This window comes from Bufo gargarizans, chromosome 10, assembly GCF_014858855.1.
Source record: "Bufo gargarizans isolate SCDJY-AF-19 chromosome 10, ASM1485885v1, whole genome shotgun sequence".
NCBI classification, from domain to species: Eukaryota; Metazoa; Chordata; class Amphibia; order Anura; family Bufonidae; genus Bufo; species Bufo gargarizans.
In genome coordinates, this window is record NC_058089.1 from 1,369,327 (window position 1) to 1,513,505 (window position 144,179).

A 144,179-nucleotide genomic window follows, 5' to 3' on the forward strand; every position below is an offset into this window, starting at 1 on the left:
GAGTGGTGTAGTGGTAGCTGTATAGTGGTGTAGTGGTAGCTGTAGAGTGGTGTGGTGGCAGCTGTATAGTGGCAGCTGCAGAGTGGTGTGGTGGTAGCTGTAGAGTGGTGTAGTGGTAGCTGTATAGTGGCAGCTGTAGAGTGGTGTAGTGGTAGCTGTATAGTGGCAGCTGCAGAGTGGTGTGGTGGTAGCTGTAGAGTGGTGTAGTGGTAGCTGTAGAGTGGTGTAGTGGTAGCTGTATAGTGGTGTAGTGGCAGCTGTAGAGTGGTGTAGTGGCAGCTGTAGAGTGGTGTAGTGGTAGCTGTATAGTGGCAGCTGCAGAGTGGTGTGGTGGTAGCTGTAGAGTGGTGTAGTGGTAGCTGTATAGTGGTGTAGTGGTAGCTGTATAATGGTGTAGTGGCAGCTGTAGAGTGGTGTAGTGGCAGCTGTAGAGTGGTGTAGTGGCAGAAGGTGCGTCAGAATGTAACGGTATACTGCTGGAGCGATTGTACTGACTGTAGAAAACATTGCAATGTTCTGAGGGTCAGACTGCCCACCACGGTACCAGAGGACCCTCCGCCGGGCACAGGCTCTGAAGCCATAGTGGCCCCAAAGGTCCAGGAGAAATGAGAACCGATTTGCAGCCGCCGCTGGAGCCAATCACGTGCCGCTAGGGTCTATTTCTTTGATCTAAAACCTATTAGACTTTATTGATGCTATGGGGGTCGGGCCCCAGAAACCCCAGTGCGACACTGAATGGACTGATCAATACGACTGATAGTTTTGAAATGAATTGCCCCATTTTCCAGGCCTGATTGATACATCAGCTTCGAGGATGGGAAGCATAGACGGCGGCATGTAAAACGCACACCAAGAATGCAGAAATCGATAACATCTAGATAAAGGCCACCGGAGGACACTGACTGATTACAGCGGCCGATTATTACTTAGAGGCCAAACGCCATAATAAACTGAGGGATCAGCAGCAGCGACCCTGAGGCTGAGACAATCAATGAAGGGGCGTCACGGTCCTCCTCAGGGCCCCCCCCCATTCATTAAACGGAGATGACAACCTCATTGTAGATGGATTCCACGGAATCATTTATCTCCTGAAATGTAGATCTGGGATTAGGTTATGGAGATATGTGGAGATTGATAGGACGTGATTGTAGCGCAGTGATGAGAATGCTACCGTCAGGATACAATGTTGCCGTAATGAAGATTCTGCTACCAGCGTGCAACTGTAATTACGGTAAATCTGTTGGTCCATGGGAGGCCACACATCCTCCTGCACCCTAAAAGAAAAGTGCAAAATGCAAAAAAAGTTGCACATTTTATAGGCCAAATAAAAAATCTGTGACTTTTGTATGCCGGGAACTGGTGGAATTGGGTTATTTCTCCCCAGTGTTCCTGAAACCCTCATTTTCCACTGTGGCTTATGAAAGGGCTTGTCCAAGTCTTGCCCCTTGCATGGGCCTGTGTTGCAGTCATCAGTACGACACTTAGTTGGGAACGGGGAGTGTCCAGAAGAAAAGCTAGAGGGGCTGTGGCCCCTGGGCTCGCTCTAAGGGCCAGAGTGGAGGGTCCCTAAAGTGTGTCTCCCATTGTGGTGGTACGAGCCATCCATGTGTCACATTGTCAGCATTGTCTTGATGGCAGGACGATCCTTCCACTAATGACGCCAAATGCTCACTGGGGTTTCAGAAGCCAGACCGGCCGCCACTATTACCGGGGCGGATGTTTTTAGGAAAGGATGCTACAACTCCTTTACTTATGTTTCAGAAAAAGTCGACTTGTAATACCCTGCCTGACCACCTGGTGCGCTGTTAACAGGGAACATATCTATAAGCAGCACTGAAAACATAGAATTAAAAAGCGCCATCTGCTGGTCGAAATATTTATTACTCTGCAAGACACAAAAACAGTCTGAAGTGCGTCAGCAGCAGAATAAAGCGTCTGAACCGAGCCACATGATTTAGAAAAGCTTTAATGGAAATTTCCTGACTGCTTTCCTCTTATGCTCAGCAGCTGCAATTAACTCCGAAGCCGCTGAACCCTAGGAGAGGTTCACAGAATAAAAACCAAACCACTAAGTGATTCTCTGAAGCCGTTCTCATTGTTCAGGTCGTTTTGCAATTTACAATCCTATAAAATGAGTTGAACATCTTTTGGCAGCAGAAATCCACCTCATCGAGTCTGTTCATTGCCATTGGCTGGTGAAATGTGTCGGCTCCGGAATTCTGCAATCCATGAACATTCTGTGCGGATTTCGGGAATCTCTTCTGAGCTGCCCTGTGCTGGGTGACGGCTACATGTTCAGAATGGCGATTATATACGCTCAGGCGTAGGCTGCGGTGATATCACACCAATGGACCCTAACAAGGGGGGGTCATTTATTAATCTGAAATATGCCTAAATTAGGAAAATTAAGGCGCACACGGCGGCACAAATAATCGCTGTGACTTCTCCACGCTTACGCCAGGGCTACAATTGCGATTAGGGAAAGGGGAGGGGCCGGAAAACCCGATTAATTTACCAATTTTACTCCTGTTTTAGGCATAGAAATAGTCTAAATATAAGATCGCTCGGAAGCTTCGTACAAGGACAAAGCTGCAAGGCCCGGAAACTGCACCGGTCACTGCTGCAAAGTGTGAACCAAAAATGCAGCAGAATTTGGCATGCAGCTCTGGGTGCGACTATAAACATGATGCAAGCTGCTTTACTCAATGTGTTGCATGTTGCCTTATACTCCAGTCACATCCAGAGCTGCCTTTACCATTCAGCTGTATGCTACCTGCATGGCGACACTACAGACGACTCCACAGTAGAAAGGCTACGTCTTATAGAATGCAATGCAGCGGAGAAAATACAGAACTGACCCAGCAAAGAAAGAAGACTGAAAGACTAGTGTAATGTGAAAGCAGCTCTGGTTGTGACTGGAGTATAGCATACATGATGTGCTATAATATAGCTCGGAAATTGCTTGCTCCATTAGGTGAAGGTCCTGCAGCGCTCATTGCTTTAGTTTGGAACCTAAATGGTTAACCAAACATCGAAGACGGAATTTGATTCTTAAAGACACGGCAGCAACTTTTAAAAGACTCTTCTCTAGTCGCGGATCAGCCAAGTGCCGGCGATCATATGGAAATACAATCTGTAAAAGAAGCTTCTCAATCATCATGTGAAACAAGCTGAATAATATAATGTATTCCGGAGCGCGAAACGCGTGAGCGGCGGCGAGCCTCTGTCATTGTTCCGAGATGTTGCTTTATAGGTTGAAGAGAAAAAGATGAGTTTTCGGCTGAGATCTCGGAGCTGTCAGTGAATTAATCATCGCTTTACAGAGAGACGGGTAACTCGCAGCACGTAAAAAAAATGTTGCCTTCGAGAACCAAGAAGCAGCGGGGGAAGGGGCGCGCAATTAATTGTCGGCCTATCCCGTGGCGTCAATGTGAAAGTATCAGGAGTGGAATAAAGCAGGAGGGAAATGTCATTCGCAGTCCGCCCTTTGTCTTCCTTTGAAGATGTCTTGCAAGTGCCTTCTTCTGGGAAAACATCTTTAATGAATTCCAGGCGCCCGGGATTATGATGTTGGTTTGTTGGTTTGACTCGGCTGAGACTTCAGAGGTTGTCGGCTGTCATTAAACTGCAGGGGGAATATAGCGAATATCAGAAGACAGCAAATGAGGGCGACCAATCTGATCCACGAAAATGGGGCAACGGCGCCAAAGTTTCATATAATGCTGCACATGGCAGGATACATTTGGCGCAATTCTCTAGACATGTTTCCTGATCACACATTTAGTGCATTTTACTTGTTTAGCAGCTGCTCTTTCTCTAGAAGGCATTGGGCGGAGTTATAAGGCATTGGGTGGAGTTATAAAGCATTGGGCGGAGTTATAAGGCATTAGGTGGAGTTATAAGACATTGGGTGGAGTTATACGGCATTGGGTGGAGTTATAAAGCATTGGGTGGAGTTATACGGCATTGGGTGGAGTTATAAGACATTGGGTAGAGTTATAAGGCATTGGGTGGAGTTATAACACATTGGGCGGGGTTATAAGGCATTGAGCGGAGTTATAACGCATTGGGTGGAGTTATAAACATTGGGTGGAGTTATAAGACATTAGATGGAGTTATAAGGCATTGGGTGGAGTTATAGGGCATTGGGTGGAGTTATAATGCATTGGGTGGAGTTATAAGGCATTGGGTGGAGTTATAAGGCATTGGGTGGAGTTATAAGGCATTGGGTGGAGTTATAAGGCATTGGGTGGAGTTATAAGACCTTTGGATGGCGTTATAAGGCATTGGGTGGAGTCATAAAGCATTGGGTGGAGTCATAAAGCATTGGGTGGAGTCATAAAGCATTGGGTGGAGTTATAAGACATTAGGTGGAGTTATAGGGCATTGTGTGGAGTTATAATGCATTGGGAGGAGTTATAAGACATTATGTGGAGTTATAATGCATTGGGTGGAGTTATAAGGCATTGGGCGGAGTTATAAAGCATTGTGTGGAGTTATAAGGCATTGGGTGGAGTTATAAGACATTAGGTGGAGTTATAAAGCATTGGGTGGAGTTATAAGGCATTGGGCGGAGTTATAAAGCATTGTGTGGAGTTATAAGGCATTGGGTGGAGTTATAAGGCATTAAGCGGAGTTATAAAGCATTGTGTGGAGTTATAAGGCATTGGGTGGAGTTATAAGGCATTGGGTGGAGTTATAAAGCATTGGGTGGAGTTATAAAGCATTGGGTGGAGTTATAAGGCATTGGGTGGAGTTATAAAGCATTGGGTGGAGTTATAAGGCATTGGGCGGAGTTATAAAGCATTGTGTGGAGTTATAAGGCATTGGGTGGAGTTATAAGGCATTGGGTGGAGTTATAAAGCATTGGGTGGAGTTATAAGGCATTAGGTGGAGTTGTATGGTATCGGCTAGAGCTGTAGGACATTGGGAACAACTGGAACAAATTGGCTAAAGTTGTAGGACATTGGCAGGAGTTGTAAGACATTGGGTGGAATTCTAAGACTTTGGATACAGATGGAGGACACTGGATGAAGTTGTAAGATATTTGGTGGATATGTTAGGTAATCGCACAACTTTGGACTTAAAGGGAACCTGCCACCGGGATTTTGGGTATAGAGCTGAGGACATGGGTTGCTAGATGGCTGCTAGCACATCCGCAATACCCAGTCCCCATAGCTCTGTGTGCTTTTATTGTGTATAAAACCCAATTTGATACATATGCTAATTAACCCGAGAAGAGTCCTGTCCCTGACTCATCTCACGTACAGGACTCATCTCAGGTTAATTAGCATATGTATCAAATCGGGATTTATACACAATGAAAGCACACAGAGCTATGGGGACTGGGTATTGCGGATGTGCTAGCGGCCATCTAGCAACCCATGTCCTCAGCTCTATATACAAAATCCCGGTGACAGGTTCCCAATTAACTAATGAAGCAAGAAGCAGCTAAACAACGTCTTCTATCCGCTCTTCTCATTGTATTGCTTCTAGAAGCAGAGTCCTTCTAGCTGATGGTCTCCATGACCTGGATGAGGGTCTTGTATGGTCAGAGTTGGTGGAATATATGAAGAAGTATTGTAGTGAAGAGTCTGGTCTCATAACTGAAGCGGTCCATTTATAGTCCTTCATATTACCAAGCTATATAAATAAGGAGTAGGCAGCATGGTGGCTCAGAGGTGTCTTGCAGCGCTGAGGTTCTAGGTTTTAAACCAACTACGCACGGTATTTGTATGTTCTTCCTGTGTTGTTGGGGGGTTTCCTCCCACACTCCAAAGATACACTAATAGGGGGCCTAAGAATGTGAGCCCGACTGACTGCACTGATGGGTCCTCCAGACCCGAGGTGCACCTGACTGCACTGATGGGTACTCCAGACCCGGGATGCACCTGGCTGCACTGAAGGGTCCTCCAGACACCGTGTGCACCTGACTGCATTGAAGTGTCCTCCAGACTCGGGGTGCACCTGACTGCATTGAGGGGTCCTCCAGACCCGAGGTGCACCTGACTGCACTGATGGGTCCTCCAGACCCGGGATGCACCTGACTGCACTGAAGGGTCCTCCAGACACCGTGTGCACCTGACTGGAGGCGTCCTCCAGACACAGGGTATACCTGACTGCATTGAGGGGTCCTCCAGACCCGGGGTGCACCTGACTGCACTGAGGGGTCCTCCAGACCCGGGGTGCACCTGACTGCATTGAGGTGTCCTCCAGACACAGGGTATACCTGACTGCATTGAGGGGTCCTCCAGACCCGAGGTGCACCTGACTGCACTGATGGGTCCTCCAGACCTGGGATGCACCTGACTGCACTGAAGGGTCCTCCAGACACCGTGTGCACCTGACTGCATTGAGGTGTCCTCCAGACTCGGGGTGCACCTGACTGCATTGAGGGGTCCTCCAGACCCGAGGTGCACCTGACTGCACTGTGGGGTCCTCCAGACCCGGGGTGCACCTGACTGCACTGAGGGGTCCTCCAGACTCGGGGCGCACCTGACTGCACTGATGGGTCCTCCAGACTCGGGGTGCACCTGACTGCACCGAGGGGTCCTCCAGACCCAGGGTGCACCTGACTGCACTGAAGGGTCCTCCAGACTCGGGGTGCACCTGACTGCACTGAAGGGTCATCCAGACTCGGGGCGCACCTGACTGCACTGAGGGGTCCTCCAGACCCGTGGTGCACCTGACTGCACTGATGGGTCCTACAGACTCGGGGTGCACCTGACTGCACTGAGGGGTCCTCCAGACCCGGGGTGCACCTGACTGCACTGAGGGGTCCTCCAGACCCGGGGTGCACCCGACTGCACTGAGGGGTCCTCCAGACCCGGGGTGCACCTGACTGCACTGAGGGGTCCTCCAGACCCGGGGTGCACCTGACTGCACTGAGGGGTCCTCCAGACTCGGGGTGCACCTGACTGCACTGAGGGGTCCTCCAGACCGGGGTGCACCTGACTACACTGAGGGGTCCTCCAGACCGGGGTGCACCTGACTGCACTGCGGGTCAGACCTTGCAGCTTAGCTGATGGGATCAGAGATATTGCTCCCCCTGGGTGGACACTGATCTCTCTTGGAGGCTTCCTTTACATGGGTGACACGTTGCTCCCCAGAGTAATTGCTTTCTTAGAAATCTAATTTAACAAGAAGAATAGACGAGAGCCGGAGATTTAACCTGAAAACGGGGAAGAGGAGAAGTCTGGAGACTGTCACATGAAATGTCAATGAGAAACACGACTGCAAGGACAATCTGCGCACATGGGGGATACAGAGGCACAGCTGGGAGGAGGCTGCCGACAGATATAGCAAATGTTAACGTGTTAAATACATTGCTGCAGCAAACTTTAAATTGACACAGAATGCAACAAAATAACAGTCAAGATAAAGTTCGCTGTAACATGTTAAGTGGCAAGATAATGATTGCTACATCTGTATAATGCAGGATTTTGGCCCAGGGTAGTAACAGCTTGGCTCTACTTATATAAAGGGCACCCTACAGTCCGAGAACCAGTCACACATGGGTGTAGCTACAAACTAGTTACCAGGGAACGTGGCCCAGGTGCTGGATGCCAAAAAGTCACCCCCTTGCTGGGCACTGGACGGGACTCAGCTGACTGATTGCTCCTTCTGTCCTTGCTCTAGTTCTATGTACATTCTCATGGTGCTGACCTTGGGTATCCATCTAGCTACTGGTAATATGGCGACAATGGCAACTTTTCTGGGGGTCCAGAAAACCCCCCATTGAACACCAATACTACTAAAACCTATCTGCCAACCCTCCATCTCTGGCTCCTTTCCAGCTTGTCCTGGTTTTCCGTCCTGGAGCTTCTGGACTTCTTCCCTGAGATGGAGGAACCCCAAACCAGCCTGTGTAGCACAGAGAAGCAGTCTCCCGCAGACTGTCTGTGAAGGGGCTCATTCGTCCAGGTCACACTATATCAGTAGTACAACAACTGGATATGTCGTAATTTCTGTAATATGCTTCGCTAGTCCTACGACTGGCTTTCTCAATTAGGAATGGCTTATACTAGAATTCTCCGGCATCAAATATTGTTGACTTGTGCTTCTGTCATGATGGTGAATGCATTTGCATGACTGACGCTATCAGGTGTGATTAAACCGCCTCGGGAGAGGTGTTAGAACAGCATTGTAAGAGGAGTGAAAGAAGCTACTCAAGTTGAATTGGATAAGTAGAACATCTATTGATGGCCACTTACAATGCTGTTCCAGGCAGTTTAATCACATCTAACAGCGTCATTCATGCAAATGCAATCGATACCTTACCTCCATGACTGAAGCACGAGTGGCCAGTGTATAATGCCAGAGAAATCTCGTACACGCCATTGTAATTGATAAAGCCCGTAGGGTGACTAGCGAAATGTCTTCAAGAGGAAAGAAAGACGTCCAACTGCTCTGACTTATTACTACTGATATCTCTTGCAGACAAGTGACCTTCATTTGACTTCTTCTGTACATAAAGCTACATGTACTCAAAGGTGGTCACCTAGAATGGAAGCGAGTGGTCTCAAGGTAACCAGAACACAGGCACCGTGCCCAACACAAGAGCAGGCAGACCCCCGGGTCCCAGTGTGCACCTGCAAGGTGCTTTCCTTTTTACAGCTCCTGGACATTTCTCAGGAGATCATTGCAGCTGTAAAATCGAGGTCTGCAATAATGTATACTGCGTTTTATGAAAGTCCCATTAAGTTTTAGCTCATCATAATTAGGGGGCATAAAAGTTAATTGTGTAACGCCTCTGTACATATTCCTGCGCTCACTAAATCAGAAAAGTACTGTTTTCAGGAAACACCGCTGCTGGAACAGTAAAGAACATATAATGTGCAGACACTGCACATAACACGTACTAGAGACATAAACCTGCTCCCTATAACACCTCTCATATATAGCGGAGAACAGAGTCATAGAGAAGCGTCATCGATCACCAGTCACCGCAGTAATGGGGGCTCCTCTACAAGGGAATGAACACATTAAGGTCCACGGAGAAATTCAGGAGAAAACTGCAAGATTCATTACTACTCCGTGACTGGTACAGCATAGGGGTGATAACTTCACATTAGCTGCAGCAGTCCCTGCAATTCCCCGAATCAAAGTATCCAGTGCAGTTATCTGACACATAAAACATTCCAGTAGATTGATCGAAGTAGAAACTGATGAAATGGGAGAAATATTTTATATGTCAGAAACAGCCGAGAGGATAATATATATCTCTATGTTCAGTGATATTATTATATAGACCAGAATATAACTACTGTAATACTGCCTCCTATGTACCAGAATATAACTACTGTAATACTGCCTCCTATGTACAAGAATAAAACTACTATAATACTGCCTCCTATATACAAGACTATAACTGCTATAATACTGCTCCTATGTACAAGAATATAACTACTATAATACTGCTCCTATGTACAAGAATATAACTACTATAATACTGCTCCTATGTACAAGAATATAACTGCTATAATACTGCCTCCTATGTACAAGAATATAACTGCTATAATACTGCCTCCTATGTACAGGAATATAACTACTATAATACTGCTCCTATGTACAAGAATATAACTACTATAATACTGCTCCTATGTACAGGAATATAACTACTATAATACTACCTCCTATGTACAGGAATATAACTACTATAATACTGCCTCCTATGTACAAGAATATAACTACTATAATACTGCTCCTATGTACAGGAATATAACTACTATAATACTGCTCCTATGTACAAGAATATAACTACTATAATACTGCCTCCTATGTACAAGAATATAACTACTATAATACTGCCTCCTATGTACAAGAATATAACTACTATAATACTGCTCCTATGTACAAGAATATAACTACTATAATACTGCCTCCTATGTACAAGAATAAAACTACTATAATACTGCTCCTATGTACAAGAATATAACTACTATAATACTGCATCCTATGTACAAGAATATAACTACTATAATACTGCTCCTATGTACAAGAATATAACTACTATAATACTGCTCCTATGTACAAGAATATAACTACTATAATACTGCTCCTATGTACAGGAATATAACTACTATAATACTGCTCCTATGTACAAGAATATAACTGCTATAATACTGCTCCTATGTACAAGAATATAACTGCTATAATACTGCTCCTATGTACAAGAATATAACTACTATAATACTGCCTCCTATGTACAAGAATATAACTGCTATAATACTGCTCCTATGTACAAGAATATAACTGCTATAATACTGCTCCTATGTACAAGAATATAACTGCTATAATACTGCTCCTATGTACAAGAATATAACTACTATAATACTGCTCCTATGTACAAGAATATAACTGCTATAATACTGCTCCTATGTACAAGAATATAACTACTATAATACTGCTCCTATGTACAAGAATATAACTACTATAATACTGCTCCTATGTACAGGAATATAACTACTATAATACTGCTCCTATGTACAAGAATATAACTACTATAATACTGCTCCTATGTACAAGAATATAACTGCTATAATACTGCTCCTATGTACAAGAATATAACTACTATAATACTGCCTCCTATGTACAAGAATATAACTGCTATAATACTGCTCCTATGTACAAGAATATAACTGCTATAATACTGCTCCTATGTACAAGAATATAACTGCTATAATACTGCTCCTATGTACAAGAATATAACTACTATAATACTGCTCCTATGTACAAGAATATAACTACTATAATACTGCTCCTATGTACAAGAATATAACTACTATAATACTGCTCCTATGTACCAGAATATAACTACTATAATACTGCCCCCTATGTACAAGAATATAACTACTATAATACTGCTCCTATGTACAGGAATATAACTACTATAATACTGCTCCTATGTACAGGAATATAACTACTATAATACTGCTCCTATGTACAAGAATATAACTACTATAATACTGCCCCCTATGTACAAGAATATAACTACTATAATACTGCTCCTATGTACAAGAATATAACTACTATAATACTGCTCCTATGTACCAGAATATAACTACTATAATACTGCCCCCTATGTACAAGAATATAACTACTATAATACTGCTCCTATGTACAGGAATATAACTACTATAATACTGCTCCTATGTACAGGAATATAACTACTATAATACTGCTCCTATGTACAGGAATATAACTACTATAATACCGCTCCTATGTACAGGAATATAACTACTATAATACTGCTCCTATGTACAAGAATATAACTACTATAATACTGCTCCTATGTACAAGAATATAACTACTATAATACTACCTCCTATGTACAAGAATATAACTACTATAATACTGCTCCTATGTACAAGAATATAACTACTATAATACTGCTCCTATGTACAAGAATATAACTACTATAATACTGCCTCCTATGTACAAGAATATAACTACTATAATACTGCTCCTATGTACCAGAATATAACTACTATAATACTGCCCCCTATGTACAAGAATATAACTACTATAATACTGCTCCTATGTACAGGAATATAACTACTATAATACTGCTCCTATGTACAGGAATATAACTACTATAATACCGCTCCTATGTACAAGAATATAACTACTATAATACTGCTTCTATGTACAAGAATATAACTACTATAATACTACCTCCTATGTACAAGAATATAACTACTATAATACTGCTCCTATGTACAAGAATATAACTACTATAATACTGCTCCTATGTACAAGAATATAACTACTATAATACTGCCTCCTATGTACAAGAATATAACTACTATAATACTGCTCCTATGTAGAAGAATATAACTACTATAATACTGCTCCTATGTACAAGAATATAACTACTATAACACTGCCTCCTATGTACAAGAATATAACTACTATAATACTGCCTCCTATGTACAAGAATATAACTACTATAATACTGCCTCCTATGTACAAGAATATAACTACTATAATAACGCTCCTATGTACAAGAATATAACTAACATAATACTGCTCCTATGTAGAAGAATATAACTGCTATAATACTGCTCCTATGTACAAGAATATAACTACTATAATACTGCTCCTATGTAGAAGAATATAACTGCTATATATAATGGCAGCCCGGTTCGTGCTGTGAATATAACATGTTCTTCTCTGCTTTACAGATGACAGTATTAATATTTTATATTCTGCTATTGATTTTTTCCACCCGCCCTGCAGTTTTGCCGGGGGCTGTTACGTGTCATGTGGTGACCTTACAAAGGTTTTGGGGGAGTCTTTTCTTTCCTGTGATATTTGGGGGGGGGGGGGGGGGGGTAAGAACACAGGATTGTGCAGCACAAAAAGTAAGGAAACTGAAGAATGAGCCTCAATGAAGGGGGGGGGGGGCAGGAAAAGAATAAAACTCACCAATTAGAATTTAAATCTCTCCTTCAGATTAATTCACATTTTTTCACTAAATAATGACTTACGTCCGCTCGTCTGCAGCGCGGGTTTATTAACATGCCGCTGCAGGTAAAGTGCTGTCTGCCGCGTTCACATTGTAACTCGTGGAGACTGGAATGTGTTCAGTTTAAAAATGACCAGGACAATATGAGCGCCCTTAAAGGGCCAGTCCGGCTCTATGCAAACAAAGTTTTAGTATAAGGAAAAGTTCTAGAATTTTCTAATAGACATGAGCCTCAATTTCTCACAATCTTCAAGATCTTTGCTTGCTGTCAGTAAATGGGAACATTTAGTTCCTATTCACTGATAGCAAGAAGGGTTTATAAACTGTGATACATTGAAACACAAGTTCTGTTAGAAAGTTGCCAAACTTTATTTTACAATGATTAAACTTCATTTATATAAACATGACATAGATTAATTGCAGATCTTACAGTTCTTACTTCGAGAGACGAAAATTTGGAGAATTGCTTAACTAGGAATTCCTTGAGATAATCTTATGATGGGAATCAAGTTTTATGTTACACAGGAAGTGTCCTTATTGGCTGCTATGGTCATGTGACGTCCACTGCTTGGAGGACTGGCCCTGGGAGGTCTGTGGGCAGAATTACATTCTTTTTTTTTTAGCTATTTTCTTTTCAAAATTCACCTGGATCTCGGAAGAGCTCTGAAATATCTAGTTACAATGTATCATTGCAGTTACCATGTACAGTTGTGTTCAAAATAATAGCAGTGTTTAAAAAAAAAAGTGAATAAAGCTCAGAATCCTTCTAATGGCTTCTATCTCCATCCACACAGATGCATCGGGAACACTGCACCTTCTATTCCACATCACAACATGAAGAAAAATCTATCACATTTATGTTGTTCCTTTAAAAAAATTGAAGAAAAGTGAATATTAGTCTGTTCCAAAAAATAGCAGTGTTTGTCTTCTTTACAATCTCAAACACTCGCTCTATAAACTGAGAAATGTCTGAGGCTTTCCTCTCCTCTGAATCCCGTCACTGATACTCGGTTGTATACCCGCTGTCTGAGACCTGCTGGGCGTCTGTGCTGCTCGGAGTCACCACCTTCTGCCCCTGTGACCAGGTTCTCCAGCCCCGGAGGATCGGACGACATTCCTCAGTTCTTCTCTATTTCTTGGTTTTGCCTCAGAAACTGCATGTTTGATGTCACCCACAAGTTTTCTATAGGATTAGGATCTGGGGATCGGGCCGGCCGCTCCGTAGCGTCAGTCTTGTTGGTCTGGAGCCGAAATGTTGCCCGTTTACGGGTGTGTTTGGGGTCGTCGTCTTGTTGGACACCCATTTCCAGGGCATTTTCTCTTCAGCATCAGGCGGCATGACCTCTTCCAGTATTCTGATGGATTCAGACTGATCCATGATCCCTGGTCTGCGATAAATAGGCCCCACACCGTAGTCTGAGACACATCCCCATATCATGATGCTTGTCCACCATGCTTTACTGTCCTCACAGTGTACTGGGGCTGAATTCAGTGTTTGGGGGTCATCTGACAAACTGTCTCCGGACACGAGACCCAAACAGAACCATCTCACTTCCATCAGTCCACACAATGTCTCTTCAGGCCGTCAATGGGCTCTTTGGCAGATTGTAAGCTCTTCAGCCCACGTCTTGTTTCCAGCAGCCGGACTTTGCGGGGGCTTCTTGCAGATCGCTCGGCCTCACATCGGCCTCTTCTCATTGTAACAGGACTCACAGGGAACTTTACACCTTCTTTCATCTTCCTGGAGCTGATTGTCGGCCGAGTCCTCGCCCTTTTGGCTATTCTTCTATCAATACGAATGGTAGTTTTTCACTTTCTTCCACGTCTTTCAGGGTTTGGTTGCCGATTTAAAGCATTTTTTCGATCCTTTTAGCCGAGCAGCCGATCATTTTCTGCACTTCTTTATATGTTTTCCCCTCTCCAATCAACTTTTTAATCAAGGTGCGCTGTTCTTCTGAACAATGTCTGGAACTAACAATTTTTCTTCAGAATTTCTGAGAGAAATGCACTGTAACCGGCAGGTACAACATTTGCTGCCTTCCTTCCTTCAATAAGGGCAGTAATTGCCACCTGTTTTTCAAAGAATGAATGACCTCACTCATTGAAGAAGAAGAAAATCCCTTTATTGTCCCTCAGTGGGGAAAATCTTGGCATAACAGCAGCAATCACATTCACAACAGGAGCAAAAATAAGAGTAATTAGAAATTAAAGAGTAAAATGCAAGAAAAACATAACACTGAATTTACTTTAAAAAATTCACTACTAGGTTTTTGGGAACAGTGGTGGTTAAAAATCCTCACCGCTGCTGGGAGGAAGGACCTCCGATAACGTTCCTTCATGCACCTAGGATGCAGCAGCTCTCCAGCTCCACAACAGCTTCGTCCATGGGGCGGGAGACGTTGTCTAACAGTGATGTTCATTTTTCTAGAGTTCTGTCACCACCTCCTGCACTGGATCCAGGGGACAACCTAGGACAGAGCTGGCCTTCTTAATGAGCTCATCTAATCTCTGCTCCCCCAACACACCACACCATAGAATATGGCTGATGCCACCACTAAGGCAAAGAAGGTCTTTAGGAGCGTCCCCTGCACTCCACAGGACCTCAGTCTCAGATAGTTTGCTCTGTCCCATCAGTGTTCTGGCTCCAGTCCAGTTTGTTGTTCAGGTGAACACCCAGGTACATAAGAGTCCGTTCCCTGTATATTCGCCGGAAGCAGAGCAGAGGGCCTGTGTCTGCAGAAATCTACCGCCAGCTCCATGGTTTTGCCCACATTGATCTTGGTGCTGGTTCTGCTGACACCAGTCCATAGAATCCTGTGTCCCCCGTCCGTACTGAGTCGTCCTCACCTGCGATAAGGCCGACTATGGCAGAGTCATCAGAGAACTTCTGTAGGTGGAAGCCTGGGGAGTAGATGGAGAAGTCTGCAGTGTAGAGGGTGAAGAGGACGGTGCCAGCAGAGTGCCCTGTGGGGCCCCCGTACTGCCCCACAGGGCTTGTCAGAGACAGGCCCTGTGGGGCAGTAGATTTAAAAAACTGTGGACGTTCTATGAGGTGGTCCACTATCCAATGTGACATGTGGTGGTCCACTCCTGCCATCTCCAGCACTCCACACTGCTATTATTTTGAACATGCCCCTCTCAATTAGTGATTGAATTACACAGAATCAGCAGCAGCAGGTCCTGACTGTTGGGTTTCTATTACTCTACTACACCTGCTAGTAAATTATCTGCCATGTAGAAATATCATTTTACCATGTATCAGAGCAGTTACCATGTATCAGAGCAGTTACCATGTTTCTGTGCAGTCACCATGTATCAGAGCAGTTACCATGTATCAGAGCAGTTACCATGTTTCTGTGCAGTCACCATGTTTCTGTGCAGTCACCATGTATCTGTGCAGTCACCATGTTTCTGTGCAGTCACCATGTATCAGAGCAGTTACCATGTATCAGAGCAGTTACCATGTTTCTGTGCAGTCACCATGTTTCTGTGCAGTCACCATGTATCTGTGCAGTCACCATGTTTCTGTGCAGTCACCATGTATCTGTGCAGTCACCATGTATCTGTGCAGTCACCATGTATCTGTGCAGTCACCATGTATCTGTGCAGTCACCATGTTTCTGTGCAGTCACCATGTATCAGAGTAGTCACCATGTATCTGTGCAGTCACCATGTATCTGTGCAGTCACCATGTATCTGTGCAGTCACCATGTATCTGTGCAGTCACCATGTATCTGTGCAGTCACCATGTTTCTGTGCAGTCACCATGTATCAGAGTAGTCACCATGTATCTGTGCAGTCACCATGTATCTGTGCAGTCACCATGTATCTGTGCAGTCACCATGTTTCTGTGCAGTCACCATGTATCTGTGCAGTCACCATGTATCTGTGCAGTCACCATGTTTCTGTGCAGTCACCATGTATCTGTGCAGTCACCATGTATCTGTGCAGTCACCATGTATCTGTGCAGTCACCATGTATCTGTGCAGTCACCATGTTTCTGTGCAGTCACCATGTATCTGTGCAGTCACCATGTTTCTGTGCAGTCACCATGTATCTGTGCAGTCACCATGTATCTGTGCAGTCACCATGTATCTGTGCAGTCACCATGTTTCTGTGCAGTCACCATGTTTCTGTGCAGTCACCATGTATCTGTGCAGTCACCATGTATCTGTGCAGTCACCATGTATCTGTGCAGTCACCATGTTTCTGTGCAGTCACCATGTATCAGAGTAGTCACCATGTATCTGTGCAGTCACCATGTATCTGTGCAGTCACCATGTATCTGTGCAGTCACCATGTTTCTGTGCAGTCACCATGTTTCTGTGCAGTCACCATGTATCTGTGCAGTCACCATGTATCTGTGCAGTCACCATGTATCTGTGCAGTCACCATGTTTCTGTGCAGTCACCATGTTTCTGTGCAGTCACCATGTATCTGTGCAGTCACCATGTATCTGTGCAGTCACCATGTATCTGTGCAGTCACCATGTTTCTGTGCAGTCACCATGTATCTGTGCAGTCACCATGTTTCTGTGCAATTAAAATGTATAATTTCAGCTACAATGTATCAGTGCAGTTACAATGTATCAGTTTGGAGTCCAGGCTGTTTTATCTTACAGATGACTATGAGCCCATGGTAAACGGATGCCGTGTAGCTCTGCACAGTAGTACTTCTCCAATTTAGTGACGCAACTGTAGCAAACCCTCAGCTGTGAGATGCAGTGCAAACAAGAATGTTCCCATTTACTGACAGCAAGCAGATATTTGAAAATTATTTGAAACTAATGCAGAGAGTATAAGAGTCGATGGTAATTCCTCACTGCGGGCCGTGGCTGTGCGTCCTGTCTGCGACCGTGTCTCAGGACATGGCGAGGCCTATGAAGCACTCCCCGGGCGCTCCCTGACTGTAATACATTATTAATGCCTCGTTTATGCTGACCACTCAATCGACCGCGCCGCGCACCAGATCACACGGGGTATCCCCCCTCAGGAGCTTTAATGGCAGCAGTAATATAACTGTATTGACTACCGCCCTCAGATCTTCAATACCAAAGCGGCTTCATTCATCTTAATGGATTATTTCTCCGTCTTTCCGGGGAATAACGTATCGGCGTCACAGACATTTAATTACCAGCAGGAGATTTTATTTTCTCTAATAACAGTTTTACTTTGTGTAATTGAAATAAATCACATGGCGGGTCTGTATTCAGGGGGCACTGTCTATGACCAGTGGGGGCTTTTCGCCACCCTAACAGCAGGGGGCAGTTTTCTGCACTTACCAGGGGCATTATTGAGGCTCCAGCATGGCAACGATACTGGGAGTAATACATTGGCATTATGGGCACAACTATGAAGCTAACTATAAGCATTGCAATGAGACTGGCACTGCCCAGTAAAGCTGGCATGGGCATTCTTAGGGGTTTGGTACCATGAAAAAAGGCTGGGACTGTTAAGGCTTCTTGGGAATTAACAATAGGGGCGTGTGGTTGGCACTACCAGGACTATTGTTAATGGTGTACTGCAGATATACCCAGGACCCGGGGTGATGGTATGACCAAGGTAATCGGCATACAGTAAGTGCCACATGTGCCATGACTCTCATTATGGGCATGAGAGAACCCCCCTCCCTCAAAGAAACATGTATCCTTTTATACAATTATGTCTGGTGAGTGTTCCGTTGCTACGAGTTACCATTGTCCCTGATTAATATGTGACATGCCACCTCATGTATATGGGTATATGCACCACGCCATGCTATGTGTGCGCCTCTGTGGGTAAATGCCATCACCGGTGCCTGCGGAACGCGGATAATATAACCTCGGTCAGGACGGTGATGGACGCTGCAGATGAGTGTGTACAAATATGCAAACTGCGTTCCTGTTGGAGATGCCCAGGAGGACCTTGAAGTCCGTGCATGCACATGGGTGCGTCTACTGAAGAGGATCCACGCCTGGATAGAGTGCGTGACCGAGAGACGCCTATACCGAGCAGCACTGAGCCCCCTGACCGGAGGCATGAGCGCCAGACGGCCATAAAAGCTCAAGCCATAAGACTCCATCATTTGGCCAACACCTTTACATCAAGTCACAATGCAGCTTCATATTCTGTTCAGGGTCTGGGAAAGCTGGATGGAAGCTGAGTTCACACCGTGCGGAGCTCATTTTCGCCGTGCTGACCGCCATATTGAACCAGTAAGACTTTATACAAGCTACTAGAGTTTTTTCGAGTGAGTGGCATCTAAATAATTCCACATTTGTAAGAGCAGAATACAGCCGGGAGCAAAGCGCAGAATACTCAGAGTATACCCGGACTGCGTGACGCCGGGGCCATCCAGTGGTCACACGAAGAATAATCCTCCCATCTAATCAATGGGCACCATCAATAACCTGCACTAATCAATAGCCTTTCTGCTTCTGCATATGGCAATTCTCATTGATGCAGATGTCACCAAAGCGCTGTTTTCTAGTGATTTTCTAACCACAGCAATGGTCTGTGGGTGCAAAACTACAACTCCCAGCATGTCCTGACAGCCTGCGGCTAATGCTGAATGGAGCAGTAATGCACACGTCAGTCTACGTTAGCCCCATAGAAGTGAATGAAATGGTGGACTGACATAGGACCTCTCATTCTAGCAATTTCCGGGGGTCCCTACGATGAGACCCCAATGATAGCCCCCGGTGCTGTACACATCTGGACATATAAGAGGAGGGTGGATATAACACACGGGGTGGGGGGTGTATGAGACGCGCTACACGCAGCTGACAAGACCCCGGGGAGCTCTCCCTCGCCGCGCGCCGTTTAGTCTTTACAGCTGCAGCGTTGGCAGCGGTTTACCGAGGACAAGGACATGAATAATCGTCATCAGATAACTGCAACTTTCAGAAACACGGAAGATTAAACACTGCGCTGCTCCGAGACGAATAACAGGATTATCGTGGAAGTAATGTTCCTGAAGGAATCTATTAAAATTCTGTGGGATCACTGATCCCTAATACAAGAAGAATCTGATTGAGCTGCAGAAGAAGGGTCTGCTCCATGCTGGGTGTCAGCCCCTCGAGCTATGGGCAGCTGCCCCTCTTTCACCATACGGTCACACACGCGGGTTATGCTTCCAGGCCTTGCTATTTCTGGGTGATGGCTCTCACTGCTCCCATTCCACTCCGACACCCAGCTTTCTCAGGCTTCTGAAAGGCATATGGGGCTATGGGTGGGTGACCATCCTGGTCTAAAGCTATTAGGGGGGCTATTGTGTCATCTAACGTCTCAGACTCCAGAACGACATGTGAATAGGTAACTGCTCACTAGAAACGCACAGAGCAGCCATACTTACATTCACAGCCAAAATAGGACCCCGAATGCCTCAACCCCAGGAACACCCCCAAACTGCCCCCGCCTTGGGCAAGGTTTGGAGAACCCCCATCCCTTTGTGGTCCAGTTTAAAGGACTGTCCCAGAAATATCAGGTCTGTTGGCAAGTATAAAAGCGGCTAAATTACTGCCCTCATGCGCCAACATCGCACTGGAATTCTAAATACTGCAAATATGGATTGCGGATACTCAAAAAGGAATGCAGACCCCAGACCCCCTGAATAATAGAGACTCCAGACCAGACCCCCTGAATAATGCAGACTCCAGACCAGACCCCCTGAATAATACAGACCCCAGACCAGACCCTGTGAATAATACAGACCCCAGACCCCCTGAATAATACAGACCCCAGACCAGACCCCCTGAATAATACAGACCCCAGACCCCCTGAGGAATACAAATCCCAGACCAGACCCCCTGAATAATAGAGACTCCAGACCAGGCACCCTGAATAATGCAGACTCCAGACCAGACCCCCTGAATAATACAGACCCCAGACCAGACCCCGTGAATAATACAGACCCCAGACCCCCTGAGGAATACAGACCCCAGACCCCCTGAGGAATACAAACCCCAGACCCCCTGAATAATACAGACCCCAGACCAGACCCCCTGAATAATACAGACCCCAGACCCCCTGAGGAATACAAATCCCAGACCAGACCCCCTGAATAATAGAGACTCCAGACCAGGCACCCTGAATAATGCAGACTCCAGACCAGACCCCCTGAATAATAGACCCCAGGCCAGACCCCCTGAATAATAGACCCCAGGCCAGACCCCCTGAATAATACAGACCCCAGGCCAGACCCCCTGAAAAATATAGACTCCAGACCAGACCCCCTGAATAATACAGACTCCAGACCAGACCCCCTGGATAATATAGACTCCAGACCAGGCCCCCTGAAGAATACAGACCCCAGACCAGACCCTCTGAATAATACAAACTCCAGACCAGACCCCCTGGATAATATAGACTCCAGAGCAGACCCCCTGAATACAGACCCCAGACCAGACCCCCTGGATAATGCAGACCCCAGACCAGACCCCCTGAAGAATACAGACCCCAGACCCCCTGAGGAATACAAATCCCAGACCAGACCCCCTGAATAATAGAGACTCCAGACCAGGCACCCTGAATAATGCAGACTCCAGACCAGACCCCCTGAATAATACAGACCCCAGACCAGACCCCGTGAATAATACAGACCCCAGACCCCCTGAGGAATACAGACCCCAGACCCCCTGAGGAATACAAACCCCAGACCCCCTGAATAATACAGACCCCAGACCAGACCCCCTGAATAATACAGACCCCAGACCCCCTGAGGAATACAAATCCCAGACCAGACCCCCTGAATAATAGAGACTCCAGACCAGGCACCCTGAATAATGCAGACTCCAGACCAGACCCCCTGAATAATAGACCCCAGGCCAGACCCCCTGAATAATAGACCCCAGGCCAGACCCCCTGAATAATACAGACCCCAGGCCAGACCCCCTGAAAAATATAGACTCCAGACCAGACCCCCTGAATAATACAGACTCCAGACCAGACCCCCTGGATAATATAGACTCCAGACCAGGCCCCCTGAATAATGCAGACTCCAGACCAGACCCCCTGAATAATACAGACCCCAGACCAGACCCTGTGAATAATACAGACCCCAGACCCCCTGAATAATACAGACCCCCAGACCAGACCCCCTGAATAATACAGACCCCAGACCCCCTGAGGAATACAAATCCCAGACCAGACCCCCTGAATAATAGAGACTCCAGACCAGGCACCCTGAATAATGCAGACTCCAGACCAGACCCCCTGAATAATACAGACCCCAGACCAGGCCCCGTGAATAATACAGACCCCAGAACCCCTGAGGAATACAGACCCCAGACCCCCTGAGGAATACAAACCCCAGACCCCCTGAATAATACAGACCCCAGACCAGACCCCCTGAATAATACAGACCCCAGATCCCCTGAGGAATACAAATCCCAGACCAGACCCCCTGAATAATAGAGACTCCAGACCAGGCACCCTGAATAATGCAGACTCCAGACCAGACCCCCTGAATAATAGACCCCAGGCCAGACCCCCTGAATAATAGACCCCAGGCCAGACCCCCTGAATAATACAGACCCCAGGCCAGACCCCCTGAAAAATATAGACTCCAGACCAGACCCCCTGAATAATACAGACTCCAGACCAGACCCCCTGGATAATATAGACTCCAGACCAGGCCCCCTGAAGAATACAGACCCCAGACCAGACCCTCTGAATAATACAAACTCCAGACCAAACCCCCTGGATAATATAGACTCCAGAGCAGACCCCCTGAATACAGACCCCAGACCAGACCCCCTGGATAATGCAGACCCCAGACCAGACCCCCTGAAGAATACAGACCCCAGACCAGACCCCTTGAATAAGGCAGGCCCCAGACCAGACCCCCAAAATAATACAGACCCAAGACCAGACCCCCAAAATAATACTGACCCTAGACAAGACCGCTTGAATAATGCAGACCCCCCAAATAGTACAGACCCAAGACCAGACCCTTAAAATAATACAGATCCCAGACCAGACCCTTAAAATAATACAGATCCCAGACCAGACCCCCTAAATAATGCAGACACCAGACCAGATCCCCTTAATAATAAAGACCCCAAAATAATAGACCCCCCAAATAATACAGACCTCAGACCAGACCCCAAAATAATACAGACCCCAGACCAGACCCCCTGGATAATGCAGACCCCAGACCAGACCCCCTGAAGAATACAGACCCCAGACCAGACCCCTTGAATAAGGCAGGCCCCAGACCAGACCCCCAAAATAATACAGACCCAAGACCAGACCCCCAAAATAATACTGACCCTAGACAAGACCGCTTGAATAATGCAGACCCCCAAATAGTACAGACCCAAGACCAGACCCTTAAAATAATACAGATCCCAGACCAGACCCTTAAAATAATACAGATCCCAGACCAGACCCCCTAAATAATGCAGACACCAGACCAGATCCCCTTAATAATAAAGACCCCAAAATAATAGACCCCCCAAATAATACAGACCTCAGACCAGACTCCAAAATAATACAGACCCCAGACCAGACCCCCTGAATAGTACAGACTTCAGACCAAATCCCCTAAATAATGCAGACCCCAGACTAGACCCCCTGAATCTATCCAGCCCTCAGCAGGACAGCTCTGACCCGGGAAGTGGGCCTATTTGGCACAAACAATGAGAATCGGCAGGAAATTTCACAAAGTCAAAAGCTCCTTCTATATCCTTCCAGGCACCAGAAGAGCAACAGCCGATCCGCGATTATATGAAGAAGGGGTCGTCCTGGTCTATTGGTCCTTTCATAAATAATGACTAATATTACCTTGCATAACGACGCTGATAATTACACTGTATTAACCCTTAATGGGGTTCTGTACCTTTTTATTACTGATGATCTATCCTTTGGACGGGGTTCACTTCAATGGGGCTGAGCTGCTCCCATGCCAGTGATAGTAGTTGTGATGTCACTGGGCCTGCGGGAAAGAGCTCGAAGGCCGCAGCGCTACTGCAAGCGCCACTACCTTCTCAAACAGCTGAACCGCGAATCCTGGCTGTCGTACCCTCGCTGATCAGATGCTGATGATCTATGCAAAGGATAGATCAGTAATAAAAAGGTACAGAATCCCTTTAAGACCCTCTCAGACACTGAAGGTAGATCTCAAAGAACCGGGGTTGCCAACTGTCCGTAGATTCACAGACAGTCCGTATAGGGGTCTATCTAAGCTACTGGGGGCACTATAGTGGGATATGTAAACTACAGACAGCCGCAAGGACTTTCAGGAACTGCTGCAGCCAACTACCAAGCAGTGGTCTAATGCTGAGGACTGGCTGTAGTGGTCACCACCAATCAGTGGTCTAATGCTGAGGACTGGCTGCAGTGGTCACCACCAATCAGTGGTCTATGCTGAGGACTGGCTGCAGTGGTCACCACCAATCAGTGGTCTATGCTGAGGACTGGCTGCAGTGGTCACCACCAATCAGTGGTCTAATGCTGAGGACTGGCTGCAGTGGTCACCACCAATCAGTGGTCTATGCTGAGGACTGGCTGCAGTGGTCACCACCAATCAGTGGTCTATGCTGAGGACTGGCTGCAGTGGTCACCACCAATCAGTGGTCTATGCTGAGGACTGGCTGCAGTGGTCACCACCAATCAGTGGTCTAATGCTGAGGACTGGCTGCAGTGGTCACCACCAATCAGTGGTCTATGCTGAGGACTGGCTGCAGTGGTCACCACCAATCAGTGGTCTATGCTGAGGACTGGCTGCAGTGGTCACCACCAATCAGTGGTCTATGCTGAGGACTGGCTGCAGTGGTCACCACCAATCAGTGGTCTATGCTGAGGACTGGCTGCAGTGGTCACATGCCGTACACCTGCACATCACCAACACTGTCACAGGCATCATCACTGCAGCCATATAAACAGGGGAGTGACGGGGATGCGACAGCTGGAAATTGTTGATTCTTTTCCATATGCAGCTGCCATTTTTTATTTTAACTACTGGGAAATCCTTTTTACACCCTGGGGTGTTTTTGATTCAAGGGCATTTTGAGGGCATGGAAAGGGAGGAGTGTCCTCTAAAAAGGGGTGGGGTGTATGTCCGTAAACGTTTTGGGCTGTCTGTGAATTTTGGTTCAGTTCTCCAGAAAAAATTGAAAGGAGGGTTGGGCAACCCTGGATAGGAAGTGCCATCGTTGTCAGATGGGTCTGACCTCTGGGACCCTCTCCTATCTCCAGAACCCCCGAATTGAAGGTGAGAACAGAGCGCATGCGCAGTCACCCTCCTTTATCCACTATACGAGTTCTAAAAATAGGCAAGCGAGCATGCTCAGCTATGTCCAGCAGCGCTATGGAACCTGCGATGACATATCCTAGCGAGCTACCATCAGTGTCGAGGATGGGAACACCCCTTTAATTAAAGGGGTTATCCAAGACTATAAAATGCCCCCCCCCATAGGCCGGGCCCCTCACAATGAATATACTTACGTGGCTCCCCGCACCGCCGCTGCAGCTTCTCTCTGTGCGTGGATAAAAACATCTGGTGTCGGGGGAGAGCAACCAATGGCAGGCGGGGACGGAGACGAGCCACCCTAGCATCGCTGGTGACACTCATCCCTGTCACCGCCTGCCATTGGCTGCTCCCCCCGACACCGGGAGAAGCTGCTGCGGTGGTGCGGGGACCAGGAGCAGCTCGGGGAGCCCGGTAAGCATATTTAGTGTGAGGGGCCCTGCCTATGGGGGAGGGGCATTTTATAGTCTTGGGTGACCCCTTTAACTACTACATTACTGCACCCCTCTCCTTACTGCTTGTAGTGTAAAAGAATGTATGTGCCAAATGTAAATGCTGAAAATATTCATTGAAATCAACATTTCCCCTTTATGATTTTTGCACAAAGTGTTTCTATAAAATCCATCATGGCGCCTCTCCGTGAAGCGAGCGCGGTCACTTTCCCACACTTAGGACGGCAGCCTCTGAGGAGAAGTGGTTTATTCTCTATGTATACAAATACAAACAACGTCGTGTAAGGCGAGGTCTACATGGTGACATTTAGTCGCACCAATGTCGCGCAACCATTTTCATAATGGTAGTCTATGGTGCCGCACTGCGACATACTGCGACACGACAGTCGCACAAAACCTATTGAAGATGGATGTTTCTGCGACTGTCGCAGTGTGACACCATTGACTACCATTATGGAAATTGTGGCGCGACATTAATGGCCTGGCCTAAAGCTGCAAGCATTATGTGTCCATAAAAAACGACATCTCATCATAACTGGAATAAACAACAAACCGGATCCCGCTGTCACTGGAGGCTCCGCGGTGACATTTTTGGCAAATTTTTGCAACATGTTGAATGCCTTTGATGTAACATATAGTCACATAACAATAAAACATTCTCATTGTCAATTCCGTATGTTCTTTTTGGTGTGAACGCCCGATTTCCTTGACTTTTTCCTGGGTTTCTCCTCCATTTTAAGCAATGGAGTGATTGGGGTGGCCTCCCCAGCATCTCCTTTCCCTTTGAAGAAGTAGGAGGCATTCAGCACCGTCTGGACAAACTTGGTTTCCGCAATGTTTTGCAAGGGACTGAAGCAAAATTTTATATTCCTTCTTCTGGAACCAAGGGGAGGAGACTGGGACTTTACCAGGATGACCTCATTACTTGGGCTGACATCCATCTTGGCTCTAACTCGAGAGGGCAGAGAGAGATCAATGGCCTCTGCTGAGCAAGGTTCCAGCACTTTGACTTTCTTGATGAAGCTCATCAAGGCCAAGTAAGTAAAACCGTCGTCAGTCTGAGTTGCCTTCTCGCTTAAGACTACTTGCTGATTGCTTCCAACGCCGGAGCGGTCGGCACTGTGGCGTGTGATGAAGGAGAGCTGGGAAAACCGGTGAAGGGGGTTTTGGCTTCTCATCCACTCCTGGCCTTGCTCCTGCCCGAGGGGTGGGGAGTCTTCGCTGCTGCCACGGGATGACAGAAACTGCTTCTGAGTAATGAAGAGGTCTTGGCTGTGATCGGACATGCCATTCATATACTTGGTGTTGGGATTGGCACCTGGAGAAGTGCTGGTATACATGGCCATGTTGCCTTGATGCAAGGACAGTGGGTGTTTTTTTCTCTGTTGAGAGTTCCCATCATCGTTCTTTGATGTTGCCTCACACGTCGGGTCAATGGTCATCTCCTTGTTTCTTTTCTTTTTCCTTTTTCCACCAGTGATGTTCTCTGGAGCAGGTCTATGGCGCTCACTACTTGTTGGAGGATTGGCAGAGGCCTGGATTTCCGGGGGCACCGGCTGCTTTTTTCTCTTGATTTTGAGAGGTGCCTCAAACGGGTCAGAAGAATGAAGACAATCACTGGCTTTGTTCACCTCCTGAGGAAGACAATTCTCATCACACGCTATGGCCGCCCTGTTCTTCACTTTTTTCTTCCTCCTCGATCTGCGGGAGGAATCACTGAATATGTCTGCGTCTTCTCCTTCGCGTAGGCATTTGTCATCTGTCCTGCGATGTTTGGATTTCTTCTCCTTAAGTTTAACTCTCTTTTCTTTATGTTCAATACCATTTTCCAGCAGATTTAGAAATTGCACGTCCTCTTCAGTTAAGGTTTCATCCAGCTTTGAGAAGTAAAGAAAATAAAATTGACATCATGTCCTGTGTGATACTATAGCAGATAAGTGTGCTTAAAGGGGTATTCCCATCTGGGCCATTGGTGGAATATCGCATCCCTATAGGAACAGGTGCAGGTCCCAGGAGCAGCCCCGCTGTGCATGCACACTGCGCTCTCAATTCACAGCTATGGGACTTCCGGGAAAAAAAACTAAACACGTTATTTCCAGCGAGCATGCTGTGAATGGTGTGCTCACCTTCACTTCGGGGGTCCTATTCTGGTGTCAGCAGTACAGCTATCTGACATTGATTAAGAGGACCGCACCCTTAGGCTACATGCACACGACCAAGCCATTTTTTGCGGTCCGCAAAAAACGGAAGCGGCCCGTGTGTCTTCCGCAATTTGCGGAACGGAAAGGGTGGCCCATTGTAGACATGCAAATTCTTGTCCGCAAAATTAATTTTTTTTTTGTGGGGCCACGGAACCGTGCAAGGAATGCAGACAGCACACGGAGCACACGGAGAGCTGCCTACTCCATAATGTTCGGCTGAACCCATGTCGATCGGCCAGCGATGGCAGGCACAGCCGCTCTCTCCTCCAACGGCACTTCTCCTAGGATCCCACACAGACAATGGGTATGTAGGAAAAAGAGTGCAGATTGAGGGGCGCTATTCCCAAAGTTTATTAAAAGGCGCATAAATAAGACATTAACAGCACAAGTGCAACACGCTTTGAACCGAGCCACACTTGTCCTGTCTAACTTATGCACCTTCCCCAAAATTTTGGAAATAGCGCCCTTCGATCCTAGCGATATGCCGTGTCCCAGATGGGAATACCCCTGTAAGCTAGCTAGAAGACACTAGAGATGGATCCTGCAGCACTATAGCAAGGCTGGCCAACACGTTGCACCCTGGTATCTGCAAGCTGCGGGCACTAGCCTCCAATATGAGCGGACCATCGCTCGGCTGTCACAGGAGATTCGAATTCAAGACTGCGCAGCCGTGGTGTTGCAGTCTGGTGACTTATATGATGTTGTGTGGTGTCCTATCAGGGACCCAGAAGTACGGCATGCTGCTGCTCCTTGCATTGGCTCTCTAACGTCCTTAGTGGACAGTGGAATATGGATACCGTATCACACTGCAGGGATGGGACATAACAGCGAGAGGAAGATGATACAGCGCTCGTCCCAATCCCTTTAAACTGCCGATCAGAGTGGGTGCTGGAAGTCGCACCCCCAATAATGATTTGAAACTGATGACTTACTCTCCGGATGGGTCTTCAAAATTCCCAGAAACCCCTTTAAAAGGGTTATCCAACCCCTATAATGCCTCCCCCTCATGCTGGTTACACTCAGCTCGCTCCCCCGTAGCTCCTGATGCCCACACGGCCGCCGCTAGCAGGCCAGTAAACATGCACAGTCCATGGGGGCAATGGGAGCCGCTGTCATATGACAGACGAGGCAGACTGTAGAGGCTTCTGTCATGGACAGTAGCCTGCAATGTGAACAGAGCCCGTGTGAGGATCAGGCCGCAGACCCCGATGAGGTAAGTACCTGGTCCTTCTGTGAGGCCTGAGGCTCTTGGTTCATATCGTCCACAGTTGTCTTCTGTGAAGGCATTCGGTCTTCCTGAAAAATAAAGAGTCCAAGATGAATTCAGAAGAGACAACCCACATGACGGGGGTGGGGAGGGCACCTCTGTAGCCTGCGCTCGGAATAGTGTTTGCACCATGGACGGTGTCCTTGACCATCCAGTAATGAGCGGCGCCAAGAGCAGCGCTACAGCCACATAGCGATCAGCAGCGTCTACAGCCACAGAGCGATCAGCAGCCGTCTACAGCCACAGAGCCATCAGCAGCCGTCTACAGCCACAGAGCCATCAGCAGCCGTCTACAGCAACAGAGCCATCAGCAGCCGTCTACAGCCACAGAGCCATCAGCAGCCGTCTACAGCCACAAAGCCATCAGCAGCCGTCTACAGCCACAGAGCCATCAGCAGCCGTCTACAGCCACAAAGCCATCAGCAGCCGTCTACAGCCACAGAGCCATCAGCAGCCGTCTACAGCCACAGAGCCATCAGCAGCCGTCTACAGCCACAGAGCCATCAGCAGCCGTCTACAGCCACAGAGCCATCAGCAGCCGTCTACAGCCACAGAGCCATCAGCAGCGTCTACAGCCACATAGCAATCAGCAGCCGTCTACAGCCACAGAGCGATCAGCAGCCGTCTACAGCCACAGAGCCATCAGCAGCCGTCTACAGCCACAAAGCCATCAGCAGCCGTCTACAGCCACAGAGCCATCAGCAGCCGTCTACAGCCACAGAGCCATCAGCAGCCGTCTACAGCCACAGAGCCATCAGCAGCCGTCTACAGCCACAGAGCGATCAGCAGCCGTCTACAGCCACAGAGCCATCAGCAGCCGTCTACAGCCACAGAGCCATCAGCAGCCGTCTACAGCCACAGAGCCATCAGCAGCCGTCTACAGCCACAGAGCCATCAGCAGCCGTCTACAGCCACAGAGCGATCAGCAGCGTCTTCAGCCACATAGCGATCAGCAGCCGTCTACAGCCACAGAGCGATCAGCAGCGTCTACAGCCACATAGCGATCAGCAGCCGTCTACAGCCACAGAGCGATCAGCAGCGTCTACAGCCACAGAGCGATCAGCAGCGTATACAGCCACATAGCGATCAGCAGCCGTGTACAGCCACAGAGCGATCAGCAGCCGTCTACAGCCACAGAGCGGTCAGCAGCCGTCTACAGCCACATAGCAATCAGCAGCCGTCTACAGCCACAGAGCGGTCAGCAGCCGTCTACAGCCACAGAGCGATCAGCAGCGTCTACAGCCACGTAGCGATCAGCAGCCGTCTACAGCCACAGAGCCGTCAGCAGCCGTCTACAGCCACAGAGCCGTCAGCAGCCGTCTACAGCCACAGAGCCATCAGCAGCCGTCTACAGCCACAGAGCCATCAGCAGCCGTCTACAGCCACAGAGCCATCAGCAGCCGTCTACAGCCACAGAGCCATCAGCAGCCGTCTACAGCCACAGAGCCATCAGCAGCCGTCTACAGCCACAGAGCCATCAGCAGCCGTCTACAGCCACAGAGCCATCAGCAGCCGCCTACAGCCACAGAGCCATCAGCAGCCGTCTACAGCCACAGAGCCATCAGCAGCCGCCTACAGCCACATAGCAATCAGCAGCCATCTACAGCCACAGAGCGATCAGCAGCGTCTACAGCCACGTAGCGATCAGCAGCCGTCTACAGCCACAGAGCCGTCAGCAGCAGTCTACAGCCACACATTATACGGTATACACTGCATAATACTGTATGCACTGCACCCCACATAATACTGTATGCACTGCACCCCACATTATACTGTATTCACTGCACCACACAATATACTGCAGACCCCGATGAGGTAAGTACCTGGTCCTTCTGTGAGGCCTGAGGCTCTTGGTTCATATCGTCCACAGTTGTCTTCTGTGAAGGCATTTGGTCTTCCTGAAAAATAAAGAGTCCAAGATGAATTCAGAAGAGACAACCCACATGACGGGGGTGGGGAGGGCACCTCTGTAGCCTGCGCTCGGAATAGTGTTTGCACCATGGACGGTGTCCTTGACCATCCAGTAATGAGCGGCGCCAAGAGCAGCGCTACAGCCACAGAGCGATCAGCAGCGTCTACAGCCACAGAGCGATCAGCAGCCGTCTACAGCCACAGAGCGATCAGCAGCCGTCTACAGCCACAGAGCGATCAGCAGCCGTCTACAGCCACAGAGCGATCAGCAGCCGTCTACAGCCACAGAGCGATCAGCAGCCGTCTACAGCCACAGAGCGATCAGCAGCCGTCTACAGCCACAGAGCGATCAGCAGCCGTCTACAGCCACAGAGCGATCAGCAGCCGTCTACAGCCACAGAGCGATCAGCAGCGTCTACAGCCACAGAGCGATCAGCAGCCGCCTACAGCCACAGAGCGATCAGCAGCTGCCTACAGCCACAGAGCGATCAGCAGCCGCCTACAGCCACAGAGCGATCAGCAGCCGTCTACAGCCACAGAGCGATCAGCAGCCGTCTACAGCCACAGAGCGATCAGCAGCCGTCTACAGCCACAGAGCGATCAGCAGCCGTCTACAGCCACAGAGCGATCAGCAGCTGCCTACAGCCACATAGCGATCAGCAGCGTCTACAGCCACATAGCGATCAGCAGCCGTCTACAGCCACAGAGCGATCAGCAGCCGTCTACAGCCACAGAGCGATCAGCAGCTGCCTACAGCCACAGAGCGATCAGCAGCGTCTACAGCCACATAGCGATCAGCAGCCGTCTACAGCCACAGAGCGATCAGCAGCCGCCTACAGCCACAGAGCGATCAGCAGCTGCCTACAGCCACAGAGCGATCAGCAGCCGCCTACAGCCACAGAGCGATCAGCAGCCGTCTACAGCCACAGAGCGATCAGCAGCCGTCTACAGCCACAGAGCAATCAGCAGCCGTCTACAGCCACAGAGCGATCAGCAGCCGCCTACAGCCACAGAGCGATCAGCAGCCGTCTACAGCCACAGAGCCATCAGCAGCCGTCTACAGCCACAGAGCGATCAGCAGCGTCTTCAGCCACATAGCGATCAGCAGCCGTCTACAGCCACAGAGCGATCAGCAGCGTCTACAGCCACATAGCGATCAGCAGCCGTCTACAGCCACAGAGCGATCAGCAGCGTCTACAGCCACAGAGCGATCAGCAGCGTATACAGCCACATAGCGATCAGCAGCCGTGTACAGCCACAGAGCGATCAGCAGCCGTCTACAGCCACAGAGCGGTCAGCAGCCGTCTACAGCCACATAGCAATCAGCAGCCGTCTACAGCCACAGAGCGGTCAGCAGCCGTCTACAGCCACAGAGCGATCAGCAGCGTCTACAGCCACGTAGCGATCAGCAGCCGTCTACAGCCACAGAGCCGTCAGCAGCCGTCTACAGCCACAGAGCCGTCAGCAGCCGTCTACAGCCACAGAGCCGTCAGCAGCCGTCTACAGCCACAGAGCCATCAGCAGCCGTCTACAGCCACAGAGCCATCAGCAGCCGTCTACAGCCACAGAGCCATCAGCAGCCGTCTACAGCCACAGAGCCATCAGCAGCCGTCTACAGCCACAGAGCCATCAGCAGCCGTCTACAGCCACAGAGCCATCAGCAGCCGTCTACAGCCACAGAGCCATCAGCAGCCGCCTACAGCCACAGAGCCATCAGCAGCCGTCTACAGCACAGAGCCATCAGCAGCCGCCTACAGCCACATAGCAATCAGCAGCCATACAGCCACAGAGCGATCAGCAGCGTCTACAGCCACGTAGCGATCAGCAGCCGTCTACAGCCACAGAGCCGTCAGCAGCAGTCTACAGCCACACATTATACGGTATACACTGCATAATACTGTATGCACTGCACCCCACATAATACTGTATGCACTGCACCCCACATTATACTGTATTCACTGCACCACACAATATACTGCAGACCCCGATGAGGTAAGTACCTGGTCCTTCTGTGAGGCCTGAGGCTCTTGGTTCATATCGTCCACAGTTGTCTTCTGTGAAGGCATTTGGTCTTCCTGAAAAATAAAGAGTCCAAGATGAATTCAGAAGAGACAACCCACATGACGGGGGTGGGGAGGGCACCTCTGTAGCCTGCGCTCGGAATAGTGTTTGCACCATGGACGGTGTCCTTGACCATCCAGTAATGAGCGGCGCCAAGAGCAGCGCTACAGCCACAGAGCGATCAGCAGCGTCTACAGCCACAGAGCGATCAGCAGCCGTCTACAGCCACAGAGCGATCAGCAGCCGTCTACAGCCACAGAGCGATCAGCAGCCGTCTACAGCCACAGAGCGATCAGCAGCCGTCTACAGCCACAGAGCGATCAGCAGCCGTCTACAGCCACAGAGCGATCAGCAGCCGTCTACAGCCACAGAGCGATCAGCAGCCGTCTACAGCCACAGAGCGATCAGCAGCCGTCTACAGCCACAGAGCGATCAGCAGCGTCTACAGCCACAGAGCGATCAGCAGCCGCCTACAGCCACAGAGCGATCAGCAGCTGCCTACAGCCACAGAGCGATCAGCAGCCGCCTACAGCCACAGAGCGATCAGCAGCCGTCTACAGCCACAGAGCGATCAGCAGCCGTCTACAGCCACAGAGCGATCAGCAGCCGTCTACAGCCACAGAGCGATCAGCAGCCGTCTACAGCCACAGAGCGATCAGCAGCTGCCTACAGCCACATAGCGATCAGCAGCGTCTACAGCCACATAGCGATCAGCAGCCGTCTACAGCCACAGAGCGATCAGCAGCCGTCTACAGCCACAGAGCGATCAGCAGCTGCCTACAGCCACAGAGCGATCAGCAGCGTCTACAGCCACATAGCGATCAGCAGCCGTCTACAGCCACAGAGCGATCAGCAGCCGCCTACAGCCACAGAGCGATCAGCAGCCGCCTACAGCCACAGAGCAATCAGCAGCCGTCTACAGTCCACATTATACCATATGCACTGCAGCCAACATTATAACATATGCACTGCACCCCACATTATACCATATGCACTGCACCCAACATTATACTATATGCACTGCACTCAACATTATAACATATGCACTGCACCCCACATTATACTGTATATACTGCACCCCACATTATACTGTATGCACTGCACCCCACATTATACTGTATGCACTGCACCCCACATTATACTGTATATACTGCACCCCACATTATACTGTATGTACTGCACCCCACATTATACTGTATGCACTGCACCCCACATTATACTGTATGCACTGCACCCCACATTATACTGTATATACTGCACCCCACATTATACTGTATGTACTGCACCCCACATTATACTGTATGCACTGCACCCCACAATATACTGTATATACTGCACCCCACATTATACTGTATGCACTGCACCCCACATTATACTGTATGCACTGCACCCCACAATATACTGTATAAACTGCACCCCACCTTATACTGTATACACTGCACCCCACCTTATACTGTATACACTGCACCCCACCTTATACTGTATGCCCTGCACCCCGCATAATACTGTAGGTACTTCACCCCACATTATACTGTATGCACTGCATCCCGCACTGTAGGTACTTCACCCCACATTATACTGTATAGACTGCAACACACAATATACTGTATACACTGCACCTCACATTATACGGTATACACTGCACCCCACATTATACTGTATACACTGCACCCCACATTATACTGTAATTCACTGCACCTCACATTATACTGTATATACTGCACCCCCACATTATACTGTATGCACTGCACCCCACATTATACCGTATGCACTGCACCACACATTATACCGTATGCACTGCACCCCAAATTATACTGTATACACTGCACCCCACATTATACCGTATGCACTGCACCACACATTATACTGCACCCCACATTATACCGTATGCCCTGCACCCAACATTATACCATATGCACTGCACCCCACATTATACTGTAATTCACTGCACCTCACATTATACTGTATATACTGCACCCCCACATTATACTGTATGCACTGCACCCCACATTATACCGTATGCACTGCACCACACATTATACCGTATGCACTGCACCCCAAATTATACTGTATACACTGCACCCCACATTATACCGTATGCACTGCACCCCAAATTATACTGTATACACTGCACCCCACATTATACCGTATGCACTGCACCACACATTATACTGCACCCCACATTATACCGTATGCCCTGCACCCAACATTATACCATATGCACTGCACCCCACATTATACCGTATGCAATGCACCCAACATTATACTGTATGTACCTAAAGGATAACTGTCACACTTAGACCCTAATTTCAATGTTCATACATGTAGTTACTAATAGAATGATATTCCAGAATCAGTTACTATTAGACTGACTGACCCCATATTTAATAGGATTCAGCCCTTAGCAACCAGGCTGCATAAAACTGCAATCTCACTATACAGTTAAGATGGCCGCCATTGCCCTCCCCCTGAGGCTAATTCCGCTGCCCTCACTAGCCAGTAACAATAGCCCCAAAAAGTGTCAGTAACCAGAGCCTCCACCCTAAAGGGTTAATTTCCTGCAGCACAAAGGGGTCCTCGTACCACATGTTGCTGTCATGTACAGTACAGACCAAAAGTTTGGACACCTTCTCATTCAAAGAGTTTTCTTCTGTAGATTCACACTGAAGGCATCAAAACTACGAATTATCACATGTGGGATTATATACATAACAAACAAGTGTGAAACAACTGAAAATATGTCATATTCTAGGTTCTTCACAGTAGCCGCCTTTTGCTTTGATTACTGCTTTGCACACTCTTGGCATTCTCTTGATGAGCTTCCAGAGGTAGTCACCTGAAATGGTCTTCACTTCACAGGTGTGCCCTGTCAGGTGTAATAAGTGGGATTTCTTGCCTTATAAATGGGGTTGGGACCATCAGTTGCGTTGTGGAGAAGTCAGGTGGATACACAGCTGATAGTCCTACTGAATAGACTGTTAGAATTTGTATTATGGCAAGAAAAAAGCAGCTAAGTAAAGAAAAACGAGTGGCCATCATTACTTTAAGAAATGAAGGTCAGTCTGTCCGAAAAATTGGGAAAACTTTGAAAGTGACCCCCAAGTGCAGTCACAAAAACCATCAAGCGCTACAAAGAAACTGGCTCACATGCGGACCTCCCCAGGAAAGGAAGACCAAGAGTCACCTCTGCTGCGGAGGAGAAGTTCATCCGAGTCACCAGCCTCAGAAATCGCAGGTTAACAGCAGCTCAGATTAGAGACCAGGTCAATGCCACCCAGAGTTCTAGCAGCAGACACATCTCTAGAACAACTGCTAGGAGGAGACTGTGTGAATCAGGCCTTCATGGTAGAAGATCTGCTAGGAAACCACTGCTAAGGACAGGCAACAAGCAGAAGAGACTTGTTTGGGCTAAAGAACACAAGGAATGGACATTAGACCAGTGGAAATCTGTGCTTTGGTCTGATGAGTCCAAATACGAGATCTTTGGTTCCAACCACCGTGTCTTTGTGCGATGCAGAAAAGGTGAACGGATGGACTCTACATGCCTGGTGCCCACCGTGAAGCATGGAGGAGGAGGTGTGATGGTGTGGGGGTGCTTTGCTGGTGACACTGTTGGGGATTTATTCAAAATTGAAGGCATACTGAACCAGCATGGCTACCACAGCATCTTGCAGCGGCATGCTATTCCATCCGGTTTGCGTTTAGTTGGACCATCATTTATTTTTCAACAGGACAATGACCCCAAACACACCTCCAGGCTGTGTAAGGGCTATTTGACCATGAAGGAGAGTGATGGGGTGCTGCGCCAGATGACCTGCCTCCACAGTCACCGGACCTGAACCCAATCGAGATGGTTTGGGGTGAGCTGGACCGCAGAGTGAAGGCAAAAGGGCCAACAAGTGCTAAGCATCTCTGGGAACTCCTTCAAGACTGTTGGAAGACCATTTCAGGTGACTACCTCTGGAAGCTCATCAAGAGAATGCCAAGAGTGTGCAAAGCAGTAATCAAAGCAAAAGGTGGCTACTGTGAAGACCCTAGAACAGTGATGGCGAACCTTTTAAAGGCCGAGTGCCCAAACTGCAACCCAAAATCCACTTATTTATAGCAAAGTGCCAACAAAGCAATTTAACCTGAATACTATAGTCCAATATAGTATATCCTCTATGTACTTTATTATTTAGCTATAATAGCCTGCCTACATTCAGTGTGCTGCCTGTGCTGAAAAGTCAGGAAAAGTCTAAGGCATATTGTACACTACTGACTTTTTCCAGAGTGCGGGTGCCCACAGAGAGGGCTCTGAGTGCCGCTTCTGGCACCCGTGCCATAGGTTCGCCATCACTGCCCTAGAATATGACATATTTTCAGCTGTTTCACACTTTTTGTTATGTATATAATTCCACATGTGATAATTCATAGTTTTGATGCCTTCAGTGTGAATCTACAATTGTCATAGTCATGAAAATAAAGAAAACTCTGTGAATGAGAAGGTGTCTCCAAACTTTTGGTCTGTACTGTATACACTGAGCAGACGGCAGATCTCCCTTCCCTGCGCTGCTTCAGCTCTGCATTGTCCCAGTCTGCTGAGTCAGGGAGCGTCTGCCAAGCGCAGGGACAGGGAGAAGTGCACACAGCCCAGGCACTGGTATCAGCTGCTGGGGAGGACCTGGCGCTAATCATTTACACACAGTCCCTGCCTGTCAGTAATGTGACCCTGCACGCTGCTGCTTCTGTGCCCTCCGTCCTTCAACACAGAGGACGGACCCTGCATAGCAACAGAGAGACGGACCCTGCCTAGCAACAGAGAGACGGACCATGCCTAGCATCAGAGAGACGGACCCTGCCTAGCAACAGAGAGAGACGGACCATGCCTAGCAACAGAGAGAGAGACGGACCATGCCTAGCAACAGAGAGAGACGGACCATGCCTAGCAACAGAGAGACGGACCATGCCTAGCAACAGAGAGAGACGGACCATGCCTAGCAACAGAGAGACGGACCATGCCTAGCAACAGAGAGAGACGGACCATGCCTAGCAACAGAGAGACGGACCCTGCCTAGCAACAGAGAGACAGACCCTGCCTAGCAACAGAGAGAGACGGACCATGCCTAGCAACAGAGAGAGACGGACCATGCCTAGCAACAGAGAGAGACGGACCATGCCTAGCAACAGAGAGAGACGGACCATGCCTAGCAACAGAGAGAGACGGACCATGCCTAGCAACAGAGAGAGACGGACCATGCCTAGCAACAGAGACGGACCCTGCCTAGCAACAGAGAGACGGACCATGCCTAGCAACAGAGAGAGACGGACCATGCCTAGCAACAGAGAGAGACGGACCCTGCCTAGCAACAGAGAGACGGACCCTGCCTAGCAACAGAGAGACGGACCCTGCCTAGCAACAGAGAGACGGACCCTGCCTAGCAACAGAGAGACGGACCCTGCCTAGCAACAGAGAGACGGACCATGCCTATCAACAGAGAGACGGACCATGCCTAGCAACAGAGAGACGGACCATGCCTAGCAACAGAGAGACGGACCTGATTTTAAGCACAGGTAAAAGCAGGCCGTACAGGGAACAAAACTGTGGAATTAAGGGGTAATTGAATACACAGTGAAAAGTTGAACTAGGGCCACCGAGGAGATAAAAATCACCACAATCCAATACTCCAAAAATATATATATACAACAGTTATACTTTAACCCCACATTATACTGTATACACTGCACCCCACATTATCTCTGTATACTGCACCCAGCATTATCTCTGTATACTGCACCCCACATTATCTCTGTATACTGCACCCCACATTATCTCTGTATACTGCACCCCGCATTATCTCTGTATACTGCACCCCGCATTATCTCTGTATACTGCACCCCGCATTATCTCTGTATACTGCACCCCACATTATCTCTGTATACTGCACCCCACATTATCTCTGTATACTGCACCCCGCATTATCTCTGTATACTGCACCCCGCATTATCTCTGTATACTGCACCCCGCATTATCTCTGTATACTGCACCCCACATTATCTCTGTATACTGCACCCCACATTATCTCTGTATACTGCACCCCACATTATCTTTGTATACTGCACCCCACATTATCTCTGTATACTGCAACCCGCATTATCTCTGTATACTGCACCCCACATTATCTCTGTATACTGCACCCCGCATTCTCTCTGTATACTGCACCCCACATTATACTGTATACTGCACCCCACATTATCTCTGTATACTGCACCCCGCATTCTCTCTGTATACTGCACCCCACATTATCTCTGTATACTGCACCCCACATTATCTCTGTATACTGCACCCCGCATTATCTCTGTATACTGCACCCCGCATTATCTCTGTATACCGCACCCCACATTATCTCTGTATACCGCACCCCGCATTCTCTCTGTATACTGCACCCCGCATTCTCTCTGTATACTGCACCCCGCATTATCTCTGAATACTGCACCCAGCATTATCTCTGTATACTGCACCCCGCATTATATCTGTATACTGCACCCCAAATTATCTCTCTGTATACTGCACCCCACATTATCTCTCTGTATACTGCACTCCGCATTATCTCTGTATACTGCACCCCGCATTCTCTCTGTATACTGCACCCCACATTATCTCTGTTTACTGCACCCCGCATTCTCTCTGTATACTGCACCCCGCATTATCTCTCTGTATACTGCACCCAGCATTCTCTCTCTGTATACTGCACCCCACATTATACTGTATACACTGCACCCCACATTCTCTCTGTATACTGCACCCCGCATTATCTCTGTATACTGAACCCCGCATTATCTCAATGTATACTGCACCCCGCATTATCTCTGTATACTGCACCCCAGCATTATCTCTGTATACTGCACCCAGCATTATCTCTGTATACTGCACCCCGCATTATCTCTGTATACTGCACCCCGCATTATCTCTGTATACTGCACCCCGCATTATCTCTGTATACTGCACCCCACATTATCTCTGTATACTGCACCCACATTATCTCTGTATACTGCACCCCAGCATTATCTCTATATACTGCACCCCAGCATTATCTCTCTGTATACTGCACCCCACATTATCTCTGTATACTGCACCCCACATTATCTCTGTATACTGCACCCACATTATCTCTGTATACTGCACCCACATTATCTCTCTGTATACTGCACCCAGCATTATCTCTGTAATCTGCACCCCGCATTATCTCTGTATACTGCACCCCGCATTCTCTCTGTATACTGCACCCCGCATTCTCTCTGTATACTGCAACCACATTATCTCTGTATACTGCACCCACATTATCTCTCTGTATACTGCACCCAGCATTATCTCTGTAATCTGCACCCCACATTATCTCTGTATACTGCACCCACATTATCTCTCTGTATACTGCACCCAGCATTATCTCTGTAATCTGCACCCCGCATTATCTCTGTATACTGCACCCCGCATTCTCTCTGTATACTGCAACCACATTATCTCTGTATACTGCACCCACATTATCTCTCTGTATACTGCACCCCGCATTATCTCTGTAATCTGCACCCCGCATTCTCTCTCTGTATACTGCACCCCGCATTATCTCTCTGTATACTGCACCCCGCATTATCTCTGTATACTGCACCCCGCATTCTCTATGTATACTGCAACCCCAGCATTATCTCTGTATACTGCACCCCACATTATCTCTGTATACTGCACCCCGCATTTTCTCTGTATACTGCACCCCGCATTATCTCTGTATACTGCACCCCGCATTCTCTCTGTATACTGCACCCCAGCATTATCTCTCTGTATACTGCACCCCGCATTATTTCTGCATACTGCACCCCGCATTATCTCTGCATACTGCACCCCAGCATTCTCTCTGTATACTGCACCCCAGCATTATCTCTCTGTATACTGCACCCCGCATTATCTCTGTATACTGCACCCCGCATTATCTCTGCATACTGCACCCCAGCATTCTCTCTGTATACTGCACCCCAGCATTATCTCTCTGTATACTGCACCCCGCATTATCTCTGTATACTGCACCCCACATTATCTCTGTATACTGCACCCCGCATTATCTCTCTGTATACTGCACCCCACATTATCTTTGTATACTGCACCCCAGCATTCTCTCTGTATACTGCACCCCAGCATTATCTCTCTGTATACTGCATCCCGCATTATCTCTGTATACTGCACCCCGCATTATCTCTGTATACTGCAACCCGCATTCTCTATGTATACTGCACCCCGCATTATCTCTGTATACTGCACCCCGCATTATCTCTGTATACTGCACCCCAGCATTATCTCTGTATACTGCACCCCACATTATCTCTCTGTATACTGCACCTCGCATTATCTCTGTATACTGCACCCCGCATTATCTCTGTATACTGCAACCCGCATTCTCTATGTATACTGCACCCCGCATTTTCTCTGTATACTGCACCCCGCATTATCTCTGTATACTGCACCCCGCATTATCTCTGCATACTGCACCCCGCATTATCTCTGTATACTGCACCCCGCATTATCTCTGTATACTGCACCCCGCATTATCTCTGTATACTGCACCCCACATTATCTCTGTATACTGCACCCCAGCATTATCTCTCTGTATACTGCACCCCACATTATCTCTGTATACTGCACCCCGCATTATCTCTGTATACTGCACCCCGCATTATCTCTGTATACTGCACCCCAGCATTATCTCTGCATACTGCACCCCGCATTTTCTCTGTATACTGCACCCCGCATTATCTCTGTATACTGCACCCTGCATTATCTCTGTATACTGCACCCAGCATTATCTCTGTATACTGCACCCCGCATTATCTCTGTATACTGCACCCCGCATTATCTCTGTATACTGCACCCAGCATTATCTCTCTGTATACTGCACCCTGCATTATCTCTCTGTATACTGCACCCCGCATTATCTCTCTGTATACTGCACCCCACATTATCTCTGTATACTGCACCCCGCATTATCTCTGTATACTGCACCCAGCATTATCTCTCTGTATACTGCACCCCGCATTATATCTGTATACTGCACCCCACATTCTCTCTGTGTACTGCACCCCGCATTATCAGTCTGTATACTGCACCCCACATTATCTCTGTATACTGCACCCCGCATTATCTCTCTGTATACTGCACCCCACATTATCTCTGTATACTGCACCCCAGCATTATCTCTCTGTATACTGCACCCCGCATTATCTCTATATACTGCACCCCACATTATCTCTGAATACTATGCCCCGCATTATCTCTGTATACTGCACCCCGCATTATCTCTGTATACTGCACCCCACATTATCTCTGTATACTGCACCCCACATTATCTCTGTATACTGCACCCCGCATTATCTCTGTATACTGCACCCCACATTATCTCTGTATACTGCACCCCGCATTATCTCTGTATACTGCACCCCGCATTATCTCTGTATACTGCACCCCGCATTATCTCTGTATACTGCACCCCAGCATTATCTCTGTATACTGCACCCAGCATTATCTCTGTATACTGCACCCCGCATTATCTCTGTATACTGCACCCCGCATTATCTCTGCATACTGCACCCAGCATTATCTCTCTGTATACTGCACCCCGCATTATCTCTGTATACCGCACCCCGCATTCTCTCTGTATACTGCACCCCAGCATTATCTCTCTGTATACTGCACCCTGCATTATCTCTGTATACTGCACCCCGCATTATCTCTCTGTATACTGCACCCCACATTATCTTTGTATACTGCACCCCACATTATACTGTATACACTGCACCCCACATTATACTGTATACACTGCACCCCACATTCTCTCTGTATACTGCACCCCGCATTATCTCTCTGTATACTGCACCCCACATTATCTCTGTATACTGCACCCCACATTATACTGTATACACTGCACCCCACATTCTCTCTGTATACTGCACCCCGCATTATCTCTGTATACTGCACCCCGCATTATCTCTGTATACTGCACCCCACATTATCTCTCTGTATACTGCACCCCACATTATCTCTGTATACTGCACCCCGCATTATCTCTGTATACTGCACCCCGCATTATCTCTGTATACTGCACCCCACATTATCTCTGTATACTGCACCCGCATTATCTCCTGTATACTGCACCCCAGCTTATCTCTGTATACTGCACCCCGCATTATCTCTGTATACTGCACCCCGCATTATCTCTCTGTATACTGCACCCCAGCAGTATCCTCTGTATACTGCACCCCGCATTATCTCTCTGTATACTGCCCCCAGCTTATCTCTGTATACTGCACCCCGCATTATCTCTGTATACTGCACCCCGCATTATCTCTCTGTATACTGCACCCCACATTCTCTCTGTAGTACTGCACCTCAGCATTATCTCTCTGTATACTGCCCCCAGCATTATCTCTGTATACTGCACCCCGCATTATCTCTGTATACTGCCCTCAGCATTATCTCTCTGTACTGCACCCCACAGTATCTCTGTAAGCTGCGCACCCCAGCATTCTCTCTGTATACTGCACACCCACATTATCTCTGTATACTGCACCCACATTATCTCTGTATACTGGCACCCCGCATTATCTCTGTATACTGCACCCCACATTATCTCGTATACTGCACCCCACAGTATCTCTGTATACTGCACCCCACATTATCTCTGTATACTGCACCCCGCATTATCTCTGTATACTGCACCCACAGTTAGCTCTGTATACTGCACCCCACATTCTCTCTGTATACTGCACCCCGCATTATCTCTCTGTATACTGCACCCCAGCATTCTCTCTGTATACTGCACCCCACATTATCTCTGTATACTGCACCCCGCATTATCTCTGTATACTGCACCCCGCATTATCTCTGTATACTGCACCCCACATTATCTCTGTATACTGCACCCCACATTATCTCTGTATACTGCACCCCAGCATATCTCTCTGTATACTGCACCCCAGCATTCTCTCTGTATACTGCACCCCACATTATCTCTGTATACTGCACCCCGCATTATCTCTGTATACTGCACCCCGCATTATCTCTGTATACTGCACCCCGCATTATCTCTGTATACTGCACCCCACATTATCTCTGTATACTGCACCCCACATTATCTCTGTATACTGCACCCCACATTATCTCTGGTATACTGCACCCAGCATTATCTCTGTATACTGCACCCAGCATTATCTCTGTATACTGCACCCCGCATTATCTCGTATACTGCACCCCCGCATTATCTCTGTATACTGCACCCCGCATTATCTCTGTATACTGCACCCCGCATTATCTCTGTATACTGCACCCAGCATTATCTCTCTGTATACTGCACCCCACATTATCTCTGTATACTGCACCCCACATTATCTCTGAATACTATGCCCCGCATTATCTCTGTATACTGCACCCCGCATTATCTCTGTATACTGCACCCAGCATTATCTCTGTATACTGCACCTCAGCATTATCTCTCTGTATACTGCACCCCGCATTATCTCTGTATACTGGCACCCCCGCATTATCTCTGTATACTGCACCCCACATTATCTCTGTATACTGCACCCCGCATTATCTCTGTATACTGCACCCCCGCATTATCTCTGTATACTGCCACCCCGCATTATCTCTGTATACTGCACCCCAGCATTATCTCTGTATACTGCACCGCCGCATTATCTCTGTATACTGCACCCCGCATTATCTCTGTATACTGCACCCCGCCTATCTCTGTATCTCCCCTTCTCTGTATACTGCACCCCGCATTATCTCTCTGTATACTGCACCCCACATTATCTCTGTATACTGCACCCCACATTATCTCTGTATACTGCAACACCCACATTATACTGTATACAACTGCACCCCACATTCTCTCTGTATACTGCACCCCGCATTATCTTCTGTATACTGCACCCCGCATTATCTCTGTATACTGCACCCCACATTATCTCTCTGTATACTGCAACCCCACATTATCTCTGTATACTGCACCCCGCATTATCTCTGTATACTGCACCCCGCATTATCTCTCTGTATACTGCACCCCAGCATTATCTCTGTATACTGCACCCCGCATTATCTCTCTGTATACTGCACCCCAGCATTATCTCTGTATACTGCACCCCGCATTATCTCTGTATACTGCACCCCGCATTATCTCTCTGTATACTGCACCCCACATTCTCTCTGTATACTGCACCTCAGCATTATCTCTCTGTATACTGCACCCCAGCATTATCTCTGTATACTGCACCCCGCATTATCTCTCTGTATACTGCACGCCCACATTATCTTCTGTATACTGCACCCCACATTATCTCTGTATACTGCACCCACACATTATCTCTGTATACTGCACCCCACATTATCTCTGTATACTGCACCCCGCATTATCTCTGTATACTGCACCCCACATTATCTCTGTAATACTGCACCCCACATTATCTCTGTATACTGCACCCCACATTATCTCTGTATACTGCACCCCACATTATCTCTGTATACTGCACCCCGCATTATCTCTGTATACTGCACCCCAGCATTATCTCTGTATACTGCACCCCGCATTATCTCTGTATACTGCACCCCGCATTATCTCTCTGTATACTGCACCCCACATTCTCTCTGTATACTGCACCTCAGCATTATCTCTCTGTATACTGCACCCCAGCATTATCTCTGTATACTGCACCCCGCATTATCTCTCTGTATACTGCACCCCACATTATCTCTGTATACTGCACCCCACATTATCTCTGTATACTGCACCCCGCATTATCTCTGTATACTGCACCCCGCATTATCTCTGTATACTGCACCCCACATTATCTCTGTATACTGCACCCCACATTATCAGTCTGTATACTGCACCCGCATATCTCTCTGTATACTGCACCCCAGCATTCTCTCTGTATACTGCACCCCACATTATCTCTGTATACTGCACCCTGCATTATCTCTGTATACTGCACCCCGCATTATCTCTGTATACTGCAACCCCGCATTATCTCTGATACTGCAACCCAGCATTATCTCTGTATACTGCACCCCGCATTATCTCTGTATACTGCACCCCACATTATCTCTGTATACTGCAACCCCCACATTATCTCTGTATACTGCCACCCCACATTATCTCTGTATACTGCACCCCGCATTATCTCTGTATACTGCACCCCACATTATCTCTGTATACTGCACCCCACATTCTCTCTGTATACTGCACCCCCGCATTATCTCTCTGTAATACTGCACCCCAGCATTCTCTCTGTATACTGCACCCCCAACATATCTCTGTATACTGCACCCCGCATTATCTCTGTATACTGCACCCCGCATTATCTCTGTATACTGCACCCCATTATCTCTGTATACTGCACCCCACATTATCTCTGTATACTGCACCCCAGCATTATCTCTGTATACTGCACCCCACATTATCTCTGTATACTGCACCCAGCATTATCTCTGTATACTGCACCCATTATCTCTGTATACTGCACCCCCATTATCTCTGTATACTGCACCCCGCATTATCTCTGTATACTGCACACCCACATTATCTCTGTATACTGCACCCCGCATTATCTCTGTATACTGCACCCAGCATTATTCTCTGTATACTGCACCCCACATTCTCTGTATACTGCACACCCCACATTATCTCTTATACTGCACCCCGCATTATCTCTGTATACTGCACCCCACATTATCTCTGTATACTGCACCCCACATTATCTCTGTATACTGCACCCCAGCATTATCTCTCTGTATACTGCACCCAGCATTATCTCTCTGTATACTGCACCCCACATTATCTCTGTATACGGCACCCCGCAGTATCTCTGTATACTGCACACCCCACATTATCTCTGTATACTGCACCCCACATTATCTCTGTAACTGCAACCCTGCATTATCTCTGTATACTGCACCCCACATTATCTCTCTGTATACTGCACCCCACTTATCTCTGTATACTGCACCCCGCATTATCTCTGTATACTGCAACCCCGCATTAATCTTCTGTATACTGCACCACCCACATTAGCCTCTTGTATAAAAAACTTGCACCCCGCATTACTCTGTAAAAAGGCCATACCCCGCATGTATCATTCCTGTAATACTGCAAAACCCCGCAATTATCTCTGGTAAACTGCAACCCCGCAGTATCTCTGTATACTGCACCCCACATTCATCAGTCTGTATACTGCACCCCGCATTATCTCTGTAAACTGCACACCCCCGCATTAGCTGCTGTAATTACTGCACCCCGCATTATCGCCGTGAAACTGCACCCACCCCATTATCTCTGTATACGCACCCCACATTATCAGTCTGTATACTGCACCCCGCATTATCTCTGTAAACTGCACCCCAGCATTATCTCTGTATACTGCACCCCACATTATCTCTGTATACTGCACCCCGCATTATCTCTGTATACTGCACCCCACATTCTCTCTGTATACTGCACCCCGCATTATCTCTGTATAGTGCACCCCCGCATTATCTCTCTGTATACTGCAACCCCAGCATTATCTCATGTATACTGCACCCCCGCATTATCTCTGTATACTGCACCCCACATTATCTCTGTATACTGCACCCCGCATTATCTCTGTATAGTGCACCCCGCATTATCTCTCTGTATACTGCACCCCAGCATTATCTCTGTGTACTGCACCCCGCATTATCTCTCTGTATACTGCACCCCAGCATTATCTCTGTATACTGCACCCCGCATTATCTCTGTATACTGCACCCCGCATTATCTCTGTATACTGCACCCCGCATTATCTCTGTATACTGCACCCTGCATTCTCTCTGTATACTGCACCCCGCATTCTCTCTGTATACTGCACCCCGCATTCTCTCTGTATACCGCACCCCGCATTCTCTCTGTATACTGCACCCCACATTATCTCTGTATACTGCACCCCAGCATTCTCTCTGTATACTGCACCCCAGCATTCTCTCTGTATACCGCACCCCCGCATTCTCTCTGTATACCGCACCCCGCATTCTCTCTGTATACTGCACCCCCGCATTATTTCTGTATACTGCACCCCGCATTATCTCTGTATACTGCACCCCACATTATCTCTGTATACTGCACCCAGCATTATCTCTCTGTATACTGCACCCAGCATTATCTCTGTATACTGCACCCCACATTATCTCTGGTATACTGCACCCCACATTATCTCTGTATACCGCACCCCACATTATCTCTGTATACTGCACCCCGCATTATCTCTGAATACTGCACCCCACATTCTCTCTGTATACCGCACCCCGCATTATCTCTGTATACTGCACCACCACATTCTCTCTGTATACTGCCCCCCGCATTATCTCTCTGTATACTGCACCCCAGCCTTCCTCTGTATACCGCACCCGCAATTCTCTCTGTATACTGCACCCCACATTCCTCTTATACTGCACCCCGCATTCTCTCTGTATACTGCACCCACATTCTCTCTGTATACCGCACCCCGCATTATCCTGTATACTGCACCCCGCAGTCTCTCTGTATACTGCACCCCACATTATCTCTGTATACCGCACCCCACATTATCTCTCTGTATACTGCACCCTGCATTATCTCTGTATACTGCACCCCGCATTATCTCTGTATACTGCACCCAGCATTATCTCTGTATACTGCACCCCACATTATCTCTGTATACTGCACCCCGCATTATCTCTGTATACTGCACCCCGCATTATATCTGTATACTGCACCCCAAATTATCTCTCTGTATACTGCACCCTGCATTATCTCTGTATACTGCACCCCGCATTATCTCTGTATACTGCACCCCAGCATTATCTCTGTATACTGCACCCCGCATTATCTCTGTATACTGCACCCCGCATTATCTCTGTATACTGCACCCCGCATTATATCTGTATACTGCACCCCAGCATTATCTCTGTATACTGCACCCCGCATTATCAGTCTGTATACTGCACCCCCGCATTATCTCTGCACCCAGCATTATCTCTGTATACTGCACCCCGCATTATATCTGTATACTGCACCCCAGCATTATCTCTGTATACTGCACCCCGCATTATCAGTCTGTATACTGCACCCCGCATTATCTCTGCACCCCAGCATTATCTCTGTATACTGCACCCCGCATTATCTCTGCACCCCAGCATTATATCTGTATACTGCACCCCAGCATTATCTCTGTATACTGCACCCCGCATTATCAGTCTGTATACTGCACCCCGCATTATCTCTGCACCCCAGCATTATCTCTGTATACTGCACCCCGCATTATCTCTGCACCCCGCATTATGACCCGTGTCTCTACCTCACATCGTCACCTCTGGTTTATGGCGCGCAAATATTCCCCCGCGGTCCCCGGGCCTGCTGACGTCACGTGGTGGGGGAGGGGCGGGGTCTGGAGTCAGGAGCTCGGGGTCAGCACCAGGTCACCGGCGCTTCTCTGTATCTGCGGCCTCCAGCGGTGGCTACAATGTGTCCGGTCACCGGGGCCCCGCCCCCTCCGGCACACGGGGGTCCCCCTGACAGTGTACCCCCATATGTGCCCTATTACCTGGTGTACCCCCATATGTGCTCTATTACCTGGTGTACCCCCATATGTGCCCTATTACCAGGTGTACCCCCATATGTGCCCTATTACCTGATGTAGCCCTATATGTGCCCCATCACCAGGTGTACCCCCATATGTGCCCTATTACCAGGTGTACCCCCATATGTGCTCTATTACCTGGTGTACCCCCATATGTGCTCTATTACCTGGTGTACCCCCATATGTGCTCTATTACCTGGTGTACCCCCATATGTGCCCTATTACCAGGTGTACCCCCATATGTGCTCTATTACCTGGTGTACCCCCATATGTGCCCCATTACCTGGTGTACCCCCATATGTGCCCTATTACCTGGTGTACCCCCATATGTGCCCTATTACCTGGTGTACCCCCATATGTGCTCTATTACCTGGTGTACCCCCATATGTGCCCCATTACCTGGTGTACCCCCATATGTGCCCTATTACCAGGTGTACCCCCATATGTGCTCTATTACCTGGTGTACCCCCATATGTGCCCCATTACCTGGTGTACCCCCATATGTGCCCTATTACCAGGTGTACCCCCATATGTGCTCTATTACCAGGTGTACCCCCATATGTGCCCCATTACCTGGTGTACCCCCATATGTGCCCTATTACCAGGTGTACCCCCATATGTGCTCTATTACCTGGTGTACCCCTATATGTGCCCTATTACCTGGTGTACCCCCATATGTGCCCTATTACCTGGTGTACCCCCATATGTGCCCTATTACCTGGTGTACCCCCATATGTGCCCCATTACCAGGTGTACCCCCATATGTGCCCCATTACCAGGTGTACCCCATATGTGCTGCATCACCAGGTGTACCCCATATGTGCTCCATTACCTGGTGTACCCCCATATGTGCCCTATTACCAGGTGTACCCCCATATGTGCTCCATTACCTGGTGTACCCCATATGTGCTCCATTACCTGGTGTACCCCATATGTGCCCCATTACCAGGTGTACCCCCATATGTGCCCCATTACCAGGTGTACCCCATATGTGCTGCATCACCAGGTGTACCCCATATGTGCTCCATTACCTGGTGACCCCCATATGTGCCCTATTACCAGGTGTACCCCCATATGTGCCCCATTACTTGGTGTACCCCCATATGTGCTCTATTACCTGGTGTACAACTATATGTGCCCTATTACCACGTGTACCCACATATGTGCCCCATTACTTGGTGTACCCCCATATGTGCCCTATTACCAGGTGTACCCCCATATGTGCCCTATTACCTGGTGTACCCCTATATGTGCCCTATTACCTGGTGACCCCCATATGTGCCCTATTACCTGTGTACCCCATATGTGTCCCTATTACCTGGTGTACCCCCATATGTGCCCCATTACCAGGTGTACCCCCCATATGTGCCCCATTACCAGGTGTACCCCATATGTGCCGCATCACCAGGTGTACCCCCATATGTGCCCCATTACCTGGTGTACCCCCATATGTGCCCCATTACCAGGTGTACCCCCGTATGTGCCCTATTACCTGGTGTACCCCCATATGTGCCCTATTACCAGGTGTACCCCCATATGTGCCCCATTACCAGGTGTACCCCATATGTGCTCCATCACCAGGTGTACCCCCATATGTGCCCCATCACCAGGTGTACCCCCATATGTGCCCCATTACCAGGTGTACCCCCGTATGTGCCCTATTACCTGGTGTACCCCCATATGTGCCCTATTACCTGGTGTACCCCCATATGTGCCCCATTACCAGGTGTACCCCCATATGTGCCCCATTACCAGGTGTACCCCATATGTGCTGCATCACCAGGTGTACCCCCATATGTGCCCTATTACCAGGTGTACCCCCATATGTGCCGCATTACCAGGTGTACCCCATATGTGCTCCATCACCAGGTGTACCCCCATATGTGCCCCATCACCAGGTGTACCCCCATATGTGCCCCATTACCAGGTGTACCCCCATATGTGCTCTATTACCTGGTGTACCCCCACATGTGCCCTATTACCAGGTGTACCCCCATATGTGCCCCATTACCAGGTGTACCCCATATGTGCTGCATCACCAGGTGTACCCCCATATGTGCCCCATTACCAGGTGTACCCCATATGTGCTCCATCACCAGGTGTACCCCCATATGTGCCCCATTACCAGGTGTACCCCCATATGTGCTCCATCACCAGGTGTACCCCCATATGTGCCCCATTACCAGGTGTACCCCCATATGTGCTCCATCACCAGGTGTACCCCCATATGTGCCCCATCACCAGGTGTACTCCCATATGTGCCCCATTACCAGGTGTACCCCTATATGTGCCCCATTACCAGGTGTACCCCATATGTGCCCTATTACCAGGTGTACCCCCATATGAGCCCCATTACCAGGTGTACCCCATATGTGCTGCATCACCAGGTGTACCCCCATATGTGCCCTATTACCTGGTGTACCCCCATATGTGCCCTATTACCTGGTGTACCCCCATATGTGCCCTATTACCTGGTGTACCCCCATATGTGCTCTATTACCTGGTGTACCCCTATATGTGCCCTATTACCTGGTGTACCCCCGTATGTGCCCTATTACCTGGTGTACCCCCATATGTGCCCTATTACCTGGTGTACCCCCATATGTGCCCCATTACCAGGTGTACCCCCATATGTGCCCCATTACCAGGTGTACCCCATATGTGCTGCATCACCAGGTGTACCCCCATATGTGCCCTATTACCAGGTGTACCCCCATATGTGCCCCATTACCAGGTGTACCCCATATGTGCTCCATCACCAGGTGTACCCCATATGTGCCCCATTACCAGGTGTACCCCCATATGTGCTCTATTACCTGGTGTACCCCCATATGTGCCCTATTACCAGGTGTACCCCCATATGTGCCCCATTACCAGGTGTACCCCATATGTGCTCCATCACCAGGTGTACCCCCATATGTGCCCCATCACCAGGTGTACCCCCATATGTGCCCCATTACCAGGTGTACCCCCATATGTGCTCCATCACCAGGTGTACCCCCATATGTGCCCTATTACCAGGTGTACCCCCATATGTGCCCCATCACCAGGTGTACTCCCATATGTGCCCCATTACCAGGTGTACCGCCATATGTGCTCCATCACCAGGTGTACCCCCATATGTGCCCTATTACCTGGTGTACCCCCATATGTGCTCCATCACCAGGTGTACCCCCATATGTGCCCCAACATCAGGTGTACCCCCATATGTGCCCCATTACCAGGTGAACCCCAACATCAGGTGTACCCCCATATGTGCCCTATTACCTGGTGTACCCCCATATGTACCACATTACCAGGTGTACCCCCATATGTGCCCTATTACCAGGTGTACCCCCATATGTGCCCTATTACCTGGTGTACCCCCATATGTGCTCCATCACCAGGTGTACCCCCATATGTGCCCCAACATCAGGTGTACCCCCATATGTGCCCCAACATCAGGTGTACCCCCATATGTGCCCCATTACCAGGTGAACCCCAACAACAGGTGTACCCCCATATGTGCCCTATTACCTGGTGTACCCCCATATGTGCCCCATTACCAGGTGTACCCCCATATGTGCCCCATTACCAGGTGTACCCCCATATGTGCCCCATCACCAGGTGTACCCCCATATGTGCCCCATTACCAGGTGAACCCCAACATCAGGTGTACCCCCATATGTGCCCTATTACCTGGTGTACCCCCATATGTGCCCCATTACCAGGTGTACCCCCATATGTGCCCCATTACCAGGTGTACCCCCATATGTGCCCCATCACCAGGTGTACCCCCATATGTGCTCCAACATCAGGTGTACCCCCATATGTACCACATTACCAGGTGTACCCCGATATATGCCCCAACATCAGGTGTACCCCCATATGTGCCCCATTACCAGGTGGACCCCAACATCAGGTGTACCCCCATATGTGCCCCATCACCAGGTGTACCCCCATATGTGCCCCAACATCAGGTGTACCCCCATATGTACCACATTACCAGGTGTACCCCGATATATGCCCCAACATCAGGTGTACTAGTTGCGGCACATATCGGGGTGCACCTGGTGGTGGGGTACATATGGGGGTACAGAACATCATGTGGTTTTGGTGGTTTCTTTTGGGGTCTTTGGGCTATTTCTCAGCCTGTTCTCGGTCAGGGGGGGTTCCTGTTGTTGGACCCTCGGATGCCGCTAGAGAAATACTGGGGCTCAGACCTAAAGGGGTCCTCTCACTGCAATTAGCATTTATCATGTAGATGCAGTCAATACCAGGCACTTCCTAATGTCTTGTGATTCTCCACATTACCCCCGTTACTGGCCGGATTCATTATACGCTGCTCGTTTCCATAGTTACGACCACCCTGCAATTCAGCAGTGGTGGACGTATTTGCACACAATGGGAAAAAGCGCCGGCCTCCCTGGTAGCATGAATAGGCACATGCGCAGCAGCTACCGCCTGGCCGCCTTGTATCTGCGCTGCCGCGGTGGTAGTCACCATGGAAAGGAGACGTGTATAATGTGATGGAAAAAGAATCCGGCCAGTAAAGGAGGCAACATGGAGAATCACAGTACATTAGGAAGTGCCTGGTATTAACTTTCTCTACATCATAAATGCCAACTGCTGAAGTGAAAGGACCCCTTTAAATTTAAATATTTTTGATTGGCATTTTTTCATTTTTCAAAATGCTTGAACCGCCGCACCTGAATGTGCTCTGTTCTGGAAAAAAAAAAAAAAGATGGACCTAAAACGTGCATGAAATGTTTAAAAAAAATACAAAATCATCTGGTAAAGTGTTTCATCATTCCGTATTGACGTTTTCATGGCTTTGAAATTTTTTTTTTCTTTTGGTGAAAAAAACAACCTGCATACAGGAGAGCGGTACAAACTCACCTAGAGCTACGGCCATCTCTCCCCCACCCTGCTCTGCAAGTGCCCAGGTGGGAGCGTCCAGTCACAAGATAAGGGGGTCCAAGTAGTGATCTGTGCAGAGAGCCCAGGGCACTGAACACAAAGGGGCCACCTCCTGGGCACAATACTCCAGAGCTGCACTCACTATTCTGCTGGTGCAGTCACTGTGTACATACATTACTTATCCTGTACTGATCCTGAGTTACATACTGTATTATACTCCAGAGCTGCGCTCACTATTCTGCTGGTGCAGTCACTGTGTACATACATTACTTATCCTGTACTGATCCTGAGTTACATCCTGTATTATACTCCAGAGCTGCGCTCGCTATTCTGCTGGTGCAGTCACTGTGTACATACATTACTTATCCTGTACTGATCCTGAGTTACATCCTGTATTATACTCCAGAGCTGCACTCGCTATTCTGCTGGTGCAGTCACTGTGTACATACATTACTTATCCTGTACTGATCCTGAGTTACATCCTGTATTATACTCCAGAGCTGCACTCACTATTCTGCTGGTGCAGTCACTGTGTACATACATTACTTATCCTGTACTGATCCTGAGTTACATCCTGTATTATACTCCACAGCTGCACTCACTATTCTGCTGGTGCAGTCACTGTGTACATACATTACTTATCCTGTACTGAGCCTGAGTTACATCCTGTATTATACTCCAGAGCTGCGCTCACTATTCTGCTGGTGCAGTCACTGTGTACATACATTACTTATCCTGTACTGATCCTGAGTTATCTCCTGTATTATACTCCAGAGCTGCACTCACTATTCTGCTGGTGCAGTCACTGTGTACATACATTACTTATCCTGTACTGATCCTGAGTTACATCCTGTATTATACTCCAGAGCTGCACTCACTATTCTGCTGGTACAGTCACTGTGTACATACATTCCTTATCCTGTACTGATCCTGAGTTACATCCTGTATTATACTCCAGAGCTGCACTCACTATTCTGCTGGTGCAGTTACTGTGTACATACATTACTTATCCTGTACTGATCCTGAGTTACATCCTGTATTATACTCCAGAGCTGCACTCACTATTCTGCTGGTACAGTCACTGTGTACATACATTACTTATCCTGTACTGATCCTGAGTTACATCCTGTATTATACTCCAGAGCTGCACTCACTATTCTGCTGGTGCAGTCACTGTGTACATACATTACTTATCCTGTACTGATCCTCAGTTAGATCCTGTATTACACTCCAGAGCTGCACTCACTATTCTGCAGCTCGGGGGAATCTCTATGGCCAGTGGTGATGTAGAGAATTCAGGGGAGATTTATCAAACGGGTGTAAAGTACAACTGGTTTAGTTGCCTATAGCAACCAATTAGATTCCACCATTCATTTTGAGAGCTTCTTTGGTTGCTATGGGCAACTAAACCAGTGTTTTGTTACATGGCTTATGCGTTTTGATAACTCAACCTCCCTCCATTTGTTTAGTTGGAAGCTTTCTAGTGAGAGCACAAAGATGGCGGCCGCAGTTGTCATGGTGACTGAAGCTCCTCTTCCTCAGCCCGGAAATGACGCAGTACGTCTTCTCGCGAGAGTTCCGGCAGCCATTTCTCCATTGATTGCGTCTACTCCTGGCAGTGAGATCTGCGCTGTGGCTTCTCACCATGACCTCCGCCTGAGGCTTCCAGTCCCGGCCGCGACCAGCACGGAGATGGTGCCCGGAGAGGATAGTCCCCTGGTACCCAGAGAGGTGAGGAGGCCCTTCCGGAAGGGCGGACAGCTGCTTCCGGGCCTCAGCTGTGTAGGGATCAGGGGCCCTCAGTAGTCTGGAGGCCCTAAGGGCAGCTCAGTGCCGGGGAGCTGTCATCCTGACCCCTCATAACCTGTGGTGTCAGTGTGTTAGGCGCTGGCACTGCGTCAGTGTGTTAGGGTCACCGCTGGCAGCGCAAGAGACGCGCGGCGCCAGGTCACCGCTGGCAGCGCAGGAGACCCCCGGCGCGGCGCCAGTTCGCCGCTGGCAGCGCAGGAGCCCCCGGCGCGGCGACAGGTCGCCCCTGGCAGCGCAGCGCCAGGTCGCCGCTGGCAGCGCAGGAGCCCCCCCGGCGCGGCGCTAGGTCGCCGCTGGCAGCGTAGGAGCCCCCGCTGCGCCAGGTTGCCGCTGGCAGCGCAGGAGCCCCCACTGGCGCGGCGCCAGGTTGCCGCTGGCAGCGCAGGAGCCCCCACTGGCGCAGCGCAGGAGCCCCCCCGGCGCGGCGCCAGGTCGCCGCTGGCAGCGCAGGAGCCCCCCCGGCGCGGCGCCAGGTCGCCGCTGGCAGCGCAGGAGCCCCCCCGGCGCGGCGCCAGGTCGCCGCTGGCAGCGCAGGAGCCCCCCCGGCGCGGCGCCAGGTCGCCGCTGGCAGCGCAGGAGCCCCCCCGGCGCGGCGCCAGGTCGCCGCTGGCAGCGCAGGAGCCCCCCCGGCGCGGCGCCAGGTCGCCGCTGGCAGCGCAGGAGCCCCCCCGGCGCGGCGCCAGGTCACTACACGTCAGTTCTGCTGCTTTCTAATAGACTTGTTTTTAATTCCTCATACATTTCTAGATCTCTGCACCCTGTCAATGAATGGGAATGTTCTTAGCCATCCTACCTTACAATGTGTCAGTGTAGAGAGTCTGAGCTGAACACAGCAGCACAAATATCTCTCCCGTTTGCAACCAAAAAAAAAAAACTTGTGCGGCCCTAATACTGCTCACAGCTGAGTGTCTGTTGCAGTGTATCAGAATGGAGAGGTCCTCCTGCAAGCGCCGTCAGATTATTTCTTTTTTTTTCTATGTTCTTCTCTTGTCTTAATTTGCACCTTTAATTTCTGTTCATCCTTCTTTTCCTGGTGGGTGAATACAATGGCAATCTTCTGTGAAGACTGACACGTAGTAGGTTGAACGCTGTGCAGCACCGCAGGCAGATTCACACTTTATACCGTATGTAGGAAGCCGCGTCACCCCCCCTATAAGCACCTGGTACATTTGTAGAAACAAGGCCCTTTAAAGGGACGCTCCAGGCAAAACTGAAGCATTGTAACTGGTGGGAAGAGAATAACACATGGATGCCTCTGTCATGCTCCGCCCCTTTAAGCTCTGCAGCAGACATAAACAGTGCTTTACTTTTGCCTGGATTATCCCTTTAAGAGCCCAGTGAGAAGCCGCTCCACCCCAGTGTACACAGCGCTGCCGTCTCGCCTGTTTACTGTCATCTGGAATATACGTCATGCCAGGTGAGCGCTGGGGCCCGTCTTAAAGGGGAATTCCACTTTTCAAAGTAATGCGTTTGTCGCCAGCTGCAGGAGCCTCCTTTAATTACGTGACCTTCGCCTTCATTCTTGAGTCACCCTTCGACCGTAGGCTGCACTGGAGACAGTTATATCATGCCGAGCGGTGAATCACCGGCAGCGCCCAGTCTCTGCGCGGTCGATGACATCATCAAACCTTCAGACCTGACCCCCGTGATTTTGCTTCTTGCTTCCCTTCGTCATCGTTCCAGGAGGGTCTATCATTTCTGTAATCCACACTCAGTGGCTGGATTATCAAATATTCGGGATTATTGGGCAGTCATGAGGGTAAGGCGCCCACAACCTAATGGATTTCCTCCCTGATGCGCCCGCGCTCAGCTGGGCTCTGTCTCGCGGGCCCCGCGCTCACAGGGACCTTACTGTGGATTTACTGTCTGAGGCTTTGTGGCCCTTTAAGGGTCCCTCCTGGTGCCCGGTGGGTGCCCTGCAGTGGCAGCCGTGCTTTTATCTGCAGGCAGCTGTCTCCCGCAGGACGTCCCTCATCATCTAAAGCTAAATTTATACCCACACGTGGTGTCACCTGCTCTTCGGCTCTGATGCCCCCATAGAGCTGGGAATGTGGAGCTGGATCCAGGCCCCCCCCCCCTGCTCCATAAATAGTTGGGTGACATGGCACGCCCCTGCTGCCGTCTTCTCAGGGCTGCGTTGTGAGCCGCCTGTGACCACTTTTTGGAGGGGTTCGGGTCGGCAGATGGTAGGACGCTGTCTTCTGCAGGCCACCTGCTCGTGCCCATGTGTTACAGGCAGCTGACACTATAACCTCACCCGTCTCGCGCACTGTCGGTGTGATATAGGAGCCCCCCCTAATCTCTCCTAGAGAGTATGGTGGACGGCAGGCGGCTCTAGCGCTCTGCCTTTAAAGCGGGTGTCTAGTTGCAAACACCCTATTAGTGAATCTGTTCAGTTTCGCTCCGGAGGACCTGACCTCTGCTACGTCACACAGGATATGAATAGGCACCGTGTAATACTGAATTTCTCCTGTGGTGGCGCTGCAGGGCGCTGGCTATGCGGCTACATGTGTTGTAGAAACGTATCGCAACTTCTTTTGTAATGATAGCCAATGGTGTCGCCATGTGACATGCTGCGGCGCAACAATCGCACGGTGGCGCACAGTCGGACCTCTGCTTACAGATTACCGTTGATCATTGGGGGCCACACCAAGGGACACTCTGTGATTTATTGGAGAGTCCAACATATGGGACCCCCTACCAATCCTGGGAACGTAGTGATGGGGCTGACTTCCTTCTAAAAAGTTGGAACCCCCACCCCCCCCCCCCCCCCCCGTTCTCTGCCTGCACGTTTTGGCTTTCACACGTGAGCTGACGCATTATTTGGAGCGCAGCTCTAATCTGGAGTTAATTCTGCATTTTAAGCCCTGGAGTGAGCTGAGCAGTAATGACCTGTAGTGTCCCAGCTCTGGGGATTTACTGTGGGTCTCATGTAACACCTGTGAGCTGCTCCTCTGCCGCTCCCCCCCCCCAACCCCCAAAATCTGCTTGTCTGCCGCTCTCCCCCCCCCCCCCAATCTGCTTGTCTGCCGCTCCCCCCCAACCCCCAAAATCTGCTTGTCTGCCGCTCCCCCCCCCCATCTGCTTGTCTGCCTCTCCCCCCCCCCCATCTGCTTGTCTGCCTCCCCCCATCTGCTTGTCTGCCTCCCCCCCCCCATCTGCTTGTCTGCCGCTCCCCCCCCCATCTGCTTGTCTGCCGCTCCCCCCCCCCCATCTGCTTGTCTGCCCCTCCCCCCCCCATCTGCTTGTCTGCCGCTCCCCCCCCCCATCTGCTTGTCTGCCGCTCCCCCCCCATCTGCTTGTCTGCCGCTCCCCCCCCCCCCATCTGCTTGTCTGCCGCTCCCCCCCCCCCATCTGCTTGTCTGCCGCTCCCCCCCCCCCATCTGCTTGTCTGCCGCTCCCCCCCCGGCCGACCCCCCCCATCTGCTTGTCCGCCGCTCCCCCCCCCCATCTGCTTGTCCGCCGCTCCCCCCCCCCCATCTGCTTGTCTGCCGCTCCCCCCCCCCATCTGCTTGTCTGCCGCTCCCCCCCCATCTGCTTGTCTGCCGCTCCCCCCCCCATCTGCTTGTCTGCCGCCCCCCCCCCCCCATCTGCTTGTCTGCCGCTTTATCCCCCCCCCCCCATCTTGCTTGTCTGCCGCTATCCCCCCCCCCCCCCCCCATCTGCTCGTCTGCCGCTCTCCCCCCCCCCCATCTGCTCGTCCTGCCGCTCCCCCCCCCCCCATCTGCCGTCTGCCGCTCTCCCCCCCCCCATCTGCTTGTCTGCCGCTCCCCCCCCATCTGCTCGTCTGCCGCTCTCCCCCCCCCATCTGCTTGTCTGCCGCTCTCCCCCCCCCCATCTGCTCGTCTGCCGCTCTCCCCCCCCCCATCTGCTCGTCTGCCGCTCTCCCCCCCCATCTGCTCGTCTGCCGCTCCCCCCCCCCCCCATCTGCTCGTCTGCCGCTCTCCCCCCCCCCCCATCTGCTCGTCTGCCGCTCTCCCCCCCCCCATCTGCTCGTCTGCCGCTCTCCCCCCCCCATCTGCTCGTCTGCCGCTCTCCCCCCCCATCTGCTCGTCTGCCGCTCTCCCCCCCCCATCTGCTCGTCTGCCGCTCTCCCCCCCCTCTGCTCGTCTGCCGCTCTCCCCCCCCCCCCATCTGCTCGTCTGCCGCTCCCCCCCCCCCATCTGCTCGTCTGCCGCTCTCCCCCCCCATCTGCTCGTCTGCGCTCTCCCCCCCATCTGCTCGTCTGCCGCTCTCCCCCCCCATCTGCTCGTCTGCCGCTCTCCCCCCCCATCTGCTCGTCTGCCGCTCTCCCCCCCCATGCTCGTCTGCCGCTCTCCCCCCCCCATGCTGGTCTGCCGCTCTCCCCCCCCATCTGCTCGTCTGCCGCTCCCCCCCCATCTGCTCGTCTGCCGCTCTCCCCCCCCATCTGCGTCTGCCGCTCTCCCCCCCCATCTGCTCGTCTGCCGCTCTCCCCCCCATCTGCTCGTCTGCCGCTCTCCCCCCCCATCTGCTCGTCTGCCGCTCTCCCCCCCCATCTGCTCGTCTGCCGCTCTCCCCCCCCCATCTGCTCGTCTGCCGCTCCCCCCCCCATCTGCTCGTCTGCCGCTCCCCCCCCCCTCGATCGTGCCTCTCGTCGCCGCTCTCCCCCCCCCCCGAATCTGCTCGTCTGCCGCTCTCCCCCCCCCGAATCTGCTCGTCTGCCGCCCCCCCCCCGAATCTGCTCGTCTGCCGCTCCCCCCCCCCGAATCTGCTCGTCTGCCGTTCGCCCCTCCCCCCCCGAATCTGCTCGTCTGCCGCTCCCCCCCCCCCGATCTGCTCGTCTGCCGCTCCCCCCCCATCTGCTCGTCTGCCGCTCCCCCCCCCGAATCTGCTCGTCTGCCGCTCCCCCCCCCCCGAATCTGCTCGTCTGCCCCCCCCCCCCCCATCTGCTCGTCTGCCGCTCCCCCCCCCCGAATCTGCTCGTCTGCCGCTCCCCCCCCCCCGAATCTGCTCGTCTGCCGCTCCCCCCCCCCCCCCATCTGCTCGTCTGCCGCTCTCCCCCCCCCCGAATCTGCTCGTCTGCCGCTCGTCTCCCTCCCGAATCTGCTCGTCTGCCGCTCTCCTCCCCCCCCCCATCTGCTCGTCTGCCGCTCTCTCTCCCCCCCATCTGCTCGTCTGCCGCTCTCCTCCTCCCCCCCATCTGCTCGTCTGCCGCTCTCCTCCTCCCCCCCATCTGCTCGTCTGCCGCTCTCTCCTCCCCCCCATCTGCTCGTCTGCCGCTCTCCTCCTCCCCCCCATCTGCTCGTCTGCCGCTCTCCTCCTCCCCCCCATCTGCTCGTCTGCCGCTCTCCTCCTCCCCCCATCTGCTCGTCTGCCGCTCTCCTCCTCCCCCCCATCTGCTCGTCTGCCGCTCTCCTCCTCCCCCCATGCTCGTCTGCGTCTCCTCCTCCCCCCCATCTGCTCGTCTGCCGCTCTCTCCTCCCCCCATCTGCTGTCTGCCGCTCCCCCCCCCCCCCCCCATCTGCTCGTCTCCGCTCTTCCCCCCCCCCCGCGAATCTGCTCGTCTGCCGCTCTTTCCCCCCCCCCCGCCGAATCTGCTCGTCTGCCGCTCTCCCCCCCCCCGAATCTGCTCGTCTGCCGCTCTCCCCCCCCTGAATCTGCTCGTCTGCCGCTCTCCCCCCCCCCCCCGAATCTGCTCGTCTGCCGCTCTCCCCCCCCCGAATCTGCTCGTCTGCCGCTCTCTCCCCCCCCGAATCTGCTCGTCTGCCGCTCTCCCCCCCCCTGAATCTGCTCGTCTGCCGCTCTCCCCCCCCCCCCCCCGAATCTGCTCGTCTGCCGCTCTCCCCCCCCCCCCGAATCTGCTCGTCTGCCGCTCTCCCCCCCCCCCCGAATCTGCTCGTCTGCCGCTCCCCCCCCCCCCCCAATGTGCTCGTCTGCCGCCCCCCCAAATTGGCTCGTCTCCGCCGCCACCACCTCCATTCATACACCGCTGGGAAAACTGCAACTCCCAGCAGCCGCAGCCTTTGTGTGGAGACGGTGAGTGCAGGGTCACGTACTGTGTGTATGGACAGTGGGACCCGATAGCTTCTGGATTATTGGGCACCTAGAACCCGAGAGACGAGGTAAGCCGGCGGTGAAGTGCCGGGCTGTGCGCCGAGGAGTTTCTTCATCCTGTGCTGGAAGCGAGGGCCGGATTACCAGACTTTCTGGACTATTGACTGGCGATTATAGGAGCTCCAGGGGATGAACGGGTGTGAGTGTGTACTTTCAGCACGACAGGAGAGGGAGCCCTCATAGGGCACATGGACAGGGCTTGTCTTACGTTTTCGGTTCCTGGGAAAGCTGGGTGATAACCTGGTATGACCACCGATCCCCAGATGTATTGCTAAATGTTCGCCTTCCGGATTCTGGGAAAGCTGGGTGCTGGTTTCCAGACTCCGTTGTCAGGAGTGTTGTAATGAGTCTCCAGGTTAATGGCGTCCTTCACCTTTCCGTCCCCCTTCAGCCTCCAGTGTAAATTCCTTCCCCGTCCGCCCGGTGACGTGTTTTATAGCGCACGTTATATTGCACAGAGTGCAGCTCGCGGCTCAAAGTCTTGCAGATAAGGAGCGAGCAAGAAACTTTCTGCTCTGGAACAGGAAGTAAATCCCAGCTTTCCTTTCCCAATTTTTTTTTTTATCCCCAGAAGAGGTCCGGTCTTTGGGTCGGGCATTCGTTCATGGCACTCGTAGTCTTTGGCATGGTGAAAGATGCCCTCGTGGGCCGGCCTGAGCCGCGCAGGGGGCGCGCTGACCGTAAAGGAAAGTGCTGACCATGGTGCGCGTGACTCTCGGACTGGGCCACTCCATGCTGAGGTTCTTCATCAGTCTCTTCCCGTTTTGTTCCAAATCCAAGGACGAGTTCCGGCTCATCGTCCTCAGTCAGGTGAGTTCTCCTGGTCGACCGTACGCGCGGCCCCGTGTGCGGCGCTGTATATACTGCTGAACGGAGCCCTGGGACCTCGGACGCTGCCTCCCTCAGTGCCTCCGTGGGGGTCAGTTTATTTGTATGGCTGGACTGTGTACTCGGCTCTGTACCAAGCTGCTCGTGGGGTGTCGCTTCAGCATCGGGAGCCGCTCTGGGCTTGGTTCCCTGCTTTAATAGAGGGCGCCCATTAACCCTTTCAGTTTTGCCTCTCTGTTTTTTCCTAATTGCATCTGTTCCTGCGGATGAGCGATGAGCAGCATGGCCGACGTTGCGACCCCCACTTGGGCGGTCAGATCTTCTGATTTCTGGGTTGTCCTGCTCAGGAATGTGGGAAAGCTGTGCCGTCACCCAGGATTTACAAAGTCTACACGCCCCAGCGTCCATCACAGGCGAGGCTGCGGTGGTTGTAACACTCGGCTCTTGTATAAATGGGTAATGGCGGTCTAGTAAAATGTGCGATGCCAGGCGTACTGTGAGGGGCAGCTCTGGATATTGGGGGTTGTCCGTCTGATGCAGCTACAGGTCTTTAAATCTCAGCCTCCGAGTCGTCTGTTCAGCTGTTCACTTATCATGCTTCTGCATGCTGTCAGTGAATGGAAATATTCATTAGGCCAGGCTTGCACGGCGACTTTGTTGCAGAATTTTTTTTTTTAGACACAAGGCTGCCTGCACTGACGATAGTCGCGCGAGTCCAATATGGCAGACGGATCAGTTACGTGGCTTGTACGTCCCCTACAGATCTCTGTATAAATCCATCGCGGCGCCGATCTATGGGAAAGTCCGGGGCCTGTGATGGGTCGGCGTCTCCTGTGTCCACAGGTCCACCTTGGGACCTCACCTATGGTTTTATAGGGCCCGGCAGGTTCACTGTCACTTTCTTCCTCACCTTATAAATGTCTCGCTGTTAATCATTTACTTTTCTGAAAATGTGACCCCTGACCTCCGTCACATGGATGACACACGAGACCTGCAGTCCCCACCCAGGGTGGTCGGATCAGAACCCACCCTGTCCGTTATGGGGGGACACCGGTCTATAGGCGACAGCAGGCAGCTCACTCCGGGGGCTCAGCCCTAAATTCAGCCTTTTCCCTGGGGGTCTCATATTAAAGAACTGGTCTGTGACTTAACCCCTTAATACTATGGACTGTATCATGGACCTCTTTCACACAAGTTTATTTTTTTTATTTTTTCGTTTATGGGCCATTTTTTTGCATTCCGTATACGGAACCATTAATTTCAATGGATCCGCAAAAAAATAAAAGGTACTCCGTATGCCTTTTGTTTCTGTATTTCCGTTTTTCCATTCCGTTCAAAGTTAGAACATGTTCCTATTATTGTCCGCATAACGGACAAGGATAGGACTGTTCGATCAGGGCCAGCTGTTCCGCAAAAAACAAAATGCACATGGATGTCATCCGTATTTTTTGCGGATCCGTTTTTTTCAGACCACAAAATACTGAAAAAGCCATACGGCCGTGTGCAAGAGGCCTCAAGTGCAGCCACAAATCTTCTCTCATGCCATAGAGCAGGGGGTCAGCAGCCTCTGGCTGTGGTGAAACTACAACTCCCAGCATACACACTCGCTTGGTTGTTTTTGGAACTCCTATAGAAGTGAATAGAGCACGCTGGGAGTCGTAGTTTCAGCACAGCTGGAGTGCCGGACCCTTGCCATACAGAAAAGATTACCATTACATGTACCACCGAACGGAAAGGAAGACCTCGTTGGTCGGAAGAAACAAGAGTGGTCTCCTTGAGTGTGTGTGGGGGGGGGGGGGGGGGGGGCAGCTGGTGACTCGGGGGTACCTGCGTCCTCTTGAAGGCTCCTGCTGCCGCCCCTGACTCCCTAAGGTCATCTTCACACCCCAGACCAAAAGGGTTTAACATTCAGGCCAGAGCTGTACGTGCAATGCTGGATTTTCAACACCCTGACAGATCACATTGACTTTAATAGGATCCGTTCGGTTTCCGTTCCGGAGAAAAAAAAATTTGTGGAGAGACTTTTCTCATCCGTCTCATTGGGGGACACAGGCCTTGACCATGGGTATAGCTGCCACTGGGAGGCGACACTAAGCTCCTCCCCTTCAGCTATATCCCTAGTCAGTTTTAGCTTAGTGTCTGTGGGAGGCAGACCTCCCTGCGTTGCAGGGAGACGCCAGACAGGGGGCTCTCTGGGGCGTAGAGTTTTGCAGACGGCGGTTCTCTGATTGGCAGGAGGGTTTCTTGTTATGCCCACCCCGGGGGCCGCTCTGTAACGTCCCATGGTCGAAGCCTGTGCCCCCCAATAATACGGATGAGAACTAGATTTTTGTACTTCCGTTCATTGGGGGACGCAGCTCCCACCCGTTCTCTGGCCGGAGCGGGTCTGGTTTGTACATGGTGTGGTTTTTGGCTTCTCCTACTGCTCACACCTTTGTGCTTAGTGTCGCCTCCTAGTGGCAACAGCTATACGGTGGTCAAGCCTGTCCCCCCCCCCCCCAATGAACGGAAGAGAAACCGATTTTACCGTAAGTACAAAAATATATAATTTTTTTTTTGTGCCAGACTTTTCCCTCCAATATTTTTGACCACTTCTGTGACGGAGGCTCCGATCACAGATGTGAACTTAGTCTTAGACACTAAAAAAAATTGCTTGTTATTTGCGGTCACCTGAAAAGGTCGCCATCTTGACCAAAACATAAAAAATCCATCAGGTTTTGGTTTATGTTGCGGTTGCATCACGTCCTGCGCAGTAACGCGACCACATAACCTTGACTTGTGATCACGTTTGGCCACTACTGACTGGAGGAAGGTAACGGACGGCCCCCCTGATGGACGGAGACCCCGTAATGTGCCATTATCACCACCATAGATGGTCTGCGCAGAGCATATATCAGTGCGCAGTGTGGCGACTAGAAGTGTGTAAGCGGTCGCGCCATTTTCACTGACTCGTTTCCGCCCCAGGGGATGTTTTGGACCTGCCGACAGAGTATCTTCAATGAGATGAAGAAGAAGTTCTCTCAGGTAGTTTGCCGTCCTGCGGCCCCGTGTGCTGTGGGCGCCAGCGCATGCTCCTGCGGTCTAACGCTTGTGATGCTGGACGCCTTACATTAACCACATGGCGTGTGCTCTGGGTACGTGATGCTGCAGGATGCTCCCTATGGCACCTTATTACAGAGACGTTCTCATACCTCTGCCATATGGCGTCCAGTGGGGCGTAGCAATGCCTTCCTTCTGTCTTATTTTGTATGAAAATAACGGAAAACCCGGAGCCGCCCTACTCTGGGGTGCATGAGACCTAATGACATGGGGTGGCGGTTGTGATGGCTGCTGGGGTTGAAACATTTGCCCCGTGTGTCCAATCCTCCCCTGCTTGTTGTCATCATTGCTCACACAGAGGGCCAGCTGTGACACCGCCGCAGTGACGTCCCTGATACATTGTAACAAGCCCTGCAGCTGTGACTCTCTTCAGTGACAACAAGCAAAGGTCTCAAAGATGGTGATAAAGCTACGTTCTAAAGATACTAGAAGGATAGAGTCCATTTATAATGGACGGGTCTAACCTCAAGGGGGGCACTGATCCTGCGCTTGAAGGGGCTGCAGTGTTACCTGCGCTGGCCGGGAGAGACGCAGTGCATGGAAAATGGTTTAGAGCTGCGGCCCCTTCCCCCTCAGGATCGGTGGGGTCTCTCGATATGGCATTGCTTTATAAGATGACGCATCCCTTTAACCTTTACCTACATAATGCATGCACCCTGTACCGGGGGGCTCATCGGGCAGGAGCGTGGTGTGTTTTGGGATCTACTAACCCAGTGATCCGCAGCCTCTGGCGCTCCGGCTGTGGTGAAACTACCACTCCCAGCGCAAACACTTGCTTGTTCATAGATCTCCCACAGAAGTGAATGGAGCATGCTGAGAGTTGTAGTTTGCCCACAGCTGGAGCGCTGGAGGTTGCTGACCCCTGTACTAACCAGTGATTGTACGCGGTCGCCTCACTTGTCATTCGCTGTGAATTATTTTTGCTTTTGTTTCCCAGATTGAAAATGCTGCCGATGAGCCGAGGGTGCTGTGCATAGTACAAGACACCACCAGCTGCAAGACCACCAACGGGCGCCTCACCCTCAACCTCCCGGCCTCCACCTCTGTGCGCCAGCTGTTTGAGGATGTGGCCGGCAAAGTGGGCTACGTCAGCGGGACATTCAGCCTGAAGTGGGCCAATGGAGACATGGTGAGTTTTCGGCAGCGTAAAAAAAAAAAAAAGTTATAAAAGCCATGAATTGCAAGCAGTTTTTTTTACCATTTTGTGTTTTTCATCGTGTAATATTTGCAGTGTGTTTTGACAGTTTTAAAGGGAACCTGTCACCGGGATTTTGTGTATAGAGCTGAGGACATGGGTTGCTAGATGTCCGCCAGCACATCCGCAATACCCAGTCCCCAATGCTCTGTGTGCTTTTATTGTGGGGAAAAAACGATTTGATACATATGCAAATTAACATAAAAGAGTCATACTTACTTGTGTGACCAGAGAAGAGTCATAATTTCAAACTCTGACTCATCTCACCGGGGACAGGACTCGCCTCGGATTAATCAGCATATGTATCAAATCAGTTTTTATACACAATAAAAGCACACAGAGCTATGGGACTGGGTATTGCGGATGTGCTGGCGGCCATCTAGCAGCCCATGTCCTCAGCTCTATACACAAAATCCCGGTGACAGGTTCCCTTTAAAGTCTTATAGGAAAACTGCCGGGGAAAAGGTCATACGCAGAGCATGCTGCAATCTCCAAAAACACAGCAAAAATAATAACAAAGAACCTTCTGGCCTGACGCTGTTGGGCTACATACACTCAGGGGGTGGATTTTCTGTCTGGTTTTTGCAGGTGGAAAATCTCCAGCACATTACAGTTGCAGCAAAGCGGATGGGAATTTAAAGGTGTGTTCCCATCTGGAATATTTATTGCATATTGATAGAACATGCCATGAATGTCGGCAGAGGGTCTCGCCTCTGGGACCCACTGCTGTCTCAAGAACAGGGCCGCCATCCTCCTCTCACTGCTGTGCTACTTGTATAGCTGAGCGCTGTCCCTTAGAGAATGGGGAGGACGTGGCACACGTGAGGCTCGCTCCCCACTCACGCTGGGAACACGTTTTTGATGTAGGAGCAGTCCCAGAGGTGGGATCCGAACCACGGACATTTATGGCATATCCTATCCATGCATAAAACGTTTGTGGCGTCCGTGTGGAAATTGACCCGTCGCATGTCTGTCTGTCATGGATTTCACCTTTTGTGATGCAGAAAGTGAAATCAGTGCAAATCTGCTACAGAAAATGTAAAACCTGAATTTTACCCTAGATTTCTTAGCAAATTCTGTCGTGAAACACAGATTATTATTTTAATTTTATTTTTTCTGTTGCAAATCACATCCAATATGGAAGTTCCCTTAAAAGCACAGGGAAAGATTTCTGCAAAATGCAGTATGTGAACCCAGTCTCTGCAATGGTGCCCAGCAGGATGCACTGGCTGCTCTTACAAAGTACCAGAAATGCCCAGGAGACCTTTCCCGTTGTATAAGTGAATATTCTAGAGGGCGGATGTGGGAATCCAGGTGATACTTATTGTGTTTGTGTCCTTTCAGAGCGAGCTGGACGCCTCCCAGGACCAGTCATTACTAGATGCTGGATTTGAGGCAGGAAAGAAGAATTTCCTTCACTTAACTGATAAGAACGGGGAGCAGCCTCAGCTGACTTCAGTAAGTGCCCTGTACTCCATGGGGACACTGCGCAGATCCGGGGGCCGGATGTGAGGTGCAGCAGTCCAGACATCTTCATTATATCCCCTATTGTGCAACATTCGGATGGCACAAGACCATGGGCATTCATATTAATCCTTGCTTTGCTAGAGCTGCATGGTGGCTCGGTGGTCAGCCCCGCCACGTCGTGGTAGGAATTTGGATGTTCTTCCTTTGTTCTCATGGCTTTACGTTAACACTTTGCGCGTCCAGTGAATCATCGTCTTTCCTTCCTTTTAGGCCTCATGCACACGTCTGTTATTTATTTTTTTCCCCGGTCTGCATATTGCAGATCCGCAAAACACGGAAGCCGCCCGTGTGCCTTCTGCAATTTGCGGAACGGAACAGGCTGGCCATTGTAGAAATGCCTATTCTTGTCCGCAAAACGGACAAGAATAGGACATGTTTTATTTTTTGGGCGGGGCTATGTAATGGAGCAACGGATGCAGACAGAACACGGAGTGCTGTCTGCATATTTTGCGGACCCATTGAAGTGAATGGGTCCGCACCCGAGCCGCAAAATCTGGGGCTCTGATGCGGACCAGAACACCGGTCGTGTGCATGAGGCCTTACAATGCTGTGTTTCCAGGATGAGTCTGGGACGGCAGACAGCAGCGGCCTGGATGACAGCACCCAAGAGAAGTTCATTGGGCCCCTCCCCAGGGATGGCTCTGTGGGCTGCACCAATGATTACGTCAGTCAGAACTACTCCTATTCATCACTGCTCACCAAGTCCGACACCGGTAAGCCTAATGACTACTTCTAGTCCGCTCATCGGAGGAGAGACCAGCCAAACGATCTCCCGTCCTGTTCACTCGTGTCTCCTCTCTCTGTTTCCAGGTTATGTGGGCTTAGTGAATCAGGCCATGACCTGCTACTTGAACAGTCTTCTCCAGACGCTGTTTATGACGCCAGAGTTTCGCAATGCTCTGTACAGGTCGGTAGTCGCCATATTTTCTTCTTTACACGTCTTTCTGGGTTGAATTAAAGGGGTTGTCCAGAATTATAAAAACATGGCTGCTTTCTTCCAGAAACAGTGCCGCACCTCTCCCTGGTCTGTCTGGTCTTGCAGATCAGCTCCATTGATGTGTGGTGCTGTTTTTTAGAAGAAGGCAGCCATATTATTGTAATCTGGGACAACATATTGGCCTTCGGTAAAGTTTCATTGTTGTGTAAAGTTCTACAGTTTTCTCCTATACTTTTTGCACCAATTCCTCACCATTGTGTAGATCTGTACCGTCTCTCAGTGTATGGGGATAGTTTGGTTTACAACCAGTGCACATGTGGTGCTCCTCTGCGAGCCACAGCAACTGGACCCCAGGCTAATACAGTCTTATCCCGAACTTGGCTGACAGCTATTCTTCCTGGCACTCGCCGTTGGCCGAGCATGCATGTGTCCTCAATAACAACAGGGCGACTTGTCTCCCTTGAAAACAAAGGGACTGGGTGTTGAAATTCATCATGCCTGACCCTTGTATCTGTGGCTGGGAGAGTCGGCACACCCTCATACACATAACATAATGGACAGCAGGGTTGACCAACTTTATGCTTATGTGTATGGATCCATTGAAACTTCTTTTTGGTTGGACAGAGATCAGATATCTTTTTGGGGTTGTAAGTCACACTGTGTTGTACTTTCAGGTGGGCATTTGAGGAGTCAGAAGAAGACCCGGTCAACAGCATCCCGTACCAGCTGCAGAGATTATTTGTCTTGCTGCAGACCAGTAAGAAGAGGGCCATCGAGACGACGGATGTGACTAAGAGCTTCGGCTGGGACAGCAGTGAAGGTAATGGCAGCCTCTGACGTACGGGTCATTGAAGCTACGGCTGTCCCCAGCTTCCCGAATCCGATGAGGATTACAGTTTAGGCCAGGCATCCTCACACTGCGGCCCTCCAGCTGTTGCAAAACTACAACTCCCAGCATGCCCGAACAGCCTACAGCAGGGCATTGTGGGAGTTGTAGTTTTACAACAGCTGGAGGGCCGCAGTTTGAGGATGCCTGGTTTAGGCCGTGCCCATTATATTAGTGTAGAGTCACCAGACGTTTCTAATTCACATAAGTGGAGTAAGATTTTAGGGCCAATTTTCCTCCAGTTTTTACATTACAGAGCAAAGCAGATAAGTTCCTGCTATAAGCCCCATGCACCGGTTGATTTATGTAATGCTGCTGTACCTGTTAAAGGGGTTGTCTCCTCTCAGACAATGGGCGCATTTCCTAGCGATATGTCCCCATTGTCTGAGATGAGACAAGGGATGTTCACATGCAGCAGATTTCTTCTTGCGGAAAGTTCCTTCCTTCTAACTAGAGTACTTACTGCAAGCGCCATTAAGATGAACAGTCAGTCACAGACATTTCTGCAGCTGGCGACTATCCCCTGAGGCCACCTGCGCACACTGCGGAATACGTACAGTTTTTTACACAAATCTCATCTACACTTTGTGGATTTTTATTTTTTTTTCTGTGCGGGTTTCCAAATCTGCAGCATTTCAATTATGTTTTCCAATGTTAGGAATTTGCAGATTTTGGTGCAGAAACGCACAGAAATCCAGATGGAAATTTGTGTGGATCTCATGTGCGTTCACCGGAAGTCATGTGCATGTGGCCTAAAAAATTTCCGAAAGAATGAGATATTTCCCGTTGGATTAAGCTTGCTTTCTGTTATCAGCCATTGCCACCTAGGCAGGACTGCTTGCAGTGTGGAGAAAAGTATCTGCCACCTGAAACCATCACAACTTCACCCTCCCCTTGTGATGCTATTTCATTGTGTCCTGTATTCCGCAGCCTGGCAGCAGCACGATGTACAGGAGCTGTGCAGGGTCATGTTTGATGCACTGGAACAGAAGTGGAAGCAGACAGGAGCAGGTAAGTGTCCACCGCAGGCCGCTGATCAGTGCACTGTAAAAGAGTCCCTTTACCTATGTGTGCTCTATGTATGTGGCAGGCTGACCTCATCAATCAGCTCTATCAGGGCAAGCTGAAGGACTACGTCCGGTGCCTGGAGTGCGGCTACGAGAGCTGGCGGATCGACACCTTTCTGGATATCCCACTTGTCATCAGGCCCTATGGCTCCAGCACAGCGTTTGGCAGTGTGGTGTGTATTTCCCAAAGCTTCTATTTCCTTATGGAAGTTGTTGAATACATCTGTGGTCTCGCCTTTAATATTAGGCAGCTGCCTATATAGTAATATCCTACATGGTATTTACTACTAGAAAGGTTAATCGTATGAGCTGCAGCGATTCAGTAAGCGTGTATTCACATGCGGAAATTTCTGCGTCTGTCCAATTCATCTGAACGGGGTTCCTGCAGATGAGTGGGATAGAAATTTCTGTAACAACGTGAACATAATAGGACAATGGAGTAAATGCTTCTTACCAAGTTCAAAGCAGTTTGTAGCATAAAGTAGAACTCTGGATGTACAATGCCTTAACGTATTCATACCCTTTCCACATTTCTTCCAGTTGCACCCACAAACTTAAATGTATTTTACTGGGATTTTATGTGACTGACCTGTGATGGCTAACCTCGGCACTCCACCTGTGGTAAAACTACAACTCCCAAGATGTACACTTGCTTGGCTGTCCTCAGAACTACATAGAAATGAATGGAGAATGCTGGGAGTCGTAGTTTCACCACAGGTGGAGTGCCGGAAGGTTAGCCATCTTGTGATATACCCACACAGAGTACCAAGTCTGTGTGAAGTGAAAAGAAAACAATACAAGGTTTTCAAAATTGTAATAAATAGAAATCTGGAAAGTGTGGCTTACATTTGTATTCATCCCCCTAAATAAAATCCAGTCTGACCAGTTGCCTCCAGAAGTCGCCTAATTAGTGAATGTCTTCTCAGTATAACTCCAGCTGTTCTGTGAAGGTTTGCCAGAGAACATTAGTGATCAAACAGCATCATGAAAACCCAGGAACACGCCAGACAGGTCAGTGAGAAAGTGGTGGAGAAGTGTAAAGCAGGGTTAGGTTATAATAAAATAAATCATCATCTGAAAATGGAAGGAGTATGACACGACGGTAAACCTACCAAGACACGGCCGTCCACCTAAACTGACCGCCCAGGCAAGGAGAGCACCAATCACAGAAGCAGCCAAGAGGCCATGGTCCCTGTGGAGGAGCTGCAGAGCTCAGGTGGGAGAATCTGTCCGCAGGACCACTATTAGTCGTGTGCTCCACAAATCTGGACTCTATGGAAGAGTGGCGAGAAGAAAGCCATAAGAAGTCCTGTCTGCAGTTTGCCACAAGCCGTGTAGGGGACACAACAAACATGGAAGAAGGTGCTCGGGTCAGAAGAGACCAAACTGGAACTTTTTGGCCTTAATGTAAAACGCTAGGTGTAGCAGAAAACTCACCCTGCACATCCCCCTGAACTCGCCATCCGCACCGGGAGACACGGCGGTGGCCGCATCATGCTGGGGGGAGGCCTTTTCTCAGCAGGGAAGCCGGTCAGAGGTGATGGGACGAGGGATGGAGCTAAATACAGGGCAATTCTGAAGGAAAAGACTTGAGACTGGGGCGGAGATTCACCTTCCAGCAGGACAACAACTCTCAACATCCAGCCAGAGCTACAATGGAAGGGTTTAGATCAAAGCATCTTCATGTGTTAGAACGGCCCAGTCCAGACCTGAATCCCATTGAGAACCTGTGGAGAGATCTGAAGTCTACTGTTCACCGACGCTCTCCTTCCAATCTGACTGAGTGCGAGCTCTTCTGCACAGACGACTGGGCAAAAACGTCGTCCTCTAGATGTGCAAAGCTGGTAGATAAATAACCCAAAAGACTGGCAGCTGGAACTGCGGCGAAACGAGGTCCTACAAAGTGTTAACTCGGGGGGCTGAACACTAATGCACAAAACACTGTCCGGATTTGTATTTATTAATACGTTTGTAAACCTTGTATCATTTCCTTTCACTTCACACATTATTTTAGTTTGTGGGTGCAACGTGAAAAAATGTGGAAAAGGTTTAAGGGGTTTGAATACTTTTTCAAGGCACTACTGCAAGTATGCAATTGTATTGCCGGAGAGTTCAGTGAAATTCATTGCATTGTGTTACAGTAACCACTGCATACTTGAAATACATGCAGAGTTCTACTTTATGCTGTGCTGGATTGGTTTCTTGCACATGCGACCAGGATAATGCAGCGTCCTGGTGATGTTTGGCTATGGCGCTGCCGACTGCACCTCTGACAATCGCTTTCCTCGTTAAAGGATTTGTCACCAATCCATGTAATACCTAAGATGTCCGATTGCTGGGGGGTCTGGGCTGCTGGAACCCCTAGTGATCCGGAGAACGGAGGGTCCCTGGAGCTGCAGTGTGAGCGTCTACTGTTCCATTTACTTCTGTAGGAGCTCGTGTAGACGGCTCTCCATCAGACCCACACAAGTGAATGGAGCGCGGGACCGACATGCGCATTGCCGCTCCTTTCACAATGGGGACCCTCACTTCTCAGGATCACGTTGGGTCCCAGCACCCAAACCCCCAGTGATTTGCGATTTAGCGCCTATCTTGTGGATCTGTGATCTGACAAAGCTTTTCATGGGATAACTGCATGAAGATATTCTATAGCACCGCTTTCTTTTACACCCACAAGACCAGGTTTGAAGAGTAATGTCGACTGATAGATGCAGATTATGCAGCGGATTCCACTCCTGTTGCATTGAAATCTGGGGTGAAAATCCCCAGCGCTCATTGTTTCACCAGGAACATGTCACCAGCACATGGATGAGATCTGTATGACCTCGTTCAGTTGCCATCTGCCGCCGTATGGGACCTCAGGCTAACGCTTGCATATCTAAACCGTAGACCGGCTGAACAGTCCTTATACACAGTATGAACAGATCCCGGCCTGTCACCCGGTACGAGCGCGGTAGGATTCCTCGGTCTCTTCTGCTCTTCCAAAGAAGTTACGTACAGGAAACGGATTGGATAATGGACATGTTTTATGGCGTTGTTTCCTGTGCAGTTCCCTATTAAGCTACTTTCACATCTACACTTTCGTTTCCGTTTTTGAGGATCTCAAAACCGGACCAAAACAGTTCAGTTTGATTTAACACATCAGGATGCATCCGTTCCGTTAGGATGTGGTTGTGTTAAATCGAAATGGAGCCACTAAAACTAGTGGGTGACGGATAATTTATTTATTATTAATTTTATTTGATTTTTATTTATTTTTTTGGGATCCGAAAAAAAAAAAAAAAAAAAAAGCAAACATATCCGACACCATTGACTTAAATAGTTTTTATTGACATATCCGGTTTGTTCTGCTTGCAGCGTTTTTGGTTTTGTTCACAAAAAGGAATCCTGCCGGAACAGAAGGCGGCATTCTGAGCGGAGCATACCGCATTCACAATACATTGGCCCCAAAACGGAACCGGTTTGGCTCAGTTTTGAGATGCTATGCCGGAATACCAAAACACTGTGGAAGTAGCGTTAGAAAGAGGTGACATTGTTCTAGCAGTCCCGCATGAATTGATCTAATCTTCTCTCCCCCCTATCAGGAAGAAGCGTTGCATGCCTTCATTCAGCCCGAGACACTGGATGGTCCTAACCAATACTTCTGCGAGCGCTGCAAGAAGAAATGTGATGCCAGGAAGGTGAGGCGTCCGAGGCTTTGTACTCGGCTGTATGTCGCCTTTGTAGGGCTGGAGTAATGCGTCTCCCTCCACAGGGCCTGCGATTTCTGCACTTTCCTTACCTCCTGACTCTGCAGTTGAAGAGATTCGACTTTGACTACACCAGCATGCATCGTATCAAGCTGAACGACCGCATGACCTTCCCCGAAGAGCTGGACATGAGTCCTTTTATCGACGTTGAAGATGAGGTACGTCCCACTTTATGTTGTAACGTCTGGCAGAAAGTGGAGCCGCTGCTCTTAATGTAGGTTTCTGCAGCAGGGCGGTAATTTCTGTGTTCTGTTTACACTCTCTTGCTTTTAATGGAAGTATCCCTCAAAAACCGTACAGCACGGTGTGTCATTTACAGTGGGAAATAATGAGCATACCATTCTATTTCTCGTGTATGGCATTGGGGGACACAATACCATGGGTATATGCCAGCTGCCACTAGGAGGCTGACACTAGAAAGAAAAAGTGTTGGCTCCACCCGATGGGATATACCCTCTGCTCAGACACTAAACTAACCAGTTTTAGTCGTGTCCATAGGTGGCAGACACGACCTGCTTTTGTTTTTTTGCAGGTCTTGCTGCTTTTTTTTTTTTTCTTCTCTTCTGCAGCTTTTGGCCTGCTGCAGGATGGGGCTCCATTGTGGGTATCAACTTTAGTTGCACCCGCTGCGAGCGCGTACCCTGAGTACCTCGCTGGTCACCCAGTCCCTCTTTGTGGCATGCCGGCAATCCCACATCTGTGACGAGTTTGCCAAAGGGGTGACCCTGCGGTGCCTGAAAACGCCGGATGGTGAGCCCACCTTTCCCCTGCGTCCCTGCCACATGGGGTTTAAGGTTAGTTCCCCTTCTTCGGCCTGGGGTGGGAGTCCTCTCTCCACATTTAGGGGGGCCCTTGGTGCTCCATCTCCTAGGCACTCTTCTACTTTAGTCCCCGGCTTCTGCCGCATCTTCCCTGCCTTGTCCTCGGGCCCCTGGTGCTCTGTTTTCAGGGGTTTTACTCAACCCTCTTCATAGTTCGCAAGAAAGACAGTTCCCTTTGCACCATTTTGGATCTGAAGGCGCTCAATTACTTGGTCCGGGTCCGCCACTTTCGGATGGAGTCCCCCAGGTTGGAGATTGCTTCCCTCGAGGTGGGTGACTTTCTGTCGTCCATCGACATCCGAGACGCCATAATACCCTAACTGGACGATCTTCTGGTGAAGCCTCCGTCCTGGGAGGACAACCTGTCCAGCCTCCACATCACCCTGTCCGTGCTGTTACAGTTCAGCTGGCTGGTGAATCACTCCAAGTCCTCCCTTGTTCCAAGCCAGAGGATGGAATTCCTAGGCATGGTCCTCGACACTCGCCTTGTCCGATTGTTCCTTCCTCAGGACAAGGTAGTGGCTCTCCAGTCAGAGGTGGCTAGCCGTCTCCTCTATCGTGCGCGGGTGTGCGTGCGCGTCCTGGGCCGAATGTTTGCCGCCTTCAAGGCAACTTCTTATGCCAAATTCCACACTCGGTCCCTTCAGCTCTCTATCCTTGCCCGGTGGAACAAGTCTCCGTCAGATCCGCTTGTCCACTCGGGTCTGCCGGGACTTGCGCTGGTGGCTGAACCCGCTAACAGTTTCCCTCAGCAGATCCTTCCTTCTCCGTTGGCAGGTGATCTCATCAGAAGCCAGCCTGGCGTTTTAGGGAGCAGTCTTCAGGTCTCTCACTGCCCAGGGTCAGTGGTCGAGAGCTCCCTACAGATCAATATTCTGGAGCTTAGGGCCATTTACCTAGCCCTGTCCTGTTGGACTCAACTCCTCTGCAGTCATCCTATCCGGATTCAGATGGACAACTCCACTGCGGTGGCTTATTTGAACCACCAGGGGGCACCAGAAGTGCGCCAGTCCTGAAGGAAGCCTCTCGCATCATGTGGTGGGCAGAGGGACACGTTTTCTTTCTCTCGTTTTCTCTCTCCCTCTCCCTCCCGGGATCCTCAGGCTCTGGCGGTAGACGCCTTGGTGCTACCAGTTCAGTCTCCTGTATTTCTCCTCTCCCCTTCCGCTTTTTTTCTCGTGTACTCAAACGCCTCCAAATGGATCGGGTTCCAGCAATACAGGGAGTGCAGAACTATTAGGCAAATGAGTATTTTGACCACATCATCCTCTTTCTGCATGTTGTCTTACTCCAAGCTGTATAGGCTCGAAAGCCTACTACCAATTAAGCATATTAGGTGATGTGCATCTCTGTAATGAGAAGGGGTGTGGTCTAATGACATCAACACCCTATATCAGGTGTGCATAATTATTAGGCAACTTCCTTTCCTTTGGCAAAATGGGTCAAAAGAAGGACTTGACAGGCTCAGAAAAGTCAGAAATAGCGAGATATCTTGCAGAGGGATGGAGCACTCTTAAAATTGCAAAGCTTCTGAAGCGCGATCATCGAACAATCAAGCGTTTCATTCAAAATAGTCAACAGAGTCGCAAGAAGCGTGTGGAAAAACCAAGGCGCAAAATAACTGCCCATGAACTGAGAAAAGTCAAGCGTGCAGCTGCCAAGATGCCACTTGCCACCAGTTTGGCCATATTTCAGAGCTGCAACATCACTGGAGTGCCCAAAAGCACAAGGTGTGCAATACTCAGAGACATGGCCAAGGTAAGAAAGGCTGAAAGACGACCACCACTGAACAAGACACACAAGCTGAAACGTCAAGACTGGGCCAAGAAATATCTCAAGACTGATTTTTCTAAGGTTTTATGGACTGATGAAATGAGAGTGAGTCTTGATGGGCCAGATGGATGGGCCCGTGGCTGGATTGGTAAAGGGCAGAGAGCTCCAGTCCGACTCAGACGCCAGCAAGGTGGAGGTGGAGTACTGGTTTGGGCTGGTATCATCAAAGATGAGCTTGTGGGGCCTTTTTGGGTTGAGGATGGAGTCAAGCTCAACTCCCAGTCCTACTGCCAGTTTCTGGAAGACACCTTCTTCAAGCAGTGGTACAGGAAGAAGTCTGCATCCTTCAAGAAAAACATGATTTTCATGCAGGACAATGCTCCATCACACGCGTCCAAGTACTCCACAACGTGGCTGGCAAGAAAGGGTATAAAAGAAGAAAATCTAATGACATGGCCTCCTTGTTCACCTGATCTGAACCCCATTGAGAACCTGTGGTCCATCATCAAATGTGAGATTTACAAGGAGGGAAAACAGTCCACCTCTCTGAACAGTGTCTGGGAGGCTGTGGTTGCTGCTGCACGCAATGTGGATGGTGAACAGATCAAAACACTGACAGAATCCATGGATGGCGGCTTTTGAGTGTCCTTGCAAAGAAAGGTGGCTATATTGTCACTGATTTGTTTTTGTTTTGTTTTTGAATGTCAGAAATGTATATTTGTGAATGTTGAGATGTTATATTGGTTTCACTGGTAAAAATAAATAATTGAAATGGGTATATATTTGTTTTTTGTTAAGTTGCCTAATAATTATGCACAGTAATAGTCACCTGCACACACAGATATCCCCCTAAAATAGCTAAAACTAAAAACAAACTAAAAACTACTTCCAAAAATATTCAGCTTTGATATTAATGAGTTTTTTGGGTTCATTGAGAACATGGTTGTTGTTCAATAATAAAATTAATCCTCAAAAATACAACTTGCCTAATAATTCTGCACTCCCTGTATTGGTGGCTCCGGACTGGCCCCGCAGGGCATGGTTCGCAGACGCCCCCATGGCGGTTACCTCTGCGTCCCGACCTCCGTTCTCAAGGTTCGCTATTCTACCCGAGTTTACCTCGGCTTCATTTAACGACGTGGCTGTTGAGGCCGCGGTCCTGAGGTTCCATGGTCTCTCCGAGTCAGTCATCCAGACTATGCTTCATGCACGCAAACCCCAGTTGACCAGGATTTACCATTGTACCTGGAAGGCCTATTTTGCTTGGTGTGAATCTGGCGAGGTTCACCCTCTCCTTTTTTCTGTCCCTAGGATTCTTGGCTTTCTTCAGGCTGGCCTTGAGAAGGGTCTTCCGCCTTGTCTGTCCTTTCCCAAAGGCCCTTGACTACTTGTTCCCAGTTTAAGACTAAGACTATCCTTCAGGGGGTGGTTCATCGTGTCCCTCTTTTCCGTTCTCTGGTGGAACCCTGGGATTTGAATTTGGTCCTAGATGCCCTTCAGTCCTCTCCTTTCGAGCCATTGAAGGAGGTCTCCCTTTCATATGTTTCCTTTAAAGTTGCGTTTTTAGTCGCTATTACTTCCATTTGCAGAGTCTCCGAGCTGGCGGCGCTCTCGTGTCGCTCCCCCTTTTGGTTTTTCACCAGGACAAGGTTGTCCTGCACCCAGTTCCTTCCACATTTAATGAGAAGATTGTCCTACCTTCGTTCTGTCCCAACCCCTCTCATCCCAGAGAGCGGTCTCTCCACCGTCTGGATGTGGTTCGGGCTCTTCGGTTGTATCTCCAGTTCACGGAGTCCTTCCGTTGATCTGACTCTTTGTCGTCCCTGAGGGCTCACGTAAGGGTTTACAAGCATCCAAAGCTACCATCTCCTGCTGAATTAGGTCGGCTGTCAAAGAAGCCTATGTGGCGAAGGGTCGTGGGGCCCCCCTTCCGGTTGACCGCTCACTCCACTAGGGACGTCGGGGCATCATGGGCGGTCCGGCATCTAGCCTCTGCTTTCCAGGTCTGCAAGGCCGCCACCTGGGCCTCAGTTCACACCTTCTCCAGATTCTACCATGTTCATTCCTTGGCCACTGCTGATGCCGGTTTGGGTCGCAAGGTTCTGCAAACAGCTGTGCGCTAGGTTCTTCACATGGCTGCTTCTTCCCACCCTCCCACCCTCTGGGACTGCTTTGGCACGTCCCATGGTCCTGTGTCCCCCCCAATGCCATTAACCAGAACTGGATTTTTGTACTCATCGTAAAATCCTTTTCTCGTTGGATTCATTGGGGGACACCCTTGTTGTTTTTTTTTGTTTTTTTTCTCTTCATTCAGGTTTTTCGGCTTTCCCGGGACCCTTTTTGATAATGGTCCTCTTTCTGGTTTAGGACATGTTGGCTTCATTGTTCGTCAGTTTTTTTTTATTTTTTATGTCCTACTGCTTTTGGACCAACTGGTTAGTTTAGTGTCTGAGCAGAGGGTATAGCCCATCGGGGTGGAGCCAGCACTTTTTTCTAGTGGCAGCTGAGCATATACCCATGGTGCTGTGTCCCCCAGTGCATCCAACGAGAAAAGGATTTTTCGGTAAGTACAAAAATCTAGTTTTTCCTGTTTTATGCTCAATAGGTGCTCCAGAGCCCTTTGTAATTTTATTCCAGTAACTTTGTAAAAGGTCGACCTAATGTTTTTTATAACTGAGAGTTTGTTACACTTGTATCCAGTCTATACAATCTTTCAGTGCATTAGCAGCACAAATCTATCTCCTGTCCTGGTTGTTACAGTGTATCAGGGCAGGTAAAATGTATCGGTCTGAAGTGCCAACTGTTTAGATTGGAAATTACTATACATCCGAGCTTCTCCAACTTTTTCTACTCGTGCCTCGCCGTTCAGTGCATAGTAATTTCAGAGCCTAGTCAAATACCACCACGCAGAGAAAAATAAATGCCGCAGGGCTATGCACATAGTACATCCTATATACTAAATACCATACATTATCACAAAATACTTCCCCAGAAGTATCAAATAAATACCACTGTGCATTATGTCTGGCAGCAGCATTGTCCCCCTCCTTCACACGGCAGCAGCATTGTCCATCTTCCCTGCTTGCCCCAGCATTCCACCCCTTCTCCTTATGACAAATACATCCTTCCCCATTGCATCAGCATTCAGTGGCCAGCCCTCCCGAGCTGGCAGTTGCACCCCTTCCTCCTAACAATGGGCAGGAATAGAATGAAGTTGGTGTTAGGACACAGAATATGAGGCGAGTTCTCCAGGCTCCTCTGCAGGTCCTCCATGGATGCAGGACCCGTGCACCCCTGGTCATGTGACATAAATGACAACCCTTCTAGCCACAGAAACTGCACAGTTATAGAGCTGGTGTAATGTGGGGCAGTTCACACCTGGGTGTTTCTGCTTTATCCTGGCACAGATGTGGACCCATGCCTCCGACGTTAAAACCCGCTGGTCTGGACTCTGTACACCAGAGAAAACGAATCTTATCAGTAGGGATTCAGGACTTGGTAGACTGGTACAGATTGTGTAACGTTATGATGCATCTGGGGATATCTCCTGGTAATGTTTCTTTCCTTTTGTCTTCTCATCTCCTCAAGAAGTCCCCTCAGACAGAGAGCTGTACGGACAGCGGGGCAGAGAACGAGGGAAGCTGTCACAGCGACCAGATGAGCAATGATTTCTGCACAGATGACGCCCTGGATGAAGGGATTTGTCTCGAAAGCACCAACAGCGTTGACAAGCCAAACAAATCACTAGAAAAGGTAAATGAGCCTGGCAGGCGGCGAGGGCGATGACTGCGCTGTGGCCGTGATGTGCGCAGGGCGATGCGGAGGATGAAGGCTTCAATCGTCTCTTTTTTTATTCTAGAATTCTTTGTATGAACTGTTTTCTGTGATGGTCCATTCGGGCAGCGCTGCTGGCGGGCATTACTATGCCTGCATCAAGTCATTCACTGACGACCAGTGGTACAGCTTCAATGATCAGCATGTCAGCCGGGTGAGTGTTGGGAATTGGCAAAACCTAAAAGATTTATCTGGGACTCTGATATTGATGGCTTATCCACAGGATTAGGTCATCAGTATCATATTATGGATTCCAAATCATGGCATCCCTGCCGATCAGCTGTTTAAAGGGGACACGGCATTGGGACGAGTTTTCCAAGCACAGTCCTGAACATTGTATAGTGGCTTCACTTGAATAGGACTGAGCTGCAGAAAGGCCACTGGTGACCGTCAAAAAGTGGGGGCATGAAGACGCTCATGTGTACCTGACCAGGACTCGGCAGGGACAAAGCCTGGAGTCTAGGACGGGAGCAGTCGTCCCACGCAGTCTCTACAGACTAATAAATACCCAAATCTCACCTAAATAACACAAATCTTTTTTCCACCACTTTTTGGCATGTGTCTAACTTCTAACCCTTTCCCTGCTGGCTTCTTTCAGTACATACACAGGAATGTTCAGTCTTCTATGTTGGTCACCTCTGACGGCGCTGACCGTTACTCTGATTTATGGAGTGATCAGACTGGTCTTCTCTTCACAGATAACTGCAGAAGATATTAAGAAAACCTACGGGGGATCTACAGGAAATCGCGGTTACTACTCCAGTGCCTTCGCTAGGTAGGTGCCGCATCCGCCGCCTGCTCGCACGTCACTTAACTTGGGGTCTATAAAGTCGTTGCCTCTCTAGGAATAGCGTCGCTATCGCACAGATATGTTGTGTAGGAATTTCTCTTATAATTAAGGACTTATGGCAGAAAAATAACTATTAGTCTCTGACCGTCCACGGTCTCCTGCTGGTCGCAGTGATGACATGCTATGCGTAATATGTGGCTGTTACAGCCAGTCATTAGCTGCAGCGGTAATGCCAGGGTGGTTGGCACACCTTGGCTGTGGCCTAGGTAGCAGTGAGTGAGTAGATAAGTGTCTGTCTGTTATTTTTAGCCATAGGGGTTTGGAAACCCCCTTAATATGATTAGAGCCAGATGACATATTGCAGCGTCTGACCTTTATTTTTATTTTTTTTATAATTTCTTGCAGTTCCACTAATGCATATATGCTGATGTACCGACTGAAGAACCGAGCCAGAAATGCAAGTGAGTGACCGTGTAATTATCATAGAGGAGTCAAATACTTTTACAAGTTATGTTTGGTTTTTGAAAATTATTTTACACCAAACCATACCCAGGGCTCCAGATGGCGACCAAAATGGTCGCCAATGCGACTAAGAATTTACAAATGGCGACAAGACTTTTTAGTCTTGTCGCCATTTGCGACTAGACCCTCCGCGGCAGCTCTGCAGTAGAACAGCGGCGGGCACAGGAGCTGATAGTTCTCTGCCGCCGCCGATGTTCTCCTCAGTCTAGTCAGCTCGGTCACAGCACACAGACAACAGCAGAGCCGCCGGCAGCAGGGAGGGGAGGGGCTGGGAGGAGCGTAATCTGATCCTAGAGTGGAAGCTGCTTCTGCCAGCCCCTCCCCTCCCCGCCCACCAACCAATCAGAGCTGAGGCAAGGCAAGCACTAGCAGCTCTGAGTCACTGACAAGTACAGGGAGAAAGAATCGAATGAGTCACAGGTGAAAAGAACTAAAGATCCGACTTGTGACTCATTCGATTCGTTCTTAGACTCCCTGTACAGTGTGCCCCCCCACAACACCCCAGTATAAGAAACATTGGTGGCACAGTGTGCCCCCCCAACACCCCAGTATAAGAAACATTGGTGGCACAGTGTGCCCCCCCAACACCCCAGTATAAGAAACATTGGTGGCACAGTGTGCCCCCCCACAACACCCCAGTATAAGAAACATTGGTGGCACAGTGTGCCCCCCCACAACACCCCAGTATAAGAAACATTGGTGGCACAGTGTGCCCCCCCAACACCCCAGTATAAGAAACATTGGTGGCACAGTGTGCCCCCCCAACACCCCAGTATAAGAAACATTGGTGGCACAGTGTGCCCCCCCAACACCCCAGTATAAGAAACATTGGTGGCACAGTGCGCCCCCCCAACACCCCAGTATAAGAAACATTGGTGGCACAGTGTGCCCCCCAACACCCCAGTATAAGAAACATTGGTGGCACAGTGTGCCCCCCCCCAGTATAAGAAACATTGGTGGCACAGTGTGCCCCCCCCCCCCAGTATAAGAAACATTGGTGGCACAGTGTGCCCCCCCCCCCCCCCCCACAGTATAAGAAACATTGGTGGCACAGTGTGCCCCCCCCCCCCCCCCCCCCACAGTATAAGAAACATTGGTGGCACAGTGGGAAGTGCCAATGAGGGTTAAAAAATAACTTTAAAAATTAACTCACCTCCTCCAGTTGATAGCTGTCGTAGCTGTCGGTCTCCTGTTCTGTCTTCAGGACCTGTGGTGATGTCACTGAGCTCATCACATGGTCCATTACCATGGTGATGAATCATGTGATGTATCATGTGATGAGCACAGTGATGTCACCACAGGTCCTTTGACAGGTCCTGAAGAAAGAACAGGAGATGATCAATTGGAGGAGGTGAGTTAATTTTTATTTTTTAACCCTCATTGGCACTGCCCACTGCGCCACCAATGTTAATTATATTGAGGGGGGGCACACTGCGCCACCAATGTTTATTATACTGGGGTGTTGGGGGGGGGGGGGGGGGTGCACACTGCGCCTCCAATGTTTATTATATTGAGGGGGGGCACACTGCGCAACCAATGTTTATTATACTGGGGTGTTGGGGGGGTAATGTTTATTATATTGAGGGGGGCACACTGCGCCACCAATGTTTACTATACTAGGGTGTTGGGGGGGTGCGCACTGCGCCACCAATGTTTATTATATTGAGGGGGGGCACACTGCGCCACCAATGTTTATTATATTAGGAAGGCACACTGCGCCACCAATGTTTATCATACTGGGGTGTTGGGGGGGGCGCACTGCGCCAATGTTTATTATATTGACCACCTACTATGCAGTCTGTATTCAGAATGCTATTATTTTCCCTTAGAACCCTGTTATAAGGGAAAATAATACAGTGAATAGACTTTCATCCTAGCAACCATGAGTGAAAATCGCACCGCATCCGTACTTGCTTGCGGATGCTTGCGATTTTCACGCAGCCCCATTCACTTCTATGGGGCCTGCGTTGCGTGAAAAACGCACAACATAGAGCATGCTGCGATTTTCGCGCAACGCACAAGTGATGTGTGAAAATCACCCCTCATGTGCACAGCCCCATAGAAGTGAATGGGTCCGGATTTAGTGCGGGTGCATTCCAGTATTTTGAATGCCGGATCCGGCACTAATACATTCCTATGGGAAAAAATGCTGGATCCGGCATTCAGGCAAATCTTCAGGTTTTTTCGTCTGAGATAAAACCATAGCATGCTGCGGTTTTATCTTTTGCCTGATCAGTCAAAATGACTGAACTGAAGACGTCCTGATGCATCCTGAACGGATTGCTCTCCATTCAGAATGCATGGGGATAAAACTGATCAGTTATTTTCCGGTATAGCGCCCCTGTGACGGAACTCAGTGCCGGAAAAGAAAAACACTAGTGTGAAAGTAGCCTAAAATATTAAGTTTAAATCCCCCCTTTCCCAATTTTACATATAAAATATATAAACACTAAATAAATAAACATATTACATAGCGCTGTCCAAACTATTAAATTATTAAAAAATGTCTCCTATGCGGTGAGCATTCGCCATTTTTTTGTCACCTTGTCACCCCAAAAAATAGGATAGGACTGTTCTATTATGGGCCGAACGTTTCATAAAATGCGAAATGCACGCTGCTTTTTTTGGTGTTGTTTTTTTTTGCGCAGTATTGAGTATCGCAATACTTTTTTATGGTGACGAAAGCGAATCAAAATTTTGGTATCAAAACAACCCTATGCCGATCTGATCGGCGTAGCGTTGTCACGATACCAAAATTTTGATTCGGTTTCGATTTGGCTCCTAAATTTTTCAGTTCAGGAGCCAATGGCTACTAGGTATTTTTTTTAGTCTGGAGCACTGATACACAGTAAGCTGTGTGCATAGATTGCATTACATCCTATATTATACTCCAGAGCTGCACTCACTATTCTGCTGGTGCAGTCACTGTGTACATACATTACTTATCCTGTACTGATCCTGAGTTACATCCTGTATTATACTCCAGAGCTGCACTCACTATTCTGCTGGTGCAGTCACTGTGTACATACATTACTTATCCTGTACTGATCCAGAGTTACATCCTGTATTATACTCCAGAGCTGCACTCACTATTCTGCTGGTGCAGTCACTGTGTACATACATTACTTATCCTGTACTGATCCTGAGTTACATCCTGTATTATACTCCAGAGCTGCACTCACTATTCTGCTGGTGCAGTCACTGTGTACATACATTACTTATCCTGTACTGATCCTGAGTTACATCCTGTATTATACTCCAGAGCTGCACTCACTATTCTGCTGCTGGTGGAGTCACTGTGTACATACATTACTTATCCTGTACTGATCCTGAGTTACATCCTGTATTATACTCCAGAGCTGCACTCACTATTCTGCTGCTGGTGGAGTCACTGTGTACATACATTACTTATCCTGTACTGATCCTGAGTTACATCCTGTATTATACTCCAGAGCTGCACTCACTATTCTGGCAGCATGAAGACTGCCTTCCCCCTGCTTGTCCAGTGTCTGCATAGAGAGTGCATTATATTCTTGTATTCACTGAAGTGTCCCCTTTGCACCAGGCTTTGGGCTTTGCACATTCATCTGATACAGGTAAGTACTTTCACCCTAGTGTTCTCAATTCTGCTATTGAGATCTGTTATAGGATCTCAATAGCGGATGAAAACGCTTCAGTTGTGTCCCTATTCATTGTCAATGGGGACAAAACGGAACTTAACAAAACGGAATGCACTAAAATGCATTCCATTCTGCTTGGTTGCGTTCCCGTACCGGAGAGCAGCGGGCTGCAGTTTTCTTTCCGTCCTGGGATGCAGAGCAAAATGTATCCGTCATGACCCACAATGTAAGTCAATGGCGATGGATACATTTTCTCTGACACAAAAGAAAATGGATCCGTCCCCCATTGACTTTCAGTGGCGTTCATGACAGATCCGTCATGGCTCTAGAAGACATAATACAACCGGATCCGTTCATGACGGATGCATGCAGTTGTATTATTGTAATGGAAGCGTTTGTGCAGATCCATGACGGAAACGCAAAAAACGCTATTGTGAAAGTAGACTAACACAAGCTTAAATGTTAAACTCGTGGACAGATGCACCACTGCACGGCAGAATTGTGACTGCAGCTCCGGATTAGGATTGTAATTTGGGACTAATTATAGAGTGGATAAATAAATATAGAGTGGCTTTCGCTCGGCTCGCCCAAGTTATAGCTTGTCAAAATACCTGAATTAGATAATTTGTAGTCGCCGTGCGATGATGTCATCTAAGATAAAATTAAATGGTGAATAAATACGAGGTTGTTCGCTGTAAGTTACTGGGTTGAGTTGTGGCCCCTGGCTGCTCCGGCGCTCCGCTCACCCGCTCATGTGCTTGACTTTTCAGAGTTTTTGGAGGCCTCAGAATTTCCAGAGCACATAAAACATCTGGTGCAGAAAGAGAAGGAGCAGGAGGAGGAGGAGAAGCGGCAGCGGGAGATTGAGCGCAACACGTGTAAAGTGAGTAGCCGGCCCTTGCATGGAGCCTGAACACTGGCGGATGGGCGTGTGAGCCGATGTTGTGTTCTCTTCCAGCTGAAGCTGTTCTGCATGCACCCGGTCAAGCAAATCCTGATGGAGAATAAGCTGGAAGTTCACAAGGACAAGACCATGAGGGAAGCCGTGGAGATCGCCCACAAGGTACAGTGAGGGTTGGGGGACGGTTCCAGGGTCAGGATGTGGCCACCGTTCTGGGTATACCCAGTATTAACCCTGCTCCTTATTCTCTCCGCTGTGAACCTCATACGAGGAGTCCCTCGCCCACACTCCAGGGTATGATGATGGTGACGCTGGGAACAGAAGTTGTACCCGTGCCATTTTCTGCTAGTGAACGGCTGAGACTGACGCCGAGCGCTGCAGCGGTAACCGCCAGGATCAGTGTTTTTGCAGCAGTCAGTGCAGATGGTGGTGCTGACAAAAGGAACGGGCTCCCCTTCTCCTGTCCCTTTCAGCCTCTGCAGCATGATCGCCAGCGGTGATTGAGAAATTGGGGCAAATCCAAAGATGAATAGTCCCCTCAGTGGTCTCTTCTGACCCTTTGATGCACCATAGAGATGAAAGTAAAGGGGCAAATATAAACTAAATAAAACAAATGCAAAGATTAACCCCCCAATCGTTGTGGTAACGCTGTTCCTGACTCAGTTACCCCCAAATCGGCGTGTCATCTATCAGAATGACGAGAAGACAATAGTTTATTTTAGGGGAAAACTCTGTAATTTATCGGGGGGATTATTGTTAAAAATGTTTTTCTTGACTAGAAGCTTAAAAATAGAAAGTCTGTATCAGTCAAAAAGAAGCAGACGGCACAAGACCCTGTGGGAGGTGCAGTAATGCTACAGCCGGTGACTTTGGCCCCTGTGCTTGCTGCTCTTCCAGATGATGGACCTGGAGGGCGTAGTTCCCCTGGACTGCTGCCGGTTGGTGAAATACGACGAGTTTCACGATTACTTGGAGCGCTCTTACGAGGATGAGGAGGATCGGTCGATGGGGTTCCTGCTCGGTGGCGTCAAGTCCTCCTACATGTTTGATCTCCTGTTGGAAACCAAGCGACCGGACCAAGTGTTCCAGTTGTATAAACCCGGAGGTGAGACGTCAAGGCTGCGCAGTCGGATCCTGCGGTCGTATTCCCTTCCACCTGCTCCCAGTTTCTTGCTAACGTACATTAAATAGGTGATGAAGATATATGGGACACATGGAACAAAGTACGACTGCAGAATCAGACTACACAGGGCTTGTTTGTTGTCTGTTACCATGGAGACGCGTAGGAGCTGTAGGAACGATAGGAAATCCAGACTTCTAGCAGTTACTTGATTGTCTTATAACTGGTTTATAATCTGAGCCGATGTTTGTGCTGCCGAGTAGCTGTTGGTCACACGCCCGGTCTGCCATGTTTGTACTTATTTCCTTGTCTTGTCTCCAGAGGTGATGGTGAAGGTGTATGTGGTGGACCTGAAGACGGAAACCATCGCTCCCCCCGTCAGTGTCCGCGCCTATCTCAGTCAGACCATCCAGGAGTTTAAGCATCTTATCTCTAAGGTTGAGTGCAAATCTTACAATCGCAAGTGTTAAAGCAGCAAGATCAACCCCATTAGGCAGACATACTGCCTGGTAGGGTTGATACTGCTGATCATAACGATAACTGTCTTGTGAAAAGATTTGCAATCTTTATGCATATGACGGCTTCAGTGCACCAAGGGGTGAAACCTAGCCCTTCAGTGCACCCCAGCTTTTTTTTATCCATGCCCCTCGGGTACTCAAACACACAGACACAAAGAACAAGTCGTTTTATTTTTTATTTTTTCTCTTGGGAATGCTGCAACTGACTTTCACAAGACTGGTATCACTTTCATCCACAGGATCTACCCCACCAGGCAGTATACCTGGTTTAATAAGGTAAATCCTGCTGACAGCTGCTCTTTAAGGGATGTCTCCTGTGACTATTCCACTTATTGCTGTGTGTGTGTCTCTTTAATGGCACCGGACTGCTGGATGGGCACATGGCCGTCCATAGATGACCCGCGTCCTGTCTTGTTCACATTAAATATGAGGACTCTTGTGTATTGCAGAGCATAGACTTGCCTCCCGATCACATGCGGGTCGTTCTGGAGCGCTGTTACAATGACCTGCGTCTCCTCAGTGTGCCCAATAAAACGCTGAAGGCCGAAGGGTTCTTCCGAAGCAATAAGGTGGGTATAACGGGAAGCACAGCCCGAACCTAGGGACGGGCATCCTGAATCACAGCATTGCCCTAATGTAGAAGGCTGTGATCCAGATGTGAAGCTAAGCATGTATTTAAAGGGCTATTACCATCTTACAAAGTGTTGACATAGCACTTTATGATCGGTGGGGGTTCGTCTTCTTTGATCAAGCTGATCCTGAGAGTGAAGTGGATGCCTTGCTGGTCTAGTGCTGCAGGGCTCCATTATCCACGGTGCATGGAACTGCAAAAACGTAGGGGGGAACCTTGCATCACACCAGGATCAGTGGGGCCCAGCGGCCAGACCACAATGATCATAGTGACGGCTCATCCTAGTGATACACAAACACTTTAGAACCCGTGGCCCTCCAGCTGTTGCAAAACTGCAACTCCCAGCATGCCTGGACAGCCTACAGCTATTAGGGTATACTGGGAGTTGTCCTTTTGCAACAGCTGGAGTGCCGCAGGTTGAGCATCCCTGCTTTAGAAGGTGGGAATACCCCTTTAAAGGCCTGATGCACACATTGCAGAGGTGCGTCCATTATGTCACAACTCTTTAAGTTGGGGTGAATGTTCTTAAGTGCAATCGGGCTTAAAGAGAGTCTTTCACCTGATCTGAGCGTTTTAGACCACTCAGATCAGGTCATAGACTCTTTGACCCTCATTACAATGGTGCCTTTCTCTTCTGTGTCCCTCGTCCAGATCATGAAAATAACACTTTTTAAACTTATGCAAATGATCTTCTGAAGGTGCCCAGGGGCGGCGTTACTGGGCGATGTGCCCAGAAAAACACACCTCCAGCCGACGGACGTCACGAGCGGCACCAGAGGACCGTGGGCTGGGAACTGGCCCGCACCTGCGCACTGCTCTGCTCATTATGGGCAGGGTAACTGTTTTTCATATTGCGCATGCGCTGGCCAACTAAAGACAGCCGGCGCATGCGCAATAGGAAAGGCTGTTCCTCGGCTGGAGGTGTTTTTCTGGGCACATCGCCCAGTAACGCCGCCCCTGGGCACCTTCAGAAGATCATTTGCATAAGTTTAAAAAGTGTTATTTTCATGATCTGGACGAGGGACACAGAAGAGAAAGGCACCATTGTAATGAGGGTCAAAGAGTCTATGACCTGATCTGAGCGGTCTAAAACGCTCAGATTAGGTGAAAGACTCCCTTTAAGAATGCCCATGCTTGATTCGCTGCAGGAAATATCGTTTTGTGTCCCCCCCCCCCTGTTTCCTGACGTCTGCTCTGACTTTGTCGCAGGTGTTTGTAGAAAGCTCGGACTCCACCGACCACCAGCTGCCGTTTCCAGACTCTCATCTGTGGAAGCTCCTGGACCGTCACGCCAACACCATCAGACTGTATGTTTCGTTACCTGAGCATGCACCGGGCCCCCAGGTCAGCCGCTCCACCGGTCCAAGGCCATGCGGAGAGTCGGTGCGACAGGAGGAGTTTTGTGAGCACATGAAAGGCAGCAGCAAATCTGTGGAAGCCATTTTGGAGGAGAGTACTGAAAAACTGAAATCCCTCTCTCTCCAGCGGCAGGAAGAGAGCGGGAATGGGGACAGCAGTAAGAGCACGGAGGGCAGCGACTTTGACAACATTGACTCTCCACTAAATGATGCGGATTCCTCGGGGTCAGCCGACAACAGAGAACTCGAGAACCGGATTCTCCCAACTGACCCCGAAAACAACTTCTTGCCAGAAGAGCGGTCGGACTCTGATATCAATAATGACCGGAGCACCAGCTCGGTGGACAGTGATATCCTTAGCTCAAGCCATAGCAGCGACACTCTGTGCAATGCGGACAATGCCCCCATCCCCCTGGCGAACGGGCTCGACTCCCACAGCATCACCAGCAGCCGGAGGTCCAAAGCCAGTGAAGGAAAGAAGGAAACGTGGGACACGGCCGAGGAGGACTCGGGCACCGACAGCGAATACGACGAGAGTGGGAAGAGCCGGGGGGAGGCCCAGTACATGTATTTCAAGGCAGAGAGGCGGTCAGGGGCGGCAGCGCCCGGGGAGGGACAAAAATGTGAGTTTAGCTGATTTTATGATCCAGCAGAGTTTGTACGGCAGTGCTCGGGGGCCGCATCCCCACCCAGGGGCTTACATGAATCTCATAGAAAAACCTACTATAGCCCCCCTCCCCCCAGTAAGATTTATGACATTTAGGATTTATTTTTATTTTTTACTAAAAATAGAAAAATCGCCTTCCACATCACCGGCATGTCCTTCATAAATATGGCGTCTATTCTGAACACAATTTTCCTTAAAGAGGAACTTTCACTAGAATAAAAAATCTAAACTAAGCTATACAGACATGGAGAGCGGCCCCCAGGGACCCCCCTGCACTTACTGTTATCCCTGGGCGCCGCTCCGTTCTCCCGGTATAGGCCTCCGGTATCTTCATAGGCTCCACCCAGTGGAACCTGCCGGCGTCTCCTCCCAGGCTGTAGTGCTGGCCAATCGCAGCGCTCAGCTCATAAAAAAAAAAGCCTCTCAGGCTATGAGCTGAGCGCTGCGATTGGCCAGCGCTACAGCCTGGGAGAAGGAGGCGCCGGCAGGTTCCACTGGGTGGAGCCTAACTATGAAGATACCGGAGGCTATACCGGGAGAACGGAGCGGCGCCCAGGGATAACATGAATCTGTTCACACGGGCTCTATAACGTGGTCTGCCTCCGCGGTAGGTCCGCCACCGCCCTCCCCCGTGCCTCTGTATCTCCTTTGTTGGCTATAGGTGGGGTGCGACCTCTCCTGACGTCAGCTTTAATAAATGCCTGCATTCCCCAGGAAATACTCATTCTGCAGCATCTGTTCCTCTGCACTGTGCCGTTGCTCTGGATGTTACTAATCGCCTTGTCAAATGGGCGCGTCCTGCAGTCTGGATTGTCAGCTCTGTTGTCAGCAGTGTTGCTGTGTGGAGAGAGCCGGTAACACAACCGAGAGAGAAGACTCGCAAGAATTGTCACCATTTGGGGAGTTCAAGTATTTACTAAAGTTTAAAGGGATATTTCTGGTTGCAGCAAGTTATACCTTGTCCTCGTGAATGGATCAGCAGTGCGCATAGATGGGGGATAACTTGATATGACCGGAATACCCCTTTAAAGGGCTTGTGTTAACTCAGACTTTGATGGCATATCGCTAGATTAACCAATCAATGTCAGATGGGTGCAGGTCCAACCTGGGACCCCAAAAGTGAGAGGGAACATGCCGCAAATGTGCAGCCTGCTCTCCATTAATTTCTATGGAAGGTCTGAAAGTAACCGAGCAAGAGTGCTCCGTAAATGAACGGAGAGCGCGCGGTGCATGCGTGGCCACCGCTCCATTCACTTCACTGCTGGATATGGCCGAGCGCTCAGTTCTATAGAACTTGCAATGCTGCTCTGCACTCGCTCCAGGGTCTGTTCTGGAGATAGGTGTGGGCCCCAGAGGTGGAACCCTCGCCTCTGGCACTGGTGGCATATCCTAGTGATATACCATCAATCAAGGGGCCAATGTCCATAATGAAGCTCAAAATCAGTCCCAAAATGCAGTCGAGCTTTTATCGTTTTACAGATGTGCAAAGGAGCCCCCTTAACGTTTATTTTGTGCTGTATTTACCGTGAGACTGTAGTTGGCTCTTAAAGGTATGTTCACACGAGGCAGATTTCTGCGACTGTAAAATCTCTCCCATGTGATTGGCGCAGTCTCAGAAAGTGGTGCAACAAACCTGCTGCGGGTGAACGTCCCCTTAACCCCGTGAACTGTGCTCTCTCCCCGGGAGGCATCTTCTTGCAGGTCACCGGTGACCGCGGCTTCTGTCTGCCACTGACGCGCATCTCTTTCCTGCAGGTTTATTGGTGAATGTAGATAAAAGAATCACCCTCTCTGCTTTCAAACAGCAGCTGGAGCCCTTTGTGGGGGTCCCGTCCTCCCAGTTTAAAGTCTTCCGTGTTTATGCCAGCAACCAGGAGTTTGAAAGCGTCCGTCTAAACGAGACCCTCTCCTCCTTTTCTGACGACAACAAGGTATCAATGCGCCGTTCGCTGAGAGGCCCCCCCTCCCTGTCGTGCTGCGTCGCCCCCCCCCTCCCTGTCGTGCTGCGTCGCCCCCCCCCCCTCCCTGTCGTGCTGCGTCGCCCCCCCCCTCTCCCTGTCGTGCTGCGTCGCCCCCCCCTCCCTGTCGTGCTGCGTCGCCCCCCCCCCCTCCCTGTCGTGCTGCGTCGCCCCCCCCCCTCCCTGTCGTGCTGCGTCGCCCCCCCCCTCCCTGTCGTGCTGCGTCGCCCCCCCCTCCCTGTCGTGCTGCGTCGCCCCCCCCCTCCCTGTCGTGCTGCGTCGCCCCCCCCCTCCCTGTCGTGCTGCGTCGCCCCCCCCCCTCCCTGTCGTGCTGCGTCGCCCCCCCCCCTCCCTGTCGTGCTGCGTCGCCCCCCCCCTCCCTGTCGTGCTGCGTCGCCCCCCCCCTCCCTGTCGTGCTGCGTCGCCCCCCCCCCTCCCTGTCGTGCTGCGTCGCCCCCCCCCCCTCCCTGTCGTGCTGCGTCGCCCCCCCCCCTCCCTGTCGTGCTGCGTCGCCCCCCCCTCCCTCCCTGTCGTGCTGCGTCGCCCCCCCTCCCTCCCTGTCGTGCTGCGTCGCCCCCCCCCTCCCTGTCGTGCTGCGTCGCCCCCCCCTCCCTCCCTGTCGTGCTGAGTCGCCCCCCCCTCCCTCCCTGTCGTGCTGCGTCGCCCCCCCCTCCCTCCCTGTCGTGCTGCGTCGCCCCCCCCCTCCCTCCCTGTCGTGCTGCGTCGCCCCCCCCTCCCTCCCTGTCGTGCTGCGTCGCCCCCCCCTCCCTCCCTGTCGTGCTGCGTCGCCCCCCCCTCCCTCCCTGTCGTGCTGCGTCGCCCCCCCCTCCCTCCCTGTCGTGCTGCGTCGCCCCCCCCTCCCTCCCTGTCGTGCTGCGTCGCCCCCCCCCCCTCCCTGTCGTGCTGCGTCGCCCCCCCCCCTCCCTGTCGTGCTGCGTGGCCCCCCCCCCCCCCACTCCCTGTCGTGCTGCGTCGCCCTCCCTGTCGTACTGCGTCACCCCCCCCCCCCCCCCCCCGCCTTAAGGATCCTGCTGCGTCCTGTCGGCTCTAGAGTGCTCTGCCAATGACTCCCATTATCCGCACAGGAGTCTATCTCATGTATCCCCAGGATATCGTAGTATAACCAATTACTTGTACCTTTTGTTAACCCTCAGATCACCATCCGGCTCGGCCGGGCCCTGAAGAAAGGAGAATACAGAGTGAAGGTATTCCAGCTCCTGGTGAACGAGGCCGAGGTACGAGACGCTGATATTCCGAATTTATTGTAGAATCTTAGCTTACTAATATGCTCCATGTTTAAAGAAGAATGTTCAAATTCACCAACTGCAGCAGAGATCTTGACAAAAAAAAAGTGAAGAACTTTGAGCACCTTCCATGTTTGTTTCTTAGTTTAGATAAATACCTTTACTTGGGTGGGGGGGTGCCCCCGCTGATGCTCCAATCACAGTGGATCGTGGCCCAGCCAGGGACGAGACGCCTATTGAGAAACCCTGCGCCTCCGCCTCCTCCCTGCACCGATGCTCAGGATTAACCTACTGAGCGGGAAAACTGCAGCGGGCGCAGGAGGCAGCATCAGCGGGGGGAACCCCCCCCCCCCAAAGTAAAGGTATTTATCCAAGCTAAAAAACAAACATGGAAGGTCCTCAACGTTCTTCACTTTTTTCTGTCAAGATCTCTGCTGCAGTTGGTGAATTGGAACATTCTTGTTTAGGGCAAATTCACACAGGATTTTTTGCAAAATATTGTCCCATTCATCTGAAATCCTTGTGCTACCAGTGTGACCCCATGAAGATGACTGGAACAAAGTTTGCGGCCACATGTGAAATATTTCCTTGTTCCTGAAGGCTGAAAACCTGTCCTAATGAAGTCCGGCTGCTGCGGTTGTTGGAGGGGCACTCTTGGGCTGCACCTACATGGGACATATTTTGGGCTGGATTTTGCTTGGTCACCAAGGCAGGTGCTTTCACCACGGATTTGACCCTCCACATTGGAAGCAGTATGTGCGGGCTGTATGTGGACGTATGTTAAAGGGGTTGTCCATGCTTATCCTCTGGATAGGCATCGGTATGCGATCAAAGGCGCCTGACACCCGGCTCCACCACCAATCAGCTGTTTGACGAGGCCGCAGCACTCTGAGTGTCACAGCTTACCCAGCACAGCGCCCTCCATTGGATAATGGTTGTCCTTGGTATTGCAGCGCACTTATGTTCACTTGAATGGGACTAAGCTGCCCCAAAAAATGTTATGTACCCAAAAATGGTACCAATAAAAACTTCAACTCTTCCCGCAAGAGATGAGCCCCTCTTCAAATGTGATATGGCACCTGAAAATTATCCCAGTAAAATCTGCCCTCCAAGAACCATGCGGCGTTCCTTCCCTCCTGAGCCCTGCCGTGTGCCCGTACAGCAGGTTACCACCACATGTGGGGGATTTCTGTAGATTCAGATAAATAAATATCGAGGTTTGTTTGGCTGTTAACCCTTGCTGTGTTACAGGAAAAGAATGATTAAAATTGAAATTAACCCTAACCCCAAATCTAAAAAAAAAAGTGACATTTAGAAATTTCTTTATTTCCCTTTAATTCTTGTGGAGCACCTAAAGGGTTAAGAAAGTTTGTAAAATCATTTGAATAACTTGAGGGGTGTCGTTTCTACAGTGGGGTCAGTTATGGGGGGGGGCTGAACTGGTCCTTTTTAAAAAGCAGATTGTGGAAATTGTTAAAGTTGTTCTCCATCTAATGTCCCCAAAAAAGTAAAATGACCTTTACCAAATGGGGGGAATGTAAAGAAATAACTATTTTATGAGGTATCCCTTGAAAGCAGATAAATTGCAATTTAGAAAATTGCAAATTTTTCCATATTTTTGGTAAATTTGGGATTATTATATTTTCTTTTTATAAACAAACATGAAATATATCGACTCAAATTTACCACGGTCATGAAGTACAATCTCAGAACGTCCTGGATAAGTGAAAGTTAATACCACAAAGTGATGCATGGCGGGAGGGTGAAACCCGTCTCTGGGCAGAAGGGGTTAATAACGACCTCCCGATGTCTTCCACAGCCATGCAAGTTCCTGCTGGACGCCGTGTTCGCTAAAGGGATGAGCGTGCGGCAGTCCAAGGAGGAGCTGATCCCTCAGCTCAGGGATCAGTGTGGCCTGGAGCTCTGTGTAGACAGGTAGGTGGCCGCCGGCTGAGGGTCGCCCCCTAGTGTCTGGACGCAGCATGTGACTCTCGTCTTCTCTGCAGATTCCGTTTACGGAAGAAAACCTGGAAGAACCCGGGCACAGTATTCCTGGATTACCACGTGTATGAGAATGAGATTAGTATTTCAAGCAACTGGGAAGTCTTCCTGGAAGTGCTGGAAGGTAAGGGTCGGGGTGCTTCCATCCGCTACGACCTCCACACAAATTATTCCGCTCTTAGCCGGGAATCACACGCAGTGTTTGGTGCAGGCCGAAGCCAAAAGTGGATCCAGCAGGAAGGGGAGTAGGAGTCCTTCCTATGTACTTCCCATTCTTGATGGGTTCACTTCTTGTTAGATCCCGGTCTGGAGAGGTCGCCCCCCAAACCCTCATGTGTCTCATTAGGACTTATGGTAAAACATGGGGTAACCTATTGAGATTCCCTCTATTAGGGTCCGTTCACACAACCGCATTTCTGGGGCCTCAAAAGACGCAGAGAAGTTCCATTCCGCCGCCCTCAAAAAAGATAGAGCGTCTCCTATTCTTGTCTGCAGTCGCATTTCTATTGTAGGGCTGGCCGTTCCGCGAAATGCAGAACGCACACTGCCGGTTCCTGTGTTTTTCGGATCCACAAAACCCCTACGGTCGTGTGAATGGACCATTAACCAGAGCAGAGAACTGAAAGAATATTATCCTTCTCCATGCACCTTGATTCCTTTCTGTGTCCCCGAAGACAGACGTCTGGAGAACGTGTCAATGACAGATGCAGAATTATGTCAGAAACAGTTCTATTTATTGTCGTCGTACAGGGCCTTATATACATCCATGCATACATACAAGAATAGCTGAGCTCTCATTACAATAGTGCGGACTGGAAACTTTCCTTATAAAGACAGAAGGTAAATGTATACATAGTCACCCTTCAATATGATGTCACCCAACCTCTTGTCCTTCATACAGATCACACAGCTAATTCTGTTTAACCCTTCAAGAACATCCCGTGCTGTAGAGGATGACAGGTGCCACTTATTGCCCAGACCTCCCTCATGGGGTCTCAGAGGTTATAGAGGAGGGCCCCCAGTTTGAGGGTCTTTCCATCACGGCCCCCTCTAGTGGTATCTTATATGCATGTACATCCAGACAAAATGTAACCATCTAAGATGAAAATGAATGGAATAAACCCAGGCAGTGAAGGGGTTACTGAAACGCCCTCCCGCTTTCTCACCCGCTTTCCTTGCTTCTCATGGCAGAGGATGAGAAGATGAAGTCCATGTCTCAGCTGTCTCTGCTCGCCAGGAGGTGGCGGCCGTCACAGCTCAGGCTGGATCCCTTCCTGGAGATCGTGCTGGAGACCAACAGCGTGCTGGAGCTGAAGGAGAAGGTGAGTGGAGTAGTTGTGGCCGGCTGGACTCCCATCATCCTGCGCCCACCTGACTTTGCGCTTTCTTCCTCCTCCAGATCTGTGAGCTCAGTGACATAACGCTGGACAATTTAGAATTTTCAAAAGTAAGTCCTGAAAACTTCTCGCCCGCGAGATCACACATGAGAGAAGTGCTCAGATAACAATTCCTTAAACCGCCATCCTAACGAGATTGTGCAATTACCTTCCCCAGGGCAGAGGGACATTTCCCTGCGACATATCCGTTCTGGAGATCCATCAGGACTTAGACTGGAACCCGAAAGTATCGACACTGAACGCCTGGCCCTTGTACATCTCAGATGATGGCGCTGTGATATTTTACAGGTAAAGCCACGAGGTGGGGGGATACAGACATTGTTCTTTGAGCAGCACAGAGGATTTCAGGAGAGGAGTGAGCCACACTTGTAGGAGGTCACAGGCAGCACAGAGTATTTCAGAATGGGTATATAGTGGGAGGTCACAAACTGATTTACACAGTGGAAGGAGCAGGGTACCCAGCAGCACAGAGGGTTTCAGGAGAGGAGTGTGCTGATCTTGTCGGGGGTCACAGGATGATAGTTACATAGTGGAAGGAGCAGGGTCCCCATCAGCACAGAGGATTTCAGGAGTAGGGTGTAATGTAAGATTAGACTGAGGGTTACATAAGTAGGAGGGGCAGGATCCTCTTAGCAGCACAGAGGATTTCAGGAGAAAAGTTGCTGGGACTGGAAAGAACATAGTAGGAACTGGGTCTCTCAGCAGCACAGAGCACTTCAGAAATAGAGTGGGCTGATGTTTGGGGAGGGCTCATTGACCAGTCCACCACTGGCATCACATTTCTCTCTTGATAGGGATAAAACTGAGGAACTGGTGGAATTATCAGATGAGCAGAGGAACGAGCTGATGAAGAAGGAAAGCAGCCGGCTGCAAAAAACTGGACACCGCGTGACTTACTCCCCCCGCAAAGAGAAGGCGCTGAAGATCTACCTGGACGGCGCCTCCAACAAAGACGCCGCTCAAGACTGAAGTGCCACGCGCCTGGCCACCTTGGCGCCATGCTTCTTGTTTTCCAGACAGGTTCACTGCCGCCAGAGTCGCGCCTTCTGCGGGGGGAGAGCGTGAAGCTATGACACCAGCACTGATTGGTCGACTGTCTCGGCCAATCAGCAGCCTCGTAACCTTCTAGGTTCCTTGTTTGTGACTTCTAATCATGTTCTGCACTATGGTCGATGAAACTGTAAAGGGACGTGCAAATAAGAAAGGAGATATATTTAAAGATATATTAAGTTAAAGCAGCCCGGGCGCAGTGGAGGATGGGGCGTCACCTCGCTCAGGTAAGACGGGCGTGGCGACAGCCCGGGGCAGCTTCAGGCTCTTATTGAGGGGGGAGAAACGAAATAAAGCCTGGACGCTTTTATTTTGCTGATACACACATTACCTCATTGAGAGTGCGAGTCTGTATGTGAGCGAGAGCCCGGCCGGTACAATCACACCAGCCCCATACTGCTGTCTACATCGGGTCTCTCGCCTGCCGCTGGGGCGAGAGGGGGAGGGTGCTGCGCCTTGACTGATGAGGTATAGAACGTGAGGCTGCTCGGTAGCAATAGAGCAAGATAGTGCAGCTGTGTAACTGCAGTAGAACTACATGTCCCAGGAGGTAAGTGGCCGTGTGGCTGTACGGTCTGATGAGGTCAGTGGCTTCTCTGGCAATGATCGGCACAGAACGTTATCTCCAGCTGTTGCAAAACTACAACCACCAGCATGCCCTAAAAGTCTGCAGCTGTCAAAGCATGCTGGGAGTTGTAGTTCTGCAACAGCTGGGAAGTCAGATTAGAGATCTCTTATGAGACATTAGCTATTCGCTGTCACTGCAGCATTAAAGGGGCGGTCCAGGGTTAGCAGAACATGGCCGATTTCTTCCTGTTCGTGGCTGTATCTGGCATCGCACCTCTGCTCCGTGACGGGGGCTGAGCTCCGATACCAGACACAACCTGACAACAGGCGCCACGTTTAGAAGACGGCAGCCATGTTTTTCGGTTCCTTGGTTTCCTGCATTCAGATTCTACCTTTCATTTTCCAATGGAGTTCTGAAAAGTTAAATCTGATTGTTTGCAATGCGAAACGAAATCCGTTTTCCTTTTCCTCGCTCCTCCCATGTTTTAGTTTCTCATCATTTTTAACTTCCATGCTTGCTGTCAGTGAATGTGAACATGTGGCTGAATCTGTCCTTATCTGGTCCTGCTTACAGAGGTGCACGTCTCGTCACAATGAGTCCTAGTCTCTTCTCTAAGGGCTCATGTACACGGCCGTATATATTTTGCAGTCCGCAAAAAAAGGATCAGCAAAAATTACGGATGACGTCCTCGTGCATTCCGTATTTTGCAGAATGGAACAGCTGGCCCCATGTACTATTTTATTGCGCAACAGAAATGGAATGCACACGGAGTAACTTCCGTTTTGTTTGCTGACCCATTGAAATGAATGGTTCCACATACGGTCCACAAAGAAAACGGAACGGACACGGAAAGAAAATACGTTTGTGTGCACGAGCCCTAAGGGTAACGCCACAGTTGGTGGTCGTTTGCAGCCAAAAACTGCACCAATGTGATTTTTTTTTTTCCGCAGCTGCACGGTTTTGCAGGCAGCAGTTTTATTTGCCATGCCGCCATTAAAGGGGTATTCCCATCGCAATGATCACAGTGTAATCTGTCAATGAGGCGCCAGTGATCGTTTCTGTAAATATATTGTGTAAGCAAATTCCCAACCTTCTTGATCAAATTCTTTCCCTCCTACCTCATTGTTGTCCTTTGGTTTCCCATAGTTACAGCCACCGCTAGCCTGCCAATACCATGGACCGCGCTTGCGCAGGTGAAGCAGTTCATCCACAGTGCTAGTGGGGGAGGGGAAGACAGATGGAGCAGAGCTGTAAATGAAACAGTTCAGGGAAGACAGATGTAGCAGAGCTGTATATGAAGCGTTTCATCCACAGTGTTAGTGGGGAAGACAGATGTAGCAGAGCTGTATATGAAGCGTTTCATCCACAGTGTTAGTGGGGAAGACAGATGTAGCGGAGCTGTATATGAAGCGGTTCAGGGAAGACAGATGTAGCGGAGCTGTATATGAAGCGGTTCAGGGAAGACAGATGTAGCGGAGCTGTATATGAAGCGTTTCATCCACAGTGTTAGTGGGGAAGACAGATGTAGCAGAGCTGTAAATGAAGCGGTTCAGGGAAGACAGATGTAGCGGAGCTGTATATGAAGCGTTTCATCCACAGTGTTAGTGGGGAAGACAGATGTAGCAGAGCTGTAAATGAAGCGGTTCAGGGAAGACAGATGTAGCGGAGCTGTATATGAAGCTGTTCAGGGAAGACAGATGTTGCAGAGCTGTATATGAAGTGGTTCATCCACAGTGCTACTGCTGGAGGGGAAGACAGATGTAGCAGAGCTGTATATAAAGTGATTCTTACACAGTGCTGGTCGTGGAGAGGAAGACAGATGTAGCAGAGCTGTAAATGAAGCGGTTCATCCACAGTGCTAGTGGGGAAGACAGATGTAGCGGAGCTGTATATGAAGCGTTTCATCCACAGTGTTAGTGGGGAAGACAGATGTAGCAGAGCTGTAAATGAAGCGGTTCAGGGAAGACAGATGTAGCGGAGCTGTATATGAAGCGTTTCATCCACAGTGTTAGTGGGGAAGACAGATGTAGCAGAGCTGTAAATGAAGCGGTTCAGGGAAGACAGATGTAGCGGAGCTGTATATGAAGCGTTTCATCCACAGTGTTAGTGGGGAAGACAGATGTAGCAGAGCTGTAAATGAAGCGGTTCAGGGAAGACAGATGTAGCGGAGCTGTATATGAAGCTGTTCAGGGAAGACAGATGTTGCAGAGCTGTATATGAAGTGGTTCATCCACAGTGCTACTGCTGGAGGGGAAGACAGATGTAGCAGAGCTGTATATAAAGTGATTCTTACACAGTGCTGGTCGTGGAGAGGAAGACAGATGTAGCAGAGCTGTAAATGAAGCGGTTCATCCACAGTGCTAGTTGGGGAGGGGAAGACAGATGCTTATGGGCTAATGTATAATAGTAAATTACTGTTTTGCTGCACAGAATGGGTTTGTAAAAGATAAGACAGGTTCTGTGTGTAAAACTGTATTACAGTGACATGTTACTGTCCATCATGGCTCTGAGTGATGATTCCGCAGCAGGGGGAGGGGCCTCACAGACACTGCAGGCTGCCACACTGATGACTCATATTATCCACATGAACGAGCAGGCAAGCACTGAGTTCTCAGTGTGATGTCATAAGGAGGCGGGGTCAGCCTTCACTCAAACCGCCTAAGCCCGCCCAGCCTTAGCAGCAGGAAACCAGGACGTGACCAGCAGAGCCGGCTGCGGGGGAGGAGGAAATGGCAAGATGGGAAAACCCCTTTAACTATTTGAAAACTGTGATTTGCCGTACACACTCGTGTCGGCACATGTTTTGACCGCACTTTGGCCGTCCGGAGACCAGTAAACCCTAAACTGCAGCTGTTGTGAGCAGGACTAGGTCAAGACAGGTTATTGGGGTGTAGACAGTGAAGATTTCTATTCACTGACACATTGCAGAGGTAGAGCACACAATAACGTTATTTTGGACAGCCCCTTTAACGTGAGTCTCCTCAATAGTGGGAGCCCTCGTCTGCCTGATGGGGTGGGCAGCATGCACACATTATGTGGCCTTGTGGGCTTGCTGGGACTGCTAGTTCTGCAGCGGCTGGAGACGCGCTGGTTGCCTCGCTTTCCAATAGAGTAATCTTCTACTGTGTTTCCTTCAGAGTGTAAATAGAGATATTTCCCCCGTTGTCCCCGGTCCAGCAGTGGCCCCTGGACCCCCACGGATCTACACTGTGCACATGGACAGTTCAGCTGCCTATTTAAGTTTTTTCCCCCCTCCCCCATCACCTGGTACTATATACTTTCCTATACGCTTGTGGGTTTTTTATGAATTTTTGGGCCACTGTTTTTAGTTGTAAACACTCTCTATTTTGCTTCTCTTTCCTCCTTCAGTTTTCCATTTTATTTTATTTTTTTTAATCTGCAAGCTCTAATAAAAAATGCGTAAAATCCGTTTGGCAGATCTAAAAACCCACAAAATGAGATAGATTTCTCTGCATCACTTTGGAAGTTGCCATCTAATTTATAACAGATCAGTACAAAGTTTTGATAATTTTTTTTTTCCATGCCGACCGCTGTTTACAACAATTAAACATGCCAATAAATTACAAAAAATAAATAAAAAAATATCATGTTTTTCTTCTTGGTACGAAGCAGTGTGAATGTAGAACCATGAGGGGCGGGGCTGACAACAGCGCCTGACACCTATTAAAGGAACACAAACTGATACGCTTTGTGATAGCCTGAAGGGGCGGAGCATGACAGCCATTCAATATTGATGTCATGCCCTTATAGGCCCTGCCCGATGCACAATACTGGACTGTTCCTTTAATACAGGTCCTTCTAAAAAAAAATTAGCATATTGTGATAAAGTTCATTATTTCCTGTAATGTGCTGATAAACATTAGACTTTCATATATTTTAGATTCATTACACACAACTGAAGGAGTTCAAGCCTTTTATTGTTTTAATATTGATGATTTTGGCCACAGCTCATGAAAACCCAAAATTCCTATCTAAAAAAATTTGCATATCCTGAAAAGGTTCTCTAAACGAGCTATTAACCTAATCATCTGAATCAACTAATTAACTCTAAACACCTGCAAACGATTCCTGAGGCTTTTACAAACTCCCAGCCTGGTTCATTACTCAAAACCGCAATCATGGGTAAGACTGCCGACCTGACTGCTGTCCAGAAGGCCATCATTGACCCCTCAAGCAGGAGGGTAAGACACAGAAAGACATGTCTGAAGGAATAGGCTGTTCCCAGAGTGCTGTATCAAGGCCCCTCAGTGGGAAGTCTGTGGGAAGGAAAAAGTGTGGCAGAAAACGCTGCACAACGAGAAGAGGTGACCGGACCCTGAGGAAGATTGTGGAGAAGGAGCGATTCCAGCCCTTGGGGGACCTGCGGAAGCAGTGGACTGAGTCTGGAGTAGAAACATCCAGAGCCCCCGTGTACAGGCGTGTGCAGGAAATGGGCTACAGGGGCCGCATTCCCCAGAAACAGCGGCAGAAGCGCCTGACCTGGGCTACAGAGAAGCAGCACTGGACTGTTGCAGGTCATTCGGAAATCAAGGTGCCAGAGTCTGGAGGAAGACTGGGGAGAGGGAAATGCCAAAATGCCTGAAGTCCAGTGTCCAGTCCCCACAGTCAGTGATGGTCTGGGCGCCATGTCAGCTGCTGGTGTTGGTCCACTGTGTTTTATCAAGGGGCAGGGGCAATGCAGCCGCTATCAGGAGATTTTGGAGCACTTCATGCTTCTATCTGCTGAAAAGCTTTATGGAGATGAAGATGTCATTTTTCAGCACGACCTGGCACCTGCTCACAGTGCCAAAACCACTGGTAACTGGTTTACTGACCATGGTATTACTGGGCTCAACTGGCTGCCAACTCTCCTGACCGGAACCCCATAGAGAATCTGTGGGATATTGGGAAGAGAAAGTTGAGAGACGCAAGACCCAACACTCTGGATGAGCTTAAGGCCGCTATCGAAGCCTCCTGGGCCTCTATAACACCTCAGCAGTGCCACAGGCTGATGGCCTCCATGCCACGCCGCATTGACGCATCCTGGGCCTCCATAACACCTCAGCAGTGCCACAGGCTGATTGCCTCCATGCCACGCCGCATTGAAGCATCCTGGGCCTCCATAACACCTCAGCAGTGCCACAGGCTGATTGCCTCCATGCCACGCCGCATTGAAGCCTCCTGGGCCTCCATAACACCTCAGCAGTGCCACAGGCTGATTGCCTCCATGCCACGCCGCATTGAAGCATCCTGGGCCTCCATAACACCTCAGCAGTGCCACAGGCTGATTGCCTCCATGCCACGCCGCATCGAAGCCTCCTGGGCCTCCATAACACCTCAGCAGTGCCACAGGCTGATTGCCTCCATGCCACGCCGCATTGAAGCCTCCTGGGCCTCCATAACACCTCAGCAGTGCCACAGGCTGATTGCCTCCATGCCACGCCGCATTGAAGCCTCCTGGGCCTCCATAACACCTCAGCAGTGCCACAGGCTGATTGCCTCCATGCCACGCCGCATTGAAGCCTCCTGGGCCTCCATAACACCTCAGCAGTGCCACAGGCTGATTGCCTCCATGCCACGCCGCATTGAAGCATCCTGGGCCTCCATAACACCTCAGCAGTGCCACAGGCTGATGGCCTCCATGCCACGCCGCATTGAAGCATCCTGGGCCTCCATAACACCTCCGCAGTGCCACAGGCTGATGGCCTCCATGCCACGCCGCATTGAAGCATCCTGGGCCTCCATAACACCTCGGCAGTGCCACAGGCGGATTGCCTCCATGCCACGCCGCTATCGAAGCATCCTGGGCCTCCATAACACCTCCGCAGTGCCACAGGCTGATGGCCTCCATGCCACGCCGCATTGAAGCATCCTGGGCCTCCATAACACCTCAGCAGTGCCACAGGCTGATTGCCTCCATGCCACGCCGCATTGAAGCCTCCTGGGCCTCCATAACACCTCAGCAGTGCCACAGGCTGATTGCCTCCATGCCACGCCGCATTGAAGCCTCCTGGGCCTCCATAACACCTCAGCAGTGCCACAGGCTGATTGCCTCCATACCACGCCGCATTGAAGCATCCTGGGCCTCCATAACACCTCAGCAGTGCCACAGGCTGATGGCCTCCATGCCACGCCGCATTGAAGCATCCTGGGCCTCCATAACACCTCCGCAGTGCCACAGGCTGATGGCCTCCATGCCACGCCGCATTGAAGCATCCTGGGCCTCCATAACACCTCGGCAGTGCCACAGGCGGATTGCCTCCATGCCACGCCGCTATCGAAGCATCCTGGGCCTCCATAACACCTCCGCAGTGCCACAGGCTGATGGCCTCCATGCCACGCCGCATTGAAGCATCCTGGGCCTCCATAACACCTCAGCAGTGCCACAGGCTGATTGCCTCCATGCCACGCCGCTATCGAAGCATCCTGGGCCTCCATAACACCTCCGCAGTGCCACAGGCTGATGGCCTCCATGCCACGCCGCATTGAAGCCTCCTGGGCCTCCATAACACCTCAGCAGTGCCACAGGCTGATTGCCTCCGTGCCACGCCGCATTGAAGCCTCCTGGGCCTCCATAACACCTCAGCAGTGCCACAGGCTGATTGCCTCCATGCCACGCCGCATTGAAGCCTCCTGGGCCTCCATAACACCTCAGCAGTGCCACAGGCTGATGGCCTCCATGCCACGCCGCATTGAAGCCTCCTGGGCCTCCATAACACCTCAGCAGTGCCACAGGCTGATTGCCTCCATGCCACGCCGCATTGAAGCCTCCTGGGCCTCCATAACACCTCAGCAGTGCCACGGGCTGATTGCCTCCATGCCACGCCGCATTGAAGCCGTCATTTCTGCAAAAGGATTCCCGACCAAGTATTGAGGGCAGAACTGAACATAATTATTTTGAATGTTGACTTTTTTTGTATTAAAAACACTTTTCTTTTATTGGTCGGATGAAATATGCAATTTTTTTAGATAGGAATTTGGGGTTTTCATGAGCTGTAGCCAAAATCATCAATATTACAACAATAAAAGGCTTGAACTCCTTCAGTTGTGTGTAATGAATCTAAAATATATGAAAGTCTAATGTTTATCAGCACATTACAGAAAATAATGAACTTTATCACAATATGCTAATCTTTTTAGAAGGACCTGTAGATGAGTCACAGCTTTAAACAAGAATGTTATCGCAATGCGTTCTGCTGTCTGTTCCTTCTTAGTCCACCAGGTGGCGCTACATCCTTTAGAATGCAATATTTGCTGTTTTATAATCTTCTGTCCGTTTTGTTGGTGACTTGCGCAGATCAGAAAAGCACCACAAGCTGCACCAAAATATTAAAATGGTTTATTTCCTGAACTCAGGAGCGTCTGTTCTGCCAAAAATTATAGCTGCAAATCGTGTCATGTGACGCATGCAAACACAAGAAATGTACGGTATAAATTAGGGTCAAGGTTTATTGCGCTTCCATCCAGCAAAGTGATTTCTCTGTGTGTGTTCTAGAAACTGCAGCCTGTCCCTTTAAATATCGGTAATGATTCATTCAAATTTCTGTAGATGCAATGTCACCTTTTAGACTGCTCCTTAAAGGGGCGCTCCACTTTAGACAATCCCCAGGTTGTCCTACAGCCAGAACCTACAGGGCTCAGCTACAGTTTTCATGATTTCCCTGCAGCGCCAGCACAGGGGCGACTGCTCTGCAAGGAAGAGGCTGAAGACCGATGCGGGAAGAAGCGCTGCCGCCGCTCAGGTGACGGATGTGTCCTCTCTGTAAACCAGTTTGCTCTGTGCGCAAAAATAAAATGGGGGCGATTGTGTTCTCTCGGCTTGTAGCGGGGGCAGCTTTGTTTTTAAATATCATCTGCAAAGAGCGGCTGAGGAACGAGTTCTGGCTCCTCAGAGATGCTGAGGTCAAGTCCCAAACCGGTGGGCACAACGAGGTCGCCATCATAGGCGATCTCATCGTCCGCTGCTGGGATGAAGAACGAGAGGTCCTCTGCTGGGGCCTCTGGGTGATCTCTCCTGGTGGCGAGTGGAGATGGGTCTTCACAGACGGACACCGGGCTGTGGCTAAGGAAACAAAAGAAATCAGTGCAACATATGAGACATTAAAATCCTCCCTGCATTGTAGACCGACTTAGTCTACAATGCACGGAGCATTCTGAGCTTTAGTCTACAATGCACGGAACATTCTGAGCTTTAGTCTACAATGCACGGAGCATTCTGAGCTTTAGTCTACAATGCACGGAGCATTCTGAGCTTTAGTCTACAATGCACGGAGCATTCTGAGCTTTAGTCTACAATGCACGGCGCATTCTGAGCTTTAGTCTACAATGCACGGCGCATTCTGAGCTTTAGTCTACAATGCACGGCGCATTCTGAGCTTTAGTCTACAATGCACGGAGCATTCTGAGCTTTAGTCTACAATGCACGGAGCATTCTGAGCTTTAGTCTACAATGCACGGCGCATTCTGAGCTTTAGTCTACAATGCACGGCGCATTCTGAGCTTTAGTCTACAATGCACGGAGCATTCTGAGCTTTAGTCTACAATGCACGGCGCATTCTGAGCTTTAGTCTACAATGCACGGAGCATTCTGAGCTTTAGTCTACAATGCACGGCGCATTCTGAGCTTTAGTCTACAATGCACGGCGCATTCTGAGCTTTAGTCTACAATGCACGGCGCATTCTGAGCTTTAGTCTACAATGCACGGCGCATTCTGAGCTTTAGTCTACAATGCACGGAGCATTCTGAGCTTTAGTCTACAATGCACGGCGCATTCTGAGCTTTAGTCTACAATGCACGGCGCATTCTGAGCTTTAGTCTACAATGCACGGAGCATTCTGAGCTTTAGTCTACAATGCACGGCGCATTCTGAGCTTTAGTCTACAATGCACGGAGCATTCTGAGCTTTAGTCTACAATGCACAGAGCATTCTGAGCTTTAGTCTACAATGCACGGCGCATTCTGAGCTTTAGTCTACAATGCACGGAACATTCTGAGCTTTAGTCTACAATGCACGGAGCATTCTGAGCTTTAGTCTACAATGCACGGAGCATTCTGAGCTTTAGTCTACAATGCACGGAGCATTCTGAGCTTTAGTCTACAATGCACGGCGCATTCTGAGCTGCCATTAGTCTACAATGCTGCCATACTGTGCACATTACTCATCCTACCGCACAGTACGCAAAAACAATGCTGCCATACTGTGCACATTACTCATCCTACCGCACAGTACACAAAAACAATGCTGCCATACTGTGCACATTACTCATCCTACCGCACAGTACACAAAAACAATGCTGCCATACTGTGCACATTACTCATCCTACCGCACAGTACACAAAAACAATGCTGCCATACTGTGCACATTACTCATCCTACCGCACAGTACACAAAAACAATGCTGCCATACTGTGCACATTACTCATCCTACCGCACAGTACACAAAAACAATGCTGCCATACTGTGCACATTACTCATCCTACCGCACAGTACACAAAAACAATGATGTCATACTGTGCACATTACTCATCCTACCGCACAGTACACAAAAACAATGATGTCATACTGTGCACATTACTCATCCTACCGCACAGTACGCAAAAACAATGCTGCCATACTGTGCACATTACTCATCCTACCGCACAGTACGCAAAAACAATGCTGTCATACTGTGCACATTACTCATCCTACCGCACAGTACACAAAAACAATGCTGCCATACTGTGCACATTACTCATCCTACCGCACAGTACGCAAAAACAATGCTGCCATACTGTGCACATTACTCATCCTACCGCACAGTACACAAAAACAATGCTGCCATACTGTGCACATTACTCATCCTACCGCACAGTACACAAAAACAATGCTGCCATACTGTGCACATTACTCATCCTACCGCACAGTACACAAAAACAATGCTGCCATACTGTGCACATTACTCATCCTACCGCACAGTACGCAAAAACAATGCTGTCATACTGTGCACATTACTCATCCTACCGCACAGTACGCAAAAACAATGCTGTCATACTGTGCACATTACTCATCCTACCGCACAGTACGCAAAAACAATGCTGCCATACTGTGCACATTACTCATCCTACCGCACAGTACACAAAAACAATGCTGCCATACTGTGCACATTACTCATCCTACCGCACAGTACGCAAAAACAATGCTGTCATACTGTGCACATTACTCATCCTACCGCACAGTACACAAAAACAATGATGTCATACTGTGCACATTACTCATCCTACCGCACAGTACACAAAAACAATGCTGTCATACTGTGCACATTACTCATCCTACCGCACAGTACACAAAAACAATGCTGCCATACTGTGCACATTACTCATCCTACCGCACAGTACACAAAAACAATGCTGTCATACTGTGCACATTACTCATCCTACCGCACAGTACACAAAAACAATGCTGCCATACTGTGCACATTACTCATCCTACCGCACAGTACGCAAAAACAATGCTGTCATACTGTGCACATTACTCATCCTACCGCACAGTACACAAAAACAATGCTGCCATACTGTGCACATTACTCATCCTACCGCACAGTACGCAAAAACAATGCTGCCATACTGTGCACATTACTCATCCTACCGCACAGTACACAAAAACAATGCTGCCATACTGTGCACATTACTCATCCTACCGCACAGTACACAAAAACAATGCTGTCATACTGTGCACATTACTCATCCTACCGCACAGTACACAAAAACAATGCTGTCATACTGTGCACATTACTCATCCTACCGCACAGTACACAAAACAATGCTGTCATACTGTGCACATTACTCATCCTACCGCACAGTACACAAAAACAATGCTGCCATACTGTGCACATTACTCATCCTACCGCACAGTACGCAAAAACAATGCTGTCATACTGTGCACATTACTCATCCTACCGCACAGTACACAAAAACAATGCTGTCATACTGTGCACATTACTCATCCTACCGCACAGTACGCAAAAACAATGCTGTCATACTGTGCACATTACTCATCCTACCGCACAGTACACAAAAACAATGCTGCCATACTGTGCACATTACTCATCCTACCGCACAGTACACAAAAACAATGCTGCCATACTGTGCACATTACTCATCCTACCGCACAGTACACAAAAACAATGCTGCCATACTGTGCACATTACTCATCCTACCGCACAGTACACAAAAACAATGCTGTCATACTGTGCACATTACTCATCCTACCGCACAGTACACAAAAACAATGCTGCCATACTGTGCACAATACTCATCCTACCGCACAGTACGCAAAAACAATGCTGTCATACTGTGCACATTACTCATCCTACCGCACAGTACACAAAAACAATGCTGTCATACTGTGCACATTACTCATTCTACCGCACAGTACACAAAAACAATGCTGCCATACTGTGCACAATACTCATCCTACCGCACAGTATGCAAAAACAATGCTGTCATACTGTGCACATTACTCATCCTACCGCACAGTACACAAAAACAATGCTGTCATACTGTGCACATTACTCATCCTACCGCACAGTACACAAAACAATGCTGCCATACTGTGCACATTACTCATCCTACCGCACAGTACACAAAAACAATGCTGTCATACTGTGCACATTACTCATCCTACCGCACAGTACACAAAAACAATGCTGCCATACTGTGCACAATACTCATCCTACCGCACAGTACGCAAAAACAATGCTGTCATACTGTGCACATTACTCATCCTACCGCACAGTACACAAAAACAATGCTGTCATACTGTGCACATTACTCATCCTACCGCACAGTACGCAAAAACAATGCTGCCATACTGTGCACATTACTCATCCTACCGCACAGTACACAAAAACAATGCTGCCATACTGTGCCCCTAACTAATGCTACCATAGTACACAGCTGATGCTGCTACAAAGTACACATGACTATTGCTGCCATAGTACAGATAAATGATGCAGCCACGCTATACACACAGCCATTAGTACCACACGGCGCACACACATGATGCAGCCACGCTATACACACAGCTATTAGTACCACATGGAGCACACACATGATGCAGCCACGCTATACACACAGCTATTAGTACCACACGGCGCACATACAGGATGCAGCCACGCTATACACACAGCTATTAGTACCACACGGCGCACACACATGATGCAGCCACGCTATACACACAGCTATTAGTACCACACGGCGCACACACATGATGCAGCCACGCTATACACACAGCTATTAGTACCACACGGCGCACACACATGATGCAGCCACGCTATACACACAGCTATTAGTACCACACGGCGCACACATGATGCAGCCACGCTATACACACAGCTATTAGTACCACACGGCGCACACACATGATGCAGCCACGCTATACACACAGCTATTAGTACCACACTTTCGCACACACATGATGCAGCCACGCTATACACACAGCTATTAGTACCACACGGCGCACACACATGATGCAGCCACGCTATACACACAGCTATTAGTACCACACGGCGCACACACATGATGCAGCCACGCTATACACACAGCTATTAGTACCACACGGCGCACACACAGATGCAGCCACGCTATACACACAGCTATTAGTACCACACGCACACACACATGATGCAGCCACGCTATACACACAGCTATTAGTACCACACGCGCACACACATGATGCAGCCACGCTATACACACAGCTATTAGTACCACACGGCACACACATGATGCAGCCACGCTATACACACAGCTATTAGTACCACACGCGCACACACAGGATGCAGCCACGCTATACACACAGCTATTAGTACCACACGGCGCACACACAGGATGCAGCCACGCTATACACACAGCTATTAGTACCACACGGCGCACACACAGGATGCAGCCACTGCTATACATCACAGCATGTTAGTACCACACGCCGCACACAACATGATGCAGCCAACGCTATACACACAGCTATTAGTACCACACGGCGCACACCCAGGATGCAGCCACGCTATACACACAGCTAGTTAGTACCACACGGCGCAACACACATGATGCAGCCCACGGCTATCACACCAGCTAGTTAGTACCCACCGGCGCACACTACAGGATGCAGCCACGCTATACACCACAGCTATTAGTACCCACACGGGCACACATACTGATGCAGCCACGCTATACACACAGCTATTAGTAACACACGGCGGCACCTACATGGATGCGCCACGCTATACACACAGCTATTAGTACCCACACGGCGCACACACATGATGCACCACGCTATACACACAGCTATTAGTACCACACGGCGCACACACATGATGCAGCCACGCTATACACACAGCTATTAGTACCACACGGCGCACACACATGATGCAGCCACGCTACACAGCTATTAGTACCACACGGCGCACACACATGATGCAGCCACGCTATACACACAGCTATTAGTACCACACGGCACACATACAGATGCAGCCACGCTATACACACTATTAGTACCACACGGCGCACACACATGATGCAGCCACGCTATACACACAGCTATTAGTACCACACGGCGCACACACATGATGCAGCCACGCTATACACACAGCTATTAGTACCACACGGCGCACACACATGATGCAGCCACGCTATACACACAGCTATAGTACCACACGGCGCACACACATGATGCAGCCACGCTATACACACAGCTATTAGTACCACACGGCACACATACAGATGCAGCCACGCTATACACACAGCTATTAGTACCACACGGCGCACACATGAGCAGCCACGCTATACCACACTATTAGTACCACACGGCGCACACACGATGCAGCCACGCTATACACACAGCTATTAGTACCACACGGCGCACCACAGATGCAGCCACGCTATACACACAGCTATTAGTACCACACGGCGCACACACATGATGCAGCCACGCTATACACACAGCTATTAGTACCACACGGCGCACAACAGATGCAGCCACGCTATACACACAGCTATTAGTACCACACGCGCACAACATGATGCAGCCACGCTATACACACAGCTATTAGTACCACATGCGCACACAGATGCAGCCACGCTATACACACAGCTATTAGTACCACACGGCGCACACACAGATGCAGCCACGCTATACACACAGCTATTAGTACCACACGGCGCACACACAGGATGCAGCCACGCTATACACACAGCTATTAGTACCACACGGCGCACACACAGATGCAACGCTATACACACGCATAGTACCACACGGCGCACACACATGATGCAGCCACGCTATACACACAGCTATTAGTACCACACGGCGCACACACAGATGCAGCCACGCTATACACACAGCTATTAGTACCACACGGCGCACACACATGATGCAGCCACGCTATACACACAGCTATTAGTACCACACGGCGCACACACAGATGCAGCCACGCTATACACACAGCTATTAGTACCACACGGCACACACGGCGCACACACATGATGCAGCCACGCTATACACACAGCTATACCACACGGCGCACACACATGATGCAGCCCGCTATACACACAGCTATTAGTACCACACGACGCACATGAGCAGCCACGCTATACACACAGCTATTAGTACCACACGGCGCACACACATGATGCAGCCACGCTATACACACAGCTATTAGTACCACACGGCGCACACACATGATGCAGCCACGCTATACACACAGCTATTAGTACCACACGGCGCACACACAGATGCAGCCACGCTATACACACAGCTATTAGTACCACACGGCGCACACACATGATGCAGCCACGCTATACACACAGCTATTAGTACCACACGGCGCACACCATGCAGCCACGCTATACACACAGCTATTAGTACCACACGGCGCACACACGATGCAGCCACGCTATACACAGCTATTAGTACCACACGGCGCACACACATGCAGCCACGCTATACACACAGCTATACCACACGGCGCACACACATGATGCAGCCACGCTATACACACAGCTATTAGTACCACACGGCGCACACACATGATGCAGCCACGCTATACACACAGCTATTACCACACGCGCACACAGATGCAGCCACGCTATACACACAGCTATTAGTACCACACGGCGCACACACATGATGCAGCCACGCTATAACACAGCTATTAGTACCACACGGCGCACACACATATGCAGCCACGCTATACACACAGCTATTAGTACCCACGGCGCACACACAGATGCAGCCACGCTATACACACGCTATTAGTACCACACGGCGCACATACACAGCAGCCACGCTATACACACAGCTATTAGTACCACACGCGCACACATGATGCAGCCACGCTATACACCAGCTATTAGTACCACACGGCGCACACACATGGCAGCCACGCTATACACACAGCTATTAGTACCACACGGCGCACACACATGATGCAGCCACGCTATACACACAGCTATTAGTACCACACGGCGCACATACAGATGCAGCCACGCTATACACACAGCTATTAGTACCACACGGCGCACACACAGATGCAGCCACGCTATACACACAGCTATTAGTACCACACGGCGCACACACATGATGCAGCCACGCTATACACACAGCTATTAGTACCACACGCGCACACACATGATGCAGCCACGCTATACACACAGCTATTAGTACCACACGCGCACACACGGATGCAGCCACGCTATACACACAGCTATTAGTACCACACGGCGCCACACAGATGCAGCCACGCTATACACACAGCTATTAGTACCACACGGCGCACACACATGATGCAGCCACGCTATACACACAGCTATTAGTACCACACGGCGCACACACATGATGCAGCCACGCTATACACACAGCTATTAGTACCACACGGCGCACACAGATGCAGCCACGCTATACACACAGCTATTAGTACCACACGGCGCACACAGATGCAGCCACGCTATACACACAGCTATTAGTACCACACGGAGCACACACATGATGCAGCCACGCTATACACACAGCTATTAGTACCACACGGCGCACACATGATGCAGCCACGCTATACACACAGCTATTAGTACCACACGGCGCACACACATGATGCAGCCACGCTATACACACAGCTATTAGTACCACACAGCGCACACACATGATGCAGCCACGCTATACACACAGCTATTAGTACCACACGGGCACACACATGATGCAGCCACGCTATACACACAGCTATTAGTACCACACGCACACACAGATGCAGCCACGCTATACACACAGCTATTAGTACCACACGGCGCACACACAGAGCAGCCACGCTACACAGGCTATTAGTACCACACGGCGCACACACATGATGCAGCCACGCTATACACACAGCTATTAGTACCACACTTTCGCACACACATGATGCAGCCACGCTATACACGACAGCTATTAGTACCACACGGCGCACACACATGATGCAGCCACGCTATACACACGCTATTAGTACCACACGCGCACACACATGATGCAGCCCCGCTATACACACAGCTATTAGTACCACACGGCGCACACACAGAGTGCAGCCACGCTTACAACACAGCTATAGTACCACACGGCGCACACACATGATGCAGCCACGCTATACACACAGCTATTAGTACCACACGGGCACACACATGATGCAGCACGCTATACACACAGCTATTAGTACCACACGGCGCACACACAGATGCAGCCACGCTATACACACAGCTATTAGTACCACACGGCGCACACACACATGAGCAGCCACGCTATACACACGCTATTAGTACCACACGGCGCACACACATGATGCAGCCACGCTATACACACAGCTATTAGTACCACACGGCGCACACACAGATGCAGCCACGCTATACACACAGCTATTAGTACACACGGCGCACACACAGGCAGCCACGCTATACACACAGCTATTAGTACCACACGGCGCACACACATGATGCAGCCACGCTATACACACAGCTATTAGTACCACACGGCGCACACACATGATGCAGCCACGCTATACACACAGCTATTAGTACCACACGGCGCACACACAGATGCAGCCACGCTATACACAGCTATTAGTACCACACGGCGCACACACATGCAGCCACGCTATACACACAGCTATTAGTACCACACGGCGCACACACGATGCAGCCACGCTATACACACAGCTATTAGTACCACACGGCGCACACACAGCAGCCACGCTATACACACAGCTATTAGTACCACACGGCGCACATACATGATGCAGCCACGCTATACACACAGCTATTAGTACCACACGGCGCACACACATGATGGCAGCCACGCTATACACACAGCTATTAGTACCACACGGCGCACACACATGATGCAGCCACGCTATACACACAGCTATTAGTACCACACGGCGCACACACATGATGCAGCCACGCTATACACACAGCTATTAGTACCACACGGCGCACACATGATGCAGCCACGCTATACACACAGCTATTAGTACCACACGGCGCACACACAGATGCAGCCACGCTATACACACAGCTATTAGTACCACACGGCGCACACACATGATGCAGCCACGCTATACACACAGCTATTAGTACCACACGGCACACAGATGCAGCCACGCTATACACACAGCTATTAGTACCACACGGCGCACACACAGATGCAGCCACGCTATACACACAGCTATTAGTACCACACGGCGCACACACATGATGCAGCCACGCTATACACAGCTATTAGTACCACACCGCACACACGATGCAGCCACGCTATACACACAGCTATACCACACGGCGCACACACAGATGCAGCCACGCTATACACACAGCTATTAGTACCACACGGCGCACAACAGCAGCACGCTATACACACAGCTATTAGTACCACACGGCGCACACACATGATGCAGCCACGCTATACACACAGCTATTAGTACCACACTTTCGCACACACATGATGCAGCCAAGCTATACACACAGCTATTAGTACCACACGGCGCACACACATGATGCAGCCACGCTATACACACAGCTATTAGTACCACACGCGCACATACAGATGCAGCCACGCTATACACACAGCTATTAGTACCACATGGAGCACACATGATGCAGCCACGCTATACACACAGCTATTAGTACCACACGGCGCACACATGATGCAGCCACGCTATACACACAGCTATTAGTACCGCACGGCGCACACACAGATGCAGCCACGCTATACACACGCTATTAGTACCACACGGCGCACATACATGATGCAGCCACGCTATACACACAGCTATTAGTACCACACGGCGCACACACATGATGCAGCCACGCTATACACACGGCTATTAGTACCACACGGCGCACACACATGATGCAGCCACGCTATACACACAGCTATTAGTACCACACGGCGCACACACATGATGCAGCCACGCTATACACACAGCTATTAGTACCACACGGCGCACATACAGGATGCAGCCACGCTATACACACAGCTATTAGTACCACACGGCGCACACACACGATGCAGCCACGCTATACACACAGCTATTAGTACCACACGGCGCACACACAGGATGCAGCCACGCTATACACACAGCTATTAGTACCACACGGCGCACACACAGGATACAGCCACGCTATACACACAGCTATTAGTACCACACGGCGCACACACATGATGCAGCCACGCTATACACACAGCTATAAGTACCACACGGCGCACATACAGGATGCAGCCACGCTATACACACAGCTATTAGTACCACACGGCGCACACTACAGGATGCAGCCACGCTATACACACAGCTATTAGTACCACACGGCGCACATACAGGATGCAGCCACGCTATACACACAGCTATTAGTACCACACGGCGCACACACAGATGCAGCCACGCTATACACACAGCTATTAGTACCACACGCGCACACACAGGATGCAGCCACGCTATACACACAGCTATTAGTACCACACGGCGCACACACATGATGCAGCCACGCTATACACACAGCTATTAGTACCACACGGCGCACACACATGATGCAGCCACGCTATACACACAGCTATTAGTACCAACCGCACACATGCAGCCACGCTATACACACAGCTATTAGTACCACACGGCGCACAACAGGATGCAGCCACGCTATACACACAGCTATTAGTACCACACGCGCACAACAGATGCAGCCACGCTATACACACAGCTATTAGTACCACACGGCGCACACACATGATGCAGCCACGCTATACACACAGCTATTAGTACCACACGGCGCACACAGGATGCAGCCACGCTCATACACACTCAGCTATTAGTACCACCCGGCGCACACACATGATGCAGCCACGCTATACCCCACAGCTATTAGTACCACACGGCGCACACACAGGATGCAGCCCACGCTATACACACAGCTATTAGCTACACACGGCGCACCCACAGGATGCAGCCACGCTATACACACAGCTATAGTACCACACGGCGCACACACATGATGCAGCCACCGCTATACACACAGCTATTAGTACCCACACTTTCGCACACACATGATGCAGCCACGCTATACACACAGCTATTAGTACACACGGCGCACATACAGGATGCAGCCACGCTATACACACAGCTATTAGTACCACACAGCGCACACACATGATGCAGCCACGCTATACACACAGCTATTAGTACCACATGGAGCACACACATGATGCAGCCACGCTATACACACAGCTATTAGTACCACACTTTCGCACACACATGATGCAGCCAAGCTATACACACAGCTATTAGTACCACACGGCGCACACACATGATGCAGCCACGCTATACACACAGCTATTAGTACCACACAGCGCACATACAGGATGCAGCCACGCTATACACACAGCTATTAGTACCACATGGAGCACACACATGATGCAGCCACGCTATACACACAGCTATTAGTACCACACTTTCGCACACACATGATGCAGCCACGCTATACACACAGCTATTAGTACCACACTGGCGCACACACATGATGCAGCCACGCTATACACACAGCTATTAGTACCACATGGAGCACACACATGATGCAGCCACGCTATACACACAGCTATTAGTACCACACTTTCGCACACACATGATGCAGCCACGCTATACACACAGCTATTAGTACCACACGGCGCACACACATGATGCAGCCACGCTATACACACAGCTATTAGTACACACGGCGCACACACAGGATGCAGCCACGCATACACACAGCTGTTAGTACCACACGGCGCACACACATGATGCAGCCACGCTATACACACAGCTATTAGTACCACACGGCGCACACACAGGATGCAGCCACGCTATACACACCGCTATTAGTACCACACGGCGCACACACATGATGCAGCCACGCTATACACAGCTATTAGTACCACACGGCGCACACACGATGCAGCCACGCTATACACACAGCTATTAGTACCACACGGCGCACACACACGATGCAGCCACGCTATACACACAATTATTAGTACCACACGGCGCACACACATGATGCAGCCACGCTATACACACAGCTATTAGTACCACACAGCCCACATACAGGATGCAGCCACGCTATACACACAGCTATTAGTACCACACGGCGCACATACAGGATGCAGCCACGCTATACACACAGCTATTAGTACCACAAGGCGCACACACATGATGCAGCCACGCTATACACACACAGCTATTAGTACCACACTTTCGCGCACACATGATGCAGCCACCGCTATACACACAGCTATTAGTACCACACGGCGCACACACATGATGCAGCCACGCTATACACACAGCTATTAGTACCACACAGCCCACATACAGGATACAGCCACGCTATACACACAGCTATTAGTACCACCCGGCGCACACACATGATGCAGCCACGCTATACACACAGCTATTAGTACCACACGGCGCACTCACATGATGCAGCCACGCTATACACACAGCTATTAGTACCACACGGCGCACACACATGATGCAGCCACGCTATACACACAGCTATTAGTACCACATGGCGCACACACATGATGCAGCCACGCTATACACACAGCTATTAGTACCACACAGCCCACATACAGGATACAGCCACACTATACACACAGCTATTAGTACCACACGGCGCACACACATGATGCAGCCACGCTATACACACAGCTTTTAGTACCACACGGCGCACACACATGATGCAGCCACGCTATACACACAGCTATTAGTACCACACGGCGCACACACATGATGCAGCCACGCTGTACACACAGCTATTAGTACCACACTTTCGCACACACAAGATGCAGCCACGCTATGCACACAGCTATTAGTACCACACGGCGCACACACATGATGCAGCCACGCTGTACACACAGCTATTAGTACCACACTTTCGCACACACAAGATGCAGCCACGCTATGCACACAGCTATTAGTACCACACGGCGCACACACATGATGCAGCCACGCTATACACAGCTATTAGTACCACACGGCGCACATACAGGATGCAGCCACGCTATACACACAGCTATTAGTACCACACGGTGCACACACATGATGCAGCCACGCTATACACACAGCTATTAGTACCACACGGCGCACACACATGATGCAGCCACGCTATACACACAGCTATAGTACCACACGGCGCACACACATGATGCAGTCACGCTATACACACAGCTATTAGTACCACACGGCACACACACAGGATACAGCCACGCTATACACACAGCTTTTAGTACCACACGGCACACACACAGGATACAGCCACGCTATACACACAGCTATTAGTACCACACGGCGCACACACATGATGCAGCCACGCTATACACACAGCTATTAGTACCACACGGCGCACACACATGATGCAGCCACGCTATACACACAGCTTTTAGTACCACACGGCGCACACACATGATGCAGCCACGCTATACACACAGCTATTAGTACCACACAGCCCACATACAGGATACAGCCACGCTATACACACAGCTATTAGTACCACATGGCGCGCACACACATGATGCAGCCACGCTATACACACAGCTATTAGTACCACACGGCGCACACACATGATGCAGCCACGCTATACACACAGCTATTAGTACCACACGGCGCACACACATGATGCAGCCACGCTATACACACAGCTATTAGTACCACACGGCGCACACACATGATGCAGCCACGCTATACACACAGCTATTAGTACCACACGGCGCACATACAGGATGCAGCCACGCTATACACACAGCTATTAGTACCACACAGCGCACATACAGGATGCAGCCACGCTATACACACAGCTATTAGTACCACACGGCGCACATACATGATGCAGCCACGCTATACACACAGCTATTAGTACCACACGGCGCACACACATGATGCAGCCACGCTATACACACAGCTATTAGTACCACACGGCGCACACACATGATGCAGCCACGCTATACACACAGCTATTAGTACCACACGGCGCACACATGATGCAGCCACGCTATACACACAGCTATTAGTATCACACGGCGCACACACATGATGCAGCCACGCTATACACACAGCTATTAGTACCACACGGCGCACATACAGGATACAGCCACGCTATACACACAGCTATTAGTACCACACGGCGCACACACATGATGCAGCCACGCTATACACACAGCTATTAGTACCACATGGCGCACATACAGGATGCAGCCACGCTATACACACACTATTAGTACCACATGGCGCACATACATGATGCAGCCACGCTATACACACAGCTATTAGTACCACACGGCGCACACACATGATGCAGCCACGCTATACACACAGCTATTAGTACCACACGGCGCACACACATGATGCAGCCACGCTATACACACAGCTATTAGTACCACACGGCGCACACACATGATGCAGCCACGCTATACACACAGCTATTAGTACCACACAGCCCACATACAGGATACAGCCACACTATACACACAGCTATTAGTACCACACGGCGCACACACATGATGCAGCCACGCTATACACACAGCTTTTAGTACCACACGGCGCACACACATGATGCAGCCACGCTATACACACAGCTATTAGTACCACACGGCGCACACATGATGCAGCCACGCTATACACAGCTATTAGTACCACACGGCGCACACATGATGCAGCCACGCTATACACACAGCTATTAGTACCACACGGCGCACATACATGATGCAGCCACGCTATACACACAGCTATTAGTACCACACGGCGCACACACATGATGCAGCCACGCTATACACACAGCTATTAGTACCACACGGCGCACACATGATGCAGCCACGCTATACACACAGCTATTAGTACCACACGGCGCACATACAGGATGCAGCCACGCTATACACACAGCTATTAGTACCACACGGCGCACACATGATGCAGCCACGCTATACACACAGCTATTAGTACCACACGGCGCACACTCATGATGCACAATGATGCTGGTGTGTACTGTACACTTAATTCTACCCCACAATACACATAAATAGCACTGCTAAACTGTACGCATAATTAATGCTACCATACTGTATGTATAAAAAAGCTGCTATTATGTACACGAAATGAATGCCAACACCTCCATATAATGGCAGACTGCCCCCCTTTCCAACACCACAATAGACAATAATACTGATTATTACTATTATTATCCGTTTGTTTTCCTTATTTAAATGGCTGAATAAGTTCTAAATCTCTCTTTATAGCAGTCAGACTTTCTGATACCCTGCATAGACATGAAGTTGGATGATACAATTCTGTCTGCCTGTGGCCACCACTAGGGGGAGCTCCCTACATACAGATACATAACAGTAGTACAGGGTTGGCAACCTCTGGCACTCCAGGTGTGGTGAAACTACATCTCCCATCATGCACACTTGCTTGGATGCTCTCTAAACTCTCACAGAAGTGGAAAGAGCATGCAGGGAGTTGTAGTTTCACAACAGCTGGAGTGCCGAAGGTTGCTGATCCCTGCCATAGTATATGCATCTGCAGTGAGCTCCCCTGGTGGTGGCTTTGGCAGACAATTAGAGGTCCGTGTGACCACATAACCCATCTTTGCATTCTCTGCTTATCTCCACTCAAAAACTCCCAACAGAAATGATCCAGTGTGGAGAAAATCATGCTAATCCTGCAGTAACATGAGAGAACAGGAAGTTATATGCTAATCTGACAGCCCAAAGGACCCCCATTAAAGCAGACAGACAGGTCTGGCTCCCATCCTCGGTACAGGACAAGACTATGATCACAGGGGGCTCAGTGCAGGACAAGACTATGATCACAGGGGGCTCAGTGCAGGACAAGACTATGATCACAGGAGGGCTCAGTGCAGGACAAGACTATGATCACAGGGGGCTCAGTGCAGGGTGGGCTATGATCACAGGGGGCTCAGTGCAGGGTGGGCTATGATCACAGGGGGCTCAGTGCAGGACAAGACTATGATCACAGGAGGGCTCAGTGCAGGACAAGACTATGATCACAGGGGGCTCAGTGCAGGGTGGGCTATGATCACAGGGGGCTCAGTGCAGGACAAGACTATGATCACAGGAGGATCAGTGCAGGACAAGACTATGATCACAGGGGGCTCAGTGCAGGACAAGACTATGATCACAGGGGGCTCAGTGCAGGACAAGACTATGATCACAGGGGGCTCAGTGCAGGACAAGACTATGATCACAGGGGGCTCAGTGCAGGACAAGACTATGATCACAGGGGGCTCAGTGCAGGACAAGACTATAATCACAGGGGGCTCAGTGCAGGACAAGACTATGATCACAGGAGGATCAGTGCAGGACGAGACTATGATCACAGGGGGCTCAGTGCAGGACAAGACTATGATCACAGGAGGATCAGTGCAGGACAAGACTATGATCACAGGGGGCTCAGTGCAGGACAAGACTATAATCACAAGGGGCTCAGTGCAGGAAAAGACTATAATCACAGGGGCTCAGTGCAGGACAAGACTATAATCACAGGGGGCTCAGTGCAGGACAAGACTATAATCACAGGGGGCTCAGTGCAGGACAAGACTATAATCACAGGGGGCTCAGTGCAGGACAAGACTATAATCACAGGGGGCTCAGTGCAGGACAAGACTATAATCACAGGGGGCTCAGTGCAGGACAAGACTATAATCACAGGGGGCTCAGTGCAGGACAAGACTATGATCACAGGGGGCTCAGTGCAGGACAAGACTATAATCACAGGGGGATAAGTGCAGGACAAGACTATGATCACAGGAGGGCTCAGTGCAGGACAAGACTATGATCACAGGGGGCTCAGTGCAGGGTGGGCTATGATCACAGTGGGCTCAGTGCAGGACAAGACTATGATCACAGGGGGCTCAGTGCAGGACAAGACTATGATCACAGGGGGCTCAGTGCAGGACAAGACTATAATCACAGGGGGCTCAGTGCAGGAAAAGACTATAATCACAGGGGGCTCAGTGCAGGAAAAGACTATAATCACAGGGGGCTCAGTGCAGGACAAGACTATAATCACAGGGGGCTCAGTGCAGGACAAGACTATGATCACAGGGGGCTCAGTGAAGGACAAGACTATAATCACAGGGGGCTCAGTGCAGGACAAGACTATGATCACAGGGGGCTCAGTGCAGGACAAGACTATAATCACAGGGGGCTCAGTGCAGGACAAGACTATAATCACAGGGGGCTCAGTGCAGGACAAGACTATAATCACAGGGGGCTCAGTGCAGGACAAGACTATGATCACAGGGGGCTCAGTGCAGACAAGACTATAATCACAGGGGGCTCAGTGCAGGACAAGACTATAATCACAGGGGGCTCAGTGCAGGACAAGACTATAATCACAGGGGGCTCAGTGCAGGACAAGACTATATCAAGGGCAGGACAGACTATAATCACAGGGGGCTCAGTGCAGGACAAGACTATAATCACAGGGGGCTCAGTGCAGGACAAGACTATAATCACAGGGGGCTCAGTGCAGGACAAGACTATAATCACAGGGGGCTCAGTGCAGGACAAGACTATAATCACAGGGGGCTCAGTGCAGGACAAGACTATGATCACAGGGGGCTCAGTGCAGGACAAGACTATAATCACAGGGGGCTCAGTGCAGGACAGACTATAATCACAGGGGGCTCAGTGCAGGACAAGACTATAATCACAGGGGGCTCAGTGCAGGACAAGACTATAATCACAGGGGCTCAGTGCAGGACAAGACTATAATCACAGGGGGATAAGTGCAGGACAAGACTATGATCACAGGAGGGCTCAGTGCAGGACAAGACTATGATCACAGGGGGCTCAGTGCAGGGTGGGCTATGATCACAGGGGGCTCAGTGCAGGAAAAGACTATAATCACAGGAGGGCTCAGTGCAGAAAAGACTATGATCACAGGGGCTCAGTGCAGGAAAAGACTATAATCACAGGGGGCTCAGTGCAGGACAAGACTATGATCACAGGGGGGGCTCAGTGCAGGACAAGATTATGATCTCAGGGGGGGCTCAGTGCAGGACAAGACTATGATCACAGGGGGGGCTCAGTGCAGGACAAGACTATGATCACAGGAGGTTCAGTGCAGGAGAAGACTATGATCACAGGGGGCTCAGTGCAGGACAAGACTATGATCACAGGAGGCTCAGTGCAGGAGAAGACTATGATCACAGGGGGCTCAGTGCAGGACAAGACTATGATCACAGGGGGCTCAGTGCAGGACAAGACTATAATCACAGGGGGCTCAGTGCAGGACAAGACTATAATCACAGGGGGCTCAGTGCAGGACAAGACTATGATCACAGGAGGATCAGTGCAGGACAAGACTATGATCACAGGGGGCTCAGTGCAGGACAAGACTATAATCACAGGGGGCTCAGTGCAGGAGAAGACTATGATCACAGGGGCTCAGTGCAGGACAAGACTATAATCACAGGGGGCTCAGTGCAGGCAAAGACTATAATCACAGGGGGCTCAGTGCAGGACAAGACTATGATCACAGGAGGCTCAGTGCAGGACAAGACTATAATCACAGGGGGCTCAGTGCAGGACAAGACTATAATCACAAGGGGCTCAGTGCAGGACAAGACTATAATCACAGGGGGCTCAGTGCAGGAGAAGACTATGATCACAGGGGCTCAGTGCAGGACAAGACTATAATCACAGGGGGCTCAGTGCAGGAAAAGACTATAATCACAGGGGGCTCAGTGCAGGAGAAGACTATGATCACAGGGGGCTCAGTGCAGGACAAGACTATGATCACAGGAGGATCAGTGCAGGACAAGACTATGATCACAGGGGGCTCAGTGCAGGACAAAACTGTGATCACAGGGGGCTCAGTGCAGGACAAGACTATGATCACAGGGGGCTCAGTGCAGGAAAAGACTATGATCACAGGAGGGCTCAGTGCAGGACAAGACTATGATCACAGGGGCTCAGTGCAGGACAAGACTATGATCACAGGGGGCTCAGTGCAGGACAAGACTATGATCACAGGGGGCTCAGTGCAGGACAAGACTATGATCACAGGGGGCTCAGTGCAGGACAAGGCATTGATTACAGGGGGCTCAGTGCAGGGCAAGACTATGATCACAGGAGGATCAGTGCAGGACAAGACTATAATCACAGGGGGCTCAGTGCAGGAAAAGACTATGATCACAGGGGGCTCAGTGCAGGACAAGACTATAATCACAGAGGGCTCAGTGCAGGAGAAGACTATGATCACAGGGGGCTCACTGCAGGAAAAGACTATAATCACAGAGGGCTCAGTGCAGGAAAAGACTATAATCACAGGGGGCTCAGTGCAGGAAAAGACTATGATCACAGGGGGCTCAGTGCAGGACAAGACTATAATCACAGAGGGCTCAGTGCAGGACAAGACTATGATCACAGGGGGCTCAGTGCAGGACAAGACTATGATCACAGGGGGCTCAGTACAGGAGAAGACTATGATCACAGAGGGCTCAGTGCAGGACAAGACTATGATCACAGGAGGATCAGTGCAGGACAAGACTATGATCACAGGGGGCTCAGTGCATGACAAACTGTGATCACAGGGGGCTCAGTGCAGGACAAGACTATGATCTTAGGGGGCTCAGTGCAGGCAAGACTATGATCACAGGAGGGCTTAGTGCAAGAGAAGACTATGATCATGGGGCTCAGTGCAGGACAAGACTATGATCACAGGGGGCTCAGTGCAGGACAAGACTATGATCACAGGGGGCTCAGTGCAGGACAAGACTATAATCACAGGAGGGCTCAGTGCAGGACAAGACTATGATCACAGGGGGCTCAGTGCAGGACAAGACTATGATCACAGGGGGCTCAGTGCAGGACAAGACTATGATCACAGGGGGCTCAGTGCAGGACAAGACTATGATCACAGGGGGCTCAGTGCAGGACAAGATTGTGATCACAGGGGGCTCAGTGCAGGACAAGACTATGATCACAGGAGGGCTCAGTGCAGGACAAGACTATGATCACAGGGGCTCAGTGCAGGGTGGGCTATGATCACAGGAGGTTCAGTGCAGGACAAGACTATGATCACAGGAGGGCTCAGTGCAGGACAAGACTATGATCACAGGGGGCTCAGTGCAGGACAAGACTATGATCACAGGAGGATCAGTGCAGGACAAGACTATGATCACAGAGGCTCAGTGCAGGACAAGACTATGATCACAGGGGGCTCAGTGCAGGGTGGGCTATGATCACAGGAGGTTCAGTGCAGGACAAGACTATGATCACAGGAGGGCTCAGTGCAGGACAAGACTATGATCACAGGAGGATCAGTGCAGGACAAGACTATGATCACAGGAGGATCAGTGCAGGACAAGACTATGATCACAGGGGGCTCAGTGCAGGACAAGACTATGATCACAGGAGGATCAGTGCAGGACAAGACTATGATCACAGGGGCTCAGTGCAGGACAAGACTATGATCACAGGGGGCTCAGTGCAGGACAAGACTATGATCACAGGGGGCTCAGTGCAGGACAAGACTATGAGCACAGGGGGCTCAGTGCAGGATAAGACTATGATCACAGGAGGATCAGTGCAGGACAAGACTATGATCACAGGAGGGCTCAGTGCAGGACAAGACTATGATCACAGGAGGGCTCAGTGCAGGACAAGACTATGATCACAGGGGGCTCAGTGCAGGGTGGGCTATGATCACAGGAGGTTCAGTGCAGGACAAGACTATGATCACAGGGGCTCAGTGCAGGACAAGACTGTGATCACAGGGGGCTCAGTGCAGGGTGGGCTATGATCACAGGAGGTTCAGTGCAGGACAAGACTATGATCACAGGAGGGCTCAGTGCAGGACAAGACTATGATCACAGGGGGCTCAGTGCAGGACAAGACTATGATCACAGGAGGATCAGTGCAGGACAAGACTATGATCACAGGGGGCTCAGTGCAGGGTGGGCTATGATCACAGGAGGTTCAGTGCAGGACAAGACTATGATCACAGGGGGCTCAGTGCAGGGTGGGCTATGATCACAGGAGGTTCAGTGCAGGACAAGACTATGATCACAGGAGGGCTCAGTGCAGAACAAGACTATAATCACAGGGGCTCAGTGCAGGACAAGACTATGATCACAGGGGCTCAGTGCAGGACGAGACTATGATCACAGGGGGCTCAGTGCAGGACAAGACTATGATCACAGGGGGCTCAGTGCAGGAAAAGACTATGATCACAGGAGGATCAGTGCAGGACAAGACTATGATCACAGGGGGCTCAGTGCAGGACAAGACTATGATCACAGGGGGCTCAGTGCAGGACAAGACTATGATCACAGGAGGATCAGTGCAGGACAAGACTATGATCACAGGGGCTCAGTGCAGGACAAGACTATGATCACAGGGGGCTCAGTGCAGGACGAGACTATGATCACAGGAGGGCTCAGTGCAGGACAAGACTATGATCACAGGGGGCTCAGTGCAGGACAAGACTATGATCACAGGAGGATCAGTGCAGGACAAGACTATGATCACAGGGGGCTCAGTGCAGGACAAGACTATGATCACAGGGGGCTCAGTGCAGGACAAGACTATGATCACAGGGGGCTCAGTGCAGGTCAAGACTATGAGCACAGGGGGCTCAGTGCAGGATAAGACTATGATCACAGGAGGATCAGTGCAGGACAAGACTATAATCACAGGGGGCTCAGTGCAGGACAAGACTATGATCACAGGAGGGCTCAGTGCAGGACAAGACTATGATCACAGGGGGCTCAGTGCAGGACAAGACTATAATCACAGGGGGCTCAGTGCAGGACAAGACTATGATCACAGGAGGCTTAGTGCAGGACAAGACTATGATCACAGGGGGCTCAGTGCAGGACAAGACTATAATCACAGGAGGGCTCAGTGCAGGACAGGACTATGATCACAGGGGGCTCAGTGCAGGACAAGACTATAATCACAGGAGGGCTCAGTGCAGGACAAGACTATGATCACAGGAGGGCTCAGTGCAGGACAAGACTATAATCACAGGGGGCTCAGTGCAGGACAAGACTATGATCACAGGAGGCTTAGTGCAGGACAAGACTATGATCACAGGGGGCTCAGTGCAGGACAAGACTATAATCACAGGGGGCTCAGTGCAGGACAAGACTATGATCACAGGAGGCTCAGTGCAGGACAAGACTATGATCACAGGAGGCTCAGTGCAGGACAAGACTATAATCACAGGGGGCTCAGTGCAGGACAAGACTATGATCACAGGAGGATCAGTGCAGGACAAGACTATGATCACAGGAGGCTTAGTGCAGGACAAGACTATGATCACAGGGGGCTCAGTGCAGGACAAGACTATGATCACAGGAGGCTTAGTGCAGGACAAGACTATGATCACAGGGGGCTCAGTGCAGGACAAGACTATAATCACAGGGGGCTCAGTGCAGGACAAGACTATAATCACAGGGGGCTCAGTGCAGGACAAGACTATGAGCACAGGGGGCTCAGTGCAGGACAAGACTATGATCACAGGAGGCTTAGTGCAGGACAAGACTATGATCACAGGGGGCTCAGTGCAGGACAAGACTATGATCACAGGAGGGCTCAGTGCAGGACAAGACTATAATCACAGGGGGGCTCAGTGCAGGACAAGACTATGATCACAGGAGGGCTCAGTGCAGGACAAGACTATAATCACAGGGGGCTCAGTGCAGGACAAGACTATGATCACAGGGGGCACATGTGTAATGATCTTGTCTCATTTGTTTCTAGCAAATCTGTGTGACAACTAATATGGTCCCAAAAGCTTCCAGTAGGGTTAACGCCAGATAATTATGTGCCCATTGATATTATCTGGTACCCATACACCACCATAGAGACGATGAAGAGCCAGAAGCCACTAAAATCTGCAAGTCATTGCAGTCTAATAAGTACATTGGTATTGCAGCTCTGGTTGTAGCTGGAGTATTAGATGTGAAGTGCTGTATTTTTACAGTTCCTTTAAATTATCTATGTAATAAATGCCTGAAGGGCTGATAGTTAATTACTGCATAACATCTCTCACTTTATTTTAAAATCTTCTTTGAAAAACGCAACACATGGAAAAAAATACCCAAAGGCACAACTCCGAAAATCATAAGAAAAGAACAAACATGAGCAAGCAGCGACTTCAGGGCTCCGGGCAACACAGCAAACCTAACAATGCACCTGACACTGAGAGCTACAAAAATGGACAAACATCACCCCAACCAGCAGAAACAATAAAAATACAGAGGGGTCCCCCATACACTGTATATACAGAGGAGATCACCCATACACTGTATATACAGAGGAGATCACCCATACACTGTATATACAGAGAAGATCGCCCATACACTGTATATACAGAGGAGATCACCCATACACTGTATATACAGAGAAGATCGCCCATACACTGTATATACAGAGGATATTGCACATACACTGTATATACAGAGGGGTCCCCCATACACTGTATATACAGAGGAGATCACCCATACACTGTATATACAGAGGAGATCACCCATACACTGTATATACAGAGAAGATCGCCCATACACTGTATATACAGAGGATATTGCACATACACTGTATATACAGAGGGGTCCCCCATACACTGTATATACAGAGGAGATCACCCATACACTGTATATACAGAGGAGATCACCCATACACTGTATATACAGAGGAAATCGCCAATACACTGCATATACAGAGGAGATCATTGATACATTGTATATACAGAGGAGATCACCCATACACTGCATATACAGAGGAGATCACCCATACACTGCATATACAGAGGAGATCACCAATACACTGCATATACAGAGGAGATCACCCATACACTGTATATACAGAGGAGATCATCCATACACTGCATATACAGAGAAGATCACCCATACACTGCATATACAGAGGAGATCACCCATACACTGCATATACAGAGGAGATCACCCATGCACTGTATATACAGAGGAGATCACCCATGCACTGTATATACAGAGGAAATCGCCAATACACTGCATATACAGAGGAGATCATTGATGCATTGTATATACAGAGGAGATCACCTATACACTGTATACGAAGAGGAGATCACCCATACACTGTATATACAGAGGTAATCACTGATACATTGTATATACAGAGGGGATCACCAATACACTGTATACGAAGAGGAGATCACCCATACACTGTATATACAGAGGTAATCACCGATACATTGCATATACAGAGGGGATCACCAATACACTGTATATACAGAGAAGGTCGCCCATACACTGTATATACAGAGGGGATCCCCATACAATGTATATACAGAGGAGATCCCCATACACTGTATATACAGAGTGGATCACCCATACAATGTATATACAGGGGATATCACCCATACACTATATATACAGAGGAGATCACCCACACACTGTGTATACAGAGGAGATCACCCACACACTGTGTATACAGAGAGGATCACAGATACAATGTACATGCAGAGGGGATCACCCATACACTGTATATACAGAGGAGATCCCCCATACACTGTATATATAGAGGGGATCACTTATACAGTATATATACAGAGGAGATCGCCCATACACTGTATATACAGAGGAGATCGCCCATACACTGTATATACAAAGATGATCGCCCATGCACTATATATACAGAGGAGGTCGCCCATACACTGTATATACAGAGGGGATCGCCCATACACTTTATATACAGAGGAGATCACCCATACACTGTATATACAGAGGAGATCCCCCATACACTGTATATATAGAGGGGATCACATATACAGTATATATACAGAGGAAATCGCCCATACACTGTATATACAGAGGAGATCGCCCATACACTGTATATACAAAGATGATCGCCCATGCACTATATATACAGAGGAGGTCGCCCATACACTGTATATACAGAGGGGATCGCCCATACACTTTATATACAGAGGAGATCACCCATACACTGTATATACAGAGGAGGTCGTTCATACACTGTATATACAGAGGAGGTCGTTCATACACTGTATATAAAGAGGAGATCACCCATACACTGTATATACAAAGATGATCACCCATACACTGTATATACAGAGGGGATCGCCCATACATGGTGCGATATTTGGGTGGTCTCAGGGTGCAGTGAATGGCGACGGCTGAGACACGGGGACATTTAGGTCATGTGAAGCTCGGGGGCGACATCAGGAGCAGGTGAGGTAATATTACATGTGTGATTAGTATGATAATGTCACTTTACATATGTACATATAGACATATCAGGAGATAGCATGTGTCAGAAGGATGCTCACGGCAGTGTTTGTGTAGGTGCACTTACATATGGATGTATAGATCACACATCTGTCCTCTGTGTATCCTGCCCTCAGGTGTATTTGCTGCGTCTCCTCCACCCCCGGGTGTCTGAAGTAGTGGGGGGGGGGGGGGGGTATGAGATTTACAAGGGGATGTGTAGGAAACAAATATGGCGTCCAGGAGCAGAAGACAGAGATGTATAGAAGTCCCCTCTACATCACTGACCGGCGAGCCTTGGCCTGACTGCATTCATTATCTCAGGATGTAGTGTGAACGTGTCGCAATTCTGAGAGCTGGGGACGGGCAGGCGAGTTTCATCAGGGACAAAGATGACAGTGACCCCATAGAAGGGCGGATTTATCAAAACTGGCGTGAAGGAGAACTGGCTGAGATACCCAAAGCATGCAATCAGATTAAGAAAACCTTGTGAGGTGAGCGCTGCTGTGAGGGCGTTCTTCAGTAGAATACTACTTCACGGGGAGCAGCACTCAGAGCACAGGCAGGACAATGAGGGACAAAGCAGGACAGTGATGGACAAAGCAGGCTAGAAAGGGACAAAGCAGGACAGTGAGGAACAAAGCAGGACAATGAGGTACAAAGCAGGACAATGAGGGACAAAGCAGAACAATGAGGGACAAAGCAGAACAGTGAGGGACAAAGCAGGACAGTGAGGGACAAAGCAGGACAATGAGGGACAAAGCAGAAAAGTGAGGGACAAAGCAGAACAGTCAGGGGCAAAGGAGGACAATGAGGGACAAAGGAGGACAATGAGGGACAAAGCAGAACAGTGAGGGACAAAGCAGGACAATGAGGGACAAAGCAGGACAATGAGGGACAAAGCAGGACAATAAGGGACAAAGCAGATCAGTGAGGGACAAAGCAGGACAATGAGGGACAAAGCAGGACAATGAGGGACAAAGCAGAACAGTGAGGGACAAAGCAGGACAATGAGGGACAAAGCAGGGCAGTGAGGGACAAAGCAGGGCAGTGAGGGACAATGCAGAACAGTGATGGTCAAAGCAGGACAATGAGGGACGAAGCAGGACAATGAAGGACAGTGAGGGACAAAGCAGGACAGTGAGGGACATAGTAGGACAGTGAGGGACAAAACAGGACAATGAGGGACAAAGCAGGACAATGAGGTACAAACCAGGACAATGAGGGACAAAGCAGAACAGTGAGGGACAAAGCAGGACAATGAGGGACAAAGCAGGGCAGTGAGGGACAATGCAGAACAGTGATGGTCAAAGCAGGACAATGAGGGACGAAGCAGGACAATGAAGGACAGTGAGGGACAAAGCAGGACAGTGAGGGACATAGTAGGACAGTGAGGGACAAAACAGGATAGTGAGGGACAAAGCAGGACAATGAGGGACAAATCAGGGCAGTGAGGGACAAAGCAGGACAATGAGGGACAAACCAGGACAATGAGGGACAAAGCAGGACAGTGAGGGACAAAGCAGGACAGTGAGGGACAAAGCAGGACAATGAGGGACAAAGCAGAAAAGTGAGGGACAAAGCAGAACAGTCAGGGACAAAGCAGGACAATGAGGGGCAAAGGAGGACAACGAGGGACAAAGGAGGACAATGAGGGACAAAGCAGAACAGTGAGGGACAAAGCAGGACAATGAGGGACAAAGCAGGACAATGAGGGACAAAGCAGGACAATAAGGGACAAAGCAGATCAGTGAGGGACAAAGCAGGACAATGAGGGACAAAGCAGGACAATGAGGGACAAAGCAGAACAGTGAGGGACAAAGCAGGACAATGAGGGACAAAGCAGGGCAGTGAGGGACAATGCAGAACAGTGATGGTCAAAGCAGGACAATGAGGGACGAAGCAGGACAATGAAGGACAGTGAGGGACAAAGCAGGACAGTGAGGGACATAGTAGGACAGTGAGGGACAAAACAGGATAGTGAGGGACAAAGCAGGACAATGAGGGACAAATCAGGGCAGTGAGGGACAAAGCAGGACAATGAGGTACAAACCAGGACAATGAGGGACAAAGCAGAACAGTGAGGGACAAAGCAGGACAGTGAGGGACAAAGCAGGACAATGAGGGACAAAGCAGAACAGTGAGGGACAAAGCAGAACAGTGAGGGACAAAGCAGGACAATGAGGGGCAAAGGAGGACAATGAGGGACAAAGCAGAACAGTGAGGGACAAAGCAGGAAAGTGAGGGACAAAGCAGGACAGTGAGGGACAAAGCAGAACAGTGAGGGACAAAGCAGAACAGTGAGGGACAAAGCAGGACAATGAGGGGCAAAGAAGGACAATAAGGGACAAAGCAGAACAGTGAGGGACAAAGCAGGACAGTGAGGGACAAAGCAGGACAATGAGGGACAAAGCAGAACAGTGAGGGACAAAGCAGGACAATGAGGGGCTGAGATACCCAAAGCATGCAATCAGATTAAGAAAACCTTGTGAGGTGAGCGCTGCTGTGAGGGCGTTCTTCAGTAGAATACTACTTCACGGGGAGCAGCACTCAGAGCACAGGCAGGACAATGAGGGACAAAGCAGGACAGTGATGGACAAAGCAGGCTAGAAAGGGACAAAGCAGGACAGTGAGGAACAAAGCAGGACAATGAGGTACAAAGCAGGACAATGAGGGACAAAGCAGAACAATGAGGGACAAAGCAGAACAGTGAGGGACAAAGCAGGACAGTGAGGGACAAAGCAGGACAATGAGGGACAAAGCAGAAAAGTGAGGGACAAAGCAGAACAGTCAGGGACGAAGCAGGACAATGAGGGGCAAAGGAGGACAACGAGGGACAAAGGAGGACAATGAGGGACAAAGCAGAACAGTGAGGGACAAAGCAGGACAATGAGGGACAAAGCAGGACAATGAGGGACAAAGCAGGACAATAAGGGACAAAGCAGATCAGTGAGGGACAAAGCAGGACAATGAGGGACAAAGCAGGACAATGAGGGACAAAGCAGAACAGTGAGGGACAAAGCAGGACAATGAGGGACAAAGCAGGGCAGTGAGGGACAATGCAGAACAGTGATGGTCAAAGCAGGACAATGAGGGACGAAGCAGGACAATGAAGGACAGTGAGGGACAAAGCAGGACAGTGAGGGACATAGTAGGACAGTGAGGGACAAAACAGGATAGTGAGGGACAAAGCAGGACAATGAGGGACAAATCAGGGCAGTGAGGGACAAAGCAGGACAATGAGGGACAAACCAGGACAATGAGGGACAAAGCAGAACAGTGAGGGACAAAGCAGGACAGTGAGGGACAAAGCAGGACAATGAGGGACAAAGCAGAACAGTGAGGGACAAAGCAGAACAGTGAGGGACAAAGCAGGACAATGAGGGGCAAAGGAGGACAATGAGGGACAAAGCAGAACAGTGAGGGACAAAGCAGGAAAGTGAGGGACAAAGCAGAACAGTGAGGGACAAAGCAGAACAGTGAGGGACAAAGCAGGACAATGAGGGGCAAAGGAGGACAATAAGGGACAAAGCAGAACAGTTAGGGACAAAGCAGGACAGTGAGGGACAAAGCAGGACAATGAGGGACAAAGCAGAACAGTGAGGGACAAAGCAGGACAATGAGGGGCAAAGTAGGACAATAAGGGACAAAGCAGGACAGTGAGGGACAAAGCAGGACAATGAGGGACAAAGCAGGACAACGAGGGACAAAGCAGAACAGTGAGGGACAAAGCAGGACAATGAGGGACAAAGCAGAACAATGAGGGACAAAGCAGGACAATGAGGGACAAAGCAGAACAGTGAGGGACAAAGCAGGACAATGAGGGACAAAGAAGGGCAGTGAGGGACAAAGCAGAACAGTGAGAGTCAAAGTAGGACAATGAGAGACAAAGCAGGACAATGAGGGACAAAGCAGGACAGTGAGGGACAAAGCAGGACAGTGAGGGACAAAGCAGAACAGTGAGGGACAAAGCAGGACAGTGAGGGACAAAGCAGGACAATGAGGGACAAAGCAGAACAGTGAGTGACAAAGCAGGGCAGTGAGGGACAAAGCAGGACAATGAGGGACAAACCAGGACAATGAGGGACAAAGCAGCACAAGGAGGGACAAAGCAGGAAAATGAGGGACAAAGCAGGACAATGAGGGACAAAGCAGGATAATGAGGGACAAAGAAGAACAATCAGGGACAAAGCAGAACAATGAGGGACAAAGCAGTACAATGAGGGACAAAGCAGAACAGTGAGGGGCAAAGCAGGACAATGAGGCACAAAACAGAACAGTGAGGACCAAATCTGGACAATGAGGGACAAGGCAGGACAATGAGGGACAAGGCAGGACAATGAGGGACAAAGCAGAACAGTTAGTGACAAAGCAGAACAGTGAGGGACAAAGCAGTACAGTGAGGCACAAACCAGGACAATGAGGGACAATGCAGGACAATGAGGGACAAAGCAGGACAATGAGGGACAAAGCAGGACAATGAGGGACAAAGCAGAACAGTGCGGGGCAAAGCAGGACAATGAGGCACAAAGCAGAACAGTGAGGGACACAGTAGGACAGTGAGGACCAAAGCAGAACAATGAGGCATAAAGCAGGACAATGAGGGATAAGGCAGGACCTGGGACTTTGGAGAAGCTGAAAAAGTTTGGCCCATCTGGGATATTATACTGGGATATGGCGTCACTGGTGCAAGTCTCACCTCTGGGATTGGTGGGGGTCCTTCCACCCGCTAGAACCCCCAATGATCAAGATAACTGGGGCCTGGTACCCCTCTGCAGGCCCCAAGCTGCTCATCTGAAATGACTGGAGCAGCCGGTCACATATGATCGCAGCCGTTACATTAATTTCTATGGAAGTTCTGGAGAGAGCTGACATAGCGATCAACTATACACTGTACATACAGAGGGGATCACCTATATACTGTATATACAGAGGAGATCCCCAATACACTGTATATACAGAGGAGATCCCCCATACATTGTATATACACATGAAATCGCCCATACACTGTATATACAGAGGAGATCACCCATACACTGTACATACAGAGGGGATCACCTATATACTGTATATACAGAGGAGATCCCCATACATTGTATATACAGAAAAGATCCCCCATAGATTGTATATACACATAAGATCGCCCATACACTGTACATACAGAGGAGATTACCTATACACTGTATATACAGGGGAGATCACCTATACACTGTATATACAGAGGAGATCCCCCATACACTGTATATACAGAGGAGATCACCTATACACTGTATATACAGAAGAGATCCCCCATACACTGTATATACAGAAGAGATCACCCATACACTGTACATACAGAGGGGATCACCTATACACTGTATATACAGAGGAGATCCTCAATACACTGTATATACAGAGGAGATCACCCAAACACTGTATATACAGAGGAGAATGCTCATACACTGTATATACAGAGGAGATCACCCATACACTGTATATACAGAGGAGAATGCTCATACACTGTATATACAGAGGAGATCACCCATACACTGTAAATACAGAGGAGATCGCCCATATACTGTATATACAGAGGAGATCCACCATACATTGTATATGCAGAGGGGATCCCCCATACAATGTATATACAGAGGAGATAGCCCATACACTGTATATACAGTGGGGATCCCCCATACAATCTATATGCAGAGGAGATCACCCATACACTGTATATACAGAGGAGATCCCCCATACATTGTATATACAGAGGGGATCCCCCATACAATGTATATACAGAGGAGATCCCCCATACACTGTACAGTATATACACATGAGATCGCCCAGACACTGTATATACACATGAGATCGTCCACACACTGTATATACAGAGGAGATCGACAATACACTGTATATACAGAGGGGATCGCCCATACACTGTATATACACATGAGATCACCCATACACTGTATATACAGAGGAGATCGTCAATACATTGTATATACAGAGAAGATCGCCCATACAATGTATATATTCAGAGGAGATCGCCCATACACTGTATATACAGAGGAGATCACCCATCCACTGTATATACAGAGGATATCGTCCATACACTGTATATACAGAGGGGATCACCTATATACTGTATATACAGAGGAGATCCCCAATACACTGTATATACAGAGGAGATCCCCCATACACATGAAATCGCCCATACACTGTATATACAGAGGAGATCACCCATACACTGTACATACAGAGGGGATCACCTATATACTGTATATACAGAGGAGATCCCCCATACATTGTATATACAGAAAAGATCCCCCATAGATTGTATATACACATAAGATCGCCCATACACTGTACATACAGAGGAGATTACCTATACACTGTATATACAGGGGAGATCACCTATCACCTATTATTTAACCAATCATTAGTAACAGGAGTCGTCCCGGAAGATTGGAAATTGGCAAATGTCGTGCCCATTCACAAGAAAGGTAGCAAGGAGGATTCGAGCAACTATAGACCAGTGAGTCTGACATCAATAGTAGGCAAATTAATGGAAACCCTATTAAAGGATAGGATTGTGGAACATCTAAAATCCCATGGATTGCAAGATGAAAAACAACATGGGTTTACTTCAGGGAGATCATGTCAAACAAATCTTATAGATTTTTTTGACTGGGTGACTAAAATAATAGACGGTGGAGGTGCAGTAGACATCGCATATCTAGATTTTAGTAAGGCTTTTGACACTGTCCCACATAGAAGACTTATCAATAAACTGCAGTCATTGAGCATGGACTCCCATATTGTTGAGTGGATTAGGCAGTGGCTGAGTGACAGACAACAGAGGGTTGTAGTCAATGGAGAACATTCAAAACAAGGTCATGTTACCAGTGGGATTCCACAGGGATCTGTACTGGGACCAATTTTGTTTAATATCTTCATAAGTGATATTGCAAAAGGCCTCGAAGGTAAGGTTTGTCTTTTTGCTGATGACACAAAGATATGTAACAGGGTTGATGTTCCTGGAGGGAAACGCCAAATGGAAAAGGATTTAGGAAAACTAGAAGAATGGTCAGAACTCTGGCAACTGAAATGTAATGTGGATAAGTGCAAGATAATGCACCTGGGGCGTAAAAACCCAAGGGCAGAATATAGAATATTTGACACAGTCCTGACCTCAGTATCTGAGGAAAGGGATTTAGGAGTAATTATTTCAGAAGACTTAAAGGTGGGAAGACAATGTAATAAAGCAGCACGAAATGCCAGCAGAATGCTTGGATGTATAGGGAGAGGTATAAGCAGTAGAAAGAGTGAAGTGCTTATGCCGCTGTACAGAACACTGGTGAGACCTCACTTGGAGTATTGTGCGCAGTACTGGAGGCCATATCTCCAGAAGGATATAGATACTCTAGAGAGAGTTCAGAGAAGAGCTACTAAACTAGTACATGGATTGCAGGATAAAACTTACCAGGAAAGGTTAAAAGACCTTAATATGTATAGCTTGGAAGAAAGAAGAGACCGAGGGGATATGATAGAAACTTTTAAATACATAAAGGGAATCAACTCGGTAAAGGAGGAGAGCATATTTAAAAGAAGAAAAACTACCACAAGAGGACACAGTTTTAAATTAGAGGGGCAAAGGTTTAAAAGTAATATAAGGAAGTATTACTTTACTGAGAGAGTAGTGGATGCATGGAATAGCCTTCCTGCAGAAGTGGTAGCTGCAAATACAGTGAAGGAGTTTAAGCATGCATGGGATAGGCATAAGGCCATCCTTCATATAAGATAGGGCCAGGGACTATTCATAGGATTCAGATATATTGGGCAGACTAGATGGGCCAAATGGTTCTTATCTGCCGACACATTCTATGTTTCTATATGTTTCTATATACAGAGGAGATCCCCCATACACTGTATATACAGAGGAGATCACCTATACACTGTATATACAGAAGAGATCCCCCATACACTGTATATACAGAAGAGATCACCCATACACTGTACATACAGAGGGGATCACCTATACACTGTATATACAGAGGAGATCCTCAATACACTGTATATACAGAGGAGATCACCCAAACACTGTATATACAGAGGAGAATGCTCATACACTGTATATACAGAGGAGATCACCCATACACTGTATATACAGAGGAGAATGCTCATACACTGTATATACAGAGGAGATCACCCATACACTGTAAATACAGAGGAGATCGCCCATATACTGTATATACAGAGGAGATCCACCATACATTGTATATGCAGAGGGGATCCCCCATACAATGTATATACAGAGGAGATAGCCCATACACTGTATATACAGTGGGGATCCCCCATACAATCTATATGCAGAGGAGATCACCCATACACTGTATATACAGAGGAGATCCCCCATACATTGTATATACAGAGGGGATCCCCCATACAATGTATATACAGAGGAGATCCCCCATACAATGTATATACAGAGGAGATCCCCCATACACTGTACAGTATATACACATGAGATCGCCCAGACACTGTATATACACATGAGATCGTCCACACACTGTATATACAGAGGAGATCGACAATACACTGTATACACAGAGGGGATCGCCCATACACTGTATATACACATGAGATCACCCATACACTGTATATACAGAGGAGATCGTCAATACATTGTATATACAGAGAAGATCGCCCATACAATGTATATATTCAGAGGAGATCGCCCATACACTGTATATACAGAGGAGATCACCCATCCACTGTATATACAGAGGATATCGTCCATACACTGTATATACAGAGGAGATCACCTATACACTGTATATACAGAGGAGATCACCCATACACTGTATATACAGAGGAGACACATGAGATTGTCCATACACTGTATATACAGAGGGGATCGCCCATACACTATATATACAGAGGAGATTACCCATACACTGTATATACACATGAGATCGCCCACACACTGTATATACAGTAGAGATCACCCATACACTTTATATACAGAGGAGATCGCCAATACACTATATATACAGAGAAGATCGCCCATACACTGTATATACAGAGGATATTGCACATACACTGTATATACAGAGGAGATCCCCATACACTGTATATACAGAGGAGATCCCCATACACTGTGTATACAGAGGAGATCACCCATACACTGTATATGCAGAGGAGTTCGCCCATACACTGCATATACGGAGGTAATCACCGATACATTGTATATACAGAGGAGATCGACATCACGCTGTATATACAGAGGGGATCACCTATACACTGTATATACAAAGGGGATCACCTATACAATGTACAAACCGGATTCCAAAAAAGTTGGGACACTATACAAATCGTGAATAAAAACTGAATGCAATGACGTGGATGTGCCAACTTCTAATATTTTATTTAGAATAGAATATAAATCACGGAACAAAAGTTTAAACTAAGAAAATGTACCATTTTAAGGGAAATATATGTTGAATCACAATATAAATTGGTTCCAGTAAGAAGATTGTATGTTGAAACCATTGTAACTTGAGTAATCGGCTACAAAGCCCTAAAATGTCATCCAAGCAGGGGTGTTGCTAGGGACTTAAAACATCTAAATTCCTAATAGGGAGCAGAGGCTCATCAAAATTCCTAATGGGGAGCAGGAGCTCATCGAATTTCCTAATGAGGAGCAGAGGCACATCGAATTTCCTAATGGGGAGCAGAGGCTTATCTAATTTTCTAATGGGGAGAAAAGGCTCCTCTAATTTCCGAATGGGGGAGCAGAGGTTCATCTAATTTCCTAATGGTGAGCAGAGGCTCATCTAAATTCCTAATAAGGAGCAGAGGCTCATCTAAATTCCTAATGGGAAGCAGGAGCTCATCTAAATTCCTAATGGGTAGCAGGGGCTCATCTAATTTACTAATGAGGAGCAGAGGCTCATCTAATTTCCTAATGGGGAGCAGAGGCTCATCTAATTTCCTAATGGGGAGCAGAGGCTCATCTAATTTCCTAATAGGGAGAAGAAGCTCGTCTAAATTCCTAATGGGGAGCAGAGGCTCATCTAAATTCCTAATGGGGAGCAGGAGCTCATCTAAATTCCTAATGGGGAGCAGAGGATGATCTAAATTCCTAATGGGTAGCAGGGGCTCATCTAATTTCCTAATGGGGAGCAGGGGCTAATCTAATTTCCTAATGGGGAGCAGAGGCTCAACTAATTTCCTAATGGGGAGCAAAGGCTCATCTAATTTCCTAATGGGGAGCAAAGGCTCATCTAATTTCCTAATGGGGAGCAAAGGCTCTTCAA

At 49.4% G+C, this 144,179-nt stretch overlaps 2 protein-coding genes across 4 annotated transcripts; one reads left to right on the forward strand and one right to left on the reverse strand.

Annotated features, from left to right (window-relative positions):
• Positions 1-25,450: 25,450 nt before the first annotated feature.
• Positions 25,451-30,512, reverse strand: LOC122921149 (G patch domain-containing protein 8-like). Its single transcript, XM_044271167.1, has 3 exons — positions 30,441-30,512; positions 28,572-28,646; positions 25,451-27,026 (listed from the first exon to the last, which is right to left on the reverse strand). The coding sequence occupies exons 1-3, from the start codon at positions 30,504-30,506 to the stop codon at positions 25,815-25,817; spliced, it is 1,353 nt and encodes a 450-aa protein (XP_044127102.1). The 5' UTR covers positions 30,507-30,512; the 3' UTR covers positions 25,451-25,814.
• Positions 30,513-55,725: 25,213 nt separating this feature from the next.
• On the forward strand, positions 55,726-100,816 carry USP47 (ubiquitin specific peptidase 47). 3 transcript variants are annotated; one of them, XM_044270859.1, is made up of 29 exons: positions 55,726-55,872; positions 65,818-65,877; positions 66,890-67,081; positions 68,492-68,605; positions 69,234-69,387; positions 69,485-69,581; positions 70,286-70,431; positions 71,428-71,502; positions 71,583-71,737; positions 75,149-75,244; positions 75,319-75,471; positions 81,496-81,660; positions 81,767-81,895; positions 82,440-82,516; positions 82,937-82,992; positions 87,444-87,556; positions 87,632-87,736; positions 88,472-88,679; positions 89,016-89,131; positions 89,662-89,781; positions 91,053-91,824; positions 93,624-93,799; positions 94,981-95,061; positions 96,890-97,005; positions 97,077-97,195; positions 98,263-98,393; positions 98,471-98,518; positions 98,626-98,756; positions 99,263-100,816. In XM_044270859.1, the coding sequence occupies exons 1-29, from the start codon at positions 55,834-55,836 to the stop codon at positions 99,435-99,437; spliced, it is 4,119 nt and encodes a 1,372-aa protein (XP_044126794.1). In that variant the 5' UTR covers positions 55,726-55,833; the 3' UTR covers positions 99,438-100,816. The 3 variants fall into 3 exon arrangements, with proteins under 3 accessions (XP_044126794.1, XP_044126791.1, XP_044126793.1); XM_044270856.1 differs by lacking the exons at positions 55,726-55,872; positions 65,818-65,877; positions 66,890-67,081; ... (1 more) ...; positions 69,234-69,387; positions 69,485-69,581 and having other exon boundaries at positions 70,292-70,431; positions 71,428-71,508; positions 71,588-71,737; XM_044270858.1 differs by lacking the exons at positions 55,726-55,872; positions 65,818-65,877; positions 66,890-67,081; ... (1 more) ...; positions 69,234-69,387; positions 69,485-69,581 and having other exon boundaries at positions 70,292-70,431; positions 71,428-71,508; positions 71,588-71,737; positions 81,499-81,660.
• The last annotated feature ends 43,363 nt before the right edge of the window (positions 100,817-144,179 follow it).

What these genes read in the sequence shown, in the direction of transcription:
- LOC122921149 (XM_044271167.1), bottom strand. Translation starts at nt 30,506, where the DNA reads ATGCCTTCACAGAAGACAACTGTGGACGATATGAACCAAGAGCCTCAG. An exon ending in AGGCCTCACAGAAGGACCAG is followed by an intron (nt 28,647 to 30,440) that starts GTACTTACCTCA and finishes TTTATTTTTCAG; the next exon opens with GAAGACCGAATGCCTTCACA. An exon ending in AGGCCTCACAGAAGGACCAG is followed by an intron (nt 27,027 to 28,571) that starts GTACTTACCTCA and finishes TACTTCTCAAAG; the next exon opens with CTGGATGAAACCTTAACTGA.
- USP47 (XM_044270859.1), top strand. Translation starts at nt 55,834, where the DNA reads ATGGTGCCCGGAGAGGATAGTCCCCTGGTACCCAGAGAG. An exon ending in CCAGTTGTATAAACCCGGAG is followed by an intron (nt 88,680 to 89,015) that starts GTGAGACGTCAA and finishes TCTTGTCTCCAG; the next exon opens with AGGTGATGGTGAAGGTGTAT. An exon ending in GGTTCTTCCGAAGCAATAAG is followed by an intron (nt 89,782 to 91,052) that starts GTGGGTATAACG and finishes ACTTTGTCGCAG; the next exon opens with GTGTTTGTAGAAAGCTCGGA.